General features: G+C 42.0%; 1 protein-coding gene across 2 annotated transcripts; it reads right to left on the bottom strand.

The window, feature by feature from the left end:
* Nucleotides 1–11,641: 11,641 nt before the first annotated feature.
* On the bottom strand, nucleotides 11,642–103,597 carry LOC134465582 (corticotropin-releasing factor receptor 2). 2 transcript variants are annotated; one of them, XM_063219323.1, is made up of 13 exons: nucleotides 102,959–103,597; nucleotides 98,739–98,820; nucleotides 87,942–88,061; nucleotides 52,056–52,141; nucleotides 49,163–49,269; nucleotides 47,571–47,688; nucleotides 46,915–47,068; nucleotides 39,022–39,082; nucleotides 30,223–30,295; nucleotides 28,218–28,303; nucleotides 23,978–24,113; nucleotides 19,786–19,827; nucleotides 11,642–13,517 (listed from the first exon to the last, which is right to left on the bottom strand). In XM_063219323.1, the coding sequence occupies exons 1-13, from the start codon at nucleotides 102,998–103,000 to the stop codon at nucleotides 13,377–13,379; spliced, it is 1,248 nt and encodes a 415-aa protein (XP_063075393.1). In that variant the 5' UTR covers nucleotides 103,001–103,597; the 3' UTR covers nucleotides 11,642–13,376. The 2 variants fall into 2 exon arrangements, with proteins under 2 accessions (XP_063075393.1, XP_063075394.1); XM_063219324.1 differs by lacking the exons at nucleotides 98,739–98,820; nucleotides 102,959–103,597 and adding an exon at nucleotides 88,173–88,358.
* Nucleotides 103,598–144,179: the final 40,582 nt, after the last annotated feature.

Below are 144,179 nucleotides of genomic sequence, written 5' to 3' on the forward strand. Positions count from 1 at the left end.
GCATGTGAGAAAAAAAAGTCCCCATACAATATATAAGATGTATAGATTAGTAAGGCAGCCGGAAGTTTCACATGTCCCCTGTGCCCCCCCCAAGTGCTCTCCAAAATGTCTTATCTGTGCAATCCACTACCGGTGTTACATAATAGCTGGTGTCTGAAACAACTGGTTACCCAGATGTCAGAACCAACAGTGACAGTGATAGGCGATGTCAATGTCATCAACAAAATGTCACTCTTAATAAATATAATTGACCAATCACTGTAATTCTCACATCTTCGGTAATCCTTGTTATGAGGTGTGAGTGAACATCTCTGTCCATTTCAACATGAAGCATTTGCCTCAGATGAGATAATGTCGAGGCATCTCATCTCCTGAATCCATGCTTGCAGGGAAGCCGACAGGGTGGGACAAAGGGGCAGTTGTCTTGGGCTCAGGGACAGAGGGGGCCCAGAATTGGGTTCTCATTACATTGTATGTATTGGGCAGGGGGCTATTTCAGATGACTTTGTCCTGGGCCCAGCCAAAGCTGTCAGCGACCCTGCATGCTTGTATTGTATAATAGCATGGCCTTTGGATGCACTCTCTGTCCCCGGCTGTCGACCTCCACTCCGCTTCATGCCACGTACTAGGCCTTCCGTACAGACAGCAGCTCTACTACTACTACTCCCTCTTTATGTTGACAGCACAATCGGAGAGCAGAGCACACGTCTTGGCTGGACCTGACATCGGCGCTAATTTAACTGGCCACTGCTCTGGGTGCCGTTGACATGCTGGGTTGTTGTAGATGGGTGTGGACTGAAAGTGGCTGGTGAGTGATGGCTACAGTAGGCAGTAGGCGGTTGATGAAGCAGAGTTTTGCATTGAAAATATGTTGCTACCAATTACCTTCTGTTGAGAAAAAAAAGGTCGCACATTCCTTTGGATTTTTTCTTCTTTAAGTTATTTTTTTCTTTTTATTCATGCACTGGCAAGCATGATGACGTTTTGACCTCTCGGTCTTCCTCAGATTCCAAGCTGCCAATTACCTTACCTGACAGAAATATATTGTATTTACATGAAGATATATTTTTAAGCCTGTTCCTTTCCTACCCCACAGAAAGGAGATGGTTGACATACTGCACTGTACTTCACATGGCAATGGTATTTGTATTTGATCATAAATACATTAAGAAACAAGAAATCTATATCACTAATGAGTAAAACAGATTCATCAGCCATAAGAAAACAGTTGAATCCACAGAAGGATGAAGAGAATATGTCAGCTCTGCCATAATTCTGGCATATGGCTACGAGAGATATGGGTAAAAATGATTAGATTGGCCAACAGTCTTAGACAGACAGAGGAAGTCATTAGTAAAAGAAGAGGGCAGGTTTTTGTTATGAGGATGTCTGTGAATGGTTATCTCAGTATATTATCTGTCCCTGGCAATGGACATCTAACCATGTGTGACAATGTGCGATATTGTAATTACTAGAAACGAGATCCCCTTTCACAATACGTTTTAATTACACATGCATCTCTCTCGGTATCTATGCCAGAACCAGACTGTGTGTCCTTTTGTTCCCATGACACCAGACTTAACCCCGGGACACCCAGGCCCCTCTCGCCTCTCTGCCGCCTGCTGTCACAAGTATCGTTTCCACTCTCACCCGATAATTATTGACACCCTGAGGTTACACTACAGCCTCATAGGCTGTGTTTTGTTCAGTGGGTATACCATACCACAGTGGCATTGACACAGCATTTTACAATGACAATATGTCCACAGAGTGCCATCTATATGAAAATATAGGCATTTTCTGAAATGAAGTGCCAAGTTGGTTGTGGGGTGACATGTGTTTGCTATGCAAATCTATGCAAACTGTATACAAACAGCTTATGGACCTAGATGACTAGACTCTATACAGTAGGCCATATTGTGTTTTGTGTGTCTTTAATGTGCGTTTACATGTGGATTGTGGAGAAGTGTCATGCAAGACAAATTTCTGTGCAAACAGACAATAAAAGGTTATCTTAAAATCTTAAATTGCCAAGGTACTCCTTTAGACCAGTAATTGCTAGTCCGGACCCGCCCAGAGTTGTGAAAACCAGGAAAAGGTTTACGACGCAGAGGGTGAAAGGACAAGACACTTTCTATAATTTCTACTCATTCCAAAAACTCCACTATACTGGCAGATATAACTAAAGCTATAACTAAACTATACAGTTTTCCCCAATGGCTTTCACAAATTCCTCACACTTGCTGGACTTTTTTCCCCAAAACACAGCACACAAATTCAACTCAGCTCAAAATGCAAAAGAGATTTTCACTATCGCAAAAGAAGTACTGTTTTCAAAACATTTCAGTTGTCCAGGGCCCAGGGAGAAAGGGGGCTTGTATTGCTCGATTGTACTACGAAGAATTGGGTGGGTGGGGCCGTGGGGGGGCCTTTCAGATGACGTTCCGGGCCTGGCCAAAGCTGTCAGCAGCCCTGTGTGTGTGTGTGTGTGTGTGTGTGTGTGTGTGTGTGTGTGTGTGTGTGTGTGTGTGTGTGTGTGTGTGTGTGTGTGTGTGTGTGTGTGTGTGTGTGTGTGTGTGTGTGTGTGTGTGTGTGTGTGTGTGTGTGTGTGTGTGTGTGTGCAGTATATGGTTAATATCAAGTATGTTTGACAGTGTTCCAAACCGGATTCAGAGTTCAGTAGAATTCCACATGCATGGTTTATAGCAAAGGGTAAACAAACTGTTATATTGAATATACTGTTATACTGAAATATTGAGATCTTTTAAATAAATCAAACTATTCTAGAGGTCCAATTACTGTTGAGCTGACACCTGTTTCGTTGGCAACACGTTTGTTTTCATTGTGAAAAGAGTGACAGTTATTCCTCCAGGGCCGGCCCAAGGCATAAGCGAACTAAGCAGTGGCTTAGGGCACCCAAGACACCAGGGCCCCCCTGTGAGCAGCAAAGATCAAGGAAGGCCACAGTTTTGTTAAACACACTGTGTATCCTATAACAGTGGTTGCCAACTTTTCTTCTGTAGGGCTCCATATTTTTTTCCTATAGTATTATTATTAAGTATCTGATGCTGAGTAGGTGGTGGTATGAAGGGCTCCCGAATGAAATTTTGCTTAGGGCCCCATAAAGGCTTGGTCGGGCCCTGAAACCGTCAAACATTCATGGTAAACACCATAGCCATGTCCCACAGTGCAATCACACAAGCAGTTTGTGCTTTGCTTTGCCCGTTTACCAACCCCCTGGAAACCCGACTCTCCCCCTCTCATCCCTAAATGCATCGCTCTCACAGGTATATCTCCACGCCTGTCTCCAGACCCGTCTGTGGCTTCATCAGAGCGGAGAGATTACACCGCACTCACTCACCCACACACTGTTGCATATTAGCGTGGTGGTTATTAGACCTGACATTTATAGTGAGTGTGGCTAGCCCTATATGCTGCAAACTTGTGCTAATTACTCTTGAGTAGCGACGGCCTTGCAAAACCTCTGCTGCTGAGTCTGGCTCGATGATGAGTCTTTCAGCTGAAGAGAAGACAAGGTTGTCACGGACCTCGCGGACAGAGTTGTCCAGCGCTCTTTTAAAAGAATGACCTTTGCTGTGTCTTTGAACAGTTTAAATAAAGGGGACAGCTAATTGCTGTTTGTTTGAAAGTACTTGAAAAGAACCACTGCTTCCCACAGCTGACATGAGCACAGAATTCGTGTCACAGCAGCATAGGCCTACGGAACAATGTGTGAGCCCATGCATAGATGTAGGCCTATTATTGACAATTGTGCTATTTAGTGAATCTTATGTACAAAGCATAAGGAACAAAACTGTGATTCAAAATTGTTTTCTTCATATTGCAACTGGTTGATTCTGTGCTGATACACTACTCCTGGTCATTTAGAAAGCTCTTGACATGGATCTCCTTTTATTCTTTGTGACATGAATAATATATAGGCCTATATATAAATGCAATGCTTCAAAAGGGAAAAGTTTACCGCACAAAGTCAAACAAGTGTGCGGTAAACTTTTCCCTTTTGAAACATTGCATATTCCTGCGTTTACCAGCAAGCTGTGCATTAATCTGTGAACTTTTGCATATATATAAATGTATTTATAGATTCGAGATATATATGACTAATGAGATGTGAAACGTGGAAACGTGAGCGTGCCTCAATCGACTATTCCATCAGAATGCCTCTTTGTAAAGCTCATACAAGCATGGAAATATATCCTATTGCATATTCACACCAGCCAAACTGCATTCAGTCAATCATATATAACAAGTTGTAGAAATACATATCTCTGTTGCGTGTTGAAAACCTGTGAAAAGCATGACTTTCACATGCTGCTGCAACAACGTTGCATGCCTGGCTGGTCTATAATGCTGGGTACGGTAAGTGTCTAGCTTTGCCCTCTGTTGTTATTGGGGAAAGAGACCCATGCACTGCCCACCTGCTGACGCTTCCTAGGAACCCAATGGACACATTCTATGTGTTTGCCTTCTTTCCAGCTGATGGCCTGGCTAATCTGGCGTGAAGACATCATTTCATGATAGCTAGGCTAAGTTTGGCTCGTGTTTTTTTTTTTTTTGGTCTATTACTTCCACAGATTCTCTCATGTGGAATACATTGCAAACAGAAAAAGTGACAACTCTGACGTCAAGCCAGAGAGGAGCTTGTAAGAAAAAAAAACATTGACAAAATGATTGACTGAATGTAACATGTAATGTTTTAAAATGGGAGGTTGTAAGGGAATGCAATCCATCTTTGCTTGTGGGGGTGAGATGTCAGTATGATGTCTGAGGTATACGTGAAATTATATTTTGCTGTCACTGGGACCTGAAGGTGACGTTTGCCTCTCCTGTGCAAAACACCTGCTGGTATTTCAAGATTGCAAGATTGCAACAGCTTTGGACAGGCCCAGGACAAAGTCATTTGAAAGCCACCCCCCCACATTCAAAACATGCAATGTAATGAGGACCCCTCTCTCCCTGGGCCCGAGGCACCTGACCCCTGTGTCCCTCTTTGTAGCAGTGGGGGCAGTAGCCAGATGGGATGCTAAATGTTTGTAAGGCCCAGGGATTAAAATTAACTTTTTTCACAACCATCCCGAAAATCATTGTGAACCGTCCCGAAACGTCCCGAAAATGTTCTGATTTTTTTAGGGTGACCATTCTGCGACAGTGAAAAGACTGACATTTTTGGACGGGGGGTTTGGGGGTTCTCCCCCAAGAAAATTTGTGTTTCTTAGATGCTATTTCGTGCATTTTAAAGCATTTTAATCAACCAATCAACCAGGTGTCTGGGTTAATGCTGTGCCGGACATCGGACAAGGCACTGAAAAGATGGACGGTCTGTCAATTTCGGCTCAACGACAGTAGGCTTTTAGTCTGGCGGTCAGCCAAACCCCTACAGCAAAAAGCTGTACAGGGGTCTGGTGAAGCTCAATGGCTGTGTGGGCGGGATAAATGGCTGTCTGTTAAATTGCCTCTACACTTAACGCCACGCAATAGAATGCCGCAACAACCAATCACCTTGAATCCCCACACAGCAAACTGTGGGGCGTAGTCGCCAATAGTTCCAGGAGATACCTAGAGGTATCTTCCTTTTCATCCGAATTTCAAACTCTGCGGTCGGTCAGCCTTTAGCGGCATGCAGGCTTCAGACCCCCTCTGACCCTGCAAAATAGCCTACAGCTAACGGATGTTTGCACACATAACCCACTCAATATCACAACACAGTGTTTACATGGGTTAACGTGTGTTTTGACCTTAAATAACTGTTAAGATTACCCAGCCAGCTTAAAACATTGAGGGATTAAATGGTAATGTGTTGTGCTTTAAGCCTCGCGCACCATCCAACGTACTTTCGCCAAAATATGAAATGAAATGGTAGTAGTTTGGGATGGTCAGGATCAGGCTAGAGTGACCTATTTGGGTCAAATAAGTTCATGGTGCATTTTTACATCAATTTGTGGTAGCCACGTTATTTATAATCACTATAAATTAAGAAAAAAATGATGTTGGAAGTTGCACAAGTGGCTGCCATGTTTCTCTGAAAATGTTGTAACTCTAGTCCAAGCAACCCATTTGATTGGTTATCGGACCATCATTTGCATGATATTCTGTCGTCACTAGGTATCCCAGGATCCGATCCCGCTCCTCACGATTTGATTGGCCTGATTAAGTTTCGATTTTTAGCCTCTCAAAACGACCACAACTTACCAGACTGTCCCTGGGAGCAAATTCAATTTGCGGCAGCTACAGTAGGGGCGTCTAGATTTCTAAGCCAGTAGGTTTTAAGTACACTTGGGCTTTATTCCAGGTAAATCCTCTTTCCAAGAATGAAGCCAATGAAAATGGTGGATGTATATTTTTCACACGTCTTTTTATTTTCTTCTTTTTTTCTTTTAATTCATTCATGGGCAAGATGACGTTTCAACCTTGCGGTCTGCGGTGTGCAGATTGACATGTTATCGACAACACCTGTCTGATGGGGTGGATGTGATCATATAGTCTAATGATTGTTGAAGACAGACATTAACTATCATGTGGTGCTAATCCTGATTTAAGGTTTTTCTTTTTTGCTATGACATTTTGATGTTTTGATGATGTTTTATCTTATGTTTCCCTAACAATGTTTCTTTAATGACACAGGTAATCAGTATACATCATATAACAAAGCATATTTCTGTTTTTTTAAGTAGTCATTTGCAGGAACCAGCAGTTCTTAGTGTGCAGATAACTTCAGTCTGTCACGTTTTAGAGGTGAAAAAGATTTGATCTTGCACTCAACCAAACAGTTCGTGGTGTGCAGGTGTTATGGGTGAGACCATCTCCAAATGCTGTGTTAGCAGAAACACCAGCATCCACTGGGAGGACAGCTTAAAAGGAGAAGATAACACACCAGCATTGCATTTCCCAAAGTGTAAACATGCCTACACATGCACACATGCGCACATACAAACACACACACGCACACAAATGTTTGAATGTGTATGCACGCACAAACCCACACACGAGCGCATGAAACATGCACACACACACACATCTCCTCCTTTATTTCTTTCTTGCTCTCTCTTTACATGTGAGGGCACAGAGAGAGAGAGAGAGAGAGAGAGAGAGAGAGAGAGAGAGAGAGAGAGAGAGAGAGAGAGAGAGAGAGAGAGAGAGAGAGAGAGAGAGAGAGAGAGAGTCATTGATTTGCCTCAAGGATCCTCTTAATTGCGGGGATGAGAAGATCATTGGCACGCGGTACACTGGGAGTTTTTTTCTGCTCCACTTCCCCCTGCCCACTAGAAATGGTAAGATACCAAATGTACGCTCGCCCATTATGTAACCTGGGTCTCCTCCTTAGGCCATCTTAAGATGCATGCATGGCAAGCATCTACACTAATGCATGCGTCTCCACAGCGAAACAGAGTTAAATGCTACCGTGAAATGTGATTTTCCTTGACTGGCATTAACACAAGGTCATCTGGATATGGCATCAACATTGTAAATAAATTGAATTAATACATCTGAGGCTGACTCTTCAATTCACTAATGGGAAGACCTTCTTCGTGCTATGTGTTCATGTTAAGTACAAATGCTCAAGAGAGTGTTATATTATGCCTCAATGTTTCTGGAGCCAACCAACAACAGGTCGGTCTTCACTTGGTTCCCATGGCAGTATAGTCTACTTACGGACATTCAGAACAATACAAAAATGACAAGCTCTATTTATATATTCATTTATGTTATATTTATTTAGCTTATATTCTTGTAGAAATGCAACACAATCACAGGAGTACACCATTTACAAACATTCTATTTACAAAGAGTACTTCAAACTTGTTTAAGGCAACAACGGCATTTCTTTTAAATTAGAGCACACTTGAGACAGACGAATACACACTCACTAAAAAACACTGACATCTTACATTATCTCATTTCAGAAAAAAATGCCTAAGACCTTTTCGTCACACATAGTTTAATATCACTGTGTGGTTCCATAAAAAAAGAAGTGTCAAAGTGTACAACACAATATAAATACAAAATGCAGTATATTATGTAACTATGTATATTCATACACGTCTTTGGTCCAATTCCTTCTCAGATGGAATGAAATGGGGACCTAAAGACTACGCAACACAAAAGCATTAGAGTAGGGAAAAGGAGAATAAGCGTTGGGGATTGTGAAGGAATTGGTGGTGGATAATACTGCACAGGGGGTGCATTCCAACATGCAACCTTGCTTCCTCCACTTGTGCTTGTGGCCTCGCCCCACCTCCTGGTCCCTCCTCCGTGGAGAAAACAATAGCTTTCAGCTTAGCCACAACAACTTTTTGGGGATTGTTTTTCATTCACTATCCTAATTGCAAATGGGCTAAAGACTTTACAATTGAGCTTTAGCAAGATATTGAAATATAATGCTGTTGTCAGTGATGTCGTCATGACATATTACCTCCTTGTACGAGTCCACAAGCACAAGTGGAGGAAGCAAGGTCGCATATTGGAACGCACCCAGGGTGACTTTGCCTTGTGCAGGGTTGTCTTCAGTATTGCTGCACTTCTAGCCTTTTCTAGCCTTCACATGAAAACAAAGCATGTAGACTTTTCTACTAGGAAGTGTACTTCGATTTGAACAATGTGTGCTAGACCTGTCACTAAACTATTTAACATAAAACAGACAGTAGGCCTACAACTACTGTACTATGTGCCCCTTGCCTTGGGTAAACGTAGTGAACTTTGTGCGCTTCTCTAATGCTCATGTGTTGACCATCCTTAGGCGGGTGGGAGATGGATGAAACAGGCTTGAAAAGTTCGTCTCACGCTGTCGTCAGAAGCAGTCAGCTCATCTATGTACAGTTAATAGTCATCTCAGCCATGAAACTAAGGTCGTTTGGTCTTGGGGGCATTTCCCATACCGAAATCTCTTTAGGTTTCTAAATCAAAAGTGACTTCACGCTTCACTTCACAGTATTTCGTTCCAATACAAAAGAAGAGGTATCATTACTGTACATATGTACAACCTACAGTGTTTTCTTAATGGTGATATTTGAACATGTATGAGTCTACTGCTGGTTGAACAGAAAGTAAGCTTAGATATGCATACACACAGAGCAGGAGGACATGAAGAACATTCTGTGATGTCTAGGTAGGTTATACAATGAATGCACTTGCAATTACTCAATTAGCATATTCCGAGAAAAACAAACCATGATTGTTAAAGGTGCACTGTGTAGGATGGTGGACAGGTGGAAGGTATTGCAACTATGGTTCTCATTGAAACTGTGATGCCTATGGCCAAATTTGATCTTTTCATGAATATTTATTGAATAATAAACTAATATTTAGGCCTACTAGTATGACCAATGTACAGAACTGTGCAGCTAAAATGTCTATTTCTGTACACTCAAAATGATGGACAATGGAGAAGATCCCCCTTCTCATGTAGGAAAAGTGTAATTTTCCCAGAATAATGACTAATTTTAAAATTTGATGATGGTGGTACGTATTCATGAAAAAGATAACATTTGTGAATGGGCAGCATGAATTCTGGAAATATAATACTAAAATAAATATTACACAGTGCACCTTTAAGAATAATGCAACATGTTGTTTACCGAACAGACACATTCAGAGATGCTGAACCGGGGTTGAACTCCACAGTGGCACCGAAGTGCAAAAACTCAAAAGAGTAATTGAAAACAAAAAAAGTCAGAAGCAAATGAGAAATCACAACTGTAAATAAAACCACAAACGAAAATACAACACAATGAAAAAGACAAAAACTTTGAGAAAGAAAGCAAGCAAACAAAACAACTCAACAGCAAACCAAACAATCTCAGTGGTAACTATAATAAACACAACTACAAAAATAAAGCAAACAAACCAGATTATCACGAATCACATTGGCAAAACAGAAATCATAATGTCAAACTGTTAAAACACATCTCAGTTTAAGCCTCAAATTAGTAATGTTGGCTGCGATTGGAATGAATGCTTAACTGTATGCCCAGGTTTTAGATTGTGCACAGCATCGCTTGTTATTGTCATTCTTTTGTTTTATCCAAGCCTCATTATTGACACAGAGTGGTCTTCTAAATGCCAATGCAGGGCTACTGACTGGAATTTTAAACCAGACTGGATTTTGCACTCATATGTGTACAGTAATTCAAATACATTCTCTATTATTGAAACAGCATGCAACAACTGAAAACAGTGCCAGATACCAGCCAGATACCAGCTAAGCCTATTGTCCATCCATTCAGAGACTTCTTCAAAGAGAACATAAGTCCTTTCCTAATTTTGTCTTGGATTTTAGCATGAAGCTGGAGTTTTATGTGCTAGGTCTTGAGATTCACCTTTGTGTTTTTGCTTTAGTTGTGATTAGTTAATCGAGCCCTTGATTGTTTGATGAGCTCTTCTGCTGTTTAATTTGCTATTGTTCTTTTGCAACATAGGGCCAACATAATAAGTCAACACTTAAAGCGTTCGCAAAAAGTTGCACAATAAAATGCTGGAGAAACAGAGGACAAAAACAAAAGAAAAGGTTGTATCATCAATCAAATTCAACACACATAGTACTATTACTAATAAAATGAACTGAACGAATTGAAAAAAGCACAGAGATATTTCTAGGTGTAGTGGTGCAATTTAGAGCTATAATGAAATGGATATCACTAAACGAAACTATGTGGGCGGGGACTTCATATAACTCAAGTATTGAGTGAAATTGAGTGCTGCTTAATATAAAATTGGATTTCCCTCTCAAATATGGACATGAAACCTTTCAGATGTCAGATGCTGGTGCACACATCAATGATCTGAAAAATAACAACCAAAACTATCGCTACAGTTTAAAGGGTTGTGATACCTGGTTGAATAATCTCTAGGTTGTGTATGTTTTTTGTATATTGTGTATGTATTTTGTATTTTCATACTGTGTCATATTGAATTGTAGATGTAATTTAAATTAAGCTTTCAGAGTGTAATATTGACAATACAATAAACCATCTGGCATTGACTTCTTAATTGACCAAATGTAACTTGATCTAGCCCCATGAGTCACATGTTGATTTGAAAACCAAGATATGGATGCCTAAAAAAGGACGATGGTTGTTTCACATGATATTCAAATTAAACAACTAAAGTGAAAAAAACAACAACCCTGACTTGTGAACAAACGTGATTACCACCACAAGTCAAATGTCCACAACACAAGAAATAACATTGCAATCTGACAGCATGAATGCAGACATCGTGTTCTAAGTCCTCATGGTGTTCCAAAGGAAGCCTATACTGTAGATAAGTATCATTCGAAAAACAATGATTTCCTTGGCATGTTGGATGTGTTATTTGACGGGTAGCAATGCCGCGCAATCAGAAGTTACAAGACAGTGCAATGTGCCAACTGGATTACATGGCCCATGGGCTTGGGCTATATTGAACACCACACTGCTTAGTTTCACAAAATGGGCCATAACCATTTAACCAACTGTTTCGTAAAACTTGGATTAGTTAATGGATGATGTATAGATACAATAATCATACTAGCCAACAATCACATGGCAAGTTTCATCTCTGTGACATACCATATATCATTACTCATAATCTGTTCAAACAGCAAGCAGCACAATGATTAAAAATACCCACTGAAATGAGCGTGCAGTGGACTTCAGAGGAGCATTAGATGACAACAAGCCTCAGGGGATGGCTTCATCTCATCTTGTTTATCTTTCACGTCATATACACTCACTCGTTTATCCATTTTGTCCACTTATTTAAAATATGCTTCATGTCATATTTATTTTTCTTTCAGTCTTGGTTGGAAAATGCACATGACTCACCCACTGAAATCTTTTGAGACCAACACAAGACTGCTATGCTATTAATAATGTCCTAATAGTGCACAAGACTGATCTGGCATGGACGCACCTTAATACCAGAGTTCACTTGCATAAGACCATTTGTCCACAACCTCAGAGATGAACTATGATGCTGATTTAACTCAGAACTGATGGATTCGAGAAAAAAAATGATGAGGGTTTAATCTACTGTGTCCTTCTCCTAAATCGGAACAGGGAAACAGATGACTCGCGTTCAATATATTTAAAAAAAAAAACACAGCAAAAACAGTTTTAAAATCTGAAAAAAAATCTTCTATCGGAGGCAAAATGATTTAGCCAGGGTTTGTCATGTCAGAATCTCAAGAAACATTTGTCCAGAATAATGGAAATAATACAGATCAAAGGGCGCCTGATTCACGCAGGGGGAATCGAGTTATCCACGTCTGTGTCGCCCTGGGGTTCTGACAACAAAAGGGAACATCAGATAAGACAGGCGAGGCGGCACAGACCATCAGGTAACACTTTGGATGAACTCTCCTCCATGGGACTTGCGTACGTCACACAGCCCTACGCTTTTGACAAAGAAGACAAAATAGTGATAGAAAATGACATCTATTAAACGTTTATGAGTCTTAAAGTAGCTGCAGGTGACATTGGCAGTTTCTTGCTATGTTCAACTCTGAAACTTGGCCTGACCCACGTGAGCACCAGCCTCCGAATTGCCTTCATCCACTGCCTGTCCACCACGCACCACATAATTGGCAGGAAGGCATTTCTGTCTCTTTAAAGGATCTCCTGTTTGTCTAACGCAAGCAGACAGTGTTGGCAATTTAGCTGCTGATGCTAAAGCCTGCGAGAAGTCCAGACGGATACAACGTCTGCTCTAAGCTTCAATCCTCACTCAGTAGGCTGAAATAATTGGCTATCATATAAGGACAATTTAAGTAACTTGCAGTGTTGATATTGTGTGATGGGAAAAATGGGACATGACATTAATATCGCAATAGGATAGTTTAAAAGGTAAATCATAAGGCAAATAAGCTATAAAACTATCTCTAAAAGCTCTAAACCTCCCTTTTTGAATCGTTTTGGGCTGGAGAAAAAAATGAAACATATCTGAGATGAAAGCTTTGTCAATGACCAAAATCAATAAATGTGCATGGGCTTGTAGGTATAGCTTTTTTCTCTCTTTAAAATGAGGAGTATATGCCACAGCAGAAGCTACAGTGGGTAGAACAGCAACAGCAGACAAAAGACAGCGATAGAGAACCACTGGATGTTTAAAAAAAGGGCCAGTGCAGAAGTTCATATTGTTCATACAGTTCATCCTCATTCTCAAGTCTCTCAAAGGCAGACACACAGCACAGAGGCATGTTTCCAACCAATTTGTGGTATGGACTGCTGGCATGGACACACAGACACATTCAGCCGACGCCTCCCTTGCTCGCTCCCTCCCTTTCCCCTCGCCCAGCCAGCCGCCCGCTCACCGCTCACGGACGATGTAATCGCTTTCAGCCAATCTGTGTGAGGGGAGGCAGCCAGACAGGCTGGCCAGGGTCACACCGCCGTGGTCTGCTTAATACTGTGGAAGCTGATGCGGGTGGGGGACGTGGGGATGGACATAGCACGTGCCACCCGCACGCGCAGCGCATGGTTGTCCTGCCAGCGGTGCCACCGCTTCCTGGCAGCTGACCGCACCTGGGGATGTGACAGGAAGTGCAGAGAGAGAGAGAGAGAGAGAGAGAGAGAGAGAGAGACAGACAGAAAGAGAGGGGGGGGGGTGAGAAACGGGTGCAAAATAATGTGTGATCCTGTTTCACATCCTCCACAAACACGAGTGTTAAGAAAGAAAAAAAGAAAGAAAAAAAACTGCATTCTGACATCACCTTGTCAGTTTGACTGAGGATTGTCTAAACATCTCCTAAGCATTCTACTGTATTTGCTAGAGTGAAACAGATTTGTATGGAAGACTGTAATTCTCCCTTCACGAAACAGATATCTGAATCTGTGGTGAAAAATGACTTCAGGGTGGGATGTTGATCTGTCTCTGCATATGCCTCCAGCAACTTAACGTTGCATTACAATCATTGGAACCCCTATTGAGGCAGCTAAGATCATTCTTTTTAACAATGAACATCACTCCCATTACAAATGTGGCCTAATCATCTCACTAAATATGTACTACATCTACAGTACTAGGATTCTTCTTGAAGACATTCTTTTATTTGCTCACAGTAAGTCATTTATTCATGCATTTGTTAAAAAAAAAAAGTTCTAAATTATTTATGCATGTATGTCTACAACACAAAATACACAAACATGCTGTTGGGGAATTCATATTTAGTCATGTGACTGTCATGGGATTAGATTATGCACACATAGATCACTTTGTTCCCTCCCTAAACCTAATGAACAGGTTTTCTACAAATACAAATCACGATTCTTCAATTTAGCAGGTCTTGGCGTCATTGGCCCCAGCATAACACTGTGTAGTCAAGGTTGGCCTTGTTGGGTATTACATGAAATACAGATGAATGCCTAGTTCAGTTTTCAGGACTAAGTAAAAATAATCTTATATTCTACACTGAATACTCTGTGTCTAAGGTTTTTTCCAACCTGGCTCTGTGATGAAGCTGGCACAGGCCATAGACTGTAACAGCCCCTCAGGTCTGCTGACCGGCCTTTTGACCTTTGCCTGATTCGTACTCTCTCTCTCTCTCTCTCTCTCTCTCTCTCTCTCTCTCTCTCTCTCTCTCTCTCTCTTTCTCTGTCTCTCTCTCTCTCCACACAGCTCTAATAAAGCACAACAGAGTGGCCTCTTATGGAATGATCGGTGGTGGAATACGGAATGCGGAACGTGGAGTGTGGAACACGGAGTGCGTAGCGCTGAGCTCTCCCGCTGACACTGTGAGACGTCTCCACACACAGAGCAAGAGGGGCCTCGGGCACCAGGGCTTCAAGAGCAATTCAAAAGATGATTCAGTCTCAATTCAAACAGTGTATTGAAAACTACCTCCATGAGTGTTTGCATAGGAGGAGGTCTTTCATCTCCAAATCAAATACACCACACTACATTGTTTTCCTCTTTTTTCTCTACTAGGGCCCCTCACGGCAACAATCTGCAATTTACAGTATGCGGTAATCCAATGCATGCTATGCGGTGATAAAGAATGATCCTGACAGTTATGTGCTTATTAATAATTGTGTATCATGCCCTTGGCTGCAAATTATGGTCAAAGACTGACAAACGTCTATCAGCATGGTACTGTACAGTATGTATGTGTGCATATACAGTATTATGGATGTACCCAGTTGTGGGGTTATTCTCGACCCCAGGCCTTCTCAGGGGAACCATTTTACTGCACTGCCTGCCAATATGTCACAAGAAGAAGCACAAATTATGAATAAGCACATTAATAACCTATTTCCATTAAGTGTCTGCCTTGACCATATACAGTACAAAAGTGGTCTCCAAATGGCTACCCGTGGGCCAGATCCGGCCCAGGCATAACAAACATTTGATGACATGAGGTTGGAACAACATATGAAACCATACAGTATATGTGTGCTGTCTGTGGCCATGTAGTTGGGCGATTTGTTTGGCCCTCAGCCTCATTTGAGCTACATACTGACCCTTGGAAAGTAATTGGAGACCACGACAGTATAGTGTGTAGACATAGCTTACACCTGACGCCAACATCAATCAAGCCTCTTGCATCCAGCTCTTTCAAGCAAGATGCAGTACCTCTGGCATATGTATGTATGCAAAGCAATGGGTGACGATGACCACCTGTCAGCCTCTACTTTGAACTGGGAAAACTGGGAATCAACAGGCTAGCAAGTGTGTGCAAGTACAAACCTCCTGTTTTGTTTGTTTGTTTTAATTCAAAAGCAACCAAATCATAATGTATCCCTGCTCTGAAAAATTAGCCTAGCTTTGCTGGTGCTGTAAACCCATTGTCATGGACATTCACAGTAGTCATATGGTGCATCCATGAATACTTATCCTGACATTATTAACCCCTTAGCACAGAGCCTACTGTATGTTATAACCTTACTGTCACCAAAATTGTAATGGCTATGTCTTAATCTGTTACTTAAGGCTCTTGGTACTGCCATAGCAATGTTGTTGTGGTGTAGTTGAGTATTTTCAGCAAATAGTGAATAGGCCCGCCGGCGACCCCATCTGCAGAAAGAGGGTACTGAAAGGGCACAGAATAGAAATGAACGTGTCACTGTCATAGCTCTTAGTAACTCCCTCTAGTATGCATCACACGATTACTCAGTCATCAGTGCCACGTCACCTGACACGGTGACAAATCAACGGACATGATGAGCCGTGCTGAGTAGTGCCAGATCTGCCAGTAATGTTTCAACACAATTAGCAATATGTCTGTGGCAATTTATGACTAGAGAAATGACTGAAAGACATGCCAGCTCATTGAGGCTTACCCTGCTCATGACTTCATCTGTCTTGGCCTCAGTAATCTAACAATGCATACTCGACCTAGAAACTGCACACTGAGCTCGAGCTCTGTGTGCTCCTCAGCCGAGAATCATTTCAGAAACATCATGGACTTGGACCATCTTTCTCAACCTTCAAGAAGCAAGTAAATACTCTTCTCTTTCGTGCCTCTCTACTGCGCTGATGCCTGAGCTGGCCCAGACCCGGAGTAGACTCTGATGACTCTTTTCCACTGCCGGTTTTCTGGTAGGCCTACAGCTCGAGAATCGGCCGCCGCTTTTTGCTTCACGATTGAGCTGTGTCGTGCCTATTCGAAAAGCAAAAAGTTGCAGCCGAGTCACGCTGGGGAATTCATATTTAGCCATGTGACTGTCATGCAATCAGATTATGCACACATAGATCCCTTTGTTCCTTCCCTGACCTAATGAACAGGTTTTCAACAAATACAAATCATGATTCTTCAATTCAGCAGGTCTTGGCGTCATGGCCCCAGCATAATACTGTGTAGTCAAGGTTGGCCTTGTTGGGTATTACATGAAATGCAGATGGATGTCTAGCTGTGTTTTCAGGACCAAGTGAAAAAAATCTTATATTCTACACTGAATACTCGCTTAGTACAGCTCGAGACTCGGCTGCTGCTTTTTGCTTCACTATTGAGCTTTGGCGTGCCTATTCGAAAAGCAAAAAGTTGCAGCGGAGTCGCGCTGTGTCAAGCTGGAGGCCTGCCAGAAAACCGGCAGTGGAAAAGAGGCATAAGGCATGTTGTGGGGGCGTGTGTACTCCACACTGTAACAAATAGCTGTTAATTTAGGGCAATTCTGCAACAGCATTCTATTGTTTTTTGAAAAAACAGACAACTACTGTCAAAATACTACTTTGAGTCAAGTATTGAGCATAAACAGTAAGTACTGCCAGAGAGTGTTTATGGGTAGTACGAGAGAGGAATCTCGCAACTTTTTCCGGGTGGTACTGTCCACTAAGTGGCGCCCAGACAGCGCAGAGGAGCGCCAAGGAGCGCAGAGGCTGTTGAAATGAATGGGGTCCCATGGAGCTCAACCACGATGCTGCCATTGCTTTGGGAGAGAATTGGTATCATCGTTTCACTTATTTTTCCAAAAGGCAGGATAGATTATCCTTTCGAACAGCACTTAGTTTGAATGTTTAAACTCGCTGGATCTTTGTAAAATACGACTTTATTGTCAATATGACGTCACGAGTGGCTTCACACACTGCGTTTGGATTGGTCGCTGCATTGCTGTGATCACGACGACCGTAAAGCAATTTTTTTAGCACGATGCTAGCGGAGCCTGACTCATAAATGCCAAAGCTGTAAGAAATCAGAAGGACATAACTCCCAGGTTATTGTACATTTCATTGAAATCCACATTGGTTTCTCAGAACTTACAGTAATATTGTCAAGTTTCAGCCGACAGCGAGCACAATGTCAAGTTATTAGCGCCAGCCTTATGAGCTCTGCTGTCTCGACAGCGCTCCCTAGGTGAACTGCAGGCACGGGTTGGAGGGCGAGATTCAACACTGTATGTAAACCCACTGTGGTACTGCACAATAGCAGCATTGGCCGTTGTGGAAGCAACCAAAATATTTTAGGCAGCACCATTGAAACCCTATCATCCTCCACTTGTCCGTGATCGCCATCAAGCTGCAATAGCCTACCACCTGAAGAACTTAAGTCATTCTTACTGGTTAAATATTCTCTGATACTAACAAGCATTAAACAATTTCTAAGGAAACTACAATACTTAAAAAGTGTTTGATGCAGCACATTATGATGATTTTCATCACTATGATTTTGATATGAAAGTGTGAATGACTGAAACATTTTAAGAATTTGAACACTCTTGCAACAAGCAGCCCCATCTAAACCAATCTGCTAATCAGTGCCTGGCCTCACCTGAGTAGGGCTGTTATGCCATTATTCAATTACGGGCGTCACCTGCCAGGGGCCTGATGACTCTGGTCACATGGTACTCTTGCACCTGTATATAAATCTGGACTATCAACACTTCAGTTGCTTGCCTGCCTGCTGGCTGGCCTGCATGGCACAGCATAGCACTTGCTTGCCTACAAGCTTGCCTACAAGCTTGCCTACAAGCTTGCCTACAAGCTTGCCTACAAGCTTGCCTACAAGCTTGCCTACAAGCTTGCCTACAAGCTTGCCTACAAGCTTGCCTACAAGCTTGCCTACAAGCTTGCCTACAAGCTTGCCTACTTTCCTCTTTGTGAAAGCTTGCTGTATGTGGTATCATTTGTGGTATTGTTGCATATAATGTGCCTGCTGCAAATTAGGCATTGCTTTATAGCTTGTAGTGCTGCTTGTTTGCTGTGCTACTTGGTGCAAATTATTTTTTTAAAGACTGACCAATGCTATATTCATCATTGGCTCATCAAGAGATACAGTAAAAAGCCCACCTCGCACACTATCATTGTAACATAGCACTGCGTACTCTGAAATGTTATTCATGCCCACACTGTCAAAGGACCAACGCAAACCATTTTCTCAATACAGCATAGCGCCATAGTATCATGCTCAAGGCACTCCAGTCATGGTGAACGATGGGAGGGTGGGGTGGTAACATGGCCAGGGTACCACAGTTATGGAGAATGATGGGTGGGGTGGGAAGTTGCCATGACCATATTCATGAACACAACTATGACACAGTATTTGCCTGTCATCACACAGTACAATTCAACTTTCTAACTGAAATGTACTGTTATTTTACTACTACTGCATAAATATTGTAGAGCACTTTTAGTTTAATAATACTAATTCTGTGAACTTTCTGTAGAGTAATGTTATTTAACAGTTCAATTGCTGCTGAAAAAATGTTATATACTGTGATACATTAAACAGCAATGAGCTGTATTTGATTTTTGGTGTGAAATAACAGTAGAATTACAGGTAAATATAATTGCCAGTAACTGCCGTTATTTTGCAGGGAAATTTTCTTAGAGTACACTTAACCATGTGCTAATGTGCGTTAAAAAAACACTAAACCTACTTGGCATGTGCACTTACTGGTCTATATATTTCCTTTGTAGCTTTGTGTGTGCAAGTGCTGTATGCTATGATTATGTCCTCGATTGTAAATTGCTTTGGATGAAAGTGTCTGCCAAAGGTAATGTAATGTAGTGAATAAACGGGTATAAGAGGTCAGTTACGTAAGCATGTGACAATGTGGTTCAAAATAAAGCAAGAAAAAAAACTAAAACAAACAAAACAAACTATTTGCTACTGTGCCAGAGAGAAGGAGATCATGAACGGAACAGGATGAGAGTGCACAGCTCTGTTTATCTCCTTGTTTGTGTGACAGTGTAAATGTCTTTGGGGATAATAATGGGTTGTCCTGGCCCAGCAATGGCAGGTGAGAATCTGAGGGCAGGGGAGCTTCATGTGTTTGAAATGTCCGCCTGGCCTGTCTCATCCACAGACCTGCCACCCGGGTGAACTCATGCATGAAATTGCACTTGGTGTTTACCTACCTCTCCATTAAGGAAGCAGTAAAATACTGACACGAAGAAACCCTGCAAAACAATAACACAGGATTAATGCCCATCCAGAAACACTCAGCACAGTCATCATAGCAATGCAGAGCCCATCATCTAACCAATGTGGGGGGAAGAAAAAAAACACTTGAACACTTGCGTGTTTGTATTCAGGCAATGCAAGAGGATGTAATCACTGAAATGCCACATATTCTCTCACCGTGACAACTAAAATGATACATGGTGACACAGTTCTCTACACACGATTAGATGTAGCACTAAACATTAGTGGATTTAAATTACATTTCAGTTTATTTATCAAAATATGAGGCATTGTAATTATGGCAATATTTCCTGCTTTGTATTAAGATCATGATTATTATTATTTAAATATAGATCTTCGGTATATAGCGTATTACTGTAAGTATCTTCATGCAAGGGCTGGACACTGAGACTCTTGACACAGCGCGGCTTAAAATGAGTTTTATTTCCCTGAGCCCAGCACAAGCACACGAGTGAGATGGATGCAAACACATCCGGACACACGACAACGCCAAGCCGTAAATAATTGGCAAATCCTGAAACTGAGGTGTCAGCTGGCTGTGGGCGCTTTCAGCAAACCATCAAAGGCAGTTTCAAAAAAGTGTTTCAAGGGGTGGGAGTGGTGGGGGGAGACAAAACTCTTTTGCAAAGAGCTGTTTTTTGGGGTAAATAACAATACAGGTTGGAGTGAATGCTGTTGAGAGTTGAGATGCTCACTGAGAGGGAAAAGGGTAGCCCCCCCCAGAACACATTCCCAATTCAACCGACATTGTCCTCGCACACTTGCAACAACAAAAACAGTAAGACAAAATTGGCTTCAAATTGGTCTTTTTTGTTCACTGGGACAGTCAGATGACACCAGAAACCCTTTGGGTCTGTGGGGATTTGGGATGAGAGTGAAAAAAAAAAAAAAAAACATATCAATGAGGAAGAAAGCAGGCAGCAGGAACTGAGTTTAATGGGGTCAGGATCTGCTCGGCAAAGCAGTATATTTTAGTGGCAAAAAATTATGCAAATAAGCTACGACTGTAAACAATACTGAACAGAGTGAGCTCCATGTGGGACTGAGGCACCACACTGAGAGTAGAATGTGGACAGCTCATAGTGTTTCCCAGCACTGCATCCCACCACACCACATCACATCACAGCCTACCATATCACACTGCCCCACCCCGTCACCCCACTGTTACAACAACACAGCACAAGCATCAGACGTCCTGGAATTCATTCTTATTCTCATCAGGCTACCCTACTTAGTTTGTGGAGCAACCGACTAAATTTGAAAGAGCGCACCACATTTGGGGTGGGTGGGAAGAAAAAAATTAGCAGCAGCAGAGTGAGACCAATTACAGTATTACAGGCCTGAAATATTAACTGAGCTATAACGGGAAATATTGATGAGAGAGAGCTAATCTCGCAAAGAGGAGAGGAGAGGAGTGCCACGGATGGCTAGATAACATTGGATTTGCCATTGCACTGGTAGGGCCTACTCCTAATGATCAAGATGCAGTCGTTAAAATGTGCAATCTTACTCATCAAATGGGGAAATGAAAGCTCAGTCATGGTGTGTTAAGTTGGAAGACGATTCTCTTCAACGGGGGTTTCCTCATCACTCGCAAGAGAAATGAAAAATGCTCTTTTCACTTTTGGCAAAATAGTAGCGATTGGCTTGCCAACCTAAGTTCTTCTGGGATAGCTTGAACATGTGTTTAAATGTGAAGCAAGATGTGATAAAAAAGTATCAGTTCAGAAAATAAACATGCAAAAGTGATTGTACTGTATATTGACCTCACATTCATACAAAAGTGCAGAGTATGGGCTCTTCTTGTGTCTTTTTCATGGGATTAGATCAGCTTCCACCAAGCAATTAAATAATTAAAATATCTTCAGGGAATATGGGCACTTTCTTCACCTTTAAAGCTCTGCCCTATTAAAAAAACACCAACCCTTTGAGTCCCTCTCAACCCCCCCCCCTCTCTCTCTCTCTCTCTCTCTCTCTCTCTCTCTCTCTCTCTCTCTCTCTCTCTCTCTCTCTCTCTCTCTCTCTCTCTATATATATATATATATAACGACTGCATATATATATATATATATATATATATATATATATATATATATATATAACGACTGCATATATATATATATATATACAGATCCTTCTCAAATAATTAGCATATTGTGTTGAAGTAATTTTTTTCCCCATAATGTAATGATAAAAAATAAACTTTCATATGTTTTACATTCATTGCACACCAACTGAAATATTTCAGGTCTTGTTTTGTTTTAATATTGATGATTTTGGCATACAGCTCATGAAAACCCAAAATTCCTATCTAAAAAATTAGCATATCATGACAAGGTTGTCTAAACAAGCTATTAACCTAATCATCTGAATTAACCAATTAACTCTAAACACTGGTAAAAGCTTCCTGAGACTTTACAAAGTCTCAGCCTTGTTCATTACTCAAAACCGCAGTCATGGGTTAGACAGCTGACCTGACTGTGTTTAACATTGAAGTTAATGGCAGTGGCATTGCATGAGGGTTATGAAAGCCCATATATCATTGATGCTTAGCTGTCAGCTGTTTTTTGTTCTTTGATCTGCTGACCCACACTTCCCTCTTCATTATACTCCATAGATTTTTCCATACCAAGTTTTTCTATTTAAAAAAAAAATCTAATTCTAATTTGCCAGACAGAACATTCCATTGACTTTCAATGGGGTTTCATTTCTGGCAAATTAGAATTAGATTTTTTTTTTAAATAGAAAAACTTGGTATGGAAATATATGGAGTATAATAAAGAGGGAAGTGTGGGTCACCAGATCAAAGAACAAAAAACAGCTGACAGCTAAGCATCTATGATATCTGGGCTTTCATATTTAACACAATATGCTAATTATTTGAGAAGGACCTGTATATATACATATATATACAGTATATATACATACCGGTATATATATTCCTACCACGCACAATGAAATTGAAGGCATATCATTCATCAGTGCAAAATGTAAGCGCATTTTGCACCATAGAATAGAAAACTAAATGCTAGTGCGAAGTGAATAACTAGATGACAGAGGCAACCATGCTAACCATGGTGCTCTACAACTGCTGTAGTCTGTTGCTGTGGTCACTAATAGTGTGTGCACTTGCATGTGCTCAGAGCTGCTGCCTTTGCATCCCAGACAGTGGCCACAGCCCTCGTGGCCATTGCAATTAGGATTCTATGCACACAAACCAAAGGGTGCTAATACTGATGTGGTGGGGCATTTGCATTTTAATTGTGCTAACTGCCCACCTTTTTAAGTGAACAATTCTCAATTAACCAGGGTTGCAGGGTTTTCCATGATGCTGCCACCTCTGTAGCCTACTCACTAGCCTCCTCCGTGCCCTCCAGTGACGTGTGGATGAGTCAACATGGCTTTGTGCATCGCTTACGCTAGCACATAGCAATTTAGATAATGTACTCAATACTCTGCACTGACCCTTATCCTACGCATTCTCCCAGAGTGAGGGTGGTGATCATTTCTCCCTCGCGCGTACACGCTCGTGTGTGTGTGCACTCTCTCTTTCTCTCGTACTTCAGTTCTCTTTTGCCCTCCGTCCCTCCAGCTCACTCTCTCTCTCTATCTTTCTCTCTCTCATCCTCCCTCCATCTCTCGCTCTTTCTCCCCCGCCCTCTCTCTCTCTATAGGCTATATATCTTTCTTTCTCTATACCTCTCTCTCTCTCTCTCTCCCTCTCTTTCCCTCCCTCTCTGCCCCTCACCTCTCCCTCCATCGCACCCTCTCACTCTCTCCCCTGATCTCTCTCTCCCTCTCTTTCACTCCCACAAAAGTATAATCCTTGAAGAAATCATCTCCCACGCATGGGGTGGGGGGGGGGAACTGTAACCCACAGAGGGAGCGCTGATTAATTTTTACCTGTCACAAGAACGCTTAACGCACCCTGTGCAGCGTAGCGCCCTCCTCATGTGTCGTGGCTGTGCTACGCTACATTAACTCTTAAGACCATATGCGCGGCCTACTTACCATCTCAGCCTCACTGTGATGCACAGCCTCTCTTAAATACCATTTTGGGTGTAAAAGTTAGTTGTATAAAGGTTATGCATCATGAAATAAATAAAAAAAAAGGTCAATTCCTACCTGAAAGGACTGTAAAAAGGAGTTGAAATAAATAAAGACAATTTGAGAGATGTCATCCTCCCCGGGATTCACGAAGAACAACATATAGGTAATTCCAAGCAAGGGCAGAAGAACTAACGTTGCTTTCACAGCTTTCCTGAAAACAGAAAAACAGAAGGGAAATACTATAAGTCAACATTTTTTGCAGAGTGAAAGAGATACTTTAGGGGAGAAGGAAGGTGGAGAATGCGCGCACATCAGTGGTACAGGTGCTGGACAAAATAGAGTAACTGAAATAAATGATAGAAGTCCGCAACACTGTTAAAGGGACACTGTGTGAGATTTTTAGTTGTTTATTTCCAGAATTCATGCTACCCATTCACTAATGTTACCTTTTTCATGAATACTTACCACCACCATCACATTCTAAGTATTCATTATGACTGAAACATTTGCAATTTTCATACATGAAAAGGGGGATCTTCTCCATGGTCAGCCATTTTGAATTTCCAGAAATAGCCATTTTTAGCTGCAAAAATGACTGTACTTGGGCCATACTCGAAAATAATAGTTTATTATTTAGTAAACTTTCATGAAATGATCAAACTTGTCAATAGGCAGCCCCGTTTCAATGATCAGCATAGTTGCAGTACCTTTTTTGACCATTTCCTGCACAGTGTCCCTTTAATGCTCCCAGTGATTTATTTGCACGACGTTTCGGACCTTCGCCCTTTCTCAAGTGCAACAACGAACAGGTGATACTTTAGGGGAGACACACATAGTATGGTATACAGTAACAACATATTTACAAGCACTTAGAACTTAGCAGAGATGCCATGAAACAAGTTCAAACATACAGGCTGTGTCTCAAATGCCGCACTTGTGCACTTCGGGCACTGTTTTTCAGTGCCTAGGGCGCTCACGCTGAAAATTTCAGTTGAGCCAGTGCACTGAAAGTGCCAGGATGATCCCCTAACAATGGCGGGAAAATGCAGTGCTTGAATGATGAACACTGCACGCACTAAACGGCGGACATGTTGACAATGACATGGAGGGAATGTGGCATTCAGTTCAGTAGAAGAGTTTGGTCAACAGTCTCCTAATTCTGTAATTAAAGTTGATGGGACACCAACCTTTTCATGCCAACCAAAGTATTGTATGTGTGATTGTTGTCCTTTGGACTGAAGGACATGGAAATGGACGCTGTGCATTGTAAACAGTAGCCAACTCATATGTTGGCGAGCTAATGCCATGCTCAGCTGTCACTTCCAGCAAGGGCACAGTGCATAGTGCTCATTTTTTTCCACGACACTATGCGCTAAAGACCTCAGTGCACTGTGTGCACTGTGCACTGACCGTCAGTGCACTGACAAAAGTGCGTTATTGGAGACATAGCCACAGTCAAACTGGACCAAGAGGCCTGCCATGTATTCACCGTCCACTCACAACCCTGCAGTTAATACAGCCAGTGGCCGATAATGCTCAGAGATTCGGGATTAGAGTGGGATGGATTTGGATGGTCTGAGTTACAAAATCATACAGTAATGATTTTTTTTAATCCAAAAGAGATTTTGTTATTTTGAGGTCTCTGTGAGGTAAAAAAAAAAAAAAACCAACCCTGTCAAACTTCCATTCTTAAGTTGATGATGAGGAGCACATCCAACCATCCATCCAGCCTCCACATAACGCCACTCACTCTCCGTCCAAAATCTGCATTCCTTTCATGACACATCTCTTGGTCTGACATCCACATTTGCCACGTAACACATATTTCGGTCCAACATCCACAGCCACTGCATAACACCCCTCCAACTAAGCCCACTAAAGTACTGTGCACTGGACTGCAATCTCAGGGTGACTAATCACTCAAGCCTCGCCACACCACACTGCCAACAAACACATAGATCTTTTAAGGACAGCTACTTGAAAATGTGATCCCATGATGACACTTTTGATGTAACTGCTGAAACTAAAGTAGGTTTCCTAAAAGTCAGTCAGCAATGACTGACAGTTTTGACCAACCGAACGATCTCTGAGGATCTGACATTTTATAAATGACATCTGACAATCATTTAAAGATGGGCTGTCTTGTTTTCCAGAACACCAGAGGTGAAGGGAATGTGAATATACTCTAAACACTTTTGAAAAGCATTGTGAATTGTGTATTAAACTGCAACTTGGTAGTCTTTAACAGCCTGTGACAATTTTGGGTGCGAGCAACAGCATCATCTCGAGTGGGATGCTGACGGGTACATAAATAAATAAGACATCTAGTCACGTGCGCACAAACCCTAATCTTCCAGCACCCGTGAGCATCCATTCAGCTTATGCAAATAGGGAATGGAAGGGGAGACGAATACTAGGAGAATCGGCACGACAATATTACAGGAATTTTAATATTGCACAAACAACTTAAGAGGAGATTGGTGTTCGTGGAACAGATTGCAACTGAATGGATGAGCCTGCGTCGTAGATTACAGATTTGAAAGAGAAACGTCCTTACTCTGCAACGCAATATGGATCCTGATTAAAACCCCAAAAAGCACTATGAGCAGAGGGGAAGCTGCTGTGATATTGCTGTGTAAATGACACTGCTCAAGTGGTACTGGGTTGTGCGGGGTGAGCCAAAGTCGTTGTTAATCCCAGCTCTAAATGAACACCAGTCAACCAGCCGAATGCTGGTGAAAATTCAGTTTGGCTGGTAGAAAATGAAACTTACTAGCCACTTTGACCGATTGGTGAGTGTGTATTTGGATAGCAAGATTAACATTTACTGTACTAGCCATTTTGGCTGGTGATGAAAAAATTAATTTAGAGCCCGGGCTGTGTGAATGAAACTGCTCAAGTGGTCCTGGGTTGTGGTGTGTGTGTCAGTCATTGTTTGAACCCAGACAGCGAAAGCTGGCAAACTGCAGCACGGGGACGTGGTGGGTGTTGGCACGGGCGCACAGACACTTGACTCCCTGGTGCTTGCCAAAAGGAGCCCAGCGGTTGGTTTGGTGTCACACAGAAACAGCTGCTCCTTCAGGAGCCTCGCTATCCAGGACACGCTGGAAACACTACTGAGTGCAACTCACTTATGTATGACCAGACACACACACACACACACACACACACACACACACACACACACACACACACACACACACAGACACACACACACAGACACACAGACACACAGACACACACACACACACACACACACACACACACACACACACACACACACACACACACACACACACACACACACACACACTGTGTTTGTACTGGAGCAGGGCCACATGCCGCGAGACACACAGAGCGAGTAAGAAGGGGGTGAATCATGCGGCGGAGCGATCTGCTATTAGCCACGATGAACCCGAAGGAGCATCTAATCACGTCTGAAGAGTCTGAAAGAGGGCCAGCCGGCTCTTATTCATAATTCAAGAGCCTCAAGATGTTCAATATTAAAACACAACACATCTCCTTCCTAAAGGACATTTCCAGGCTTGTGTGCTGCTTAGTACATATTATCTGTCTGTGTAAAACCACAATCAAGCATTTCAAATATGGACTTTATCTCATTTTCAAATGGTTCATCTACAGTGACCTTCAAACTGAACATGCAAATTACGATCCTCTTTCAGCATTTTACAGTGGTCTTTTGTGACACTTTTGTCCCTATAACAGCTTCTACTGGTTCTATCTTTATCAAAGATTTCAGGTGAAAAAATACAAGCAGCTACACTTCACCGCGCTCAGTGTGAAAAATGACTCATTGGCATGTCACTGCATTTCACAAAACACTTAAAAGTGATAGAAATATCACATTTCTTACGTACCAATGGTGTTTAGGCAGCTTTCTATTTAGACTGCCTATCTATAACATTTGGCAGGGTGTACAGGTAGGCTATGGCAAGGGGTGCCTCTGTCTGGTTGAAGAGGGCATTCTCTAATATAAAGGCATGAGCCAAACTGAGCCACTTTTTCTCCCCAATCATTGTGTGGCGACCATGATTAAAAACCATTTAATTCCATTTCCCCATCTTCTAAGATTCCATTAACCCCCTAAATACATTATTCATGGTGGTGAAACTGATTGCCTGTCCCTGAAATGCCACAATAAACAGATTTGGTGTGATAGGACCGATGATAATTAATGAAGGGGTCAAATTGTTCATTAACCAGAGCAAAATGTTTCCATCTTCAAAACATAGCCATGGTATCATGAGTGTTGTCTCATCCAAAGGTTTAAGGCTTTAAGGTAATTTTTTCTTACCTGTATTGTATTGTTTCCGACGTGGTGGATGCTCTGAGTTTGGTCATCAGAATTCTTACAATGTTGAACAGGAAAACGAAATTAATCTGAAAATAGAAAAAGGGGGAAAAAAGGCTAATGGTGAGCTACTGTACATGTACAGTAAGTAGGTGGATTGCATGTGTAAGAGTATTTGAGTAAGTGCCTTTTGCTGTACTCTGAATACACTGTGGGGATTATTAACAATGCAGGTAGATTGATTTCTATTGTACAATCGTATGGCATTCCACACAGGACCGCTGACAGGGGGGAGAAAGGGGCATGTTGTCCCGGGCCCAGTGAGATAGGGGGGCCAGTATTGTACATTGTATGTATTGGGTAGGTGGCCCTTTCAGATGACTGTCCCGGGCCCAGAAAAAGCTGTCAGCGGCCCTGATTCCACATCACCATTGGAAAACCTGCACCATTATCAGGTTATCAAATCATGTCAGGCGACAGGATTCCCATACATGTATGAATGTCATGTGTTTTTGGCCCATAACGTACTTCAATCCCTGACCAGCTCATCTACCACTCCATGCAGTTTGCATGACAAAGAAAGGACGTCAAGCTGCTGTGTCTGGGTAGGTTGGAGCAGTCAAATGGGATCATGTAACTCTGCCCACATGGTTTTTGTATGTGGACAATGCAAACACATTTGCAGCCGTATTCTATGTATGTACAGTAGTCCCATTCTATGAAGGTACTGACACACATGATTTTGCAATGATTCGTAATGTATGTCTTCCAATGATCTCAGTGGAGTCCATTCACCCAAAACATTCGATTTTCCCACCATATAACGGTTTGACACACATCATCGGGGGTTAAAAATTGCATTACAAATGCAATCCATCCAATAACACAGTCATACCCTACAATAGTTGGGGTTAATCCATCCAATAACACAGTCATACACTACAATAGTTGGGCATGGAGTTGCAAAAAAGATAACGAATAGACACATATTATTGTTAAACAGGAGAGACAGATATCAAAACAAAGAAAGAAAGAAGCAAACAAACACACACAAAGAAATGCATGCATCTTTATGGTCTCCATTGTACGTCCACACTGTTACTCGTGACCCGCACGTCTGATAGAAATGAAAAGGGTACTGGCAACACAAACACACAAACAGGGATGAAACTATTTTTGGTGTTTCCAATTCTCCGGGCCTTCAGTCTGCATTGCAGTTGTTGCTGTTATCGCCCTGTACACACCAAGGCAATGTGCCGACGGTAGGCGCCTCTCTCTCTCTCTCTCTCTCTCTCTCTCTCTCTCTCTCTCTCTCTCTCTCTCTCTCTCTCTCTCTCTCTCTCTCTCTCTCTCTCTCTTCCCCCCCCCTCTCTCTCTCTCCCCTCCCTCCCTCTCTCTCTCTCCCCTGCCACCCTCTCTCTCTCTCTCTCTCTCTCCCTCTCTCTCCCCTGCCTCTCTCTCTGATGCTCTCCCTCTCTCTCCCCTCCCTCTCTCTCTGATGCTCTCTCTCTCTCTCTCTCTCTCTCTCTCTCTCTCTCTCTCTCTCTCTCCCCTGCCTCTCTCTCTGATGCTCTCCCTCTCCCCCCCCTCTCTCTCCCCTCCCTCTCTCGCTGATGCTCTCTCTCTCTCTCTCTTTCTCTCACTCTCTCTCTACCCCCCCCTCTCTCTCTCTGATGCTCTCTCTGATGCTCTCTCTCTCTCTCTCTCTCTCCCTCTCTCTCTCTCCCCTCCCTCCCTCCCTCTCTGATATGCTCTCTGTCTCTCGCCTGTGCTCCTCCGGTGACTGCACATACAGCACTTCCACACAGACAACACACATTCTGCCTCCTCCATTTATTGCTTGCAAATAAGGAAGGGGTTACTGTACATGATTAGCTTTCCGTATTCTATTCTGGGTTTTTTTTCTGACAGTGGAAGTGGGGATATTATACAAAAACAACTCTCTGGGAAATAAAAACAGATAACAAGCATGATGAAAGGAGGGCTTTTGAAGAAACATCTTACTCACCAAAAGCACAAGGATGACTGGTCCTTGATATATATAGTCTATGTATTTTCCAGGTTCCTTCCCAAACCAGCATCTGCATGTGATACAATTAAAATACATATGAATCACTCCGTATAGTTATCAGAAACACAGCAGGATTCTGTACAAGATTGTTTTGCTATCTGCATCAGTCCCTTCCCTCTGCAAAGGTTTCAGTTATACACATACTCTTATAATTACCCTCAATCAGTATATATACAGTATTACTAGTGGAGCAGCTACAAGGCCAATATGGCAAGAATCGTGCAAATTATGATACAAGCATGAAATTTGGCAGGTATGTGCCAAAGACCCTTACAATCAAATCTACCCGATTTGCCACTTGAAATGGCGGCCATTTTCCAAGATGGCCGCCAAAAAATACCCCAAAAATTGATTTATTGCAAAGAATTGACATATAAAATTATGATACAAGCATGAAATTCAACACGTTTGTGCTCAAGACCAGCATAAATAAATCTACCTGATTTGCCACTTGAAATGGCGGCCATTTTCCAAGATGGCCGCCAAAGAAAACCTGAGAAATTGATTTTTTGCACAGAAATGACCAAACAAATTGTGATACAAGCATGAAATTCGACATGTTTGTACACAAGACCAATGAAATCAAATCCACCTGATTTGCCACTTGAAATGGTGGCCATTTTCCAAGATGGCTGCCAAAAAGACCCCAGAAATTGATTTATTTCACCAAATTGACCAAGCAAATTATGATACACACATGAAATTTGGCATATATGTGATCAAGACCAATACAATCAAATCCACCTGATTTGCCACGTGAAATGGCAGCCATTTTCCAAAATGGCCGTCAAACAGAGCCCAGAAATTGGTTTATTGCACCAAATCGACCAAGCAAATTATGATACACACATGAAATTCGGCATATATGTGATCAAGACCAGTAAAATCAAATCCACCTGATTTGCCACTTGAAATTGCGGCCATTTTCCAAGATGGCCGTCAAATAGACCCCAGAAATTGATTTATTGCTCCAAATTGACCAAGCAAATTATGATACACACATGAAATTCAGCATATATGTGATCAAGACCAATACAATCAAATCCACCTGATGTGCTACTTGAAATTGTGGCCATTTTCCAAGATGGCGTCTTTTGTAGGCCTATAGAATTGCAAATGTGGTCTAAATTGTTCATTATCCTTAATTCGGATGATGAGGTGATACAGATGTGTCTCCAATGTCAAATAAGACCTTATAACATACTAATAATATGTTGATAACATTCCAATAATGCCAGTTATGCACCCCCACCCCCCAACAAAAAATGACTGCTAATGACATGCTAATAATGCAATGACAATGTGGTAATAATATGCTAATTCATGGTTTTATCGATGTTGCTCTTACATAATGTGGCGATGTTGCTCTAACGTGGCAGTAGCATGGTAATAGCTAATAATGCCAGTTCTTGATGCCGAGGGAGGGTGGTGCGTGATGATGCTACTAGAAAAATCCAAAATAAATAAAATGTAAAGAAAGCTGTTGAGGCATCAACATAGCTACATCCTGATGAGAAACAGCAGCCTTTTTTTGCAGTTTTATTCATCAGTGCAGTTATATTCCATTAGGCCCAATGGCCTAATGGCCTAACTTATGAGGACTTAAACTTTATACTGTTTTATGGACATTTATACAGTTATAACCCCTTTGCAAAGACCCTATGTTAGACCCGTATTGTCTTCAAAAGTGCAGTGATCTTTATCTTGAAGTCTTTATCTGTTACTTAAGGCTCTCTTTAATGTCTTAGCAATGCTGTTATGTTGTAGTTGAGTCTTTCCGGCAAAGTGTGAACGGGCCTGCCTTTTTGAGGAGGTTAGGAGTGTATACTCTCTTTGTCGCCTGTCGCACAGAGGTCAACGCAGACCGTTTTGATTTTTGCTCGATCTGGTCTGCGCTGTGAGAGGATTCGAACTAGGGATGGGCATACAGTGAAAATTTCTTTGTCGATCATCGGGAGAATTAATGATTAATAATCGGTTAACCATTAACATTTTTATATTAAAAACAGCACACATTTAGGCCCACTATGCCCTATACTCTTGTATAACAAAAAATACATCAAAAACATCATGTTTTTCTTCGAGGATTTGTTTTTATTAACAACACAAGTGTCAAGTGATTAACAAGAAAAGTTAAACCTGAATTGGTGGGCAATGCGCAAACGAGGGAGGCTTCAAGTTGCGAGCCAACAACGAAGGCACATAATGGTGCAGGCATCGAGGCGAGGCTAGGTTGAGATGAATCACCGCCGTCTCTTACAAGGCTTGGATGCGTGGTGTTCAAGTGATACATCATGGTCGTTGTCGATGAACTGTATTTGTAATTCACATTGCAGTAATTACAGTACACTTTGTCATTTTCTAACCGAAAATGGTCCCATGCCACACTTCGCCGAGACCTCTTCATGGTTAGGCAAAGCCTGCTCTACGGAAGCTCGCATGTAACAAACAAGTCAATCCAGGGTACGGTCCAGGTATATTGCCCCCTGCTGCCCAAATTGTGTAGGTGTAACAGCGAAATGCATTGCATTGAGGACGTGCACTAATGACCTACATTCAAGGGTTTTTTTTCTTTTAACGGTTGGTCGGCGAAAATTAATTTCCTCGACTAAATGTTTAATGATCAATCATCGGTTAATCGGTTAATTATGCCCATCCCTAATTCAAACTGCCTTCAATACAAGGAGTAAACTATAAGTGTCTGTTGCCTTGTAGCTACACAGCTACACAGACTCAACGACAACGGAAATGAAACATGCAATAAACGTCAACCTTTTTTTGATTGCACTATCCACCGCGGTAGTTTGTAACAAGGAAGTGGGTCATTGTCGAGAACAGGTCGCACAAAGCAGAATGAACAATGGAAACACTATTTACTGTCCCGATATAAATTCAGCATCGTAACTTGCAAGTGCACGTGTTGTCTTTGGTTCGTATAAATAAATGAAGCTACAAAGCACGAGGAACTTATTTAATGAACATCTCATAGTCCGTAGCCCAGTGAAGGTTAGAACAAGGAAGTAGCTGTTTGTTCTCAAGCACAGAGCAGCCTGGTCGAGAGGACCAATCACAGCGGCTCTTGCTGCCGTTAACGGCAGAGGTGGTAAAAATAACTGCGTGGCTGTCTGCATCATCGCACAGACAACTTTGATTCTGAGCATAAACCAGGCTTTAGCCCTATGCCTTTCCCCTTACCCTCCGTTTTGCACGTTCATAGGCGTAGGGCTGTCCGAATTCACGTTAAGACAGAGGGGTAGGGGTAAGGGACTTTCTACCGCTTCAAATAGAGATTTTCAAACGGAGGGGTAAGACCTATTTCCCCCAAATGCATTGTGAATGTCTTTAAAAAAGGTTGGCATCCACAAAAGCACGCAAAAATAAATATTTTATGTAATTTATGCTTTTACTGTTGTAATAATTGTTGCATTGTACTAAGTTAAACATTGTCTCAATGGGTCATTTTCTCCTGTAAAAGTGCATGAAAAAATTGCTATTAATGTCTACTTAATGCATGGAAGTCGTGAAGGAATTGCGAGGGTCATGCAACACCGTTGTCCTTTTTTAAAATTGTTGTCCGAATGATTACAAGTAATATTGTTGGTTTAACCATCGAGAGGCTGCTTTTTGACTGCTATGGGTGTCATTCCGGGATTGTTGAAGGGGTGTCTCAATTCGTAGGGGTTGCGTTTCAAGGTTTGAAGGGACGAGGGGCAAGGGGAAGGCATAGGGGTGTTAAAACTTCACAGTGTGCAAAATGAGTGTTGTACAAATGACAGTGCACAGTTTAACTTTAGAAGGAATTCAATGACAGACAGTGCATCTAGGCATTTGTGTCCAAAATTCATTTTCTATTGGTTACTGCTTCTCAATGGGGGCTCTACAGCCCCCCAGGGGGTATTGGGGAGTCCTGGGGGGTGTTGAGAAGGATAATGCTGAGAGGAGGTAGTACGTGCAATGCATTCAGGGAAATCTGTCGAAGCCCTCCGTCCATGGAGTGAGGTGTTGGAAAATCTCCGCACGGAGGGGATGAAAGCCCTTCACCAAACCCCTACGCATCTGTCTAAACGTGAATCGGGATGCCACTACCCTTACACGTGGACACGCAAAACGGAGGCAAAGGGGATCGGTGTAGGGCTAAGAGGTGTAATGGGATTCACCCTTAGTTGTCATTGGGGGGAATTAGTCTATTCTATTATTTGATAATAAGGGGGGGGGGGGGTTGGGAGGCTTGTTATGAAGTCATGGGGGCATTAAAAGGTTGAGAACCACTGCTATAGCTATTCTAGCCCCCTATAGTGTTTTAGTGCTTTTATCAATTTCTTCTCTGTGTAGGACAATGCCCCCTGAAATATACGAACACCTCCTGCCATATTACCGTAAATTTCCAAGTGGTGAGGAAGTCAGGAAGATTTGATTATATTGCTCTATAGCACAAGCTTATATCGTAATTTTCCTGCTGGATTCCATGCTAAATTCAATCTTTTTGGAGCCCATATTGTGAAACGGCTATCTTTTCAAGTAGTAAATCAGGTAAATGTTATTGTATTGTTTGTTAGCACATTTACACAACATGTCATACTTGTATAATAACTTACTTGGTCAACTGTGTGCAAAATTCAATATCTATGGTATGGTAATCTACGGTATTTTTGGCGGCCATCTTGAAAAATGGCCACCATTTCAAGAGGCAATTCAGGTGGATTTGATTACATTGATCTTGTGCACATTTATTTCGAACTTCATGCCTACATCGTAATTTGATTGATCAATTCTGTGCAATAAATCAATTTCTGAGATCTTGGCGGCCATTTTGGAAAATGGCCGCAATTTCAAGTGGCAAATCAGGTAGCTTTAATTACATTGGTCTTGAGCTCATGCATGTCGAATTTCATGCTTGTATCATAATTTGCTAAGCCAATTCTATGCAATTCATCAATTACTGAGGTATTTTTGGCGGCCATCTTGGAAAATGGCCGCCATTTAAAGTGGCAAATCAGGTGGATTTGATTTCATTGGTCTTGAGCACATACATGTTGAATGTCATGCTTGTATTATGATTTGCTTTGTCAATTCTGTGCAATAAATCAATTTCTGAGATCTTCTTTGGCGGCCATCTTGGAAAATGGCCACCATTTTAAGTGGCAAATCAGGTAGATTTAATTGTGTTGGTCCTGAGCACATACATGTTCAATATCATGCATGTATCATAATTTTATATGTCAATTCTATGCAATNAATCAATATCTGGGCTCTTTTTTGGCGGCCATCTTGGAAAATGGCCGCCATTTCACGTGGCAAATCGGGTAGATTTGATTGTATTGATCTTAAGCACATACCTGCCGAATTTCACGCTTGTATCATAATTTGCACGATTTTTCCTGTAGCCGCTCCACTATACAAAAAGGACACATAATTAATGGCAGACTCCGCATGGCATGCTTTCACAGAACTGCTTCTCCACAAAATCACATTGTTGTATGCTGATGATCTAATTATTCAAATGTTTCTTGTTCCTTCGGAAATGCGTCCTGCAAAATGTGGCCTTAACAGCAGAAAGAAGAGGGAAGAAATGTGCATTCCCCACAAACGGTCATACACATGTACATGTTGTGCATGGGCATCGATACCCCCCACCCCTCCATTAAGACATTCAGTATTCAATTCAGGTACATTGAGGCACATTAATATTGGAGAACTGTCCTCCGGCATGTTGGTCCACTAAGCACAGGCTCTTCTCCACTGGCCAGGATGTAACCCATTTTTACGTGGTGGAAGCCCTCACTTGCAGCTCTCATCTCCTGCAGAATGCCCTTGCTGTGCCACTGAATTCAAGGGTGTTCATTCAGAGAAACAGCACAATTTCTCCTTCCCTTCCCTCTCTTTTGCACGTGAGCATGCACACACTCACACAGGCTACAGTATGTGTGCCCCGTGCACACTCTCGCTCACACACACACGCAGTCTCTCTCGCTCTCTCTCTCTCTCTCTCTCTCTCTCTCTCTCTCGCTCGCACACCGTAGGAGTCCCTCGTGGTTCAGCACTTGTTATATTTTAAGAAATTCCCTTTATATGCCCCTCATTCAATTAGCGATGAAATGTGTGTGGGTGAGCGGCAGAGAAGGTTGGGGTGACTGAGCATGCTTTTAGAGGGAGGTGACAGTCTTTGCAAATGCAACTATCAGCTTAGCGTCAAAAGTCTAAACGAACCCACGTCATTTAGATCAATAGCATGAAACAAGGACATTTAGAATTTAATTCAAAACAGTTGGGACACTTTATTACGGCGTAGGGCATTTGGTTGTCAAGGCTGGGTGGGCTACTCATCAGTACTCAACTCGTCAGTCGTGACCTAACTGCACTAATTGGAGCAACGATGTTTCTCGTGATCCCGTAAGTTGGCAAATTGGCAGACTAGACGTGCGCAATTGTCTCCTGTTGAGGTCAGACAGTATTCACAATCAACATCAACAACAATTTCTATCCACTTATCAACAACAGCAAGTCCCGTGGAGCTGCTGAGGGCCTACTCGGCCCGTTGGGATTGCACGGTACATGTGTGGGCTATTGATCGAGTTGCGTTGGGTTGACGCATGCAGGCCTCATAGAAGAGACTGTGTGTCACGCCACATTCAATTGGCCCATGAACCAAGAGGGGAAGATGAACTTTGAGGAGAACTGAACTCTGCTGTGCAGCATATTTGCCTCTACCCAAATGGTATTGTATTAGTGTGTCATCATGATATTGCACGCATACATACTGCAATTCCAATTTTGCACAGAATCTTGACACCAATTCAATTCAATTGGCCCCAGAATCAGAAGAGGACTTAGGAGAGATGAATAAACTGAAATGTGCTACATTCTTCTTTATTTGCCTCCACACACAGTTGCTAATGTGTCTTGCCATAACATGTGCCATGAAAGCGATCAGAGATGGCAACCTGGCCCCATTGCCATACAGTACACATGATGTTGTCTGTTTGCTGCCACCCGCAGGAGACCTAAAACACTGCATGCTGACATAAAGACTGATAGACAAGCAGACTGACTGAGTCATTGCGATATCTGTGGGGGGCAAGTATTTACCTTGGTTGCAAGAATGCTCAAAATATAAAACAACAATTCAAGGCTCTAAAGAAAGTAATTGCCATCGTTAGCTCTCACAAAAACTACCCATCTTCACTGATCTGTTCAGGCCAACAGAACCATGCCGATGCCGGTTCCTCCAGCTCATCTCAAACTGACTGATGCTGAACATCTGAATGTTCAGGCAACGGAAATTTTGGTTCGAGGCACGAAACTAGTGTTCTGGGAACTGTGAGGACAACATATATGTCAGTAGATTCATAAGGGTAACATTAGATTAGATTAGATTAGATTAGATTAGATTAGATTATTTTATTATACCCAAAGGTAGATTTGATTTGCAGATAAGTGGTTTCCACTCATACAAAACATCTTAAACCTTCAGGACACATATAACATACAAGCATTCCACACTGGACATTTAGACAATACCAAAGGTAGTGCATCCCATTGAGGAGACATGGAGTCAAATAGTGACAAGGGAAAAAAATGATGATATAAAGCGCTCACCCGCTGTTAACCCATTTTAGCCTAAGCCCTTTTTGGGAAAAGGTGCCCTCTTCCCATTAACACCTAAATATCTCAGCCTTCGAAGCACATAAAAACAGGAAATAAAGTGCATTTAAAAGCTAGAACCTTCATTTTGCACATTCAGCTCTAACATACCCACAGTTTTAATAAAACAGCTCAAATCACAAGAACCTCAATGCAGCGTATATGTCGCTCCAGGACACAATGGATAAGTCAATGACGCATGTGAGCACTTTGGTTACAAGCATAACTGATGCGGGAACGGGCACTGTTCTGGCTGGACTGAAAAACAGCTTGATTAGTTAGCTAAGATTTTACTTATGAGAACACAGTGACCGAATCCCAAACACAGACGCTGAGTCCAGAGAGATCATGATGTACGAGAGGTTGAAGTGCCTGGCTAAAGCTGAGCTTCACTACACAGCGTACGATGCACATGTGTGTTTGCTCTGTCCTAATAGGATAACACAGTGACCGAACCCCAAAATACAGACGCTATGTCCAGAGAGATCATAATGTACGAGAGGTTAAAGTTACTGGCTAAAGCTGAACTCCGCTATGTGTGTTTGCTGTGCCCTGATCTCAACCAAAGTAGTCCAGAGCAGCTGTTTGCCCTCCGTAATGGATAATGCATTTGTCCATGATACAAAGGGATAAAAGGGAAAATAAAAAGGGATGGGTCCACAGGCTTGTGCACATTTTGTCTGTATGTATTGGGTACCCCTGTCCTTGACATGCTTACTTTGAGTTGTTTTTTCATCAGTATAAAAAAAGGGACACTACCATAATTTCAACAGTAGCATGCAGCCTTCTGGAACCATGGTTACCAAGCAAAACTGACTCAACTACTATTGATTATACCTTGTTGCATGTAGTACTACACCACAATTCAACCACAATCCAACTGCGATTCCATTCAAAAGATGAAAGGGGAATTAAGCTTCATTCATGCTTCGGATAAAGAGTCTGTGTAAATGAGTACTCCACAGAAATGCAGACTACACCTGCCATATCCTCATCTACACTTGCACATGCACATCTTAGAAAAAGAGCTTGGCAGGTGCTGTGAGAGTTTGTATTGTGTGCTTTCTGCTGTGTTTCATAGAATCAGACACTTACTGTTCGTTTTCATTGTACAGCTTGCCGATGGCCCACGCCACAATAATTGGACAGGGGATACCTGGAAGGAAGAAAGGAGAGAAAAACAAGAACATTTGAGCAGAGTCTCACAAGGAAGCTGATTTGATGAGTACTGTGTGTACCGTATGTGTGTACGTAGATTTTCACACATGGTTGTGTCAGTGTGCGTATGTATGTATGTTTGTTTGTGTGTGTGTGTGTGTGTGTGTGTGTGTGTGTGTGTGTGTGTGTGTGTGTGTGTGTGTGTGTGTGTGTGTGTGTGTGTGTGTGTGTGTGTGTGTGTGTGTATGTGTGTGTGTGTGCACGTGTGTGCGTCTGTGTGTGCGTGCGTGTGTGCGTGCGTGTGTGTGTGTGTGTGTGTGTGAGTGTGTGTGTGTGTGTGCATGTGTGCGCGCGTGTTACATGTGTGTGTGCACACGTACGCATGTTGAGTAATACTTTTGCAAAATAAAAAAAACTTCAAGTAAGACCAGGACATCGGACTGCCTGTGGTGTCTTGACACTCTTGAGTGTAACTTTGACAGTGTCCTTGGGCCAACGGAGATTACCAGTCATCAGCCATGCAGCGCAGCGCAGCGTAGTGTACTGTAGTGTAGGAGTGGTGACTGTAAGTGAGAAAATCTACTGGAGCCAGGGGCTGAGGAGGAGAGGCCGTTGAATGTGTAATTAAGCCCCCTTTTGATCACGCTGACTAAGCTCTAATCATTCTCTCCTGTGTGGCCGAGCGTATTAGCAGCGTAGCCCTATTCCACTTGAGGCAGGCCCCGCTCGCCATAAGATTAAGCCACGGTCGACTGCCTTCTGATGTTGGGCAGGGCTACCCGGCTGGAGCAATGATTATTATTTCACTTTTGACAAGTCCGCAGAATGGGCAATGCGTTTTGGGGAAGACCAATGGGGACTTAAGCACTGTAATCATCCCTCAGTTTTTTGGGGAGCGGAGTAGGACCATGTGTGAAAATATAGTGTGAGACACTGTCAACGGAACATAGAGCATTATTATCATTAAATATCTGCTTTTAACCCTAAAGCGACCGACTGGGGTCATTTATGACCCCGGGCACATATTTTCATACACCATTTCTGCAATTTTCATCAGAAAAACTTGTCCTTCTAGGAGTTTGTCAATACATATGTCGTGCATGTTGTGAATGATTTTTGTGAGATTTGGACCATCTATGTGGGATTTATAATCAAAACACCTCTGGGGTCATTTATGACCCCGAGAGGATCCATGAGATACTCAACATTATAATGCCCATTGTTGTTGTAATTTTCAAACTCTGTTTTTTGTATTTTGTGTCTTGGGGCAGGCCATGGTCAGCAGACCTAAAATATTCATAATATAAACATTTATAGTATTAAAATATAATATATTATATAAATAAATAGGGCACCCCTGCAATAGCCAACAAAGCATATTGTGAGGGCACCCAGGGAGAATTTCCTCTGTTATTGCTCCATATTTGTTGATATCATGGCACAGTGGTCCTAGACACATGATTAGAATATGAAATGGAAGTCATCCTGATGAACAAAGAGGGAGGAAACAAGTCGTCAGTGTAGAAATCAATGGCGTTTTTTGAATTTTCCTTATTATATGACTATACAAAGGCTGAAGCATCAGTTGAATCATTTCTTTGCTCTAATACATGTGGAAGACACCTTTTCACAGCTACAATGTCCAGAAAAAGTTTCAGAGAAATTTTGAGTGTGCACACGGTTATATGTTTGAGACATGGTTTTGTCTATGTAAATTACCATATTCTCTGATCTTGTGATTTCATGAACCCAGAAATGTTGAATACCTTAAAGTTTTATTGCAGGAATATCATCTATGGGCCTAATGGATAGAATTTAGCTTGGTTTCCCAAAGTTTCACTTTGAGCAATTTCCATAATTAGCATAAATATACTGTATTATTACGGTAAGACTACTACAAGTGAATAGGCTAAAAAATGTAAATGATAGCTATCACCATGAAACTTTCTCAGATGATTACTGGTGATGAGAGAAGAAAAAAATGTATTGGATGTTTTTTGTATTTTGATGTTTACATATGCAAATGAGGGCATACATCATATTTAGCATATACGTATGTAAGTTTGACTAATTTTTAGCAAAACAATAAAATGTTCAAATTCACATTTTTTTGCTTTAGATGAGGGACAAGTATGTACAAGATGTAAATAAATTTGAATGAGCCCTAAAAAATAATTTATAGGATGGTATTTCTATATAAACTCCTTGGGGTCATAAATGACCCCGCTTGGTCAGATTAGTCGCAAAAACAGGCCGGTCGCTTGAGGGTTAAAAAAACTCCATTCTTTAAATCTTACTGACTGAACAATCTAGTACGATATGTAAAACCACTTCAACCAATGCACTGGCTCAAGTCCAATCCTGGAAACAATAGTCTACCTTGACAGCCAAACCTTACCAGTAGCCAGCATCAATGTTTTTTTGGTCTTGTTTCCCCCCCTAAGGCAATGACTCACATATTCCTGGTACTCAAATGTCACCGCTGCTACCTGCCCAAGCCAAAAATGAATTTTATGTATTGAGGTCTGGCTGCCAAGCGCTTATCCGACCTTACATGACTTAGTTCAGGCACAAATGCACCAGTGCCACGGAGAACAAGAAAGTGATTCTGGTGTACAGTAGGAGAGTGCCTAGCTTATAATATATCTGCTTCTTTCCGCACATGTTGTAAGTATGAATGATACTGATGGTGCATTACCACCAGACTACTGTAACAAACAACATCCCTCCCAGTGCCTGTGGAATAGACAGGAAAGGCAAGCTCAGCGATTAAAAGGCATGGTTGTTTACTATGTTAATCTTGGGTAAAGTGGGCTTATACCACTACATTTGAGCTTATCTGCTCAAAGGGAGTCCAATAGATTACAACCAGACAGGCATCACACACATCAACACCTTTGAACAGTAATCAAAGCAGAGCAACCGATTAGGCTAGAAAAAAAATGAAACGACGAGAAAAGGTTAGAGAGAGACACCTGAACTGAGCGGATTTATCCACACATGTAATTCAAAGCCCAGCGTCCTATGACCTTCATGGCTCGTCTGCGGCTGCGGACGGCCGAGTCTGGGATTACCTCTGAACCGACACAGATGTTACATTTCTGCATCAGGTAATTTGGTGGAAATATTTCGTTATTAAGCAGGATAAGCAAACACAACACAGTCTCTATCCCTCTCCCCCCTCCACCTCCCCCTCTCCTCCCCTGTGTGTGCGTGCGCGCGTGCATGTGTGCGTGCACTACTATTCTTAGAATGCATGCCGTGTGTTTGAGACTGTACACGTGTTTCAGTGAACAACTTTAAAAACACAATTATTTCACTAGCCAGATTAGTGTTAGTGGATCAAGGCTTACAGGGACACACATACCTTCTATCGAGTTAAGAAATGGTATGCATCCTAAGGGTATTATGTGACCTTAGACCCACAACAGTAAAGAAGCTTGATTTACAAAACTAGAAATCACCATGTCTGTACTAGAAACCAAACATTTCGAAGGTTGGTGATATTGATTTTTTTTTTGATTGAATTTTTTTTCTTACTTTGTCTTGCTATTTCATTTACTATTGTGTTTACCTTGATATGGGCCATGCATTTTGTGTCTGATGTATTTAAAGAATTGAATTGAAAATTGAAATGGATATGCATTATACTTTTTATTTAGGAAGCATTGAGAGGTAAGGTACTGGGGGCAATGTATAGACAATGTATGCTGCACTGCAAGTGTGCTGTGGGACATGTTGGTATTCCAGAAATAGACTCTACTGTATCCTGTTGGCCAACCGGACAGACACAATCTCATCCTTATGTAGATAAAAAACAGAGTATTTCTGCCAAAACATGATTCAGAGCAGTGAAGTTATCTAATTCCCACTTCACCCATGGGAAGAAAGCACAGAAAGCACACACGCACGCACGCACGCACGCACACACGCACACGCACACACGCACACGCACACACACGCACACACACACACACACACACACACACACACACACACACACACACACACACACACACACACACACACACACACACACACACTGACCCAACAATTTTGATTCTGAATTGTTTATAGTCTGGTCTTTTCTGAACAGCACAATTTGGGGATAAAAAGTTCTCCTGCCACCCGAACAGATCAAAGTGACTTCTATCCGCTTGGACCATAGTTGTCTGTGACATTCTATTTAACGAGGAAAGAATTCCAATTCTTGTTTTCTTCTTGTGTTGATACGGCTGCCCCCAAAGTTTATGTAAACACACACACACACACACACACACACACACACACACACACACACACACACACACACACACACACACACACACACACACACACACACACACACACACACACACACACACACACACGTGAGTACACACACACTGGCACGCACACACTGGCACGCACACTGGCACGCACACACACACACACACACACACACACACACACACACACACACACACACACACACACACACACACACACACACACACACACACACACACACACACACGTACGCGCACCAAATCGAAATCTGTGCTTCAGCTCTTTAGCTCCATGTGCACACCAGAGCATTCCCGTACCTTCCCATCATGCATCACGGCACGCTAATGCAGGCAGCCATGTCCCACAGGACACACAGGGGACTCACTCCTGAGTGACCTATATGTTATTCTTCAGCCACGCACCGAAACACGCAAGTGGGGAAAAACGACCGTCAATGACAACCAGCTTGTAGTTTAGCTACATGACTGCCTTCACTTCCCCTCGTTCTATTTACAGTACAGCACACTGTCCTCAAAAGGCAAAGTCTCCCGATCTGGAGGCTTGACTTTCCGCCTCAACACAATGTGCCTGAGGTGGGTAATGTTTAATGCATGCGGTAGGTGAGTAGGGTAGTGGAGTGGGCATATCTGTGGCTTTGTTGTTTCTGCTTTTTTCCATCCTCACAAGTGTGTATGTAGAAAGTAAACAGTATTCCTTAAAGCTGCCAGATGAGTTGTCTGGACCAGTGGTTTTCAAAGTGGGGGCCGGGGACCACTGGGGGTCGATGAGGGGATGCAAGTGGGGCCGCGCCAGGTTGGCAGGAAAAATTTAGCAAAATAAACTGAATAATTTAATACATTGAATAACTTGTGTAAGCTAAATTAAGCAAAAAATAAACTAAGCAATCCAAGTGGAGTCATTTTGCTTTTTTAAGTGCAAATGTGTTCATATGTATTATTGTTTCTGTAGTACTTGAATGGGTTTATGAATGCACCAACTTGATCGACTTGTGAAACCGGGTCCACAGAAAAAATAGTGTGGCGCGGCCTTAGTTACGGGGGCCTTGGCTGGAATCTACCGGTATATGGGGGGCCTTGTCATGGTAAAGGTTGGGAACCGCTGGTCTGGACCACAACACCAGCCATCCTCCCCAAAAAACATTGAGATGGGAGCAAAGTGGTTTTTGGTCCCTTTGTGGGGCAGCTGGGGAATGATCCGTTTGTGCTTAAGTGTCTTTATTTAATTCAACAGTGTCATGGAGTTAAGTAAGAGAGACATCATCTTCATAATTCCCTCATGGGTACGCCTGGAGTAATACTGGAATGTGATTTTATCCAAATTTAGAACATGAGCCTAGCCTAGTAAACTAGCCCCACCCGCCAGTGGTCAAAATTATTTTTTCCTGCGAGTGGGTCTAGCCTCGGACAATGCCCCAGGGCCAATCACAACGCCAGAGATTTGTTTTGAATCTTTGGGTGCAAATCGGGTGGGGTTTTGGTTAGAGCGTTAGCCTATAGGCACAGAAAACGGGTTGTTCCCATCAACAATCTTCCGATGTGTCATTGATCTGGCCAGACTAAATATTCACATTTAATCTCACATTTAGTCTGGCTTGCCAGGCTATCAAGAACCATCATCAGATTTATGAAATGGCGTCTGATAAAATGTACACTAGACCTGTTCAAAAAAAACTTTTTTTGTAATTTTGAAGCCAATTGCTGTGATTCCCATTCTCCAAGGTGTGAAATGGCCAGATATAAAATTATTTTGATTTTGGACCATGGGAAGACCTGCCTCAAGAGCCATAAAGTTTCAATGTTTATTTTAATCAAAAACGCCTGACATTTGGCCCCATTTTGCCAAATAACTTCACAGCCATTTGTCATAGAGCATTGTGAGTGGTGTCACCTGAAAGCTGACAATATTTCCTTTCAGATGATACCCAATATGTCAGTATCATGCACAGTTATAGTTGCCTTTAAAGCAGAAATGTGTTAAATTTAGGCGAATTTTGGTGGTTTCAGCTCAAACAATACACAATTGGACCCCAGAAAGGTTTATTAATTCACCAAGATGTTAGAATACACCTACTATTAAAATTATAGGCTGATAATTTATTGGTGGGCAAACCAACAAAATCAGGATCAATTAGGCCAATATTGTGTTCAGACAGTACAGGAAGAGTAAACAAGAGATCACAACTTTATATATTGTGTTCTGACAGTTCAGAATGTGTCACTGGCAATACATGAAATGTTAGAAAATGTATTTTCTTTCAGACTTCAATTTGGCACTATACTTTGGTGAATTAATAAACCTTTCTGGGGTCCAATTGAGTATTGTTTGAGCTGAAACCACCAAAATTTGCCTAAATTTAACACATTTCTGCTTTAAAGTCAGCTATAACTGTGCATGATACTGACATATTGGGTATCATCTGAAAGGAAATATTGTCAGCTTTTAGGTGACACCACCTACAATGCTCTATGACAAATGGCTGTGAAGTTATTAGGCAAAATGGGGCCAAATGTCAGGCGTTTTTGATTAAAATAAACATTGAAACTTTATGGCTCTTGAGGCAGGTCTTCCCATGGTCCAAAATCAAAATAATTTTATGTCTGGCCATTTCACACCTTGGAGAATGGGAATCACAGCAATTGGCTTCAAAATTACAAAAAAAAGTTTTTTTTGAACAGGTCTAATGTACACGCATTGCCATGCTAAAAAAAAAAAAATCAGTGGCAGCATATTGTTATTCTGAGTGCTAATTCAAAGACCTGTTCTGTACCATTCCTTTGAGTTTTTCTACAACTGTGTGCCACTTCACAACAGAGATTTCTCTGTCATGAACACACTACCTCTCTTCTCCTCATTGGGGCCAAAAGACAGCTTGCATCACTACAGCGATGAGCTTTCAGTTTCACTCGGTTGCACAAACTGGAACACACAAGTACCACTTTGAGGGACACCCAAAGCTTTTATGCTATTACAATAATTACAGCGACCCGTGCGTCACAATTAATTTAACACCTTGGGTTTTTTTTTGAAGCCTATAAAATTCCAGGTTCACTGAACTCAATTGCAATTAAACGTACCTATTTGCTGCATTAAAAAACAAACAAACAAACAAACAAAAAAAGCATAACAATTCAAATAATTAATGAATAGGGCTGATATAGCTAATTCCTTACGGCTGTTAATGGAATGGCTCTTCAGTGCAATTATTCCATTTGGCGTGCAGTGGGCAATGCTTTGCGCGTGACCCTCCTGAAACAAACAATGAGCCGTCGACAGCCCCATCAGAGTAATGGAGATCAACAGGCCATGGCATTTTCTTTTGATTGGCTGCGGCCAGTCTGAGTGTACGTGTGTGCGTGTGTGTGTGTGTGTGTGTGTGTGTGTGTGTGTGTGTGTGTGTGTGTGTGTGTGTGTGTGTGTGTGTGTGTGTGTGTGTGTGTGTGTGTGTGTGTGGGTGGATATTTCTGTGATTGTGTGGGCTACAGATGCACAACAATCGCAAAACAAAAAGGGGAAAACACTCAGGCTACACTGCCTACTTACACCAGCCAATGAACAGAAAGACCCATTTCCGGAGCTTGTCTGTGGAGTATGTCATCACTATTGCAGTGTGCAGGTAACAGCCTTCGACAAACATCCAGAAGAAGTTGGTCACCACAAAGTAGTTGTAGATGGTCGTTATAAGGCGGCACCATGGCTGGAGGGGGACAATATTCATAAACAGATTAGTAAGCAAATACGTTTGTTTCAAGTCTGTTTATTTGTTTGTCAGCAGGATAACTCAAAAACGTATAAACGGATTTGGATGAAACTTTGTAGAGTTGTTGGAAATGACCAAAGGAACAGGTGATCAAATTTTGGGGGTGATCCGGATCACGAACCGGAACCAGGACTTTTTAAAAGAAGATTCTTCACCATTGCTAGCCTACAAATCTAGATGCCCCTTGCAAATGAAATTGCGGGACAGGGCGACTTTTGACATTACAGTGTCTAACTCCACAAAAAGAAGGCAGAAAGACTTAAAATAAAAATAGGTTGTAACATAGTCAAATATTATATCAAATAGCTTCCTTGGCAGAGGCCTGCACTCTCTGAGTGCATTTGTAGTTATTTTATTTTTTTGGAGAGTCGCGTGAATTCCAAATGAAAGTATGCCAACAATACCATACATGTGCACTGAAGATGTGAAGAAATATTACCTCATTGCTTTCATGAATATTGTGATCGATCAGCTGTAGCAAAAACCACATGACATTCCTCAGGATGAAGGTGGTGATGAGGTTCCAGTGGATTATGTTGCGAAGGCATCTGATACTCCTGGGGGAGGAAATGGACAAAATAACATCTTAACTCTTAAAGGGACACTGTGCAGGAATTGGTCAAAAAAGGTACTGCAACTATGCTGCTCATTGACACTGTGTTGCCTATTGCCAAATTTGATCTTTTCTTGGAAGTTAACTAAGTAATAAACTAATATTTTGTAGTATTGCCCAAGTACAGTCATTTTTGCAGCTAAAAATGGCTTTTTCTGGAAATTCAAAATGGCTGACCATAGAGAAGATCTGCCATTTCATGTATGAAAAGTGCAATTTTTCCAGTCATAATGAATACTTAGGATTTGATGGTGGTGGTAACTATTCATGAAAAATGTGATATTAGTGAATGGGTAGCATGAATTCTGGAAATAAACAATTAAAAATCTCACACACTGTCCCTTTAAAGATCTAAAACGAACAGCTGAAACGCCATTTCAGATACCATTTTTTATTCCACTCAAAAATAATGTATGGTGTATAATAAAGTGTTAATTTCAGTCTTTGGCCAGTGTAACTTTTTCAAAGTTAATTCTACACCATATTTTGTAAATATCAACGCTGTAATATGAAAAATGATTGAACTCTGGCGGCACCTGGAGCAGAGAGGGTGGGTAATTGTCTTGCTATAGAGTTTAAATTACGCTGGCCATCTGCAAATTTTTACAATGATTTTTTACTCCACTGTTAATGTAAATTGACTCTCCACAGCGATGTAAATATTCAATCTGAAGTGAAATAAGTTTACTCTATGCTAAGAGGACAGATGCTAAAGCTTGAGTAATATGCAATTAGCGGGTGATTTATAGATATGAAAAAAAGAAAAATGTTCATAGCTGGATAAATTTGTGAAAGTATTTTACCAAGTTATTGGATTAGGCTCTCAACCACAAAACATGCATGTGCACTTCTGTGTTTTTACTGTCTAATAAGTCCCTTATAAGTCAACTGCACACCAGGGACCAACCACTTGACCAGCGTAAACAAGACTCTGTTTTTTTTGCATTGCTTTTGCAAGTTCAATTTGAATGCACAAATCTTGCTGTTCTTTTACTACACTATGTTGTTCTCTAACTACATATAACAAGACTCTATACATATAACAAGTTCTATGGTCTGCCCATATAAGTTCCACAGTTACAGACTTTCATAGACTCCATGGGAGGACACAGAGAGACAGGGAGCAATGCACTTGGGTCCCGGAGTGCTAAAATTCTGGCTAACTATACACAAACTTAGGGGTGAATAAAACTGTGGCTACCGCCTGAGATGCTCTCCGTTCAGTTCCCAATTGGAGTTCATTCAGAGTTTACCAAGTGTTTATATGCAAGAAAAAGGCTAGTGAGACATCAATCTAAGAATCCCTGTGGCGCAAAAAGAGACTAAGTGTGAAAACACCCATAAATATTTGTACATACAAAGAAACGTTCATTTTTACTTTAATTTGCTGTAATCATGAACAATAAAGAAAAACTTACCTTAAGCAGAGGAAGAGAATGAAGGCCACTACTAATGCTCCCACAGATATGCAGTGGCCAAGGTAGTTGATTATTAATGCGATTTTGTAGTGCATGGGATACTTCCTCTGTGGGTGGAGCGGGAAAACATTGGTAAGACTGTGATGGCCATTACTTTTTAAACATGCATCATGCAGGGTGAAAACACAATGGTGAATGATATTGAGACACAAATTAAAACGAATAAACAATCGCTCATTGCAGGTCTTTATTTGTGCTAACATACTTATTCACACTGTCCACCAAAAATATATGTCTAAAATATATATTATTCAAACTGAACTACAGTACATTCAATAGAGTAGACTTCGTTTAAAGATTAACATTGTGCCATGGGTTAGCCACAAACACTCCTGTTATTTTGACAGGTAGAATGCAAATATGATCTCACATTCGCTCTTCTGCCTCACTCGTCAATGGCAAAACCAATCCAGGCTAACAGAGGCAACACAATTGACACCATTCCACTTTCCAACCAAAGTCATATAAACTGAAGTGTTCCAGGGCTTATCCCTCCCCTATTATGACTAGCTTGTCTTAACTGTGCCTTGGCTGGGTTTCCACAAGAGTACTGGGCCTGCGTTTCTGGCTCTACCTAGACCCTTGGGCCAAACAGTGCTCAATCAAGCCTGAGGCTGTCTCAGTGTCAAGGTGGATGATGGGATTTATGCGTCGCTGGAGATTTGGGTGTTTGCCCATGCATGAGTACTATACAGGGTCAATGAGAGTTTTTGTCTCTCAATGTGATGTGTGTGTTGAGGTAAATTCATGAAATAGTCATTTTAAATAGATAACCAAACTAAATAATGTGAAGTCTGATCTATGGATGCGATTGGCAGTAAAGGTAATATTGTCGCGTTTCCCATATGTGTAAAAAGTGCTGCTGTGTTGGGGTAACAAATCATGTATTGGTACAAGCACAGTGCTTAATGCTTTAGTCTATGCCATGTATTGTGTAATGAACCGTGACAAGACGCTGCGTCAGTCATTTGCTACTAGTGTGTCTGATGTAAAGTGGCATTACCGGCTGAATTCGCCCTGCGTCCATGTAAGTACATGGTGCACACAGTGCTCCGAACTCTAGTCTCTGCTGCTGTGGGAAAATGCCATTTGAGACAGGCAGTGTATTTATAGCTTTACAGTGTCCACTGGGTAAAATTTCAGTGACCTGTTATTTCACATAATTGTGCGGAGTGGGAAAAAAACAAGACTAGGCCTACACTAAAACTTCCTTCTCTGACCTGGACATATGACTTGGCATTAGAAGGCCCAGATTAACTTCAGCTGATTGCACGGCAGGTCATTACTAAAAAAGATGGCAGTTATAAATAGCCCCCCTGCTATAAATGTGTTCTAATCCCAGGCCGTGGCCTGATAACTGGGCCAAAACTAATTATATTAAACACATTTGCTAGACAGATCATTTGGCCTCAGGTTTGCAGTAATGGTTTGAGCATTACAAGAACATGCTTGTTACAGCCAATGTAATTTGCACGTGCCAGTTGGAGAAGCTTTTATTTTTCACTGTACACACCCCTCTCTTTCCTGACAGATCAAAGCCAGTTATGGGTGACTGAAAAGAAGCAGCGTTGTACACTCATCAGTCAATCAGGGTACCCAGATGGTGAGACAGTGTACAGGGTGCCCTTGTGTTCTGGTACACCATGTGTCCACCGGAGATAAAACAGGCCGGATTATTGAATTAGCTGTATTTTGGATCCATCGTTTGAGTGAAAAGAAAAAAGGTGAATTTGGGACAAATCCCTTATGGGTATTATCATCTTTCGCACACACACACACACACACACACACGCACGCACGCACGCACGCACGCACGCACGCACGCACGCACGCACGCACGCACGCACGCACAGAGGCAGGCAGGCAGGCAGGCAGGCAGGCAGGCAGGCAGGCAGGCAGGCAGGCAGGCAGGCACGCACGCACGCACGCACGCACGCACATACACAGAAAGACAGAGAAAGAGACAGAGAAACACATGCACACACATTTTTTTTCAATGCGCTGGTGCACAAACACACTAAGTGTTCCAACTCAAACCATAAAATCTGAAACCAACCAAAGTAAAAAAAAAAATAAAAAAAAAAAAAAAGAAGCATGCCAGAGTCCCCTGCTCAACATTAAGTTAAGCAAGAGAACAAGAGAACAGACATCCCATTCAACACTGGAGACTTGACGGCAAGATAGTGGCACTAAGGGCTGGTCTGGGGGAGAAATAGGGCCCGGGCACTTTTGGCTTAAAGGGGCCCCCCCTCATAATTAGCGGTGCAGAACTGACTCACCGGTGGGTCCTGCACCCTTGTGGGCCCCTATTTTCAGATTTTTAAAAAAACATTTTTTTACACTTCTGAAAAAAAGGGGCCCCGAGGGTGCAGGGCCCACCGGGAAATGCCCGGTATGCCAGAAGCCCAGTCAAGCCCTGAGTGGCACTAAGCGAGCAGGAACATGGAGTTCGACACAGAACACTTCGCAGAGGCCTTCAACATTATGGCACTCGACTCATAATAACACGCAAAGGCCTTTAGTTGTCCAACTGGCTGCTTTGGCTGTTTTGTCAGAATGGGATGGATGAACATTACACTAGTTAAAGTCACACCGAAGCGCAAGTTGGAAGTAGAATTGACTTTCTTATGTCTCATTAAAACTATAGAAGGCACCCGCTTCTCCAAATCTTGTGACCTCATAACGGTGCAGGTTGCTGCCCACGGAAAGTTTTATACAGAATTTTGAAGTGTTGTTTTTCTTACCCTGTGTACAAGTTGATGTACTACTGAAAAGACTTGACATTTATTTAAGCTTTAAAAAAAGAAATAGAAAAAGAGAAAACCACACTCACTTTCTCTTCCAAAATTGGCTCGCAGTTGGAATAATTGCTCCTGAAAGCCCAGGTTCCATTCTCCATGCATTCTCTGTATGCACTTCCTGTTAGACAAAACAAAAGGGAGAAAGAGAGTCACCTTTTCATCTCGATCTGCCCAAAGACCTCTTGTGTGCTGCCAAGCACAATTATCAAAGGGGAATATTACTGAGAAAGGGAGATTTCATTTTCTACATCATGACATTTGCCTGAATCACTTCAACTGCCACCCCCACTCCCACCCTCACGCCACCACACCCACTCCTCTCTTTTAATGTCTGCTGCGTAGATGAATAATGGATCAGCGTACAGTCAGGATTCGGCATGGTGTCAGGATAGTCACCCTGTCGGGGCGTTGAGCGGCGGAGCGAAGGCCAGTGAGGTGTCCTGCCATGTGAAAGTAATGGGGGCGGAGGGGGTACAAGCTGAGGAGCCTCTGCTCCCCTGACATCACAGCCCATTATTATCATGAAGATGGGGCACTTCAAGCAGCCAACGCTCCTTAGCAGCGGTGGGGAGGAAAAATCAAGTGGTCCTCCTCAGTATAAGATCAGCATAATGCAAATACTACAAAGAGAGAGAGAGAGAGAGAGAGAGAGAGAGAGAGAGAGAGAGAGAGAGAGAGAGAGAGAGAAAGAGAAAGAGAAAGAGAGAAAGAGAAAGACAAAGAGAGAAAGCAGCAGACAGTAGTGATGATGAGTCTGGCCTCCTTTCAGTGATTTCATTGGAGGGAACAATACACAAAATGTGGCTGTATGTCACAACACTGGTCTTGTCTTGTTTGCCAGATTAATACCCCATGACTCATTGGCCTGCTTTAGTCTGTCCTTTGTGGTAGGCCATTATTGTCCTCATAACACCGCTCCTCTAAAAGCGCACTTTTCACAGGTTACAAACGGCACTTGAGGGAACCATTTTATTTCAGAGCCATGCGCTGTGTGCTGCACATCAGTATCACATCAATGAGCTTCCTAATTGCTTTTCGCCATTTGCATTTGGCATATTGCCTCTGCTGTTTGTCTCATGTGTTTTGATGTTACTAATATGCTTTTGTTACTTGTTACTTTGTTACTTGTGGTTTTTCATGTCCCATGGTCCAGAATGTGGAAAAAAACAATCCAAGACATATGGACACACCATACAGACAATTTCCTTTTGGTATTCCACCTTTATGTCTCCCCTTAAGCAATTCATTGCATTTTAAATTCATACTAGGGCTCAATTCTTTCTCCAACTCTGCCTTGATATGTTTCTGTGAAACATAGAGCAATCAGTTATATCTAAGGGTCTTGCCCAACTATTAAAGTGTGCCTGTGCATGTCACCATAATCCATCTTGGTAGATGGTATAATAAATCAACCTGCCTGATGTATGCCTCATACAATGTTCAAGGTCCCTATAGAAGCTTTCCTTTAGAGCGTATGGCAGTCATCAGTGTGTGACCCGAATGTGAATTAAGCCCCATAACTCACTTTTTATCAGTAGAGTCCAGAACATACAGGCGCATGAACCGTTGTTCCACTTGAAAACTTTTTCAAAGCCGAAATATGGTTGATTGCAAGTGGGGGTCGATAGTACCATCCTATGATTCCTAAAAGTAAGGTTGCAAGTGACACTGATATGCCATCTGTCATGGGAGGTTTAAAACAAAAATGCTACACATAACCAATGGAGTTAGGTAATGTTGCAGGAGCCCGTCGTCAGTCTTTGTGGATTAAGAGATACTGCCAGTCCATCTGCAAGTATGCGCAGAATTAGACACAGATGTCTCTGAAAAGGTCCTTCAGTGACAAAACAAAGAAAACACTATTGCCATTTTAGTGAAATTAGATTACTGTTATTTTCGTAGCCTTAAGGTTAATTCTATTGATTCACTGTTGGGATGAATGAATGCTGGTGGTGTGCCGGGGCTGCAGTCAAAAAGAATTTCACAGGAAGGTCACAGCTCCTTTGGTAATCCAAAACTTTGTGTGCAAGAGAATAAATGAAACACAAGCCTAAATGGGTTGACTAAAAGTCTCCAAGTGAAGTATTCGTATGTGAGTGGAAGAAATGGATGATGAAAAAAAAGAGTGAACTGTGGGTAACTGTGGCCTAATAGTTAACACATTAGAGTTTGAATAGTCACAGGTTACCTGTACCATGGGGAGAAATGTGGGTTGGAGAGCGAGTAGCCTACCCTCTCTTCTCCCTGATTCTTAAAAAAAATCATTGTTTTATTGTGACTCCGCCTGTCTGTACCTAATTCAATTCAAGTTCCTCAGAATAAGGGTGTCAACTGAAAGTCAAAGCGTCTTTAAGTGTCCTGACAAGCGCTATGAAACGCATGTATCATTATAACCACAAAAGCAATGTGATAAATACATTAAAAAGGGTATTTAATATCACAAAGTTAAATTGTGAGTTACACAGACCCAGTCGTCAAAACCAACACAAAAATGCACTAGTGCCATTTCAAATACCCCAGTAATGTACCGTAGCTGAATAGAGGTGTTTTACATAACATCAACATCATTCTGACATTTGTTGCCACTGCCAACTGGACAGTTAAGATGACTCAAACTAAATGTCAAAGAGCTAAAACTGTTCCTCAAAGGGGGGTTGCCTGACTGCACCAAGATTGACGAAAGCCTAGAACTACTCAACTCTACCCTCATATGTTGTTGCCAGCGGTGCAGTAGGAAATGCAGTAATCTCATAGAGGTCAAAGCCTGGCTTAATGGCTTCCAAAGTGACCTGATTACGTCCATCAAGACAGAAAGCCCTAAAACTAGTCCCTGTGCCCACGCCAGCGCCTAGCGCGGTACTCTAGGAGTGAAGTTAAATACCAGCTAAGGCTTCAGCGTCACCTTTTCTGATGTGCTAATTTGACTCAGTCTATAGATTTTTACCCGCTTTACAAGCTACTTTAACAACTAATTCCACATATTCAATTCAATTCTGCTCATTCGCTAGACACTTTTAAATTAAAATATACTATACAGACATTTCACATAATGCCACAATCTCTTCAGAGTGAGTGTGTGTGTGTGTGTGTGTGTGTGTGTGTGTGTGTGTGTGTGTGTGTGTGTGTGTGTGTGTGTGTGTGTGTGTGTGTGTGTGTGTGTGTGTGTGTGTGTGTGTGTGCATGTGCATGTGCGTGTCCGTGTGTGTGTGTGCAGTGTAAGTGTGTGTGTGCAGTGTAAGTGTGTGTGTGTGTGTGTATGTGAGTACGCGCATGTGTGTGCATGCGTGTTTGTGACTGTGTGTGTGTGTTAGCCTTCAGGCGAGATGTCAGCCCTCTCAGCAGCACCTGTGCCCAGCGTATACTCTGCAGCAGGGGCAGATTGATGGAGTGGCAGGTACGTAACACAGCCCTGCAGTTGTGGGAAGGGCTGCTGACAGCTTTGGCAGGGCCCAGGGCAAAGCCATGTGAACCCCCCCCCCCCCCACACACACACACGCACACACACACATATACCCCCCCACACACACACACACACTCACAATGTAATGGGAACCCCATTCTCAGACACAGGGTAACCCATTCTTTTCCCTGGGCCTGAGACAATTGGGACACCTTTGTCCCCCCTGTCATCTTCCCTGCGGGCAACATACAGACACACTGCACTGTGTCGTATCTATCATGGCACAGTACAAGTACAGGAGCCAGGCATTCCGGAATATATAGCATATTATATATATATATATAGTCATGGCCACTGCACAACGCTGGTGAGAAGTTCACAAAGCTCATTCACTTCAAGCATAACCCTGGGCCAGGAACTGTATTTCTATATCAAGCTCAGCAGGTTCAAAGTTGACCAATTCAATCACTTCTTATCAAAAAGCAAAAAAATAATAATGAAAGAGGATTTGTCAAGCCTCTTATTCCTGGAGTTATTTGCATTTCTTTAATACCTCTGTCTGTCATCAGCTTCTAACTGAAGTGGGCTCTTTTCCCATTTCCCCATTTTTATACATTTCACGGTCTATTTTATCAGCCTCGCAGAGAGTTTTTGCAGAATGTAACAAATTAGATTTTCTAAAAAAAAAAAAATCCTCTTAATTTCAGCATTTCATTATGATGTCCATATCATCCAACAGGCTTTAAGAGGCAGAAATTAAACAAATACTTTTTCAGTAGACAGACTGACATAGTGTAGTTATTCTTCTCCTGTTCCCCAGAGACACACAGTCCCCCAGTCACACAAAAATGTTTCTATAAAACATCTTTAGTGTTGCATATTTGGAAAATACACTGCATTTAGTATGTTGTGGATTATAGCCACATTGAATGTCTCACATTCACTTTCAAAATACAGTCGTAAAAGAGGGGAACAACTTTTTTTTCTGCAATTTTACAGAGTATTAAAACCATATTTTATCACTATGCCCCAACATCCATTAACTGTAAGAGGCGTCCATATTTTCTTTTTGACATGTGTCATTATTTGTTTTGGTGTAATGGATCCCATTCCTAAGGAGCACTTCCATTGAGAGTACAGTCTTTTGAAAGTGAAGAGATGACTGATAAAACATCATGTGATACTGGACACTTTTATCTGCTAAAAGTAGAAAAAAAGAGCAGCAGACCAGAGGCTCTGACCACAATCAATATCTAATTCAGAAATATCCATCTTGGATGCTGTTTGGATCACATAAGATATTGGACAACATTAATTCACATTTTGTTCCTCTTGGTCTTTCAAAAATGTGTAGAAAAAAAGGACATTGACCAAAATGAAACAAACAAACAAAAAAAACATCACTGTGTGAGTTGTCAGAGGCGTTCTTTACTTGAGTTCTCGACTGTGAGCTTTGTGACATTAGCAATGTTTTTCTCTTCTTTAAAAGGAACAAACCTTGCCTCCATGGGAATGGTGAGTCATCGGACCATATAGCATGGGCAGCTTCAGACCCAAGGATAAACCATTATGACAGCTGTACAACTCACTGACGACAGACTGTTGCAAAATGTGTGTGTGTGTGTTTTTTTTTTTTTTCCTAAAAAGCAAAGTCTGCGTTAGCCAGGACGCCTTTTATTGGAGACGATTTTTTTAAAGCTTGCTTTCTAAAGGCACTCTATTTTTGGTGAAATACAATTTTAACACTGGTACATAAGGGATGGAGGACGTTGATGGCTAGGTGGAGGCTATAGAACTCTCAGAATCCAGGATTTAAAAAAAAAAAAAAAGATTCTAGCCTACTGCAGGACAGGGCGAATTTTGACATTACAGTTTCTAACTCCACAAAAACAGGGCAGACAGAAAAAAATAGGGTGTAACATGGTCAAATGTTCTATCAAACATCTTCCTTGGTGGAGGTCTGCACTCTCTGAGTGCATTTCTAGTCCATATGATTTAAGATGTTACATTTCAATTTTACCTAAGCAATGTGCCATGTGGCTGAAAGGTTGTTCAACATTGTTACACTTTTAGTTTGTTATAAACTAAAGGAAGAGATGTTTTACAGAATATTGACAGTTTAGTACCAATAAGAGGGGACCGGCTAATATTAGGTTGCAGCTCCGTAGCATACTATTTTGGTTAAACTGAATAAACAATTCACTGTTTGGCATAACCACGTAGGCTGGTTCTGCACAAATAACGGTATCAGGGCAATAACATCATATATAAACAAGCGTACATGGCACGAGCAAACCAGTGAACTTCACAGCATTCAGACAGCAAACAATATTTCACTTTGCATTGTAAGGAATACTTCACTTGTGTTCATTGATCTTCACTGCTGTGCATTGATCTGCATGATGTGTTGTTTGCTATATGCTTTAGGCCTACTGTATGTACAAGCTCTTGATTTAAGAAGCTGTCTTTTCGCTCCAATACACAGTAGAAAAAAAATCTGGAGTCCTGGTTTTCAGCTTCTCCACAGCTTTATTGACTATTGTATTTACTACACGCTTCAGAAGACCTTTTACGGCACTTGAACTATCTGTGAGAAATCTATAGCTATGATTCAATGGTGACAAAAGAATTCTGCTGGATTCTCTTTTACACGCAGCCAGTCCAGCAAGTCAGAAAAGGCAAATGGAAAGCGGAGACATAATCCATCCTGAGAGCTTTGTGCACTGACCACCTCAGGGAGTCAGAGAGGCTAGTTTTCATTCACTGTTTCTTTCTTTTTTTCTCTTAACTTAAAAAAGGAAAACTGTGTCTTTTGACATTGCAGTCTCAGGGATGGACATTTACCTTGACATGGTAATTCATTGTCAACGTGGTATATTTGTGGCACCAGATAAACGTTATATGAAACATTTCAGGGTTTTTGTAGTCTCATCGTGTACCTTGAGTTGAATTTGCCATCATGGCATTTCAGACACTTGAAATTAAAGTCATGACCTGGAAGACGTATGGGGAAAGTGGGGCATGTCACAGGAATGTGCTGGAAATATGGTGCTGCTTAAGGGACCTTGGCATGGCTTTTCAAGACGGCAGTGAATTAGGGCGAGGCTTTCCTCACGACAACAATTCAAAGATACATATGGCCAGAAAATAAGTCATACAAAGTCTACGTTTCCCCTATATCAAACTCCTGCCAGACCAAGAGGTTAAACAGAACTGATATTGATAAACATCTATGTTGAAGCAGATGGCACAAAATAGACAAGCCGACTCTCTGTCTGTTTTGTCTGTCTATGTTACCAGGAAGTCAGAGTCTCACAGTGTTACAACATTTAACATGCCAAGTTTGGGCTCTCTTTTTAATAAGATGTGGGTGCAAAACATCAAGGGAGCGCCTTTGTTACTCAACTATCAGGGGGCTCACTTTAAAGCTCTCTGTTCAAAAAGCCTTTCAAAACCTTCTGTTTTCGCATCAAAATAAAATGCTACATAAAACGGTACGCCATTTTCTCACCCTGCTACAAGCCTTGAGGCAAATGTTTAACTGTAACCAGGCATCTTGGAGATGAGAATGTATGTCAAACAATACAGAACGTTCGGCAGAACACCTCTTCAAAACAACATCTACGGTATGACACTGAAGATCTACTGTATTTTTCATTCGAATTACAGTTGTCTAACTAGTAACGTATTTTTACATTTTATTTTACTGTAGACCAAGGAAGTGGTAAGCAGGTTAGGGAGGTTGTTCTACGACCAGATGGTTGCAGGTTCGAATCCCATCCTTATCTCTCCCTACACCTCCAGTCGTGGCTGACGTGCCCTTGAGCAAGGTACCAAACACTACATTACTTCACAGTCTGTGGCCAAATAGCTGCAAGTCCACCGCTATCTCTCTATATGGGCTACTGTAAGAAAATGTGTACTTTTCTCAAGACAATTTGAAAGGGCACTTGTTAAGAGTAACATAATCTAAGGGGGATGGTGGCAAGACTATGTATTGCAACTATACTGCTCATTAGAACTGTGCTGTCTCTACTGCCAAATTTGATCTTTTATCAATCACTATATAATGAACTAATATTTATTACTTTTAGTATAAGTGAGTTTAGCAGCCAAAAAGGTCTACTTCTGGAAATTCAAAATGGCAGACAGTGATCCTCCGTTTCATGTATGAAAAGTGCAATTTTCCCAGTCATAATGAATACTTAGAATTTAATTCTGGTGGCTGGAAATAAACTATGAAAAATATTACACAGCGCACCTTTAAGAGCGCATAAGTGTGTACGGTAGCTATCACTGGCAAACATTCAATTGTCCCTACTACAGTGCTTGTGCTTACCCTTGAAATCTCACACTGCATCATGCACAACAGGCATGGAAAATAATTTTGCAAAGTAAATTGAAGGTGCTATTACACAAATGTCTCCTGTTTTTTTTCTGTGCCGATCAATTCCATTTATATGGTTAGTTGAATCAAAACAAGACACTGTGACCTGACAAGGATATGTCATTCCACTACAATTCAACAGAGCACCATATCAATACAGCCAAGGTGTGTGTGTGTGTGTGTGTGTGTGTGTGTGTGTGTGTGTGTGTGTGTGTGTGTGTGTGTGTGTGTGTGTGTGTGTGTGTGTGTGTGTGTGTGTGTGTGTGTGTGTGTGTGTGTGTGTGTGTGTGCGTGTGTGTGTGTGTGCCTAAAGTCCCCACGGGCTTTGCAAGCACATCAAATCACAATTTAATTAAATAATCATGGTTAATTTCTCTCTACAAGCATCTGCCTATTACAGTAGCCAATTGCATACTGTTGCCCTGTTGTATTCAAGGAATGAATGTTGATTGTACACCGTAAAAGTTAATCCGAGAACAAATGGGAATACTTTGCATGTTGTTGAAATTGCTTTTTTAGTTTTCAGTGTGGCTGGTCAATTGAGGGCTATTCTTAAAGTCAATAATTAGGACGAAAATAATTAGCTACTGATGAACAGTATCTGCAAGGCACCCGCCAGAGTTCCAGTGATTAGTACATTGCTTGCAGTGTCACTTGATTGTCCTTCAAGAAAGTGTTAACGCGATAATAAACATGTAATAACATGTGCCGTAACCAGGGGGTCATTAGCACTCCTCTCAAATCCCATGTTTATTCATTAAAACAACAACAACCAGCTGCTCGTGTACAGTAGCCTGCATTATCCATTGCTTTTGTAGAGCTTGCACTGCACAAAACACAAACAAGTCAAAACAAGAACAAGTAAATGGTTCTTCTCATGGTCTGTGCAAGAATGAGGCTTAGTAGTTAGATAAGATGCCATTCTTTTACTAGGCCAGCTGTTCCCCTCTCAGCACACACTTAGGATGGCACTATCACGGTGGTTTTATGTTTTTTTTTTCCGGAGTTTATCATGAATGAGCTCTCCAGTCTTTATATCACCGCCATGCAAAACAGCTTCATTATCCTCTCAGACAACAAACCGTCTAATTAAAGAACATACTTCATTCCCAATCCCATACTTCAATGCCATCACATACATAGATCACACACAATCACTGCCAGCCGACTAATCCCCGTGCCCGACTTTTGTGCTGTAGCCCATGTGCCGCCGCGGCATGTTCTGCTGTGTCTTCTGCTGTGATGTGACTGACAAACTCATTTCCACAGCACAATGGCATGGTAAAGGTGCGTACATGCTATTACAATGTGTGTGTGTGTGTCCACCATACAATTATGTGTAATGTGTTGTGGTGCATGCCTTCTTCTTAAAAGCCTGTTAAAGCCTGAGAGAAAAGGGTGAATTGTCTGAGCCGAGTGGATGAACTGTGCTCATGCATTAGCTACTTCTAGACCTTTGCTAGATCCAAGGTCCTTGCAGCTGTCATTTCTCTCTCTCTCTCTCTCTCTCTGTATGTGTGTGTGTGTGTGTGTGTGTGTGTGTGTGTGTGTGTGTGTGTGTGTGTGTGTGTGTGTGTGTGTGTGTGTGTGTGTGTGTGTGTGTGTGTGTGTGAGAGAGAGAGAGAGAGAGCGAGAGAGAGAAAGGAGAGAGAAAGGAGAGAGAAAGGAGAGAGAGAGAGAGAGAGAGAGAGAGAGAGAGAGAGAGAGAAAGAGAGACAGGAGAGAGAGAGAGAGAGAGAGAGAGAGAGAGAGAGAGAGAGAGAGAGAGAGAGAAAGGAGAGAGAGAGAGAAAGAGAGAGAGAGAGAGAGGGCACACATGCGTCTGTGTCTCCTCCTGTAGGACCAACAAAGGTGTTTTTCTTTCCTATAGCCGCACGAACCCCGCAGTGTGATTTCTAGGCTTAAGCCTGTCTTTGGCGGCTCACAAGACAGAATACAAGAGCGGCCTGCTAGCAGATATCCCCCCAGAGCAGCTTGGTTTTAAGCGCAGGGAGTACGAAAGTCAGGCAACGCTAAATCCAGCGTGACACTGTCTCATGCTTAAGAGGTGCTTCTGGGAGGTGAGCTGGGTGTCAGTTAGCATCTGTGCACATTAACACTTTATTTTGGCAGCCACTGACGGCCATTTTGAGGGCTGTGGTCAATTACTCAACAATGTGACTGTGGCCAGCACTCTAATTTCTGGATGTTTAGCAGTGGCTGTGAGATAACCAACAATTACCTCCCAGCTTTGGTCGGGCGGATGCCAGGCATAAACATCAAACATCAGAGCACGCTGACAGTGCCCAAGGTTTTCTCCCACAATTGCTCTGCTGCACAATCCAGATAACACATGGACGTGCATGGATGCAAGCGCGCGCGCACACACACACACACACACACACACGCGCACACACGCACACGCACACGCACACACACACACACGCGCACACACGCACACGCACACGCACACACACACACACATGTACGCACACACAGACACACCTGGTATTACACACACATGCTCACGCACACGCACACGCGCACACACAAACACACACACACACAAAGCTGCGCTCTAAATCAACACGCGTTGCCCAATATACCCACACTACATAGAAATGACACCTACAACCCTTATACAACCACACACAAATACATGCATATTCACACACACAGAATTACACATACACACGCTCTATAAAACCTGCACAACCACACAACACACACACAAACGCACAAGTGTGCGCACCACACACGCACACACACACACACACACAAATTGTTGTGCTGTGAATTTGTCTCAATGACTATGTGCCATGATAAACAACCCCAGTCAACATGGTGGATGTAATTTGGTAAACCTGACGGGGGTCATGCACAGGTGTTGCCTGTGTGCCGCCGGGGGAAACAGCCTCTAAATGAGCCAAACTCACTTTACCTGGCACCCACTACCATCTCAATCCAACAAACACACACACACACACACACACACACACACACACACACACACACACACACACACACACACACACACACACACAGACACACACACACACACACACACACACACACACACACACACCTCCCACAGGGACTCCGGCTTTCAATGAGCGTAAACATCTTATTGAGTTCACCTCAATGCCAGTAATCTGCTGCGGTTCTCTCAGATTCATTCGAATTCAGTCATTCATATCATCTTCCATGTCTGGTTATGTGACAACATTACTGTACTGTTCTAGGGCTGTGCAATATATCGAATTTATATCGCGATATCAATATTCATCATATATCGTGATATCAATATCAAAATTCATATATCGTGATATTTTGTCATTTGTCATTTGCAACGCTACGGTGCAGTATGGCAGCCAAGGGATTAAGCAAAACGCAGGGGTGGTACATAAGAACTAGCTCTATGTCGAGAAAAATAGACGCCTATTGAGTCCCACGCTCTCTTCAAGTCTACATTCACGCAGACTTGCTAGACATTATGCTCCTAGAAAGCACTAGAAACTAGAAAGCCATTATGCGTGCTACTCCACTACGATAATAGTGGCGGTGGTAGGGAATTTCGTATATATCGCTTAAAATATCGTGATATCAATATTTGCAGAAAATATTGTGATATTGATTTTTTCCAATATCGAGCAGCCCTGTACTGTTCACAGTTTCACTTGATCTGCAGTAGAAACGGTTGGCAATGTGTATGATTCTGAATGCCCATTGGGGAAGTGGTGGGCACAGTTTGGCATTACGATCTTCAGGGGACTTTAAAAACAAACAAACTGCGAGTCAGTGTTTTAAAGAGGGCGGGCGCCCTGCTGAGATGTGAAGACAGAGCACACACACCTCGCAAATGACCTACTTTGCAACAGCCTGCACATAGGGCCTAGTAGATGGCAATGTGTGTCATGGAAATGCAATGTGTTCACAAGGTAAAAGTCAAAAGCCGTGAGGGAGGGAGCGCATAAGTAAAAGTCTGGGAGACACCCTGTGACAGAGTTCTCAACGGGTCGGGTCAGCCCGACAAACCCGACGGGCCCCTTGGGTTCGGGCCGGGTTCGGGTCGAAAATATAAGCATATGGCTCGGGTCGGTTCGGTCCGCGGGCTCAATCTTTTCCGCCCAGTGGAAAAAAAAAATCAGTTCTGCTGTTTACCGTGAATCATGGGGAATTTCCCCTTGATGGGTCAGTAAAGCTAGGCCTATCTATCTAAATATATGTAGGCCTGCGTAACGAAGGTCTGGCAGGCTGCTGCATGCAACGTTGCGCGCAGTGCTTCATTTGTAAATCACAAGGTACCGGAATGCAAAACAAACATGACATCACAGCGATGATCAGTTGGACAGAGGTCCCTGAACGCACAGAAAAACTACACTGGCTACAATTACGCAAACGAAGAAAAACGGGGGAAAAAATCTTAGATGCAATTTTAACGATATTGAGTCCCATGTCAGCTCATGGAACCATACTTTTGTTTCTTAATACAAGGGACGGTTGGCAATCCAATGGCTATTTTAAACAACAGCCATAGTAGCCTATTAAATAGACCTACTGTAATGACAACAACCAATATCTTTAGTTTGATCGCTAACTTTATGCTTAGTAGTCTCAGCAAATGCAGTGCATGGAAATTATGCTTATGAGGTGAAACGAAGCCGAAGCGGTCTTCTACTACATATGGAAAGGACAGTGGCTTTCCAATTAGGCTATCCTTTCCCCGTATTCACACAACGTTGGCATATGCGTATTAAACGTTAAATCCACGCTTTGTTGGCGACTTTGTTGCATATAATTTGGCTAATCCGCATGTGCTGTTGCGATATGCCACTTCACTATTTAAATGGCTCGTGCACCGATGGTAAGCGAGCGACAGCGAAGACGGCGATTTTTCCGGTAGACTTGACTTTTCACACTGACTGTCTGCTCGCGCTACGGTCTGGTTGAAAATCCCCCCCAGCCAATGTTTTATTTGGAGCGTGTAGACCCTGTTTGAATGAAATATCACATTGTCTTTGCTGTTTTCGTGCTGTTTTCGACTTGTAAGCAACTGTCGGGAAGGAAAGGCGCGCACACACATGGGAGCGCTCGCCAGCCGAGGAAGATCTCATCCTCTCACCTAGGCTATCTGTCTTTTTTGCTACATGGCTTATCCATGCATCAACCGTAGCCAAGGTGCCACTAGAAATTAGTAGGCTATGTCCAAAACCTTGTGTGCCGACCAAAATTTGATGAAACTTTTAAACAATGTTTGGCACAGCCAGGCTTTCCATCTCATCCGCGCATATGAACAAACAAGAAGGGAGGGGCAACTTCACGTAGCCTACATTTAATCAGACACTCGGGATGGAAATGTAGTAAGCCTACATTTAGAAGTCAAAACAAAAGGTGGATAGATTTTGTTGCCGTGAAGCAGGCGGTTATTGAAATCGCGCTGTGGATGATTCTGCTTAAATAGCAAGAACGTAAGTTTCCCCATTTTATATTATGTTTCTATTGTGGAAAATATCTTTTCACTAGGTTTTTAAGTGGGTTATGCAATTTACTGCACATAAGTGCCCTTAAAGACCCACCACAACCCGTCATTCTCCATAGGATAACGTGGGGAAACTCGACCCCCGACTTCGGGCCTCGGGCCGGGTTCGGTTAGATAATTCCAGTGATGTGTCGGGTAACATCGGGCTCGGGCTTTAAAAGCCACGGGCCGGGTAGGGTCGGGTTGATATTTTCAGGCCCGTTGAGAACTCTACCCTGTGACAGAACAAGTGTGTTCACTGCTGTGTGTGTGTGTGTGTGTGTGTGTGTGTGTGTGTGTGTGTGTGTGTGTGTGTGTGTGTGTGTGTGTGTGTGTGTGTGTGTGTGCGCGCGCGTGTGTGTGCGTGTGCGTGCTTGTGCACGTGCGTGTGTGTGTGTGTGTGTGTGTGTGTGTGTGTGTGTGTGTGTGTGTGTGTGTGTGTGTGTGTGTGTGCGTGTGTGTGCGGTAGTCTGGAGGAGTGGAGCTGTGACGTTTGTCCTGTAATTGGACGAATACCATAGATCACATCCAGTGTTACCATGATGCACTCTCTCTCTCTCTCTCTCTCTCTCTCTCTCTCTCTCTCTCTCTCTCTCTCTCTCTCTCTCTCTCTCTCTCTCTCTCTCTCTCACTTACACACACACAGACACAGACACACACACACACACACACCAATTAAGATTCCTTTGTGCATGGACTGGACTGTAGACATTGTTTGGCTACACATATGAGAGGAAAAGATAGAAAAACGTAAACAATGAAATATTCAAACTCCCCAAATGCTCTCCCTGTGAACCCCTGTCAGAAGGAAGGCCTAACAACACATCCTGACATCACTTTCAAGCTGCCAAAGACTGCTTTAAGATTGGCTTTGTCAAAGCAAAGACATTCTACAAGAATTTCAGTAAACCATGCCTGGTTGGCCATGTACTTTATTTCATCAAAAATATGTATTTTTCTCTTGGAATATTGAATATAATAAAATTACTATGCCACTTATTCTGTGAATTAAATAGCTGATGACTGACTGCTGTGTCGGTTAGTTTTAAATGGTTCTCTCTTCTGATCCGAACTTACGTAAAGGACCTCACCAACTTTTAACAGACCACAGCACTAACGGTTGATCTGAAAAAAAAAAAAACATATAAAATGGGCTGTTTATATCAGTGGGCAAAGCATACTGTATATTATGATCTGAAAACTCAACATGTGACAGAAGAAGACCAAGAATGCCTGCCATGTCTCACTGTGGTAGGTCACTAGAAAATGTAATTAGTGGTCCACACAGTCCTGGACATTAGTCTTTTATTGCTGCCATACCTGGTATATCCCGGTGTCTTGTTAATAATGCATCTTGCCTTTCCCTGGCCTTACCCAAGGTTCATAAGCTGTTTAAGGGAAAATAGATGAATAATACCTAATGTTGGTATCACTTTATTTTAGCGATACATCTATTTGCACTAATACATACAATGTTAATGCCTGCATAAGTAACTTGTAAGGCATGTACTAAGCAAACGCTAAGATCTACTAGGTCCTTACTAAGGTTGAAATTGGTAATAAATCCCTTATTGTGCATGAATAAGACATTTGCGAATACATGCCTAACAAATGTTTGATTTTGCTTTGTACATGCCTTACAAGTTACTTATACAGGCACATAGTATGTATTAGTGCTAATAGATGTATCCCTAAAATAAAGTGTTAACATAATGTTACACTGTTTTCTATTTGAATTAGCACACAATGCTCTGAAACAAGTCCAGCGACAGTCTGTGAACTATGGACGAAGGTAGGATTTCGGTATAAACATATAATTCATTGAGAAATACTCCACTGATCTTCACTCAGCAAGCTTTAATGCACACAAAATCCATAATCATAACATGATTCTCTGTGCTCATCAATGCCAATCCCTTTTATAAGTCAACTTGCAACATGGCTGAGACTGGGATAAATTGCTTTTTCTTTTTCCCCCAAAAAAACATGTCTTACATACTTCAGTAAGATATAGAAAACAACATTGTCTCCATCTTGATTATTAACCCTTTAGTGCAGAACCTTTGTTATAATAATATTTTCACCAAATTGGCAATGATCAAGTCTTAATCGTTTACTTAAAGGGACAGTTTGGTCAATTTCAACATGCAGTTGTAATACTCACACTACCCTGGACTTGTCAGTGCCTGAGATTTTTTTTTCTTCTTCTTCAGCCGTTTCCGAGATCCTGGTCATTGTAATGGGGGCAGCTCTTTGTTTACATTTCAAAAAAACATTTTTATTTATTCCCAAAAACATCCAAAAGGTTATAAAACATCAGCAGACAACTAGCAAACAGCAGTACCTTTTGGGAAAATATTTGGAGTTGGCCTATGTTTCATTTTTTAAAAATGTAAACAAACGCTGCCCCCATTAGAATTGCTCATATCTCGGAAAGGGCTGAGCCGAAAAATGTGGCATCACCAGATACTGACAAGTCAAGGGTAGCGTGAGCAATACAACTGCATGTTGAAATTGACCAAACTGTCCCTTTAAGACTCTCTACATAGCAATGTTGTTATGATGTTGTTGAGTGTTTTCAGCGAAGAGTGAATAGGCCCGTCGGCAGTCCCATCTACAGTAAGAGGCTATGCTTATTATATATATATATATCTTGCTCAAGTCATCATCTTTGTAGTGAAGGGGAGTAGGGTTGCCCCGCTGGGACTCAAACCCAGATCTTCTGGGGTAGTAAACTGGGGCTCTGACCGCTACACCAAAGAGCCAGGCTCGTTGGCATGTTAGTCAGAACACACCCACAACCCCAGTGATGGTCACTCCATCACAATCTTCCTCACTAGCTTACATGATGTCTACCCTGGCCTTAACAGGGGAAAAAAAAGAAGAGAGGTCTTCCTGGAAGTTTTTGTTGCGTTGTTGATACACTGCTGTGTGAGTCCCGGGGCCTCAGCATGTGCCCATGCAGTGTTCATGCAGCTGTACGCCTGCAGACCTCTCTGTGTCTGTCAGCCCTCCACCTCATGGGGAACCCTGCTCAAAATTGGCAGTTTTCTTTGTGGGACAACACTGAATGTCATTTGGTACTCCTGCTGTGATGCATGAATGTTGTATTGACTCAAAAGCACTAGAAAGTGGGGAAATATATGACAAAACCTCATTCACAGTCACACAAACTGTAGTAGAAAATAGAGTAAAAATAGAAAAAAATAAAGCCAAAAAGACTTGGCCTGGTTATCAACAACACATGTTGCTGTAAAGAACGAAATATGTATTGACCTACTGGTTATATGGTGTAGTACAGAGCTTAGTATGTCCGACATACCAAATGTCAGCTTAATAACCCATCACTGAAATGCTTGATTATTACATTAAATTTTCCATTTCTAATTATTTCAATGTGGGCTCACTACAAAGACAAAAACTCTAAAAAAACCAAAACTGATTAGTTTGTCTTTTATTTTTAAATCATTCCATTAAGTGGATCTTTTCTGCTTTCTCTGAACAAAACCACAACCCTTTCTAATTTGTTTCTGCGCCTGCTGTTCCATCCACTCACTGGAGCATTAACAGAAGAAAACACAGCTTGCTTCCTTCCCTTTAAAACGATGAATAATTTAAGCATTATTTTTTTTGTAATCTTCACCTCTGCTATTTCCGATCCTTCCCACTGAGGATAATTCAATTTAGTGGAAGAACAATGCTTTTACAAACTGGCTAATATTGACCTGAATAAATCACATCCCCTACTACACCACTAAGCCTGGGTGAAGACACGCACGCACGCACGCACACACACAGACACACACACACACACACAAACACAAGACACCTGCTGAACACATCTTCAGTTAGCTCTTTGATGACAAGCTCACTGATTCAAAAAAAAACCCCAAAAAAAACCAGTGACATTCTGTTATCTTTGTCAGGACCATCCCTGTTAATCACCACAGGTTTCAATTACTGCACAAGAATTAAAAATCTGTGTAAGCATACCGAACCGAACTGACCTGTACCGAACCCAACAGTGCTGTAGCCTTCTAAGAGTAACAGGCTACTCTGTTCATGTGTTCACATTATGCTGCCACTACATGCAGTGGCTCATGTACAAGACTGAGAGAGAATGCGAGAAAAAACAGGTAACACTGTGCGGTCCGGTTCTCGATTCTGATTGGCTCATAGCCGTGGTCAATTGAGCGTAAACCTAGACCCTCCAACTGAAGATTCTATGCGCGTCTCAGACCAAGCACATCTATGTCGGTAATGACTCGAGAATATGTTGCAGTTGGGGTAGGGAGTCTGCAAGAAGAGCGATGTTTATCGCCCCTTGCTGAGTTTTTGTAGCGAAGTGTGTGTCTGGCAGCGCGACGAACCATCATTTTTGTATACCGTTACACACTGACTGACTTTCACACTGACATCAGGCGAACACCCTGTAGATTTTTGGGATACAGAGTGGCGGCCAAGACCACAATAATAAGCCTGTCGGTCAATTAACCTGTTTGTGCATAGCCACTGTTATAACCTAATTGTCACCTAAATTGTAATGGCCATGTCGTAGCCTCTTACTGCAGCAAGGGTCGCCGGCGACTCTATTCACTTGCTGAAAATGCTTAACTACATCATAACAAACTTGCTATGACATTACAGAGTGCCATAGTGCTGTGCTAAGGGGTTAATCTGTATCTTAAGACTGTGTTAAGTCATAGCAATGTTTTTTTTTCAGCAAATAGTGAATGGGATTGCCAGCGACCCTATCTGCATGATATAGCTACTGTGCAGTAAACCCCGGCTGAGACCTGTAGCAGACTCTCTGCAAGTCAATGCAGACCTTCACCTCTGCCTGCTGACATGCTACAAACATCACCAATGGAAAACACCTCCCCCATCACAAGAAGCAATCAATGAGAAACATGCTTTGGGAAAGATACTGTAGCAGTTGTCAAGTGTTTTTCACTTCTTTTTTTTCTTCGTCTTCTTCAATCACACAGTGGAATAAATTCAGTCACAGATGAAATTGAAAGTTGTATCCATAATATGGACAAATATGTTTCAATCTGTTAACCAAAGCAATGCTGAATGACAATGATCTAATAATTCTATATAAGGCAGGAGAGAGAGAGACTGGGGCACTATGCTTCAAGTGACTGGAAGTGTTAACTGGATTAAAAACGGCAAAAAAATGGCCTACTTGTGCAGCCGTGTTTGTCATGCTGTGTAAAATGAACCCACATTTCTCTGAGTGCTATGATATGATTATTCCTTCAATGTGAAAAATACATGTGGCATTTCAGATGCATTTTGCATAAATGAATTACAATTCAAAGAATTAATTAATGCTTTTCCCTGTCATGGCCTTTTCAACATAAGCGCAAACTGTGAGGGACTTGAGTTAATCAGCAAATCCTTAATTTAACACTGGCTCCAGTTCCTCTAGTCAGCACTGATGCAGTATGAGGGCTCAAAAGGGTTTTAATTTGAATTTTTAAAATACTTTTTATCTTCCTTTTTCATTTTCAAGAGGCAAGCCTATTGATGTGACTGACAAATAACACTTTTTCATTCTCTTCATCATGTTTCCCATACAAACCACATACTGTATGTGAGAGAGGTTCATTTATAATGACAGACATCTACAATTAATGGGAATTTGATGGATTAAGTGAAGAATATTGATTGAAATGCTAGCCTGATTCACCAGTCAGTTTCACTGTACTTTGCAAAGGCTGTCTAAAAATCACAGCATCAGGATTCATTCCCTCCATGGGTTCCATGGTCCAGTGTTTATTTTATTGAACTGATCTCCACTATTTGGTCATGACGCATGCAATGTGGTGTCAAGTGGTTTGGTCTACATCCATCTCGACAGCTTTGTTTAACGTTTACTTACACACTCAGATGGACACTTCAGTTTGACTTCATGGCTTCACTTCTGTTTGTTGACTTGGTGGTCTGGGGAAGCCTGTACAAACTTGCTGATAATCAGCAAAGTCTTTGTTTCCCCTGATTTGACCATGCACAGTAGCTGGTGTTAGGGGTTGGCGATATGACGATATTAAATTGTGAAATCGAGTACAAGATCGTCTCGAATCTGCCAAAGTGGAGAAATCCCATAGATCGTCTTGCTGTGAGGATGTTTGCAGTATCAGATCAGAGTGATGTCTACTTACTTATCAGTGTGTGTCGTCAGTGTGTTTACATTAAATTAATTGCCAATTACAAATTGCAACTATATAAAATGCCTGTTTCTGTTTTTTTGTTGTTGTTGTTTTCTTTTCGATGGAAGATCATGATACAAAAATCGGAATCGAGATTTTATGTTACAAAATCGCGATATGACATTTTTGTCACATCGCCCACACCTAGTTGGAGTGATATTAAACTGAATGTAGGCACTAAAGATGGAGACAGCCTGGCTTACAAAATCCATGGTAAAAAATAAGTACCAGCAGACTTTACACATGCCCACAGAATTCCTTTTCTTGGTGTTGCAAACCTTTACAATTAATCACAGATTTGGATATTGCACACAAAAAACATTGTAAACTGGACACATTGACGTCAATGGAAAATTGTTTTAGTTGGATGCTGGGGACAAGTTTTTTTGAGATTTGAGAACAAGCTTTTGTGTCATGCCATTCCAGCACAGTCACAATCCACATGAGACCAACAATCTGCCAAGTGTGATGACACATTTTCCTTGTACCACTGCTGTACTTCGGTAGGTGTGTGTGTGTGTGTGTGTGTTTGTGTGCGTGTGTGTGTGTGTGTAAGTTACAGTACAGTACCGATATTGTTTTCTGCAGAGCATCCTATGACAAGGGCGTTGGCATACAGGAGGCAAAGCCGACCGGCAATAATAGGGGGTCCCTCTCAGTTGAAAGGATGTCCTCTAGGACAGTTGAATATTACATTAGTTCACTGCAACAATTATGGGAGAATCCCTTTCAAATCGATGGATATGGGGCTCACTGCCAGGCTTCCGCTTTAAGGGTCTTAGAGTACCAAGAAAAAAATCTTTGTGTGGTCTTCTTTGATGTCGCTGATTGGCTCTGCCCATGACATTTATCTCTGCTGAAAGCAGGAGGGTTAAGAAACAAGTACAGCATCTATGCAGAAAAAAAAATCCTGTTCCACTTTCTATAACAACATGACAATGTAGAAAAATACACATAACTAAAAGTGATAAAGCAGTTTAAGTTTGAAGGGCATCCCTGTGTTACCCAAACAGGCAATGTCAGACAACTGTTCTCTGCTACTTTATGGGAAGTTATTAGGGTTCTAAATTTTGTTTATAACCTGACTGCGCGAATCTAGCTGCGCACAACTCAATCTCTGATTGTTGGAAACCGCTGTCGGTCAAAAAATTAGCTCACATGGTTGGCTGCCAGTGTCTTGCCCCTCCTCATAATATTGTGTTAATAAACCCTGAGAACCCATGTATACTGTACCTTAATGCAAAAGTGAATGTGGAGCCAGGGAAAACATTACAAGAACTAGAAATGCACCCAGAGACCCCTGCCAAGGAAAGTGTTTAATGGAACATTTGACTATGTTACACACCCTATTTTTATTTTAAGTCTTTCTGCCTTCTTTTAGTGGAGTTAGAAACTGGAATGTCAAAATTCGCCCTGTCCTGCAATTCAATTTGTGGGCACTAGGGGCATCTAGATTTCTAGCTAACAATGGTGAAGAATCTTAATAAAAACATCCTGGTTCCAGTTTGTGATTCGGATCACCACCAACATTTAATCACTTGGTCATTTCCAACAACTCCACAAAGTTTCATTCAAATCCGTTCATAGGTTTTTCAGTTATCCTGCTGGCAAACAGACAAAAAGACAAACCAACAGACAAACCAACGCGACTGAAAACATAACCTCCTTGGTGGAGGTATTACCTAGAAATGCCCGAAAGAGTGCAGAGCTCGGCAAAGGAGGCTGCTTGATAGAACATTTGACTAGTTTACATCCTTTTATTCAAGTCTTTCTGCCTTGTTTTTGTGGAGGTATAAAGTGGACGATCCCGAATCGATCTGGCAATTTTTTTTAAGTTTCAATTACTTCCATGGATATTTCGGGAGCAAATGAATGTTAAATTAAATAAAAACACTTCAAAACATTGCAAGACTGATACAGACTGATACAGAAAACAGCCAATAAATTGTTGCTCAGTATCTGACTACTTGTATTGCCTCATCATGACTGATTAAACATTTGCTTTGCTTTCAGTAGAAATGTAATACATTGCAATGCATTGTAGAATTGAATCGGATCGGATCGGATCAAATCGCATAATCGAATCAAATCGAATCGCTACCTCCTGAATCGCTACCTCCCGAATCGTGATCGAATCGGATCGTGAGGACAGTGCCGATCCACACCACTAATATCGAGTACATGTAGCTCTACCTCCTTCTCAATAGCACCATTGCACACCGCTTTTTCTCTTGCCCTTATGTGGTAAAATGACTGCATGTGCGAGTATTCTGAAAGAAGGGAGTGCAGAGAGAAAAATATACAGTGTCAAGATATCACTTGGAGAGTAGTCTGGGACCAAATACAATCAAGAAGATGTCAAATCAACTCTGTAAGTGTTGAATTATAACTGCAAAATGTACTGTGGACTCCTTGCAGACTGTACCAATTATCAGGAAGAAAGAAAAGAAAAACTGGACATAATTCCCCTGTAAAGCCGAGACACAGTCCTCCCCTTCCACAGAAGGCATGTAGATGTCTACTGGGAGATAAAAGTTCTCTGCCCATGTGATAATGATATGGGTGTCCTATATACTCTTGACAATATACCAAAGTATCATACACGTACTTGGCTATACTGTAGACACACCAAACATGGTCAGATGTGTCAGACCCATTAGTCCTACAGTCATAACAGCTGGGACACATTGTATGACCCATGCATTCAACATTTTTTTTCTCACCGCAAGCACTGAAGGCTACTTCTTCAAGGCAATAACAGAAGAATTGGTAGTGAAGCTCATGCATTCAATTGTAAGTTAGCTAGCCCACTTACTGGGCATGTCGGAATAAACTTCAAATAGGCTACCAGCTGGTCTCCCCAGTTCAACTCAATTCAGGGTTAACATCATTGCAGCTCATTGTTGTTCTGAGAGGAATCGTGTGTGAATTTCAATTGACATGTCACTGCGGTTTGTGTTCTTTGCAGACGTGTTGCATGCATACAGCATGACTGAGATTCAACAACAGTTATAACCAAAGACTCCCTAGGTTGAAATTCTGCCTTTAACCACCTCTGTTACAACATATAATATAATGGAAAAATAGAGTACTCCTAAGTTACTTCCAAGTTTTTGCAGTTCCACAATAGCAGGGAAAAAAATGGATTTATGCAAATTAAAACTGTAAAACATTTCATACTGAACGGCATGTCATTCATTCAACTACATACGCTGAATCTAATCAACCAAATTAAGATGATTCAGGGTTAGGAGGATGTAGGATAACTTAAGTTGTGATAGGCCACCGCTCATCTGTTTAGAAGGTGCAGGATTCAGTAAAAAATTCTGTATAAAAAGAAGACAATCTGCACACTTCAGGTCTATTTTTGTGCAAAGAAGCTTTACTTGACTTGCAAGCTTTCGGTCCTTAGACCTTCATCAGGCAGAGTGCATACTGCTACTCGTATGCACTCTGCCTGATGAAGGTCTAAGGACCGAAAGCTTGCAAGTCAAGTAAAGCTTCTTTGCACAAAAATAGACCTGAAGTGTGCAGATTGTCTTCTTTTTATAGGAGGATGTAGGATGAAATCAACTGAAATCAGCTTTGCCCACTGTTTCCATATGGCTGTTCACAAATCAGTAGTAGTATCCCTGCAACTTCCATACTCTCTGGACCACAGTACATGACAACTACTTACTTGACTGCAGTGTTCAAATAGCATGTAGTCCAACAAGGGAGGATAACACAAAAAACAAAACCACGCTGTTTTCAAAGGAATACATTTCCTTTGATGTAAGGATCGTGGTGTCAGTAGGCGGCGAACTCTAGGCTGCAGGTATGCTCTGCTCTATTTGTTGTATGTCATGAAGAGAACAAAATGTGCCCTGTGCTCTGAACTTGGTGAAATCCTGTGCAAACCAGGCATTAACTTACAAAACATAAATAGAAAAGTCACTGCATTTGGGATGATTTGAAATGCGGTGAGGTTTCGTCTATCAAGCCTGCAAAAATTAAACAATGCAACTAAAGGAAACTGAGAGTGGCATGAAAATGCATTCTTCATGTAATTAGCGGTACATTTTGATTATTTTTGGATTGACATGGACCAAATTGCCATTCCAGTGTTCCCCTTTTTGGCCAGTCCTGCCTGAATAGATGTCATTCAAAATAATAGATCAATCAATTTTAAGTGGGTATACTGAAATCCCTGAAATTTAGAAGTGGCTATACTCCGTATACCCGCATTCTACGTAGACTACACCACTGGTTATGACTCTGAGAGGCAGAGGTGATAACATGCCATGCGGAACACACCATGCCAATACGTGTTGCCATGCCATTGCAAAGAGATCGAACCTCATTTACATTCTGCACTGTACTTTAAGTCGATCTTCTGCCTGTCCATACTGTCCAAGGAGAAAACTATTAACTTGTGCCAGCGCCTCATGTATCCATATCACCATCTGTTCATAATTGCCTCAAATCATTCACTCAATCATTCTTACTTTTTTAGCCACACAACTTTTCCTGGGCAAAAAAAACGATGCATCATTTTACTGATGCTTAGACCATTGTATTGCTCTTTATTTTGGGATTTCAGTTAATGTGGACCTAAGTGAACTTGTATGGATTCCTCTGTGGTTGATCCCCATCAGTTTTATATGCTGACAGCAAGGGTGATTAGGCAGTGCCCTCACGACTCTGAGCCTTAAAGCAAATGAAGCATCCACATCTCCCTCAAGCCCAAATGTACTCACCAAGGATTACAATTGCTCAATATGGACAACGAATGGTGCAGTCAATATTAAATATCATGAGGGAATGGATGGGGGTCATAAATTCAATTACGTTGTTGGAAGGGTTACATGACGGCTTAATGAAAGATTTATTCTATTTTCAGGTTGGATTTTACTGACAGCAGTGCGCACAATTGTTTTCCGGAAGAGGGTGAGTGCAATTGACCCATGGCAATGAAATTCCCAAACAGAGCCTCTGTTAGAGTAGTGAGCCAGACCATAACAATTCATTAATAGTCAATGCAATTTTTACAGGATCATATACAGATAGTTTCTCACTAATTGAATACAGGTGAAGGTCTGCATATGTCTATTATCGTTCAATGGAGCGAAATAACAAGCCTCTCATTTTCCTGTTGAAATAAACAATTTCTCATGCAATGCAACAGTGGTGTGATAACCGCAGTGCAAGGTAACGCTGCCACCCAGCTGATTGGGATCAGTATGGGGTTCACGACCTTACTCAAGAACACTTCAACATGGTCAGGAGGAGGAGTTGGAATCTAACCAGGGAATGCTCCAGTTGTTGGTCGACTGATTTGCCACCTGAGCCCAAGCCATTGTTGCCACGGTAGTGTGTTCTATCCTCCTTCATAACATTCCATCAAAGCTCCCCTTCACCCCTCTTCACTCTCCTTCACCACATTTCCTGAAGAACTGGGAGCCTGATCAAATATTCCCATGTGCATCCATTCCAAAGGAAATGCACTAGCAATTTGCATAGTAATTACAAACATTACTGAGGATCTCTATCAAGGTTGCTGACTTGGATATCTGGCCATTTTCATGAAATCTTGCAATGTTTTTAGAGAGTGATCTTTTCCGTCCATCTTGCTAAAGGAAATCCCATCTGAGTTGCCTGGGTGATAAATGACACAGCTATAACTTGCTCAGTACCAGTTAACTTTCCAGCTAAATACATTGGTGTATTTTGGTGGTGAGAAAATCCACATTGTGTTAAAAAGCTCTAGTTACTTCCACACTAATAACTTTGATACACCTCACTGTTGTGTTTTAACATTGCATTGTCAAAAAAAAAACATTTGTTAGGCTGTTCAAAACACTTTCAGCTGTGCTTTTCACACCACACAAGACCACCAACATTACATGACAAGTGTCAAATTCAGACATTGGGGAGAGTAATGCTCCTTGACCTCTGTCGCTGTGATGTCATAGCATTAAGCATTTATCAGTTTGACACATTTACCACACATGGTTATTTGTGAAAAATGGTTATCCTTCCTAATGCCATACAATCATCTGGAGTTTGAATATGTCATTTTTCGTGGTCCTTAAGGGGTTAGTACTGTGTCATGACAGCAGCAATTTTCAATATAATTTTCTAAAGCAGACCAGCTCACGGCCCAACTAATTGCATATTACACTTATGTGAAAAATCAAACCCCTCAGCCTGCATTTACTGTCTCTCCTCCTTAACAGCAGCTACAGATGTAGCCTAACTGGCATTAACACCTGTCCATACAAGCAAAACAGAAAGAGATGGTATTAATATAATAATAAATCCACACACTAGGATTAGGATTTAACACTAGGATTTATTTTTAGAAAAGATATTTGGGTGGCCAGCATTATTCTCGGTTCTTGTCAGTCTTTCTTGTGATCTTCCTATTTGTTTCATTAGATTAGTATAATGTATTCTGGTAAAAAAAAGTCTCTATGGAAGTTGGTTGCTGATATTATTTGCATATACCCGTATATTATTTGGCATATACCCGTATATGCTTTGACAACCACAGTAAATAGAGTTCTTATGTACTGTAACTCGTGAGCTCAAGGCAAGAGAAGACTAGCTACTTTCAACTTTGATGAGGTGTGACGGGAATGTGTTAATGGAATGACTTGAGTCTCGAGTTAAAGTTTATGGGTGTTCGCTTTAACCACTTATTCACCACTATCTTTAGCAACTATGAACAAAGACCTCATAAGATGCTACAGTAAATCAGGAAGGATTAATGTTGAAAAAGAAATCACCAACAAGCACTATGTGTTAATATAGAATGACTTAATTATCAAGCTAAAGTTGATGCATATTAGGTTTAACCCCTTATTCACCTCCATCTTCAGCAGCTATGAACAAAGACCTCACAAGATGCTATATCAGAAAGTATTGAGGTTGGAAAAAAAACAAGCACTTCAGAATACATATAGGCCTACTAGTTTCCATTCTTCAAATCACTGAGATAGGGATTTCTGGTAACACTTTATTTTAGGGATACATCTATTAGCACTAATACATACAATGTTAATGCCTCCATAAGTAACTTGTAAGTTATGTACTAGGCAAACGCTGAGGCCTACTAGGTTCTTACTAAGGTTAAATTGGTAATAAATCCGTTATTGTGCATGAACAAGACATTTGCGAATACATGCCTAACAAATGTTTGATTTTGCTTTGCACATGCCTTACAAGTTACTTAAACAGGCACATTGTATGTATTAGTGCTAATAGATGTATCCCTAAAATAAAGTGTTACCGGATTTTTTGTGACATGCTCTTCAGCAGTGGTCTCCAATTATTTTTCTCCAAGGGCCAAATTATGTCGAGTAATTGAGGCTGTGGGCCAAACCAATACCCCAACCCAATGAGAAACAAGTTACATGTCTGGAAGGAAAACAGATTTTAGCTTTTTCGTTTTCCCTTCTTGTCAATGTCTGAGACTGTTAGCATAAGATCTAACTCTCTGTGAATGCTTTGGAGATATATGACCCAATGAAGTTTAAGTGATGAAAATCACACACATTTACAATTTCATTTGTTTTGACCACATGGTGGGCCAAATGTTCGCCATGCCCGGGCCGGATTTGGCCCGCAGGCCTTTGTGTGGAGACCAAGGCTCTACAGTGTGGAGACTTTAAATAACCAGTGCACTGCCTACCCACTGTGTACCCACCATTACAAAAGGATGTGGTGGGCTCAATTTCAAGAGCTACACTTCAATAGGCAATACAGCCAGGGAAGTGTGGGCACTCAATCACGCACCAGAGCTATACATGTTCACTGAATCACAGGATGGTAGAATATTCATGGGAGATTGGCCTTTTCCATCATTTTGCTATTACTGTAAAGATTTCTTTTTTGTTTTCAACTCAAGGTTCATCTGTTTTGGATGATGGCAGTCACCACGGAAACGGGAGTCTAATCTGTACAGGGGAACATTACAGAACTCGAAAAACTCTCTTCAAGAGACGATATTGTTATAACCCCAGGAAATTGTGTGATATTTCAAGCTGTTCAAACACACTATCCTACAAGATCTGATGCAAACTGTTTAACTGTTGTGATAGCCTCACAAGAAGGGTTTGTATTTATGGTGGAGAACATGTGACAATGTGGAAACATCACTGCCTGTCCAACATCGTCTGAACATTCATTAGAGGCAATTAGATCCATTACTATGGCCAACAGCCAAAGAAAACGTCAACGTGTCAAACAAGTGTTGTCTCATTCTCAACCTTCCTGGAGCATGCTGTCAAGTTTTTTTTTTTTTTTAAATCTTCAAAAATACGGAAAAAAGGGTCTTCATAATGAACACTATATGGAGCTGAGACAGGATGGGGACACAGTCATATACAAAGAGATGAGTCAGATGTTGATGCAGTGCACAAACAAAAAATATATAGGGTACATTTTGACAGAAGTGGCAGATACAGTAATATACAGAGAAGACTATTCCGAGGGTCTGGATGGGTAAACTTTCTCTTGGCTATGAATAGCCTGCAAGGCTGCCAGCGCTGCCTTACGTTTTCAGAACCAGTCAGTGCTCTCAAAAGCACTGACACAAGTCAGTGTGCGGTTTGTCTTTCCCTTCTCCCTTTTGCCCTCCAATGTAACGAGAAACACAACTGACAGGCCTAATCCACCTCCTCCTGAGCGGTGGACAGCAGGGCTGACAATTTACGATGATCAATCACACCGTGTCGGTGGCCCCTCTCGGCGATGCTGCCACCAGCTCCTCTGCATTACAGCAGAGGACATGAGGAGGCTTAGGGAGATACAGAACCATTACCACATGGTATTTGCAAAGCCAAATGCCAGTGCAGAGGGAGAGAGAGAGAGAGAGAGAGAGAGAGAGAGAGAGAGAGAGAGAGAGAGAGAGAGAGAGAGTGAGTGAGTGAGTGAGTGTGTGTGTGAGAGAGAGAGAGAGAGACTGAGAAAGAGAGAGAGAGAGAGAGAGAGAGAGAGAGAGAGAGAGAGAGAGAGAGAGAGAGAGAGAGAGAGAATATGTGGCTGCGTGCAAAGAAGGATAAGTGTTAATATTAAGTGTTAGGATCAGTGTTAATATTTTGTCAAGAGCGGGAATGGGCATGCCCACCTCCCCAAACACTACACAACAAGCCCGCATGAGGGCTACTCAGCTATGAGCCATATAATTGGCAGACTATACCTTGTTGGACCACACCCAGGAGCTCATCTATACTGAGCGAAAACAGCCTCTAAATAAAGTATATGGGAGGGATAAACACAGGCCGAAAAAAGAGGACGGACACGGTCTTGAAAAATGCATGGAGCTTTTAAGAAGCCTCTTTGAGGCCTTTGTAATATTGATGCTTCAGAAGGACCGGTGGTGGCAAGCGCTGGCTTGTGGTGGTTTACCCAGGAGGTTGTGTACTTGAGGGAAAACGTTCAATTGTCTCAACAGCCTAATGGTTCAGGTACAAAATGGGGAAAAATTCAATCAGCTAGCTAAAGGTCAGGGCCTAAACCTTACCAGGCCTACCAGGGCAGCCTACCAGGGAGCATACCTATGTTGCCCGGGTCCTATATACCCCGGGTCCTATATTCCCCGGGTCCTATGTTCCCCAGTCTTTGTATGGGACCGGGGAACTTAGGGCCTTTTTTCTAAAAAAGGGTTCTATGTTCCCCGCATTGTATCTAACCATTCCCAAAACCATCCCTAAACGTCAGTGATGCAATGTTTCAGAGTTTTCAAATTGTGCCCTTCCCAAAACCATCCCTAAACCTAACCTGTCAGTAATGCAATGTTTCTGAGTTGTAAATTTGTGCCCTGACCAAAAACCTATCCCTAAACCTAACCTGTTACCGGTGCAACAACAACCTGTGCTTTGCTATGCGGCAGCAGTCTACTTGGAAGCAGCAGGGAACATAGAACCCTTTTTTGAAAAAAGGGTCCTAAGTTCCCTGGTTGAGGGGAACATAGGACCCGGGGAACATACTGTAGGGATGACCCCACCTACCTTGGAATGTCCATCTTTGAAGAAGATGACCACTCATCATTCCTATAGTCCAATCCAACTGGTATCTTTCAAGTCGATTATTTGTTGCACAACTCTGCTATTTCAAAGAAAGCCGAACTGATATGCCAAAGAAAACTATCACCACTTCGGACAAGCTACAGCAGATAATCTCGAAAAAAAATCCATCTGGAAATCACACAAGTGTCAAAGGTCATCTCGCGTCATCTCCTTTAAATGAATGCAGCTCCTCCAGTTCGCTGTCAATGTGATCATGTCATTGACCAGGCAAATGCTATGTATTAGTTTTTTTTTAAATATCCCTTTCATGACTTAATTTGAGCAATATTTAAAGGGATGTTACCAGTTGATGTATTAATATACATATTTCCTGTATTGGTGGAAATGATTTCAGAGTAGTCTCAGCAGCAGATGGGGTGTTGCAGGGTGCTAATTTTGTAAAAACCTCCCGAGTTTTGCACCATAAGTGAAGACATTCCAAATTTACACCATGTTGCCATTTCAGGAACTGGAACAAGAGAGAGAGAGAGAGAGAGAGAGAGAGAGAGAGAGAGAGAGAGAGAGAGAGAGAAAGAGAGAGAGAGAGAGATGTGGCTGTGCGCAAAAAAAGCCCCAGGAAACTCGCAAGGGGCAGCCCACGCAAAACAAAACCAAACCAATGTGAAACACACCATCAGTGAGCATGGTGCAGCTTTACTACTGTGTGTGTAGACAGAGGAGTGAAGCCCATGCAGCTCTGTGTCCTCCCATGCCAGCGCTGGCTGGGGATGACAGCTAGGGGTCGAGAGGGGTCATGTAGCAGCAGAGCGGCCCCCCTGCCCACCGCAGAGCCTGCCTGATTGACCCGCACCACATCCCACTCTGCTGGGGTCAACCGGGCTGGGATTACGGCACATTCTGTATGTATGCACAATTATTACTCTAGCATGACAATGCGGTGTTCCTCTATAGACTACAGTATACTTTATCAGATGCACACGCAGATGATAATTACATGCCTGATCTTCAGCTGCAGAGAAGTCAAACTATCTAGCTGATGTCTGTAATAATGGTGTGGTCTCAAAATGAAAAATAAATTGGAACAGGCGATTATTATTGGAAACACGACAGATTATTCAGGATTGATCGTGATGATCAATCACACATATACGCGCACATATGTGCACTGACACACATACTGTATATGTACAGGTGCAGAAATGCACACAGGAAACACACCGAATGACTGCTGGAAAAAATGAGCTTGTGCATTTCTGCAGAGCACCAGTGGGTTATTAAGGATAGACACAATTTTTTTGAAAATCACCAGTCCGGGTCAAAACCCAGAGTCATTACATGCTACATTAAGCAATGAAATACGAGCAAAAAAAAAAAAAAGAAACGTGCCAATATGGCAAAACACAAGTGGGTTTTTTTTTAAAAAAAAACAGACTTTCCAAAATGCCAATATGCTGTACGTTGAGGTGAGCTGTCAGTCTCTTTTCACATGGAAAACAGATGGCACGCTGTCCAGTCAGTGCTCCTTGGAGCCCCCTGCTCAGGCACTGAAGGCGGCAGATTAGGACTGAGTAATTGAGGGTGGCTGAATGATTAATGTCTTGTAGGAAGAGGTGGGGCCCGGCCTTCGCCAATTGACAAGGGCATTGACAAGAGCAAAGCCAACACTGGGCATTCGCTAATACTGAGCATTTACAAAGCCCAGAGGAAGGGGAAAACCCAAAATCCAAACCAAAGCAAAAATAATTTGCAATTTCACCAAAAAGTAGAAATGCAATGCAGTGGCTGATTGGGTTTGAGAAACTTATTTAAATTCTTGAAAATAGTTTTTGCGCGACACTGTACTGCATGAGCCGTACGGGTACTAAAAGCCAAAAATACTAAAAATTACTAAGAAAAAGTACTGAAAATATAGGCCTATATTAATCAACTGGAGTGAAAGGAGTGGATAGTGGGGAAGAAAAGGACGTACTTGACACTGTCATCACAACTACTGCATGTTTGTCTCAGTGTAAGACTAATGCGCTGCCTGGCGTAAACACGGTTGAACCATTACGCTGAAAATGAAATCGAAGTCACAATGAATAAATAAATAAAACATTCTGTTTACAGTAACAAACATTTCCCTCCCTGAATATCGCCAACATTCACAGAAAATCTTCCTGGGAAGAGTGCCGTGCAGTTCTCAGTCTCAATGGATGAGTAATTTTGCAAACAGATGCTCTATATACGCTATGGATGATGAATCAAGTAACAGCGAATGAATTATCCACGTCACGTGCACTCAGTTATAAATATCTCCAGCGCTCCCACATGCCGCGACTTCAATGCCAAATATCATTATGGGAATAATGCAACCAGTCAAACAGAAATGGATAATCTCTCAAAGCCTGTCTGAAAAGAGCATTGCCCTAAGCAAGACTAAAGATGCTTGGCTTGGCTATTACATGAATGCAGCCTACTAATCGCATCCCACCATTAGTTAGAGGAGGTGGAGCCATCCAGTAGGCATCAACTGTATGGTAGACTATAAGTGGAGTAGCACACCTGCTTTACACTTCTCGAAACTCAGGTATGTGGTGTGCTGTTGCTTTTTTTGTTTGTTTGTAAACATCATCACATCAATTTCCAAGCGAATAAACCTAGATCAGTGTGTGTGTGTGTGTGTGTGTGCGTGCGTGTGTGTGTGTGTGTGTGTGTGTGTGTGTGTGTGTGTGTGTGTGTGTGTGTGTGTGTGTGTGTGTGTGTGTGTGTGTGTGTGTGTGTGTGTGTGTGTGTGTGCGTGCGGGTGCGGGTGCCCATCACTATTGGTGTTTGTGTTAATGAAATTGAAGCCAACAAGAGTAGAAATGTCCAGAAGGAAACGTTATGCATTCAGCTCTAGCACGGCGTCATAACACCTCAACATGACAGTGTAAGAGTACAAGAAAGACATACAAGTGAAGGCGCAAGACAAGGTAGGCCTATGTTGAAGGTGATACGACCAGATGACAGCTTGAAAGACGACACTGGTGTATAATTGTTTCTATTGATATATGCACAATTGACAAAAAGTGTATCATTTACCATCTGTACATAGTTTGTTGCCTAATGTGATTATAAATGACAGGGTCACTCACTGTCCCTTTAACTTGCGTACCATTTAGTAGAGCAGTAGACTATAATTTATTAAGCCCGTGGGAAATTAAGGTGCCCAGTAGCATTCATCCATAAATACAAAAAAACACAATGACATAACACACATCACTGGACATAGCCTACAGTATATTCACCATACAGCACACACTTACATATATCTAGCCAAAATCTCTCTCTCTCTCTCTCTCTCTCTCTCTCTCTGTCTCTCTCTCTGTCTCTCTCTCTCTCTCTCTCTCTCTCTCTCTCTCTCTCTCTCTCTCTCTCTCTCTCTCTCTCTCTCTCTCTCTCTCACACACACAGACACACACACACATTCACACATACCACACACACACACACACACACACACACACAGATACACTACATCTGCTATTACCACCAGAAGCTGCATCATCAATTAGCCAGCCCACTAACTGTGATTATTGCTGAAATCGCAAGGGTTTCCAAGTCCATTTTTCATATATCCACCCGCCAGGAAAACTTTTGTCAGTTTTGACTCTGACTTTGGTATGAAACACATAGTAGTCCCCTATGTCTATTCCAAGCATGGCAGGAGGCATTGCAGATGAGGCCGTTTCAGGACAATGGCTCGCATATCGCCGTAAATCAGTGCAGTCGAATATGCAGCGGAACCTCTGCTCTGGTACGGTGGTGATCATACAAAGGGTTAAATGTGGTTTCCACAAAAGTAAACAGTGCAACATCTCTGGAGCGGCCTATCGACACAGTGAGACGTCTACGCTCAAGCAGTGACAAGGTGGCAAGTTGCCAGCAGCAAGCTGAAGTTCGAGTTTCAGTGCAGTTGGAAATGTGATGTAATACACTCTTTGGCTCTATTTGCAGATTTATACTTCTCAATAAGCGGTCCCATCTTTCTCCGAAAAATGACTCTAGCGTACTTATACAACCGTTCATATTTTTGATGTCATGGTGTTTATGTAAGAAAATTAGGAGCAACAGTATAATCTGACATATAAAATGGGGAGTTAAAAGATGCTTCACTCATAGATTTTAATATTCCCTTGCTTTCACTTAGTTACTTTTATCCTCACTATAAATAAAATGAATAAAAATTAAGACTTGAAGAATGATCTGGTCATTGAAGCATTGCCAGCTGAAAAATTGGTATGTCTCCAAGAGTTGCACTCACATTATGTGCATGTCATCTACATTCTTACGATCAGGGATATTTAAGTTCAGTCATAGTATATATTGCATATGACAGTCATATTCGTATTATTTATTTCTTAAAAGGTATGGTGCACAAACAAAAATGGCATGCATACACCGTGAAAGACACTACAGTATAAATGTGTCTACAACTGTACTATCCTTACAGTACAATCAGCTATTAAAAAGGTCCACACTATATTTAGTAAACTATCAAAGCAGACAGTACTGTACCACTGCCTTCCAAGTCCTGCCCATTATTTTGCAGCCGTTCTGCACATGGCTGCGGATTAAAGTGGATTCCAGTAATGGGCACTTCTTATGAAGGGCTCATAAAAAAGCTTCTGTCATTGCATTTCTAATAAACTAACGTAATTAGACTTATTATGAAAGTAATTTTGTGTGCCTTCTAGGAGAGGTGTATAGGGTTGAGTCTGCCATATTGTACAAAATGCCATCCTTATTTGACAACCACTTGCTATTAGTGTTGCTCTTGGTGTTTTCCAATAATGTGTCTGTCCACCATTAACAGTTCAATCACATAATGGTTTCCATTTTCCAAACTGCCTGGCCTCTTATCGGCAAACACAGTTTCATTAGGTCCAGTGCACAGGTGCACACTGAGCGAGCCATGAGGCATAAACTGCCTTCTCTGCACAGAGCTGACCACTGACTGAGCCAATGCACTCTCCATCATCTTCAGGGGGTGACATAATGAATCAACACAACACAATAAATAAATAAATAAATCTTTTTTTTTTAATTAAGAATTGGCAGACAGGGAAGCTTGGCTAGATTTTCAGACATTCATGGCACGTTCCTCAACTGTAGCGAAACATTGGAATGCCCGGCACATGCTTAAGTAGCCTCCTCTTTGATTGAGGGAAATCTGCCTCTCCAGCACCACTTATGCTTTTGACATCACCGCCTCCCCTTTTCATACCAGACATCTTCCTCTCCTTACATCATGGTTAAACTAAACTCGTTTCAGTTTGAATTGGCTGGAGAACTCTATTCTGTGCTCTTGGAAAAAAAAAAAACTCAGATATTTCACGACACAGAGTTTCCTTTCAAGGTTATCTTATCTGTGTATGCTCAAACTTTAAGAGGCGGTCAGCTGTACGCACTGCTGGCTCATACCAATGTGGTCACGTAGTAGCATCCCCCTCATATATTAACTTTGGTACTCCTATAGAAATGCAATCCAAAAGATAAATACATCAAAGCACAGTTGTTAAAAAATAATTAAATGGATAGTTGCATAATTGATGGCAAGTATATTTGCTAACAATTGCTTATTTTTTGATATAAGATACATAACCTTAAGTGACTGGACATTGCAGTCTGTAAGGTGTTTGGGGTTGAGCACATCTATGTGTCACACCATGCAGTAGGTGTGAAAGAGAGGGATTTGACAGTCCAAAGGTGTTTCTATTTGCCTACCTGATACAGTTTAACAAGAAAATGTTCCTTGTAAGGCTAATGGTGAGAGGGGTTACACTATCCATATTTATTTAAGATTAATATTTAATAGGCACACAGGACAACTTATTTAGGAGGGAAAAGCAAATCTGTAACAGTAGCTTATACTTTCACAGCATACCAGTGTACACTGATGCCTCCAAATGCATTGTGGCGACTGTAGCGACTTGGAGGTTGGATTCAAAAGTTTTAGTTAAATATGTCAGCAAAACTATCTTATTTGGGCAATCTTCCGGGATTACCTTAAACCCCTGGGGGTAGTCGTCTCTAGGCCAAGCAATGTAGGTTATTCCCAGAAACTTCAACAGACGTTACAGATACAGATACACCAGGTCATGATACAATCAGTTCATATTACATAGAGACCACTAACTCCAGATATCTTGCAAAATCCATGGGTATGCCCGTCACCCAAATATAACCCTCCGTCCCCATTACTGATGTGATCTATGAACAGCTGCTGATTTAGTGAAGGCAAAATAAAAGCCGCTATTCTCCCCGCGTAATATAGACGGTATGCTGCACACTCATGTTATCATGCGACCTCATAAACACACCATTGCATAGCCAAAGGAAGACAGTAATAAAGTACTTGGAGACACAGAAAACATTCACTTACTTGTGGTGTTGTATTTCACTCCATTTATGTACTCCGGACATGGTCGCTCCACAATTCGACCCGAGTTGCTCCTTGGCCAGCAAGTTCCTATCTCATCGGTTGTGGCATTACAGTACAGACCTTTAATGAACAATAAAAAAAAATCTGAATTAAACACAGGAAGAAGTAATATCCCGACGAGCTGCATGCATTTTGGGCGTAATTATACCGATAAAGTACCCAGTACCGTACCATCAACATTTATTAAAGAGAAAGATGCATTCTCATACAGAGAGTCCTGAAAAGCATCCATTAGACTACAGTTGGGATCACCAAACTCCATGAAGATCTGAAAAATTGTGGCATCCATAGTTAGGGTAATTGGAAAGAATTAAGAGTGAACCGAAGTACTGCTCTGCCGTCTTCTCTCTCAATGAAGCATTTGAATCGGTTTGATCCGCGCACTGTTGGCAGCGCCGCGCTTAGTGTGCGCGCGGGTTATCCATTCGTCCAATTGAAATGCTGACAGCGGCTCCAGTGTGACGTTTTCTTTCACTCATTGGATTTATAAATTAGAGTAATGTTAATTTCAGGGCATGACTAACAGTCAGTCGCGTACGCATGTTGCTAGAACACTTTCAACTGTCAACCATCGTTAGGTTTTTATTTATTTGATTCTTTTTAAGCTTACAGCATATAGTTTCGCATTCCCGAGCGCAAAACACCACAACAGCTAATCTATATCAATAGACATCTCCAGTCAGGCATGCCCTCTGTCTTCAGCAACCTACCAAAGTAGTGACAACTGGAATGAACCACTGTCATTGGCATTGCTATAAGTTACGAATACGAAATAAGCAGTCTAACTGATGATTAACGACAGGAAGGCACGTCTGTTACAGTAGGGTGAGACATTTCTCCCACTTTCATTCAGACGGCTATGGCAAATATGGTACGGTAAATAAAAATTCTAAACGATGGTGATGTTTTGATATCCATCGCCAGATCCGACTGAGCAAAATTGGATTTCACCCGGGGAGAAATGTACACCATCCTCCACTGAGGATGTTGAATGTAGGCCTACTTAATAATGTGGGTTGGTTTAATTGCCTGCCTAAAACTATTCATAGCATGGCTAAATGTTAATGCATTCAGCATGGATGCGCTGTGGCAGAGCCCTGAAAAGCGAATCAGAGTGTATGGACGGGAGAACGGGCTGAAATCAGTGCTAGTCTAGTCATTAATTGCCTAATTATTGTCTTTATGCAACGAGCAAGGTAATTAGCAATCATATCTTTTCACGTTGTGGAATGGTTCCATTTTATTGCGTCTAATGTTATATTTTCAGAGGTAGGCTTTGTGGGTCAAGTGTGTTATGACGGTATAGTACTACTACTATTAGTAGGCTAAGGGAATGGCAAGACGCCTGACTGCTTGATATTGGGTAACAATGGGTAGAGTAACTTGTAAGGGGATTTGGTTAATCAATTTGTCATATCTAGGTCAATAGTCATTCATGAGTAATAACATAAAATATGCATGTTTTTTTTATTGTAGGCTACAGTATTATGAGCTGAGCTTTCACATTTCACAGTAATAATTGGTTGCAGTAAGTGTCCTTCACATATTATTGTCAGTGCTGTTGCCTGCATGCCCTCTATCCTTTTGAGTCGTTTGTAGAATAAGCAAATGTATCGAGAGAGTAACCCGTAGTCATCATTCTACCATCCCATAAATGCTGCAAATGTTCTTTCAACCCCACCCCCCCAGCCCCCACCTCAATAGACCAAGTGTTACAGAGACCACAACTGCAGCATCCACCCTGGGCCGCTGGGGTCTTGACTTACAGGAAAAAAAGAAGGTTTCATCAGAGTTGCGCGGTTTAGAAGATCAAAAGCTTGCAAATATATGACAGATCACAGAGCCGTCCTGAGACCCTACGGTTGTGAACTAGAAGTCTGCCAAGCCTTCACTAGCCTGCACCAATGGCAGGTTTGTCCTTAGAGGTGTAACTCAAGGCAAAGTGAAGGAGTGTGTCTCCAGGAATCATCAGCGGCACCTCAGCAGAGGCACAGGAAGAGAGATAAGTGTCAGTCAGTTTGCCTGATGCGACTCTTCTCCTAAATCTCTATTGAATGCAAGGCACAGAGTGTAAATAAGGGCTAAAGACAAAAAAGCTACATGTGTGATTTGGGAGCCAGTGAGCCAGTGGATTAGACTGGGCCACTGATAATGGGATAATGAACACTGTCCTCATTGTTCACCTGAAAGCCTGCTCCTCCTATTGATTGATGAAAAGTCAATCAATGCCCAATCAAGCTAGGATAGATGACCACGACTTCAATTTAATATTGGATTCTTGTGTGTGTGTGTGTGTGTGTGTGTGTGTGTGTGTGTGTGTGTGTGTGTGTGTGTGTGTGTGTGTGTGTGTGTGTGTGTGTGTGTGTGTGTGTGTGTGTGTGTGTGTGTGTGTGTGTGTGTGTGTGTGTGTGTGTGTGTGTGTGTGTGTGTGTGTGTGTGTGTGTGTGTGTTTGTGTGTCGGTGGGTGGGCGGTGGGGGGTATCAGTATTTCATTCAATTTATAAGCAAAAAGTTTTCTTGTTCCATCACACCCACACATCACAATAACACGCATTGAATGACAAGTATAAGAATAACTAGTGTCTAATTCTGAGTTCGGAGAAATTATTTCAATTGTTCTGTAAACAAAGTAAAATGATTGATTAATCTCAGCAACATAATCACATACAGGTTGATTTAAAAAGACGGATCACATCACAATATATAACTCTATAAACTTCACCAACAACGAGGCAACGAAATAAATAACTTATTAACATTTACCAAAGCTCTTAGAGAGGTCCTCACATCTTAGTATTGAGCATCCCAAATGGCTCTCCACGACCCTGACCTCTCGACCTCTAAGCCATCCACTGCATCCTCATTTGTGACAGCAAAAAAAAGCCTGCAGGCACATCGCATCATCTTAAGCTCTGTTCTGTTTTGTCATCTTCTCTTTATATGGAGCGGCAGTCACCACAGAAGAGCAAGAGGCAGAGAGAAGCAATACACCAAGACGGGTTCCCTTCAGGTGAATATGAATATGTAACACAGATCTATTTGTGTAACGTATTACTCAGACATGTGCTGTGTGATCCCCATGGCCCCTGATGGTTCTTAGATATGAAATATTGTGAATTATTCTGTTCATACGGTACAGTATGTTGGTCACTGTTTAATCCTTGCCATAGGAAGAATGAACCAATGATGGTAAATTGGCACCAGTTGGCAGAAATATCACATGCGCAAAGCCCCCCGCAATTGGGCTTGCATGCCCATGGGGACCCGGGTCCGAATCCGGCCTGGGTCGTGTCCCAACCCTGCCCCATCTCTCTCTCCCCACTAACTTCCTGTTATAATCTCCACTGCCTTATGAATAAAGACACAAAAATCATCTACAAATCTGTGAAAAAAATATATATCACACATCACAACAGGTGTATAATAATACTCTTGGCCTAATTTCACAGCAGGATGTACTTTTTATAGTAGGTTCTATGCATGAGACACAGAACAATTCTTTAAAGGGGCACAATGTAGGATGACGTCGTTTGCGTGGTGCCCGTGGCATGCCTGTCTCAAAATGTACACTGTCATGAATAAATGCTGTTTAAAGGAAGTCGCTGTGGGAATGTTTTTCATCACGGAATGCCAACAGTTGATACAAATCTGAATATGGTATGTAAAGCGATGTTTCACATGAGAAGCGTCTCCCACAACACTTGTAGCGGACCACTCTGTCAAAAGTTGCATTTGGGGTTCTCTGACAGCGGACCGTGGAAGTGGTCGCGAGAGTCATCGTTCACTTACTAATGACTCAAATAAACGTCGGCTGACTCGGGACAGTGATTAATTAAACTTTTAATCCTACCTAGAGCCCCTTTAGAATCTTTGTAATATTAAGCAACAATACCATCCCATGATCCCATGATGAAAGACATAGACCTATGCAGAGACTAGTCCCGCTTCAGACTAGTGAGATGCGCCCTCCTAGTGACGCAACGCCTTTGGCATTGCTTCTAGTCAGGCCAAGAGCAATGTAAATATCATTTTTGATCTCCAGAAAAATCGGGAACTCCACCCACTTTGTCAGACAACAGTCAACCAGTAGCAAACCTAGGGAGGCAGGTCAACCATGCCGTTTGGGAAACGTTAATTGTTATGCTCTTGGTCAGACCACAAAGGAGATTTCAAAGTCGATGATAAACAGGCTACCTGCAGACTGCCTCAGTCCTCATAGTGGTCAGATGGTGCTCTGAGTCCTGAAGAGAATCATAATTGGGAGGATGATTAGGGGGAGATTTGGGGGCTACAGTACATCTGGTATCACTGTGGTTATGAAGTACGCAAGATACACCAGGCCGTCACAACAGGACAGGCAAACTAGGCAATTGGCCACAGAGTTCAGCTGAAAGGGTTGGGGGCACCTGGTCATGCCTGCTGCTTATGAATTCAAATAACAGCAACAAAAACAACAACAACAACAACAACAACATTGTGAGCTCCTGTCTCATTTCTATGACCGACCCCTCATTGCAAGGAACTGTAACAACACTCACTGATATAAGAATCCCTCTTGAGGGGGACTCTCCTCACTAGTTTTGACAGCAACTGAATGTTTTCATAGTGACCAAAAAATGCAAATGTTGGCGCAGAGTTTCCCTTGGAGAGCCAAAGGATTAACTTAAGACAGGGACAGGAGTAGAGAACAAAAACAAAACACTGGAGAAGTTACATAACATACACATTGGAGATTTGTATGGCCATCAAGGGTATAATTCCCAAGGTAATAGCAGGTAGACTACAAGAAAATACATTATAAAGATATAAATATATATAAGGACATCTAGCATCATGTTAGTGTTACAGACAGTGCTAGTAATGAGAAGAGTTGGTGCAAACTTTTTCATCCGCAAATAGAGTGACAAATAGGGCAACACATTCTTACATGTTACGTAAATAGGCTTGCACTTGAAGAAGGACTAAGGTCGGAAACGTTGTTGCCAATGAACAACTGGGAGCATTAACAGTGTTGCGGACATCTATCATTTACTTCAGTTATTTTATTTTGTCCAGCACCTGTGCCACTGATGTGTGCGCATTCTCTGCCTTCATGTTATGTAAATAGAACACACTAGTCAACAGTTTTCTTTGGACTCATAATACCTTGAACACCCCTGACCCAGTCCAACTTTCTTTAGCTTTTGTGCACCTCTGATACACCTGCACACACAGACTCCCAGTGCTACTCATGAGCACAGCCAACACAGCCCGCCCGCATGCACACATGCATGCACACACGCACTTTAATACTTTGGCTACTATATTGGCTTCAACACACTTCTTCAAATTAGGTCAGCAGCAAAAGTTAAAAGGACAGTAAGGGGCCCTACCATTTATGACCAAATTATGAACTATTAAGGTGTCCATTCCTTTGATTTAAAATCGCCCTCCTCCGATTTGGAGCATTTCCATTGGCTCAAGGGAGGGGGGGGGATGAAGACACGCTAGGTCTGTCATCAGGAGCCAGCTATACGGCAACGTTTTTCACTAAATCCAATACTTATGTTTATCGTTTGGCCATTGCAGGCATATGGAGCAGCCAGCATTCTGGGTACCCCGAAACGATTTGGAGAATGGGTTCCAGAGTGGGAATATCTAATGCCACCGTGACCAGAAGGAATAGGCTACCAGCTTTGCGCACAACATTCATTCGATACCTGCATAACGGCATATCAGATCAGACAACTGTTTGTGTATAGGAAGAGTAATCACTCACTGACTTTTACTTCGACCACGGCTACAATGTTCTACTCATTTCACACTGACTGTTCAAAATCCCTTCAGTCTATATTTTAATATTTAACGCACACATTCACACAAGCGTCGGTCCAGAAATTTTCCCAATGGTCCTGCCAATTAGCCTACTTATTCTACCAGCTAAAAAAGTAGAGAGGGTCTGGATTATCAGGCTACTTGCCAGTAGATTGTAGGCTATGCCAGATACCACCAAGAATAAAAAAAATGTGAGCTCTGACCCTCGAGCTCTGCGGGCTTGTGTGTGTGTCTTTGCCTCGCAGAAACTGTCAGTTCATAAACAAAGCTGTTCATATGGTGAACATAAGCCTCTGAAGCCAATCGTGTACATTTCGGCTACCTCATAACCAGCACCAGCACAAAGTTTTGTAGTTTTGTATCAACCCCAGACAGTTTGAGCAACAAAACAACAAAGCTAATATTTCATTTAGCTTACATACTCTTTTGAAAACATGGGCTGTGGGGGATTTTGGAGAGGACTGGCCTCTCACGCGAACTGTCCATGTGAAAAGCAGAGTAGAACGCACCATCCAACTTGTCACTATCAGCCCATTGACTGTCAGGATTTGGCCTATTATCCCCGCTCAAAGTGAACTGTAACCAACCGTTGGCTTCGGTGAGGCTGCAGAGAGAGAGAGATAGAGAGATAGAGAGAGAGAGATAGAGAGATAGAGAGAGAGAGATTGTAAGGGCCTTTGGACAGGACTGGCCTTGTACGCGGACTGTCAGGGGAAAAAAAAGAAAAAGAAAAATAGAATAAGCTACAACGCACCATCTGACCTGTCACTGTTGCCCCGTTGACTGTCACGATTTGGCCTATTGAAAATATCCTAGTTTTTTTGGCGTAAAATCTGGGAATTAACCCGATCTTACTATCCACGCATATGAACAAGCGACAAGAGAGGGGCAACTTCGGCATGTAGGGTCTAGCCTACATTAAATCAGATAGCCTGGGAATTAGTAGGTCCTTTGTGGACGCAATAATTTTCGTACTCGTTTTTTTGTTTTAAAAATCATCTTTTCATTCTTGTGTAGCCGTAGTCGCACAGTCACGTTCGTATCTGAGAAGGTCGTAGCTCTGACCAATAGCATATACAGTATGGGTTCAATTTTCTGAACCTCCTCCTGGCTGCGCGAAACTAGCTGCGCACAGCTCAACCTCTGATTGTTGGAAACCGCTGTCGGTCAAAGAATTAGCTCACGTGGTTGGCTGCCAATGTCTTTCCCCTCCTCACAACACTGTGTTGATAAACAACAACAAAAACATGTATAAAGCCATTTGATAGATAAGGTTACGCCCAGCCTCAGAACTCTGAAATTGCAGGGACTTGTAAAGAACAAAAGAACGTCATATTCACGGTAGCCAGGCAGTAGAGAAATGGGAAGATGGAATCAAAAGCACTGATACGTTTATACGATCTCCGCTTGTTAACTCACTACACTGCACAGACTACAGTGCAATTAGCAATATGGTGAAGCCACTAATGGCATGGATAATTTTCCGCATTTCTATATTGTTTCAAATGCTAATTGAAATGCATTGATTATTTTTTTCTCAATTACTTTCCCACAGATGCCAGGCAGGCTGGTGTCATTAGGCCATGCGTCTACCCAGGCATTTTAATGAGCAGATAAAGCCATCCCTGCCTGACCTTGCCCTGTCCTGTTGTGCTGACGCTCCCCCTCATTAATTACTAGTGAATAATGTGATGAGGCAGATGTTTTGTGTGTTCACACACATAAAAGTCAGGAGGAAACCTGGAGACAACTGGCGGATTAAGAACAAGAAGAGTGCAAGTTGGACACAACGTGTCGTAAAACAAATTGTGAGGGAGCGAGTGAGTGAGTCAGACAGTTACCGGTAATATATGAATAGGCCTTCTACAATTTAATGTATAGAATGAGCAGGTGAATGAATGTATAGAATGAGCAGATGAATGAATGGATGAATGAATGAATGAATGAATGAATGAGAGCCTGAAATATACTGAGTGGATAAGGAGTTAAAGAGTATGTGACAAACTAAATACTGAATGAAGCATTGGTGTCAATCTAACTAAGCATTCCAGAGCAGCTCTGTAATTAATCAAAACTAATCATGCATATTAATTTTGGCATTTGAGAACTTCTACTCGATTTGCCACTTGTGTCAACTGACAAAATTAACTTGCTCTGACAGCATGATGCAGAGACTGTGTGGATTTGCAATTCTGGGTGAATTTCATCTTATAACAGGGGGTCCCAACCTTTTACAACTTTTGTCTCACTTTATTTGTTCACAAATGTGTTCGGTGCCCATGTTTAGCCCAATGAACAATACAACTGACATAAATAGTCAACAGCAAAACACACACACACACACACACACACACACACACACACACACACACACACACACACACACACACACACACACACACACACACACACACACACACACATTTTTTTTATGATTTTCAGAAAATGATTTCAAGGTCACATTTGGAATACCTTCAGGACCCACCAGTGGGCCCTAGCCCACAGTTTGAGAATCACTGCCTTATAAGTCTCACTTCGCCTTTATTCTGGATCCTCCAGTCTTACAGCTCCTTTTTTTCACTTCCAAGTTCACCAATTTAGATACCGTCAGATGACACTATATACACCAACTACAGTAAGCACACTCATTAAAATCCCGCTGAAAATATACGCCTCAGAACTCTTTTCCGCCACTTTGAAGCTGCGGAAGCACAAAAGCGATTACTTCACCCAAAACAGTATGATGCTGTCTTCTGAAGGGGGCCAATTTACAGCTATGTCTCCTCAAAGTCCTGACACTTAGTGCAATATAGCAGGGATTCTGGGGTGAGGAGAAGCGTTTCTCCACTTGCTAAATCCACTTGAAAAAAAAAGAAATTGCATTACTCTGTCCACTGAGTGTATCATTATAGGCCAACAACCACACTCATGAGGGGATGTGAAGAAGGGGACATTTGGGTGACTCCTCATTCACATCAAATAAATGTAGACTTTCCATACCCTTCATTTGTATTTTTTTAATCTGGCTATTTGCCCCTCCATCAAATACCATGCAGACCTCTCCATCACCCCATCTAAAAATTAATCAGTAACCCATCACTCAAACTAATAGGCATGGACCAAGGAGTGAAATTGAGTAACACACAGCAAACAAACAAAAGCTTAATTGTTGGAGGAAGCTTCGGTGTTGCAAGAAAATATTTTGTTTTCATGTAATCCGCGGAACATCAGTAGACGGGTAGAAAGATTCCAAGCATCTGCCCCATAAACACATGAAGAGTCTAGATGCAAAACCCTCTAAGTGCATTTGTGATGAGGTTTCAGAAACTACTATTTCAATAGCCTACATTTAGTGAAAATCAGTCAATCTAATTTTGTTTGGGCTTGACAGGCTGTACTTGATAATAACATTTAATTGTTTTTTGTTTATTGTGATCACTAGGTGAAAATCCTATTTAAAACTGAACCTTAACATAATTCTGTAATGGCTTTTAGAGGGTTGTGCATATGAACTCCTTATACCTTATGTTTATGTGGTCCGTCTTTTTGGCAGCTACCTCTGGCTTCCCACTCAGCTCAGTAGGAAAGATTATATTCACACCCCGCCCCCCCAATCCCCATCTCCTCCCTCCCCCCATCTTAATGCTGCTACCGCTTTTTGATCATTGCCTCTCCTCAGACACCCTCAAACTACCCACACACAAATATTTATGTTAGTTCCACCGAGAAACGTTGATGTGGACGAAGCTCAAACTGCCACCAAAAATGCATACTGCACTGTTTATGTCATAGTACAACATGGTCACTGGGGAGTTGTTTGCATGTCATCCGTCGACATTAATCTACACAGTAAATCTCTGCTCTGTGTTTTTAATGTTACGCATGTCTGGGACAATAAATTGAAATTAATGGGTGTATTTTCTGATATCAAAATACGGTATGTAAATATGTTTTTGGGGACATGGTCATACCTCTCTGTCAAACCAGCTCTTATGGGATTCACATAGCATGTGTCCACGTCAGACATCTGCAGCCATGTTAACATCTGCAGCAGCTTACTGGCAATGTACAAACTCACAATAAATTGGATCAAGTTGGATCAAGCATGCCCTGTCAAAACCGGAACACAAAACAGCATTCTAGAAAGCACAGTAAAACATGGAACTCGCTAACTAATAAATAAACCACAGAGAAGTATAAATCGCACTTAAAAAAAATTGTTGATTGGATTTTTCACATTGGATTAACCTTATTTTCACAGATTTAGCAGAATTGTTTGGCCATTCATTGGGCCAAATTTCACGTTTCTGCCTTTCAGGTTTTCTATATTATTTAAATGATATTTCAATTTCTATTTAATTGTTCTTATTTTCTTATTTCTGTTTTTCCACTACACTGTTGCAGATTTTAGTGTATATCTCTGAACACTGCTGTTTTATGATGGACACAAATGTTTGTAATGTCCTGAGTGTCCTCCTGGTCTAACCTTGCCAAACCCTTGGGTGTGAGCCATTATTCTCCTGAATGTGTTTGGCCCAATTAGTTGACTGGGGTGTTTATGATAATGTCTTCCCATCATCCAGTCTAAATCTGGCACTCTTCAGGGTCTCTACTCTCTACTGTAGGTTTGGCCCTTTTTATTTTCGGAGTGTTATTGACAATGAGCTTATTCAACAGTCTTTAAAACATCATCATTGGGTTTGGTAATATGTTTTGAGCATTACTGTCCATAATACATCTCCTTAGTTAACTTTTTGGCAAATGTATTAGGTTACTTAGTCACTTCCATAGCTACTTGACATATGTTGTTTTTGACCAAATACAATTCCTACAATGACTGAACAATTTAAGTTTACAGTAAAGTATACATTATTCCCAATGCGACATGCTATCCTGAGCAATGCAAGGAGAGTTGAGGTTTACCTGTGACATTGTAGAGGGCTGACAGTGCTTCACAGTACCGCTGAAGTAATACCGACAGAGTGAGCTCACAAAGACTGTCTCGCTGTGGGTGGGGAGAGATAGAGATATACAGTATAAACTGACAGTATATACAGTATATTTATATATATTATATTATATATATTTTTAAAGCATCCACAATCAAGCAATCAACTGAAATAGGCCTATATAATATGCATATATATTTTTAACATAATATACACTCCCACACATAGTTTAGCGCACCACAGATCCTGTGCATGATTTCATCACAAGGGCGGGATGTATGGCAAGCAATAAAACAAACTAGGGGTGGGGAACCTTTTTCTTTCGAGGGGCCACTTCAAAACCCTCCAAGGGCCGTAAAAGTCTTCTGAGGGCCATACTGTGAACACAAACCTGGATTTCCCCCTGCACTTTAGGCCTGTATTGAAGGCGGCCACCTTTAAAATAGAACCCACCTTCTCTAGGTCCCCTGAAAATAAATTAATTGTAATGCAAATGTAATTTCTAAGATTCCTTTACAACATATGTCATATTTCATGTGAAGCTGCACAACATTACAATTAGTTCGGGGGCTGGATAAAATGGCCTAAAGGGCTGTAAATGACCCTCGAGACATAGGTTCCCCACCCCTGCAATAAACTATGAAGAAAACGATATGAAGTGCAAGTGCCATGCAGTTCACTGCTGCTGGGACACTAATTATTACCCGCCTTGTACATAGCCTACAGTAAGTGGAAGCCATCATAAAATGAAGCCAATGGAAAGGAAACAGGCAGACAAACATGACAGAGGGACAAGAAAGTCTTGGTGAGCCATTGTGTTGGTAACAATGAGGCATTACTGAAGGTGGTTATCCAAATAAGGAGTTTCAAACTGTTTAGAAGGATAGGGCACCCAAGTGTAACAGACTTCATTTTGAAGACAAAATCATTTCACTCTCTAATGACTTCCATTGCCTTTGCTTAGCACAAAATACCTAAGCGTGTACATATACTGTAGACCCTACTGCACTGGAAGACTGAATTGCCAATTGTATTTTTTTCTTCCCCTTAATAAAAGGCTGTGTGCTGTGCACCACTGACTTCACTGTTATTAACAAAGTTTTTCTATCCTTTTCACAGACCACTGCATTCTTGCATGTAAATTGGGAGAAGACTCATTTATGGAACAGTCAAAATCATTCCATCCAGGTAAGGAAAGCCTTAAGTCTTAAGTGCTGCTGTGTCATTTTAACTATAGTGAATGGTGCTGTTCATATATGAATTATAACAGCAATAAGCTGTACGGTATTGTTGGGATTACTATCAGAGCAAATTTTTTTTACTATGATGAACTATGAAAGCATGTCAGCCAATCAGAGTTCATTAGAATGTATAGAAGACACACCCTTTGATGTTCATGACAAGTGCCTTGGCCAGTGTGACTGGAAATATCCATTTTTAAATAGCTATCTTTAAAGTTATCATGGTAGATGTGAACCAGCCTTTAACCAATGGAAATGGTAATGAATGTACACATTCATTGCCATTTGGATGTAGGCCTTTATATTATTACAATTACTATGTACACCTGTTGTCTACTCTTGACACCACATACAGAGATAAACATGGTGGAATAGCACATTTTACAGTGTTTGCTTACAGTCTAATTTATAAGCGGCTGTTAATTTGACCTTCACGCTTTTTTATCAGGGGCTTCAACTATCATATGTATTGTACACTGGTTTGTATCAAGGATCACATGTTCACAAAGCATTGGTTGAAAAACGATACACCCAAACAGACTATTTTTGGTTGCTTCAACAGTGTGGGACATATCATCACATGCCATTTAAGCTTTAAAATGGCACAATGTGTCTCTTGTCTGTGAGCTTTGCTTTAAAAAAAAAAAAAAAGTCTGTGAACTCACTCCCAACCCCCAGTCAACGTCCCTGCTTGCGCTACGTACAGCACAACCCCCTCCCTCGCTGGGCTAATTGGGCTACAGCAGACCAGCTCTCTCCAGACCATTGGCATTACTGCTTGGGTCGCTGGACACCCCATGGCTTTAGCCTCTTACACGGGGTGATGCCGGACGCCAGCAACGCTCGGCACAGAGGAGAGTCCAGAGTACAGGCTGGCTATAAGAGGAAATTAGGTGTCTATCACTATGTGGCTGTCCGCACAGCAAGGGCAGTCCAGGAGAGAGAGAGAGAGAGAGAGAGAGAGAGAGAGAGAGAGAGAGAGAGAGAAAGAGAGAGAGAGAGAGAGAGAGAGAGAGAGAGAGAGAGAGAGAGAGAGACAGACAGACAGACAGACAGACAGACAGACAGAGAGAGACAGGCAGACAGACAGAGAGAGAGAGACAGACAAACAGAGAGAGAGAGAGAGACAGACAGAGACATGGAGACAGAGCGAGAATGAGAGGGAGAGGGAGAGGGAGAGAGAGAGCCAGATAGACAGACAGATAGACAGCCAGAGGGAAAGAGACAACAGAATAAAGAGAGAGATAGAAGGAGAGAGCAGCAGCAGCAGTATGGCACCAGGGAAGTTCTTGTGAGGACGAGCAGGACATGGTCCGCGGACCACGTAAGAGGGTTAGTGCACAGCACGGGACAGCTGGGCAAAGCCAGTCTCAGTGGACAGCTTGTGGGGGAAGATGTGGTGTGAAGGACTTTTCTGGGTCAGGGAGTGTATTGGGTCTCTGCTCTTCTCCCCTTGGCCAGAGAGAGTAGAGAGAGAGAGGTTCCATTGGCCCATTGTTTCCGCGTTCTATTATTGCAAGGAGGAGGGGGGAAATCCCCCCTTTAGGCAGACCTAGGCAGACCTAAGGACTGTTCTATTCAATAGTAGGGGCATTATGACACGCCACTTTAGGTAGACCGGAACCTGGTCATGTTAGGTGCCCATAGCAACCTATTACATTGGCATATCTCTATATACTTAAAGAATCTCTGCCTTGGCCGCAGGAGGATCCTGAAAGAGGGTAGTGTGCTGCTGACTAAGGGCCAGAGCGGCATCCCTTTCACATGACAGCCCGACAGCAAACACACTGCATGGGTATCGGCTTATAAATAACAAAGCATGTGATTATTGAAAACACATCTTCTCTGTTTGAACCACAACATTCAGTTTGGAACAGCAGAGGGTTGGCGCGTGGAGGAATGTGCTTCAAGCCGCATTAATTAACATATGAAGCATGGTTAATAGTTTTTTCTTTCTTCCGTCAACTTGGTCAGGGACTAACCACATCAAATTTCGCATCAAAATCCATGTTTGTGTCCTTATGCATCCTCACAACAGCTTTCAGAGTAGATCATTCCCACACACATGTCCTCAGGGATCTTACTAGTTTGCTTTTCCATGACGTGCACATGTGTTACATTGCAGTGTATGCGTGCAGTTGTACTGTAGACATGACCGTGAGGTGTTGAACGCACATTGTAAATACGCCCACGTGATTCCAAGAGACATTTAGCGATATGAAACCTTAAATGTCCTTAGTGTTTGTGTAATGTGCATATGTAATATAATTACACTGTATAAACCAGAGCAGGGGAAATACCAAGAATATTCATTCAGCTTTGAAGTTTTGCTCTTATTAGCATATGCATATAAGGGCACCAGAAAAGTCTATGGCCTCATAAATTCCCTGTCTGTTTCCTAAGCAGTAAAAAATCCAGATAGGTAGAAAGAGAGATAGAAAGATGCATACGTACAGTATGTGTACATACATGGGTAAATACATGCATACATAGTATACATACATGCAGACATACATACATACACAGGGTGCGATTTGCAGGGGGGGAGTGGGGGGATTGTCCCCGCTTCTGGTTTTGATATTGCCACTTTTTCTACATGATTTCAATAGTGGCTGTATGTAACTCCATTGATAATGCTTCAAACCTGAAACATATCCCCCCTTCTGGTTCTTCAACAAATCGCACCCTGTACATACATACATACATACATACATACATACATACATACATACATACATACATACATACATACATACATACATACATACATACATACATACATACATACATATATAGGCTACTACATACATACATACATACATACATACATACATACATACATACATACATACATACATACATACATACATACATACATACATACATACATACATACATACACACATGCATACATACAGTACATACATAGAGTACAATATAGGCATGTACTTACGGAGAAAAGAAGAAGGCAGATAAGAATTGGTAATAAATTCATTGCGCTGCAGTGTCAGGCCGGACTGCAATTAAGCTTTGCTCACGAGAGACTCACATTTTCTCTAATAAGGCAACCAGCATCCAGGGTCTTCTTGGTGTGTCATAAATTACTTGTGAAATGTGTCAAGTTGGTTTGAAGAATATCCTTGTTTATTAAAAAAGATGGCAGAAATGGAACTAAAAATCCCTGTCCACAGCCAGTCGTGAAAACGAACCGCAAAAAGCAACAGCAGCTGTGCTCATCTAGTTCAGTAAAAACTCTGCCCAATACATCACCATCTCAGCACGACCAAAGTCCATGTTTCCCCTGGAAATAAGGCTGCATGCATTTCCCATATGGCGCTGGAATGAGGAAAAAAATGTTTACATACATACAGTGATGGCAGATACAAAGTGAGCCCCCAGCTGAAGACCATTTACGACACGGTGTCCACTTCCACTTTCGGGGGTTAGTCAGACGGCCGATCAGCTGGCCCAAAGTCTGTCTTTAAAAAGATTGCAATGCAAGTCCAGCGAGGAGCGGTTTCCTTTTTTTCTCCAGTCTTCTGGCTGGCTGTGTTTGTGCGCGGCGCCTTGCTTTCAGCAGCAGGCCTCAGACTGCTTCGAGCTCCCCTTCTTGTTGCGCACATGCCACTGAAGTATGAAAGCTTTGCAGCAGCATGTATTGTAGAAGTTGCCGGGATCTAAACTGACATGATCAGAGCAGAAAGTCTGCTGGCTTCGGCCAATGCAGGAATTTTCCTATTAATCCCATTAAAACTTCAGACATTTCTGTGCTGGCCCCTTTTCATATACTCTGAATCAATCAGCTCAACAGTAAAAGCTTTTTTTGTGTGTTTTAAAATCTTTTATTATTGTTATTGGTTCTTTTTAAAGCCATTCAACTTCCTTGTCACCCCCTCAATATGCGGTCCTCAGATCCATGTGCCCATGTTGGTTCCAGAGCTTTTGACATGATTTGTGTGTTAGGGCACATGGAGGACAGGGGAGGGGAAAACTAAGCATTCCTTTAGGCTTGTTTACTCCACCCATGTTGGGCTATTACCAGGATGGTTCACCTTACCATTTTTATCTGGGTTTTTTTGTCAGATATTTTGTCAGATGCTTACAGATACTTCAAGAATCATGTATTGTGTAAAAATCAACTCAAATTAAGTGCAGCCTAACTAATAGTTTGATGGACATGACTGGTGATGGGAAAAAAATTTATTCACACATTTTATTAATTCCTTGATTACACCATTAGCAAATGACAAAAAGTGGCAGCAATGAAATGTCTGGAAGAAAAAACACTAAAAATGCTTTTTATAGATTCATTGAATGTACTACGTAAGTGAAAGACTTAATCTCACAACTGAAAATAACTGCATGTCATTGTCTATTATGCATGCAGTTATTTTATTTAACACATTTTGGCCCTGAGACACTTTGTGGGTGGTGTGTCTGAGAAGCCAAAAGTGATGTTAAAGCTCAGGGCCGTATACAGAATTTTTCAAATACAGAGGTCAAAGTGCGCTGTACTGCATTCTATATATTTAGAATGCTTCAAACTCTTCGGTCAAACTCCTTTTCATTAATCACGGCCTTGATGATGTGTTCCAGAATGTTTGACACTTGCCTTGCAATGTGTATCCATGACTCGCGCACTGGGCCTCGTTTCCGAAAGGGCCTTAAGTACTACTTAACGCTACGTGCTACTTAAGTTCACACGTAACACCATCGTAGAGCTCACGGAGCGTTTCCCAAAGCCAACTTAGCAAAGAACCATCGCAGGTTGACACGTAACTCTAAGAGAAATCCACGAGTGGTTTGGAGTAGTCTTAAAGCGCTAAGATTGATCGTAACGGCATGGCACAGTGGAGACACCCACAGGATATGAAAGGAAAAGAAGAAACTTGCGCATAAGATTGCTGTTTTAACACGCGAGTGACATTGCACAGTAGAGACACCCACAGGAAAAGAGGAAACTTGCGCTTCAAGTTGATGTTTTAAGACGGGAGTGTAAATATCATGGCACCACAGTTGACACTGTAACGAGAATAAGAAGGTAACATTAATTGTGTAAGTGTATAAAATAAAAGCAATGTGTTAAGAAAATATTTTACAGGCAGTAAAATAGTTCAGCTGTGTTTGATAAATCAGGGCATTATTAAACTGTGATCAATCATAATTTGTGTGGGTGCTTCGTGAACAAGAACAAGGCATCCACACGCAAAATAAATAGGGGGCTTCGGCGACCAGAGACAAGAGTGGTGATGTCGGAAGGCCACTACCGAAACATTAAAAAAAGAAAATCGGTCAGCGAGTCGTTGCGCCCTCTTTCATTTTCAAATACCCTAAGAAAGGGAAGGCGACGCAGAAAAGACACCATAGCCTAGTTGTAGGCTAAGGGTAAACTATGACATAAAAAAGGAAGCGATGGGGATTCGTGTAGATTTTTTGTTTTAATAACAGCAGACTACCGTGTAAAATGTTCCTCACAGTTGTTAAAGCCTTGAGTGCACGGTACTTTGCGCGCCGCTCCCCAAATGCGCATCCCCAATTTGGAAGTCCTAGGCCTACTTGTCTTCTTAAATATTAAGCACGGTAGCCAACTGCACGCGCTTTGTCTGGTTTAACGGCGTATCTCATGGTTTTGCATGATTTCCTTGTGTGTGTGCATTTTATTTCATTTGCCAACAATAACTCCTGGCGATAGTTGCACACTGCTACAAATGTAGTCCCACCCTTATAGAAAACAACTTTTGATACTGACACACGCCTTACATTTTGTAAATGGTTTAGCAACATGACGGCGCAGTTCACTCCGAGGACACTTCAGCACCACATATGTGGACAGCGATCCTTAAGAGCGACGCTACGAATGATCTTAGAGGCTGTGCACGCGCGTTCATGTACGAGTGTCTTTGGGAAACAGTCGTAGGAAATCTAAGAACATTCGTAGGATCACTGGTTAACGACACACGTAAGGCTAAGAACCATCGTTATCGGGAAACGAGGCCCTGACTGTTATGAGGCTTCCTAATGATATTCGGATAATAGTCTCTAATCGCGATATTTCGTGATTTCAAAAATATGGGCTCTGTTTGAAGCATATCCATGGGAATAGGGGGTGGAATATTTTACTGACTGAATTTACCATTGTTGATCATAGATCGATTTTCATCACAGATAAATGTTACATTTCTGGGGAAAAAAAATACAGAGTGAATGAATGAAGCGAAGGACAGCACTCTTCAGATTTTTTCTTTGTTTATTCGCCCACGAACGTTTCGGGCAGTGCCCTTCTTCAGCGTGTAATGGCGTTTGCCTTCACTTCAGTCAGTCATTCATGTTTTATGTGGGATTCAGCACCCAGTTAAGAACTGTTACAATAGCCTATTAAGCCGATAGTGTGAGCGCGTCTTCTCCACTTTTGAAAAAAAATACGGAGGACATGACCTCTGTGTCCTCAATGGTGGTTACAGCCATGTTACTGTAAAGCCATAGTCACATGAGCAATACAAGTGTCTGTGTTTTTTTTCTAGGTCCTGGGTATCGGAGTTTGTACCAAACTAAATACAGACTTGACTCCAAAGGCCAGTGGCAATGATGGGACAGAATAGAGTTATTCACCGGGCGTTTCAAATCACACATCCTCTTATAGCCACATCTGTTTCAGTGGCTCCCATTCAGATCACGGGCCACGGCATACAACAAATGTTCGATAAAACTACCTTAGTTCCATAGCTGTATTAAATTCCCTGAATGTATTCTAAATACTTGATGTTCTTCTGTGGTCACTGGATCTGACATCAGCAGAACACCTCGGGGATGTGGTGGAGCACATGCATGAATGTGCAGCTGATACAATCTCCTGATTTTTCCTTTATCGAATCTCAACAAAAATGGACCACCCCATCACATCCCTTACAAAATATTGTTAAATCCATTCCACAAATGATTGAGGCTGTTTTGAGAAGAAAGGGAGCCCCTTCCCAGTATTAGTTTAGTATCTCTAATATAGAGCTTGGTCAGAGTGTATCAACAGTGTTTCCTTACTTATTCAATAGTCACTTGACTTTTTCCAAGTTGAAAATTGTGAAATGTGCAAAATCAATCAGTGAAATCCGTTTTACAAAATGGTAGCATTAGTCCCTATTAGATGCATTCCCTCTGCTGGTACACTCCGTAAAATATCAATCCAAGATGAGCTAATTGTAAAATTGCCTCAACAGTGGAAAATAATCCAAACGCAATCTAATTCAGGATGGGCAGCCCATGTGAGCGCATAACGTATTGACACCTCTCTGCCTCCAGCTGTGACTGAGAATAACATATGGATAGACCAAAGCAGCCAAAGCCATCTACTAGTGTCCCACCTTTGTAACCTCACATAGCATTCCATGCACCGGTCAGAACGACCTGCTAAGTTTAGTCTCGCCTAAGGCTTACAGAGCTTTGGTCTCCTGAACAGGACACAGGAGAATGTATGACCAACACCAACTGGTATTCGTTTTACAGTCAAAAAGAATTCCGCTCTTGCTCCCACTAGCTGTCCCTAACACATACCAGTGTAAGGTATAGGGCTATGAGGAGGATTTGGGTTTGTGTGACATTTGTACGGTGTGATATATACAGTATATGCTGCAACAGGGACTTAAAAGCAGAAAACCCTCAAACTTGCAGAACGGTGTATGCCACAGTAAGCTGACAGGGGAGGGGAACAAATGGGTCACATGTCCCAGCCCCCGGGAGAAGGGAGGCTCGGGAATAAGGACTCATTACATTGAACGTATTGAAAAGAGGGTCCTTTCAGATGACTTTGTCGATGGGCCTGGCGAAAGCTGTCAGTGGCCATGACCGCACTGTATACAGAGTTCAGTTCAGTGCATGGCCCTCTATACCTCTCCATGCTCCTGTTTCTTGCCCCATGAATTCTCTTACACCCTGTAAGGAACCCCCACCACTCTGGGACTATAAATGACAATATGTTCCACTATCATGGCCCTCAGTGAGCTTAGCAGGGAACATGCTTTTGTAGACGAGGGGCCTATACTGTTCACTTCACTTCTTTGGTGGTCTATCCTTTTGTAAAGAGACTGCTGCACTGCGTTGTGCCTTCCCTGCAGCATACCAATTTAAAACTTTCGGAAAAGTTTTAATGCAAACAATAACATCCATACCATCTAATTGTAAATCTGAATTCAACTGAGAGAGCGATTATAAAAAAAAATAGTGTCTACAATAAGCACACAAATATAACATATGCCAATAATGGCATGTCATTCAAGCTACTTGGTCTTAGTGACTAGTTTAGCACTGACTAAATACCTAAATGTTGAGGGTAAGCACATTCTTTAGAGGGCAAATTCTCAGTGGTGCATCATCACCATAGCATCTACAAGGATGGACCATACAAGGATTGTTGTCTGGCTCAGAGGCCCATAAAATCATAATCCGTTCCTGATCATATAATGCATTTTCCATGGCTGTTACAGCTTTGTTATTGCTAAGTTATTCCAATTTTCTAGTCAGACCAAGCTGTGTCCATGTCAGAGTTCTTCGAGGGAATGCTTAACTCACCGACAGTAGTTCAAATGCCTCTGTACGCTACTGGTATAGAAGTAATCAGACCACTCTTTCCTCTGACCTGACAGTACAACTAGTGCACCTTGGCCTGGAACCTCCCATGTTTTATTTATTTTATTTTGACTGGGTCCCATTCAAGGGAAAATTGGAAATTGGACAGCCATGTTGGCCAGACTGATTTGGGTCACAAATTTTTATGCAGCATCACAGGAAGTGAAATGGGCCCTGTGTAGGGGCGTCAGTCCGTCTGGTGTGAAGGCAGGGAGGGATTATGGCTCCAAGGGCCTCTGGGCCAGGCAACAAGAAAGGAAAGAAGGAAAGTGAAGAGCGAAAAGTGTGTCAGTGTTTAGCATAGATGCTAGAGAGCCTTTGCTGATAGGGGTTTGTCGGGGGTTTCTACCCTAAGAAATTTGAAAATACGGTAGTTAAAAGACCAATTTTAACACAATATGAGAAAATTCTGAAGCGTTTTTTTTTTGTAGCGCGGAGGCTTGGGCTTCAAGCCCCCCTTGACTCTTGTGCCCCTGGCCTGGGCCTTGTAGGCCAGTTCAGCAAAGTGTTGCACCGATACCATTTTTTGGCCCCGATACCGATACCCGATACCTGGCTGTGCAGTATCGGCCGATACCGATACCGATACCGATGCCACCCTATTTGAAATGTACGTATATGAAGGGCTTTTGTGCATAGGCCTACTACTTGGATGTAAAATCATTACATGATTTTGTCAGGCTGCTGCCTACCTTTGTGAAACAGGAAAAAGACTAAAACAAAGTGAATCCAGCAAAACTTTTTAAATACATCTATGAAATAAATAATTTCAAGGCTGTTTACCTGTAAATGGTATCGGGGGCCCTATTTGTTGGTACTCACCGATACCGATACCACCATTTTAGTGCCGATCCACCGATCCACCGATACTGGTATCGGTATTGGTGCAACACTAATCCATCCTTGTGTGAATGTGAAGTTTGGATGTGAAGTTTGGATGCTACATGTCTACGCTGCACTGTAGTGTCTAACACACATGTTCTATCATTTGGTATTGAGAGTATAGCCTACTACAGTACTAACACAGCCACGTCCCTTATGTCTACAAACTCAAGAGGCCACTTTCTAATATCAGTGGAGATTATTTTACTGTTCAAATACTCCCAGAGCTCTTTTTGCTATTTCATCAAACATGCTGCAGTGTATATGAAGACAGTGGCACACTAAGGCTGCTAGTGATCTTTTATGTAATTGGAAGTGGGGTCTTTGATGTTGGCAGAAGTGTATTTGGATAATAAAAGGACAGCTTTGCGCAGCTTTGCTGAGCGTTTCCGTGATCCTTATGCACTTACACCAAAATCAAGAGCTGACTACAGTAGTCAGTAAATTTTAGAGATTAAAAATGTTCTACATTCACAAGGCATCAGGCTTTTCATGATGATGGCATCTTCATAGAGATGGTATTTTTTTGTTTGATGACACACATAGCATAGAATCTAGATTATTAGACATAGCCAGGTCTATAGCCTACAATCACAATTTACAAAATCTTGATTATTGAAATGACACATGAATCAATCAATTAATTCAAAATAGTGATAGGTACTATTTATCGTGACATCAACATTACAAACGCACCTCTGTGGGCAGTATTTGCTGCACATATCCTAATGGCTACAGATATGTGTCTACGGAATGTGTGAAATAGCAGAAGGGCCACCTTTTCCTGGAGAGTACAAAATGTGTCAGCGTGGGTTTAGGAGAGGTATGTTCTGCACTGCTGCTCTGAACTAAGGACCCAGGTGCTTAGTTGGTCCACAGATTCAGGTGTCGACGTTGCTGTCTAGGCAGTATCAGCTGAGACCATCCCTGTGCACAAATTATGGGAATGGAAAAACACAGTACAAATTACGTAGGTGTCTCTATTAATCCTCTGAATTGTGCACTGAAAATGTTTTGAAAGGATGGTGTCAACCTGATTTAATCAATCCTGCTGCATAGAGTCAAATGCACGTTAATGTGTTTGCATTTTAGGTTGAGGAGCTCTGCTCTGAAACTTTTCCATAGATGGAATAACATTTTCAGCGTGCTGTCATAAGACATCAGCGGGTCATGAATCATAAACCAGGCTGGCTGCGGGCGATTTCACTAATCTACACTCATCTACCAAGGATCAGCTGGATGAGTGAATTGGCTGGAATAAATATGTGGCAGGACCTTTTACTTCTCAAAGCGCTTGATGTACAGTACACCTCGCTGAGACAAAAAAGATAGATGGCTGGTAATTTGTATGCAGCCTGGAATGCAGAGACCGACTGACAAAGGGGACTGAAGGAGAAGATTGAAGAAGTCCTTCCTTGCCACGCCAATCCATTCTGCCTATACATGCTCTCAGGTGATTTCGCTAATCATGGCTGTGTACTTAAGTACTTAACTTAAGCCTAAATAGTACTTAAAGGGACACTTTGTGAGATTTTTATTTCCAGAATTCATGCTGCCCATTCACTAATGTTACCTTTTTCATGAATACTTACCACCACCATCAAATTCTAAGTATTCATTATGACTGGAAAAAATGCACTTTTCATACATGAAAAGGGGGATCTTCTCCATGGTCCACCATTTTGAATTTCCAAAATTAGCTGCAAAAATTACCCTACTCCGACCATACTAGAAAATATTTGTTTATTACTTAATAAACTTTCATGTAAAGATCAAATTTGGCAATTGGCAGCCTAGTTTCAATGAGCAGCATAGTTGCAGTACCTTTTTTGACCATTTCCTGCACAGTGTCCCTTTAAGTATGAGGTGCCCCTTTGCCAATATATTAAAAAAATACAGTAGGTCTCATATCATCACTAAAAGTTATACACACTATTTTACCTCACACATGCACTTTGAACAAGCATTTTATTTGCAGGTGCGAGACAAAATATTTTATTTGCATAAGCGAGACAAAATATTGCATGTAGACCAATGAAATTATTGTATGATAAACGTTTAGTGATGTGATTTATTGCCGAGGGATCACCTCATACATAAAGGTCAATTTCTATTAAAAAACGTTTTTACTTGCTCCTTTTGAAAAATCTAAGGTCACCCCTAGTTGCATACACATGCTACGCTACACATACACATGCTATGCTACACATGCTAAGTGGTGCATGAACTCCATAGGCTGTGTTTCCCAATTTACATAAACAATGCAGAGGCAGGAGCAAATCAGGAAGATCCTATACACTTTACGTCACTTCGAAAAAAGGCGTTGCCCACTTGGGTTTATGGCCGCCCATAGATGTGCTGTTTTTCTAAAGACATGTTGAGTCATTTTTTTCCCACAAGTTTTCAAAACAAGCGACAGCTGGTCACGGATATCAATGAGAAAGACCACAAGCCACTTTGCTTGCCTACAAACAAGGCTTGAAACAAAGCAACCAGAACATCTTTTTAAACAAAACCAATGCATAATGCATTAAATAATAATGGTGAACGCTATACCAAGCCTAACCCCTACAGCAACATGCTGAAGTCTATATAGTGGAGTTCGGAAGTGGATAAACTATTGTCTGTCAAATTGCCTCTGCACTCAATGCCACACAATAGGATGGCGCAAACAACCAATCGCACCGAATACCCCACACAGCAAACTGTTGGGCATGGCCGGCAATAGGTCCAGGAGATATCTAGCGGGGCAGCTGTTACTTTCCATTCCGAATTCATATGCCGCAGGCAGGCGTCAGACTCCCAGTCCTAAAGCCTAGACCCAGCGAGATCGCATACATCTGACGGCTGTTTGCACACATAACCCACTCAATATCACAACACAATGTCTACATGAGTTAACGACTTGTGTGCTTTGATACTAAATATCATTTAACAGCCATGATGTCATTCTACACATGCAAGAAGTGGTTTAATAATAGCGTGTGACTGTCTGGTTCTGTAAAATGCTAACATTAGCTTACCAGGCTAGCTTAAAACATCTAGTGATCAAATGGTAATGTGGAGTGACCTATTTGTGTCAAATAAGTTCATGGTGCATTTTTACTAGGCCATTTATAATCATTCAGGCTTTTTAAATTAAGCAAGAACTTTGATGTTGGAAGTCGCAAGAATGGCAGCTATGTTTTTTCAGAAAATGTTTTAACTTCTGCCCAGGCAACCCATACGACCATTTGATTGGTCAGACTATCTCATTTGTATTTCTGTTGTCACTAAGTAGCCCAGCCTCCGATTCCTCTCCTAGCGATTTGATTGGCTATGTCGACTATGGACTTTCTGCTTTGCAAAACGACCAGAAGTTACTAGACTGTCCCAGGAAGCAAATTCAATTTGGGGCAGCTAGGGGCATCTAGATTTCTAGGCTAGGTGAACACAGCATTATTGATGAAATGACGAAAGTCGATCTTTAAGTACTACTTACTGTAGGCTTAACAGTCCCTCCAGGATTTTGTGATTTTTGCGGTCAAAATGTCTGATTTTGTGGCGGCATTTTCTCATTTTTTGCAAAGATTTTGCGCCCCTTTCTGGTAGCGCAATTTGGGGGAATCAATGATTAAAATGACATATTGTAATCATAAAATATTGTCAAAAACTGCCAGAGCGTCTTATAAGCCAGTGCGTCCAATGTGTAAAAAAAATCATGGTCACGGCACTCATAAATCTCTGTCGATATTTTAGAACGACTTCGGGGGAAAACGGGACTGCGCGTTATGAAAAAATACTTGTGGGTATAGCCTACCAGTAGGCTAATGAAGAGCGTCGCTGGGTACAGTAGCCAGGTTACTGTATGCAAGCGTTACAATGTCACCTGTTGGAAGACGCGTCTCTCTCTCTCTCTGTCTCTCTCTCTCTCTCGTGCTCGTATTGCAAGCTGTTGCATATTATTTGCTTGATGCAAAGTTGTGATGGCATACACGCTCTCGTTGACATGGTTGTGTGCATGGTTGCATGGATTCGCAAGACTTTATTGCAATAACACAGTGAAAGCGTGGAAGGGCCGTTCACTTCCTATCTCGGTGTCCTTGACTCAGGCGCGGAGTGGCCGTCGGGAGATCGGGGACTTGTCCCGGTGGGCCGCGGCCGTGAAATGTAATAATGCGGCCGCACTGCGTTCTTAACCGACCCTTACATTTTGACATTGTGCTTATTAGCACTGACTTCCCTCTTTCCACTTCCCTGTATTTCAATATGGCTGACTAGCCAGTATTTATACCGCATACCAGACGGCAATACCTCACTGACGGTGTCAAACAGTAAATTGGCCACACCCCTTCTCTACTGATAATTTTCATACACCGTAGATCGCGGAAGTTTACAAGATCTTAGTAACACAGTTTTGTTTTCAGTATTTGAAGAACCTGTGATATGTATATTGGTTAACAAAGGATGGAAATATTAATAAATTATGATTTATTTTCCGATTTCCACACGACTGTTACAGTTTACAGTCTTTCCAGTCCATTCACTTGCTCTGTGGTTATTGACTTGGGTTACGAACAGACTCCACCAAGTGGTAAGGAAGAGAACTGCGCCTAACAGAAGCAATGGGTTTTGTTTTGATTTTTTAGACCGTCAGTATATCTCCTTATAGTCGAAATAATATTATTATCATACATATATTTATATGTGGTACATTTAGGATGTAGCCTATGTCTGAAGAAATGGAACAAAATAATTACCACACAATATTCTGATGTGACCAGTGCTGGGTGTGTAGCCTAAGCTGTGGATTAAAGTAGAGTGATTGCAAGAAACAAAGACATTTGCTGCGACGAAGACAGCGTTTTAAGGTAGGCCTACACCGTTTGGTTATACATTTTGTTGACTTATGGTTGTGGTTTGAAGTAGCTATTAGGTTTGGCTTATTTGCTGCATGGTGGGTTTATTGCACAATGTAGACAGACTTTTTGTAAGCTATAGGCTACTATACTATATTTTGTAAGCCTACTCTTCTAAAAATCCCCACACTCAAAACTTTGTACCCATGCTCATCCTGTCTTCCTTAAACGATATTTCAATTTCAAACTGTCAAAATGACAGTGGAGTGCACATTTGCATGGAACAGTAGCGTGATGTAGCCTAACCTAGTAGGCCTATGAATGCTTTGGACTGTGATGATGGCTCCAGTGGTGTAGTCTACTTTTTGAAGTGGGTATACTGTATATTTGAGCATTTTTTGATGTGTGTATAGTCTACTGTATATATTTGTGCTATTGTAAATAATGGATCAATCAATTTTAAGTGGGTATACTGTAATCCCTGAAATTTTGAAATGGGTGCGTATACATGCGTTTTACGTAGACTACACCACTGGCTGTGCATTTCATCAAGGTGTAGGCTACAATTCTCCACTTCAGGTTGATATTTTGACAACACTAATGTCCACATGTAGTACGACTGCAGATTTCGTGGCTTTTGTCTTTTTGGTTAGGAAACCATGTTGTTCGCTTTGTTTTTTTTTTTTTTTAAAGAGGGCCGCCAAGGGGAAAATTCTCCCGGTGGGAAAAGGTGGGCCACTCCGCCCCTGCCTTGACTGAAACAAGTTGCAAAACTCCACACTTCCGAATCCTTTGCGATCGGCACTACAGTGATTGTTATCAGAAGGCTTGTGCCTACGCATAGACATAGACCCTTAAATTACAAACATTAGCGAACATTGAAAAAAGATCAGACAACGACCGTCGGGTAGCATGCTCATGAAAGCGACAGGGAAGAGTGGAGAAGTTGCGCAAAAATGTAACGTAAGATGTTTGCTACTGTGCGACAGCACCGCCACTATTTCATGACTGCATACACTTCTTCGTCATGGATAAATGGGCAACAATACTTTTTCCAGCCAGGATTGCACTGAAAAGTAGGCTACTGCTGTTAAAAAAAGGTCACGGGTGTGCAGCAGGAAAAAAAAGCCCTGGCCAAGCGAAAATTCAATGTGGTTGTCATTATTCAAGATGGCTGTCAATGCAACTAAATGGTAAGTGTAAAAACCATTTACTTTGACATAAAAACATGAAATTTGGCTCAAATGCTGTCTGAGGGGCATTGTTTTGAAAAAGACCCTGGCCACCCAAACATTCAATATGGCAGTCGTTTTTCAAGATGACTGCCATTGCTACTAAATGGTTAGTGTAAAAACCATTTACTTTGACATAAAAACATGAAATTTGGCTGAAATGCTGTCTGAGGGGTACTGTTTTGAAAAAGACCCTGGCCACCCAAACATTCAATATGTCGTTTTTCAAGATGGCGGCTATTGCTATTGGTCTCTGAGGGCCACTGTTTTGGAAAAGGGCACAGTGGCCACACAGAAATTCAATATGACAGCAATTTTTCAAGATTGGAACCAATGTCCTTGACCATCTCTACCAAGACGGCATTCAAAAACATAGTTTGAAATCCCTTTTCCGAGCCCACTCTGATGGCAGCTATTGCCCAAGGCTATGAGACCACAAAGCGCCCACACACTGTCAGGCTATGGGGTCGCAAAGCTCTCACCATACCGGCTCATCAAAAGCTATACACTACTGGCCTTGTTGGATTAGAAAAGACTGGGCCACATGAACATTGTCGATTGCCAGGTGGTGTACTGTTGCTACAAACTGCAAATTTCCCATCGTCAGGGCTGGATTAACCCACAGTCTAGATATGACTGCAGTCTAGGGGCCCCCTCTTGCCAGGGGGATCCAGTTGTTTATAGGGGGATGGGGAGTGTGGAGGACAGAATTGTGACATGAGGCAGTATTGAGATTTGTCTCCATATGTGTTATTTTTCATTTCTAGTTTGGAATTATGATGCTGGCCACATAGTTTTGCTGCAGTCCATCTTAATCCGGCCCAGCCCATCTTAATCCGGCCCTGCCCATCGTGCTTTGACTGACCACAGTGTCCTTGCAAAGATATCAGCAACCCAATGTTTCACCCCATTTGATCCAAGCCAACATGCTCCTTGTGCGCCTAAGTCATCCTCGGGGCTACTCAGATTCAAACTTGAGGATTCACCTATCCCTGAGAATTGGAAGAGACGTGGTACCGAGAGAGTCAACAGTGTCCCACAGGTATTTGCCATATATGAGCTCACATATGGCCACACCACTGTAATAAAGCACCACATTCGACTGCAGGACAAATCCTCATCCCCAATCCACTGAATGTTTTTTGGTCTCATGTGGGTACTGCTACTGAGAACTTTATTAAGTTTTCATTGATGACAAATATGTTTCGTGTGTCACAACTGTCTGGTTCCAGAGACAAACAGGTAGTCCATGCAGATAAGCTCCAGTGGAGCCCTATCTCACGCCTTTCGTGAAGTCTTCACGAAAAAAAATAGAGTAATTTTCGTGGTGCATTCACGTTATTGCCCGCCTTTCGTAAAGTCTTCACGAAAATAATAGATTAATTTTCACGCTGCCTATTCACTTGAATTGCCCCACTGCTGCTATGGCTATCCAAACGTCTGCAGGGGCGGGGAGGGGGTGCTGACAGAACACTGCTGATACACTCGGGACTCACTAATTCAACGCCCTTTCGGTACTTACGCCTTATGTCCCCTAAACCTAAACCTAAACCTAAACCTAACCCTAACCTTAACCCTACTTAACCCTAAACCTAACCCTAACCCTAACCTTAACCCTAACCTTGACCCTAAACCTAACCCTAAATTGCTTGTTTGAAATGTTTGATTACCATGTAGGCTACTTACGCCTTATGTCCCCTAAACCTAAACCTAAACCTAAACCTAACCCTAACCTTAACCCTACTTAACCCTAAACCTAACCCTAACCCTAACCTTAACCCTAACCCTAACCCTAACCTTGACCCTAAACCTAACCCTAAATTGCTTGTTTGAAATGTTTGATTACCATGTGGCAGTAGGCTACCGAATGGGCATCAAACTAGTGGGTCGCTAGGCAACAGTCGGGCAATTCAAGTGAATAGGCAGCGTGAAAATTAATCTATTATTTTCGTGAAGACTTTACGAAAGGCGGACAATAACGTGAATGCACCACGAAAATTACTCTATTTTTTTCTATTTTTTTCGTGAAGACTTTACGAAAGGCTTGAGATACGGTTGTCCAGTGGGTATGTGGTGGTAATGCTCTCTATTGGTGCAGCTCTCTGAAGAACAAATTTCCATCTGAAACAGCACTCACACCTCAAGCACTTCTCTTCGATGTCATTGGCCATGCCAGGCCATAAAAACCGGGCACGGGCAAAGTATAGGGCACCTTCTGCACCTACGTAGATGCCCAACCTCATCATGCACACCCTCTAGTGCCGTCTTACAGAACTGTTTGAGTAGCACCAGCTGATACATATGCCTGCCATGATCGACCTTCTTGCGGTACAGCACACCATCTCTCTGCTCCATCTTATGTCACTGTCATAAAAGGAGCTTGACCTCAGGAGGTTTTGAATGAACTGCGGTGTGACTGGACTCAGTCACTCTCCCTACAAGGCCAACAACTTGACGGAAGTGTGGGTCATCTGCTAGAGCTTCCGCCAATCTGACAATATCATCCATGGCAGAACATCTTGACCAAAAGAATAGGGGACTGATGATGCATCAATTTCAAGTAACTCAGCTACTGTATGATTGTGCCTGAGCAAAGGTCATTCAAGGAGACAACACAGTGACATCGGCATTTAGCAGAGAGCACTTCACAAGAGATGGACGGTCCAGCCACATTGATGAGGCTATATTTGATATGTTTGCCCAAAAGCAACCAAAGGTCAGCCGGAAGCAAAGAGTCCTGCTGACTGAGGACGGAAAAAGCTTGGTGAACAGTGGGAGGTCTTTTGGACTGCAAATCTAACAATTGCAGAAAGTTGTGAATAACTACCAAGTGTGGCTGCAAAACAGAGCACCGGGGAAGATGCATATGTTTTAAATTGGGTTTCAGTTGCACAGAACTTTTGAAGCTGTAAATGTGAATAGAGGATATGTGATTCTAGACCATGATTTACTGTATATGTACCAATTTTAAAAACAGCATTAGCAATGGCAGCCATCTTGAAAAATGGATACCATATTGTTTTTTTGTGTAGTCAGGGCCTTCTACCAAAACAGTGGCCCACAGAGAGTATTTCTACCAAAACAAATGTTTTTATACCGAAGTAAACTATTTTTATACCAACTATTTAGTAGCAATGGAGGCCATCTTGAAAAATGGCCACCATATTGAATTTTTGGGTGGCCAATGCCTTTTTCCAAAACAGTGGCCCTCAAACAGTATTTCAGCCAAATTTCATGTTTTTATACCAAAGTAAATGGTTTTTACACAAACCGTTTCGTAGCAATGGCGGCCATCTTGAGAAACGGCCGCCATGTTGAAATTTGGCGTGGTCAGTGCTTCTTTTCTAAAAAGTGACCCTTTGAGAGTATTTCAGCCAAATTTCATGTTTCTATACCAAAGTAAGTGGCTTTTATACTAACCAATAGCAGAAAAGGCGGCCATCTTGAAAAATGGCCACCATATAGATTTTTCTGTGTGGCTAGTGCTTTTCACTAAAAAGGGTCCCTTAAAGAGTATTTCAGCCAAATGTCATGTTTTTAAACCAAAGTTAATGGGTTTTACACTAACCATTCAGTAGCAGTGGCTGCCATCTTGAAAAATGAATTTTTTTTTTCTCCGAAAAGTGACCCTTACAGAGTATCTGTGCCAATTTTCATTATTTTATACCAAAGTGAATGATTCTCTTGAAAAAGGCCTTTAATCTGCTCTACTATACTTAAATGTTTTTGGGAAACACAGCCCATCTCAGATACCCAGGATCAGCCGGTACACTGAATTGGCCAGCATCTTTTTCATCTATTTTTTGAACCCGGGATGTACACCTCTACTGGAATCATAATAACTGTAAAAGTAATTAGATTTACTGTAACTTTTACAGTGCATGAAATCAGATCACTAGCTTTGATTCTTTTGCATTAAAATCACAGTACTGTACATAATAGTTGCTCTGTAGCGTTTGTAGTAGTTCCTCTGTTCAAAAGCATATGGGACTGTTCAGTGTCGTTGTTTCAAGCTAAAGCTTTGAGCTGCGTAAGGCCCTGCAGCATCATAGGTCAAATCACTGAGCCATGACAAATCCACACAGTGTTCACCCTTTAGTTTACTGTCCGCTTCCACGTCCTCGCTGACCAAAGGCAAGGCAGTGCTCTGTGTCACTAATGACAAACTAGCCTGCAGTCCTCTCGCACTCTTTCAGCAAACACAGAGTGGAGGCACATAGCTGTGTCACCCACTTCTGGGACATTACAGAGCACTTTACAGACCTCTGTGCTGCAGCAATCACCCAGAACGATTCACTGTCCACAATGCTGGTGAAAATGAGAATATTTGCCACTTGTAAGTCCAACAAAAGATGCAGCACGGAGAGAAAGAGAATACTAATTATCACATATTCTTCAAAAACTATATTTTTTGTAGTGCAGTGTGAAGCAGGAGAAAATCTTGAGAACCCTTTTCCGAGAGAGTTTTTTGTGTGTGTGTGTACACAAAGGCTTTGGAAGGCGTGCTTAGAGAAAGTGGATGCTGGAATCTAATGATTATGCTAAAGTCTTGTGGCAGGTCCCTCTGTTTACGTCTCGTCGCCGACGTGCAGCGTCTGCACTCGTGGTTGTCATGGCGTTTTGCTTGGCACCCCGCTTCGTGCGATGAAGGATGGGCTGATGATCTCACAGTAGATTTTTATCCTTGGGACACAGCCATGCGGTTTTCATCACATTACAGTGCACAGAGAATGGCCCCGGGAGACGCAAAGCACTACCTTCGGTTGCCCACTCACCCATCTGTGACATGCAGCAGGCTTTGGTCTATATGGGCTCTATATAGGCCTACCGTACTGGGGCATGTGACACATTACTTACCACATATTAGGGTTGGTTGGTAACTGAGAAACGTCAGCCAGGATTTACGATCAAATCGGGGGGAAAGAAAAATTTCCATCCCACTACGTTTTCCACAAATTGGCAAGATTTATGAATTTAACGTGATCTGATCTGATGTTGACTGGATTTTTTTTTTTTAGGTGTATTAAGGTGGGCCATGAATATGATACATAAATCATGTTGGAACATGTGATGGCAAGATAGCTCTGTGGGTTATGTTTTGAAAAAAAATGAAACAATTGCAAAATAATAACAACAACAACAATAACACAATGCAGTAAAATGATAATAATAATACTAATAAATCTCACTGAAGGCTACCTTTAAAATGACACTTTCTTTAGCACCCACCATGGCACATCACGCTTTTAAAAGAGTCAGAGACTCAACTTGTTTTCTGTTTCACTAGAAAATGGCAAGACTAATGAGGATCATCAGAGCTGAGATGACGAGGGTGTCTGCACCGCAGAGCTGCCATGATCAAAGAGAAAGAGAGAGAGAGAGAGAGAGAGAGAGAGAGAGAGAGAGAGAGAGAGAGAGAGAGAGAGAGGGCGAGAGAGAGAGATTGGTTAGAATAAAGAAACAACAAGGAGGATAATTCAACCAGTGCAGGCCCTGTTTGCTGTGGGTGGAGAGCATCTGCTCTGTGACTATCATCTGTTCCTCCACTGTGCTCATTGATGAATGCTCTTGCCTGATTTCCACCCCCCTAGCCACCCAGCACACACACACGCTCACATGCACACACACGCTCATATGCGCACACACACACACACACACACACACACACACACACACACACACATACACGCACGCATGCGCACAAACACAAAGATGGACATGCGCACAAACACAAAGATGGACATGCACACTCCCATGCATGCAGACGCGCGCACACACACACACACACACACACACACACACACACACACACACACACACACACACACACACAGACAGACATTCACACACCCACACCCATTCTCTCTCTCTCACTCTCTTTCAGACACACACACACTCACTCACTCACTCACACACACACACACACACACACACACACACACACACACACACACACACACACACACACACACACACACACACACACACACACACACACACACACACACACACACACACACACGCCTCTTGCCTACCCTCACCACATACTACCAAGCAGCTTGTCACCTGCAGTCAGATCTTGTCAGAGAGAAGTCGGGAGTCTTGGCATTCTCTTTGATAGCACATCCAGGACAGCAAATCAGCACTGGCTCTGAAGGTGCCAGCTCTGACTGAAGCCCATGAGTCTTTGGCAAGAGAGCTCAGTGGGGAGGGAGAGACTGGCAAGTGAGGTGCTCTTTTTGTCCTCTTTTATGATGGGGGTAGTGGGGTGGGTGAGTGGTGGTGTGGTGGGGTGGTGTGGGCTAGAGCAGAGGAAGAGTAGAGGGTTTTGAGTCAGTTCAGTTCGTATTTTGACCTTGTGAGACGTTCACACACACACACACATAATAAAGTTTGTTGCATGTGAGCAAAGTCATTTGTACATCACGGCAAGGTGTCAAATATTTGTATACTGTAAGAATTATTTTGTGCTTGTCGAAAATAGGGATTGGCTATGAATGGATGTGATATGGAAATCAGTTTGAAGTGAAAATGTCACAGTCAGAAACCGTATGCTGCAAGAGACACAATAAGCCGGATTCGCTGGCACGGAATAATGCAAGTAAAGCAATATTCCCCTTGAGGAAGGATGTATTTAATTGGGTTAATAGCGTGACAGTCTTGGCAGTTCAGTAAGTCACTGCAAGCGAAAAACAAGTGTAGTTTTGTAAGATACTCACGCAGTGGCTGCATGTGCAAGATGTACACGCCGTGACAAATGCACTGAGCCTCTTTCCTGTTATAAATAATCTTATGCAACGACACTTTCAGAGTTCTCAAGCTCTGCATATCCACTTCAGTCAATCTTCTTTACTGAATGCTTAGTGAAATATGACTTGGGAGTTTGTTTTTTTTGTAAACCTCCTATCTTTTCATCGACAAGACAGGATGCATTCATATTATTTTGAACAGTTGTTATATACGGTTACTAGAGTACGTATAATTCTTGGAAGGGGGGGAAGACAAATCTGGGTCAGTAACCAAGTGCAGATGTTCCGAACGAGGCCAGACACAGACACTTAATACACACAGTAGCCACATTGACATGGTGGAGGACCAGTGGTTTATTGACAGGATCTTTGGCTGTGAAACTCTGTGAAATATCATTGTGCCAAATGCCGGTATGATCTCAAAGTGGATTAATTGAGTCAGTTAGCCCTCCAATGAGCCCTCTTCGTTGTGCTCAGTTATTAAGTCTTGTGTTCTTTCCTGCTTGCAAGTCTTTGTTCTTGCATGTTTCATGCATATTTTTTTTTATGTTGGCTAACTGTAATTTTACCAGTGTTAGGTAACACTTGCTTCTAATTGTTAAGTACTAATAATGTAAATTGCTTATCTTCATTCATGGTTTGTTAATTATTTCACTTCTTTCGCAACACAACAATATGGACCACAGAACACATCTCAACAGTCTATTTGCAAGCATTCCACATCAGCACATCAGGACAACAAATTGATTGAGACTCGCTGGAGTCCACATTTGTGCTGTGTTTCAACAGCTCTGTGATTTGTATGAGCACATCTGCACATATTCCGTCATAAGCATCTGCATAATCTTCCGTCCATCTCCTGACGTGACTTCTATTGATTCAGATTTGATGTATGAAAGGGATGAAAACTGAAAAGAAAAGAAAAAAAAAACATGATTTGAAATTGATTTGAATTGAAGGTCCACATTTGTGTTGTGTTTCAGCAGCTCTGTGATTTTTACGAGCACATCTGCACATCTTCTGTCTCCTGCGCTTCTCTTGTTTCGGAAGATTTTTTTGAGTAAAGGGGATAAAACTGAAAAGAAAAGAAAACAACAGCATGCTTTGTGTTAAAATAAAACTAAATTGAGACTTGCTTGCCATGTTTTTGTTGTCCAGTAACACTGTGACCAGATCTGCACATCTTCCAGTCCTTGGTGTGCTTCTCTTGATTCACAGGATTTGTTCTATTTGTTATTTGTTATTTGTTACAATAAAAAAAAACGGAAAGAAAAGGGAGAAAATGTCCATACTGTAATCATTAAAAAACAACTGGTTCAGGCTCACTGAGGTCCACAATGTGTGTTGTGTTTCCGCAGGCAGCTCTGTGATTTGTATGAGCATCTGCACATCTTCTACCTGGCTGTCTCCTGGCGGCGTGGCGGCTTCTCTAGGGCAATGGATGCCGCATTAAACCCGGATTGATTTTCCCTTCATCTGACCTTTAGCTAGCCCTCAGTGGAATCTCAAGACATTTTGGACAGAATAGTAACTAAATTTGGAGAACGCTTGATGTCCTTACAAATACTGCCTGTCCCTCTGTGCGACTATTGCTGTGTTCAAACGCTTCCAAGAGATATAGCTCTGGATTTTCTTCAAAGGAGGTTGTTTGTATAGGAACCTTCCACAGAACCAGCCTGATGGACACTTTTAATTATTTTCTTTAGTTTGTTTATTGTGTGTGTGTGTGTGTGTGTGTGTGTGTGTGTGTGTGTGTGTGTGTGTGTGTGTGTGTGTGTGTGTGTGTGTGTGTGTGTGTGTGTGTGTGTGTGTGTGTGTGTGTGTGTGTGCGGGCGGGCGGACGTGTGTGTAAAGGATAATAAAAACATTTGAATTTAAGTGCATTTTCTGACTTAAAAGACCAGAATTTAATAAGCCTAGACCCTACACCATAGCCTACACCATAATCTTATTTCTGCATTGAAGGTATCCAACGGGCATGGCTGCCCTCCAGAATACCCAAATAAATGTCTGATGGGTAATTTCAAAGCTAGCCAAAAGAGATACGTTGTAAACACAGTTGGGAAAGTTACTCAAAAACTGTAATGCACTACTTATTACATGTTCCTGTCATTTGAAAGTAATGCCTTACATTACAACATTACTTTTTTTTTTTAAGTAAGGCATTACACTACTTTTGCATTACTTTCAGTTACTTTAGCCAAAATTACTGGAAATAAGGATTTGGCAATCTACAGTGCAAATCTATGAGGTGACATGACTTTCACCTGCCATCTACAAGTCGTTTTGGAAGCCTGCAGACTGAAAACCAACATTTTCAGGAATTGCGTCTTACCCACATACAATACAATGATTAATCCTTTCTCTTCTTACCACGCCTTACCATGCACACCACCAGCGCCTGTTTATTATCTATTACGCACGCATGCAGCACAGGCTCTGCTTGCACGTGGCTGAAACATAAAGCCACCTCACTGAAGCTCACTGCACTAAGAGTTTGAAAATTATTAAAGTGCCCATGGCGTAAAAGTTTGACCTTATGATGTTTTGGGGCCTTAATGATAAAAGAGCAGATGAATTGCTACAGTAGGCCAATGTATGTTGAATATTAATTATATACAGCACACCGGGAAAAATGTCTTTAACGAAATTATAGGCGAGAAAAAATAATGATTGCGAGGATACCAGGCCAGCCAGTCAGTTTGCAAGCTCGAGGCTCGCCGGAATCCTGTGAGTTGGTGCGGAGATCAGTTTGTCACTCACTATGAACTTGTAAGAAACTGGACTTCTTTGGAAGCCTTGGACACTTCCTGGAGCTGCAAAAGAATTCCAACTGGTTGCATTGTATCTCCTTTGGATAACATGACCTGGATGAATAAAATCTTCACATACTGTAAGTGGTATATCACACATATCACACAGCGTGAAGGCCAATAAGGATGTAACCATCCAGCTAAGCCAGATGCATTGCAACATGAGATAGACTTACCGCGCGAATAGACCAGGCGCGATGCGATTCAAGCGACAGAGTGCAGCAGCAAGCGATACGAGCGATTGAGGAGACTAGAGTATGTCCGTACAGGCAGAAGGCAAAGCATTCAAGCATTCCCATTGGCTGTGGTCACTGACTTCTATACAGTCATTGGCTGTCGCGGCTTGTCGCCGAACCTCGTCATAGAAAGTTGAAAAGATTTCAACTTCAAACTGTCGCGCTCGGCGCGCAAATCGCTCTAGTCTCCAGAATCGTTTTTGTCGCGCGACTCAATACAAAGTCAATTACTTCCGTCGCTCGCCTCGCTCAGATCGCTGCTGGTGTATTTCTGCGGTTATAATCCAGTGCTCATAGAGGATCACAGAAGCCACATGCCATTAGTAGGCCAGGCCTATAACCAGGCCACTAATCTCTATCATCGCATGGCCTAGAAAAGAATTAAATTTATATTGGAGACAAAAGAGAAGATGGATGAGGTCCTTAACCCTTGTAAGGTGTTCGTATTTTGGTTACATAGAAGGTGTTCGTGTCAATTTGACCCAGGCATATAGGAAAATAATGAAAAATGGAAAAATTCATAGCTCATATTCACCCTCATGTTCCCCTCACCCTGCCTGTGAATTTCTGTTTATTTATGTTTTTGAGAGTGGGAGCTACAGAGAGAAAAAGATAAGGAGACGGTGAAGAAAGTGAGTAAACTCAATCCAAGATCTCGGATTGCACCACTAGTGCTCTTACCACATAAAGTTGAAACATTGATGCATAACTGAAGGACCAAACAATATCTGCACTCCTTCACCCTCTGCCTTGTCTGTTCAACATGTGATCATTGTTGTATCACAGAGTTTAGAAAATATTGATGTATAAGCCCCTCAAAGTGATATGGGTCAAAATGACCCGAACACCTCCTGTGTAATAGAAATGTGCAAGGGGGTTCACAATTTTTTTTTCAGATTCATGTTCCTCACTGAAAATGAGCCAAAGCCAGTGAATCTCAGTGTGAAAGAATAATAACTGATACTATTTTTCTCAAGCTAAAAACTGAAACCGGGTCAAAATGACCCAAACACCTTACAAGGGTTAAGAAAGCAATGCTGATATTATCATGGCACAAACAAGGCATGACATTGGCACCTGCCAAGCACTCAAATGTGGGTAATACTTTTACTGTGACTATTGACTAGGTAGGTTATTGGGTAGATGACGTGACGTGAACATTTTGCTGTCACAGGCTGTTAAAATTAGGTAAATTCATGCTTTCGAAATTGTCAATGTTTTAAATGATCAAACTAGTGTCCATGTTGTGAAAAAGTAATGTGTAATAAAACCAGAGTTTAAACAAGTATACTTAATTTTGAGTCAAATGCCACATTTGTCCTATGGTGTGACTGTCACAAGCCTGGTTCTCCATGTTATAACATTTTTAAATAAATAATCAAAGCTCAGTCATTTCTCTAAACAATCCTGGCATGTTTTTCAAGGTGTCTATTTTGGAAAGTGGCCATGTTTAATTTTTTTCCCGTTTTTCTGAGACCATATGGACTTATGAAACTTTGTCACAGAAAACAATATCCTGTGGTGTGACATCACATTTTTGGGTAATTCTGTGGATAATTATCTATTGTTGAAGCTCCAGCTGTTCTTAAATTGTGACTTCAGACCCTTAAGAAGCCAATAGCAAGGGTGGATTTTAGTTTTTTCTCTCAGAGTTCTTCAATCAATCAATTACGTTTTGCTACCACACGATGTATTAGTTTTGTAGTCCTTTGGTGTGACAGCCATAAAATACATTTTGACAATACTGTATATTTTTATATTTTTTTCTTATGTTTGTGTATGCAAATGCATCTTACTAAAGGTGAAATTGTACTTCATTTGGCAACGACATGGCTTTAAATTAACTCAAAAGCTCAAAAGTCCTATGGTGTGATGGTAAAAGTCCTATGGTGTGACGCTTTGGAGTATCCCACCAAAGGACAAACAGGTCACACCAAAGGACTAGATATCTGTGAAATAGCTTTTAAAACAACTGGTAGTACATTTTTTGTTTGTTTTGTTGTTTGACTAGATAGCCTACATATTGTGTATTCAAATTACTTATTCCTTTATTGGCCATTAGAATTTATACTTTGATGCATTGTTGATGAATATTTGCTGTTGATTTTAGATACTGTCAAAGGATATAAAATGTCATTAAAGGTGCTTTGAAACCATAGAATATAAGGTAACGGTAAGCTTAACAGTGAAGGAAAGATGAGTGAGAGAGTATAGAGAAGTATAGATGAATAAAGTATGCTGCGGAGAGCTCAATATATAGCATAAATGTGCTTCCCAGCTTCAGATACCAAACAGGCACTGGCCACTACACACTACACACTACAGGTTCAATGGTGTGACAGTCATAGCATACCTACAAAGAGGGTGAGGTGTGATGGTCATGCCAAGGTCACACTTCAGTATGAGTCTTATGAGCTCTGCAGGTTACATTTAATGACCTCATGGTTGTCATTAAGTGTTAGGATAGGCTGATAATCTATGACTCAAAGACTTATAAGTGCAATATTGACTACAACATTACATTATGATCAAAAGACAAAATAATCATGTTGATACATTTGTTTCTGGCTCAGTTTTGCATTTCTGTCCTTTAGCGTGACATGAATGTCCTACGGTTAATTACAATTATTAATTAATTACAATTAATAGACCTATATTGTGACCACTTGGATTTTTTGAAAGATCAATTGCTGCACTACGAAGACATATACTTTTTTCCCTCATAAACAATGTTTTGTGAAAAAAATGTTTTTTGCAGCCTATCTGTCATCTACCCTATTGTTGTAGGCTATATCAATGTATATGTACATGACATATCACATGTCATGTATATGTATATGACATATCACAGTAGATTATATTCTGTTGTTTGTAATGTTGCCCATTGCTTGTATCCACAAGTGGCAAATAACATTTGTATTATATATCAACAACAGATACCATAACAGGCAGACTTAGTGTCAAATAGTTAATATGTGCAAGAGGAAATTAAGATGCTGTCATCCTACTGCAAACAATTTGTTTGTCACAGTTTTGAGGAAAAGTTAAATTGCATCAACAGTTGTCTGGGGATGTGTCACGGTTTAAGTTATACTGGGCAGTTCAAGTAGCCTAGCGTAGATGGCTTATTTGTACCAGTTGTCTTGGTAGCCGTCGACCATTCATCACACCTGATCATCCGTGGATGTGTTTTTCTTCTCGAAAGCTATTAAGTTTCCACACTGACTATGTTGAAAATGACATTGAGGATTTTCCTCCAAGCTCCATGAAAAGTATATGAATCATGTGGTGGATCTTACTAGCAATCTGCCAAGTTCAAGTGGTATTCAGGATGTGCGCTGGCGTCTTTCTTTTCTAAATTAATGACAGGGCTTTACATAGATTTAATGAAATAAAGAGATTTGAGACAGTTTTTATACATGTACTGTATGTGATCACACAGCTTTCAATGCTTTGATGAAACTGGTGCAATGCAAAAGAGCTGTATACTGTGGTTACAGATGGAATATGATCACATGTTCCTCACAAGAGATGGGAGAAATTAGAACGGCATAACTTATTAATTTTCCCCACCAGTTTAGGTCTCTGGGTGGGACTGGAGTTTCACACTGTCTTCCAGCTCTTGCTGTGTATAAATCGTTAACCACATCCCAGTATGGGTGCCTCTCTGAGCTGAAAAATGAACAGAGCGAAAAAAACAACAAATGCTGCATGCTGTTTCTCCCATTTCAGCCGTGACAGCATTTCTGAAATTTCCATACAAGATTTTATGTGCCCCATTATGTCCGTGGACAGACAATGAATCTACACTTCCACAACTTGGGTGGAGGAGGTCATGTTTTGGAAACCCATTTGTTGAAAATGAATGTGTCAGACAGAAGATGCATGTATATCGTGTTTAGTGAGAAAGCCAGGGTGCTGCTGGAGGGGCTGTGCATTGGAAACCGTGCTGCGTCCACAGTAATCATGTGTGAATGACCCAACAGGAGTCCACAATCATAAACATCACTCCACATTGTTAACAGCAGTCTGAAGGAGGACTGAGGACCTGCATTCCACTCTTTGCTGGACCACCGTTCTGGAGAGGTGAAGGCAGAGGTCAGGAATGATCACGTCACTGTCTTTTCCACCACTGTTGCTTTCCTGGAAAGGAATAGTTCATGATATGGGCCTTTGAAGGTATTGCATTCACTTACTAAACAGAAGGGGGTGGGAGGGGGTTGTTGAAACAGCACGGTAAACTCTGAGCATTTATTTTATGCCAGTTGAAAGTGGAATCTTGTAAAGGCCTCAGGAGACAACAATCTGCCATTTATACATGGCTTTGTTGCGTGTCACATGTCAGGGCTGCAACCTTGTTTGCAGTACAGTACACATGTTCAGAGAAAGAGCACTATTTAGCATTTATATTTAAGAAATGTAAAAGAATAAAAGATCCATTCCACTTTTTTTCTTTAGAGCAGGGGTTGAAAACAATGTCTCATAATACATATCTTGACAGAACATTGATTCAATTTTCATTTCTTTTGAATGGGACTGACGCCCATGTATTCATCTTTCTATTTGGACAACCTAATCACAAGTCAAACAAACAAAAGGATTGTTGGTGAAGACCAAAGGAGGCTGGAAGTGTTGTTTCCACAAGAATAGCCTCCAATAAGTGTCCATTAACAGGACCAGTAAACATTGTGTGTTGTCGGCTAGCATTTGAAATAGCTCTGCAGAGACACACCATTTTAATTCGGCGCATTTGATGCGTTTAAAGAATACTTCTGTTTAATAGCACCTTATAGCACTTTAATAGCACTTTAACATTTTCTTTGTTTGTTTCGTTTTTTGTGTTTGTTCATTCATATTTTTACTTATCCAAACAAACAACTGATGGATCTTACAAATTGAATGTCCTTATACCTGTTCTAGCTGTTTCCACACAAGAGTCTGGCTACAGCAGCTAAGACAAAATGGAGACACTGTCAACATGTGACTGAAGGACAAAAACACATTCAAATGCATCATGCTTCACTATAAAATCCATTCTTTGGCGTCTGACTAATCTTGAGCCATGAATCAACAAACATTCTTTTGAAGGTGGGTAGGAGGCAGAATCACAGCCTGGTTCAGTGGGGGGGAAATGCAATGTACAATGTACTTTTAGTGGGAGGGAGTAATTCTTATCCATAAGCAGGGAGGCTTATTCCATAAGACACAGCAGGAATCCCTAAGTTATTGCATTATTTCTCTTTGATTGCACATATTAAAAACAAGTTTAATGTGCAATGCTGTCTGTGTGCATATTTGCAGCAGGCAAAATTGTCAGCCTGGATTTTTCCTGGGAGACCATTCAATGATGATTGCAGAAGAAAAGATGATTATGCTGCAATGAGAGAGGTTTATGCTGTATTTTCCAAATGCTTCACTGACATCCCTTGAGATACTGTACATGACATTATGACAAGGTCATAAATCTGCACACAAACATTGTGCTTGCAATATGACTCAGTACATTGATTGGCCACTTTAAAGACCAATTGAGGTGAACGTTGTATTTAGGAGATGTTCTTGTGATTCAATCTTTGCTGCGTTTAGTCGGTTTAGTAAAAGATATTGTTTGGTTCCTCCCTTGTAACACAGATTAAAAAGAGGTGATCTAAGATCCCCTCTCGAGAAGCACAGCTGTTGTGGCTGTTACATAATACACATGTGTCTTTAAAATGCCTTTATTTCTATTAAGGGTTTTATAGACAGACATTAGACAGATAATGCAGGCTTTCCAGGCTTCTGTCATTCAGAAAAACAACTGCAACTGAGTCTGCAGCTACTGCACGTGGGATGCAGTTGATATTCACATGTTGCATGGAGAAAAAACTAAATCTTGTATGACAGTAAAAACAAGTCTTAGCAAATGACAGCACCATTCATCATCCCCTCTAATATCCATTGTAAAAAAACAAATTCCACAAGCTGTCAAACAATTCATGTTTCACTATTTCACCAAATCCCATTTGCCGAGACAGATAGCCAGTGCATTTAAAAGTTGTGATATTCAGCCAGGACTTGCCCTGCCGTCTGAGCGTATCAATAAAACATGTCAATAAGGGCATGGGAAAGGAAACGATTCTCAGTGAGGCAGTTAAAACTGCTACTCAGCTGTCAAGCATCTGGTCTTTTCTGAATCACATGTCAAAGGTCAGGGGTCAGGTATGAGCAGCTCGGGGAGATGTCTGCTGACCGTCCCTGAATGTCGGCATGCAGCGCGCGGAGGAGCGAGCAAGAGGACCTCACTGCACCGGAGGAGAGGCCTCGGGGTCAGGGTGGCTCTGAGCGACCCATGTATTATTCAGAACGCCAGAGAGATGTGTCTGTTGTAGAATGGAGAGAATATGAATTAATATAGATGAAGGCTAATAATAGAGGATCAAAAATGAGGGGGGTCGGGCAACAGTCGTGGTTATGGACGGATTTATTGGGGGGTCATGTAGGGGACATGACAGCCTAAAGTGACTTCTCTGGTATGGCAAATCAAAAGGCGCTCCACAGATGAGCAAAAAAAAAGAATGTTGCTAAATATAGGAAAACTGCTGGAGCGGTGACTATAGGACAGGCTCGCGGTTGTTTTGATTATGCCAGCATGTATCAGCTTTGATAAAATCAAACATATGGTGCATGTTGGTCTAGCCTACCGCTGCTAACTGAGGCTAACCGCCCCGGCGTTGACAGAGAGAGACGACACTAAAGAGGCCTGACGTGGAAGCCGGTTGTGGCGGATGAGGCAGTGCAGCTGACTGACATTGAGGCGTGGGGTTAGTGATCATTATGGCTACTGGGGAGATATGCCATTAGATGAGCAGACACACAGTCTGAAAGATTTATGAAAGAAACGAGGGGAGAAGAAACTACTGATGGCTGTTATTTTACAGACTGAAGAGAATTAAATTGTTTTTATGGTAACACTTTATTTTAGTGTTACATCTATTAGCACTAATACATACAATGTTAATGCCAGCATAACTAACTTGTAAGGCATGTACTAAGCAAAAGCTAAGGCCTGCAAGGTTCTAACTGAGGTTAAATTGGTAATAAATCCCTTATTATGCATGAACAAGACATTTGCGAATACATGCCTAACAAATGTTTGACTTTGCTAGTACATGCCTACAAGTTAATTATACAGGCACATTGTATGTAGAAGTGGTATTATAGATAGATGTAAAGTAAAATAAAGTGTTACCGTTTTTATTATAAGGAAGTTTCATGTTCATATGGGGGGCAGGGTGTGTGTGTGTGTGTGGTGGTGGTGGTGGTGGTGGTGGGGGGGGGGGGTTGCTGTGGCGCAGTGTGCTAACCCTTCCACATATGGACTTGCATGTCCATGGGGACCCAGGTTCAAGTCTGCCCCCGGGTCTTAGTTTTCCCACCTCTAGTCTAAAGGGTGGGGATCGTAAGGGGAGAACAATGCTTCCTTATCTGCCTTGGTTTAGAGACCCTGGATGGTTTTTGTTTGTGAGTCTTTGCCCACACAAAGGTACCTCAAGTCTATCTGATTCAAATTAACTTACTGTTTCTAACGTGAAAATAGGGGCTTTGTGAAATACAAGGGCTAAAACGTCATTTCAGCATGTAAACCAAGATTACAACGCTATCAATCTTTGGGTTTAGGGTAAGGGTATTGATAACCGTTATAATGCATTAAGTGTAAATAAACTAAACATGTGATATTTGCTATTATTCACACCAAATTCAATTTGCGGTCGCTAGGGGCGTCTAGATTTCTAGGCTAATACCTTTTGTCACATTCTGGGTTTCTGCAGCAATAAGTCAACCTGCTGCAGTTCTCGGCCATGTTGTTATTGGACACGCACACATTTTGACAAGACATGTGGCAGTTTATTTTTTACTTTTACTCCTTTTTTTTTGGGGGGGGGGGGAAGGTAAACCTTGATTTGTGCTGAGCAACATGGTGCCCCTCAATAAAACAGCTCCTGGCTTGACTCCTGGCCCGAAATAACACCCTCCTTAGCTCTACTCTGCACAGCCCAGCAGTCACAGCCACCTTACACAGTCACAAATATCGCAGGCAGCCCCTCTGGGCAAACAGGTATTTGCTTCAGTGAGCTTTAAAACATAGGGAAGTGAACTAGCAGCAGGGGTTAGTGGAGGGGATAAAAAAAGCAAACAAAAAAACAACATCGTAACATTCTGGCCATGACTGCTATGGCTTGGACAGAAGTATCTGAAGGTGTTAGACCAGGTCATGGCAGTCTCAGGTGCTCCAGCGGTGGCAACTTAGGTCCTTGGAGTTGAGGGGTGTGTTCCAATATGCAGACTCCCTCCTCGGCGTGTGCTTGTGGCCTCGCGTTTCGCTGACACCCCGCCTCCATGGAGAAAACAATTCAGTTTTCCTGCTGTCATCCTTGCCACAACCATTTTTGGGGGACTTCATTATTGATCCCGTTTGCAAATGAGAAAATAACATTGGGAAGAATTGTGCTTTTGCCAGATATTGAAATACAATGCTGTTGTCTGTGACGTCATCACGAGGCCACGGGGAGGCAAGTGAGCAAGGGAGGACTTGAGTCCGCATATTGGAATCCACCCGAGGTCTAGCAGTCATCTCCATCAGTCAGTGGCGGGCGCGAACCATAAGGTGTCAATATGAGTAATACGTCTACCAGCACCTGACTTAGTGGCTGCAGTTCAAAGAGATGACTTCTGTTTCATCAACTTTCTAAAGGGCCGTTGTTTCCCTACCCCTGCAATTATGTTTTCACAGCTTTCATCTTTCAGACATTTTGCACCTGTCATGACCCTGTTTTGTCTCTTCAGTCCTGTAGCTCAGTTGTTTTGAGGCAAAACCTTTAAAAAAAAACGCAACACATCATTTCATATTTACTTTATTGTATTCTCTTTGTGGAAAAGAAAACTTGATGCAGCATCACAATTGGTTTAGAGGGATTGATCAAATTAAACCAGAAGAAGAGGAAGTAAAAGGGGAACACTTGCCCACAGAGGACCTTGTCCTCAAACAAAAACAAAAAAATTTAAGGTCACAATCCAGATTGATTTATGTTGCATCTGGGGAGAATTTGCACCAGGCTTCAGTGACATCATGATGAGTGTGAGTTGCAGTTATTGAGTCTATGAGGTCATGCCCAGAAGTGCATCTTGCCAACAGGCAAGGCAGGCAGCCGCTTGGGGCCCCCAAGCCTCTAGATAGTGGATAACAGCCCACACTTTACCATAGTAGTGGCGATTTTGGTTCAAATGTTCATTCTTTTGCACTTTCGCTTGGGGCCCCACCTGACCCTAGAATCGCCTCTGGTCATGCCCTGGAGTACGGAGTTAAAATGGGCAGTTTACCTGATATGAATAGCTAGCGCAACACAGTTTATTAGGTGTCTTGTTTGTTTGGCGGGTTTGACGAGAAGAGCGTGTGTGACTGTGATCACACGTGTCCAGATTTAGAACAAGGTTTATAGCTCAGGCGGTCATAACGTGTGGAGTTTACATTGGAACTCAGTACCAAAAGGAGAGATCTTCAATTTCTTCCCATATATGAGTATCTTGGTTTCTGAACATGTCATGAAAACTATTACCAAGAGCACTTCTATTTTTCGCAAGACTATTTTCCCCACTGCTGGAGTACTGCTAGTGATGTTTCTACCTGTTCTACTAAACTCAAATCAGAGGAACACACATTCTTTCCTGTAGGCCTAAGTCTCAAAACAACATTGTGAACTTAATGAGAACTATTCAGTATCACCTAGGTATTCTTTAAAGAGAGCCCATTGGGAAACTCCAACTCCCATTGTCATTGTGACACAGCACTCCACAGCACACAAGTGAACACTGCACACTGCACACAACGAAATTGCATTTATGCCTCACCCGTGCAAGGGGGCAGCCCTCAGTGGCGCCCCATGGGGAGCAGTGCGGTGGGACGGTACCATGCTCAGGGTACCTCAGTCATGGAGGAGGATGGGGGAGAGCACTAGTTGATTACTCCCCCCACCAACCTGGCGGGTCGGGAGTCGAACCGGCAACCTCTGGGATGCAAGTCTGACACCCTAACCGCTCACCCATGACTGCCCTTATTCCGGCTGTGAGTTGTAATTTGTCTTCCAGAAATATTTTGCCCCCAACCCTTTTTCTTTGAGATAACGTAACAGCACGAGTAGTCAAAATGCATCTAAGATCGAAGATAAGCAATTGTGTGGGCTCAGGTAAAGCGCACACACACCTGCTTCTGATGCATTTCCATTACGATTCGTGTGCATTGTCCAGTGCACAGGCACACAGCTGTGCAGCAGATTGAGTGGAGGACAGGGCATGAGAGAGAGAGAGAGAGAGAGAGAGAGAGAGAGAGAGAGAGAGAGAGAGAGAGAGAGAGAGAGAGAGAGAGAGAGAGAGAGAGAGAGAGAGAGAGAGAGATTATTTGATGACATTCCTTTCAGAACAGTACTTCAATTTTATACTCAGCCTATCAGCATCAAAGGTCAACATGAAGAAATTGTAATGACAGTTCTCAATGACCTCATGGATATATTACACAAATGGATTCGACTGGCTGGCTGCACCAGAAGGCATCAATAAACCACAGTTAATCCCTTCACAATGAATGACCTTGAAATCAGTACAACCAATCGTGTATGCACAGCAATGTTCAAGGCTGGCAATTGAATTAAAATCTTATCTTAAAATATGCTAAATCCATAATTGGAGCGTTTAATAGAAGTTTGTAATGCACCTGACTGCCTCTTCCCTTAAGGCTACATCATGCCAATCAGACTCTCAGAGACCATGACAAGGTTAATGATTAAAATAAAGCAAGCACACACCAAAGGTGCATAAGCATATAAGACAGCATTTTTTTTTAAAGCAAAATTAGGCTACTCTTCCCACTCTATGTCCTCAATGAATATAGCCTATTACTGCTGTTGGACAGCCAACAGTCAAAAATATTTTAAAGGGACATTCTGAGGTATTTATGTAATTGTGGCAAACAAACAACTTTTGACCTGCAGAATTTGGGCAAAACAAAATCCATGCTTGGAATATTGTGCTACATAAATGGCTTCCACATTTTACATCAGCTTGGGTCTTACAACTACATACTACCCAGATGTGTTACCACCACAGGTGTGTTGTTGTTACAGTAAGATGCAACCTGCACATGGCAGAGATGTTCTAGATGAACTAATCAGAACAGACTATTGGACCATATAGAAGTTGCCCCAAGCTCTGTAGTGTTTGGAATGGAAACTGCGATAAAGTCATGATAACATTTTCAATCAATTAATCTGCTGTGCTGCATTTCAATGCTGCTGTGATTTGCAGCACTGTGCTGTGCTGTGCTGTCCTGTTCTGAGCAGTGCTGTGGTCTGTTGCATAATGCTGTGCTGTGCTGTGCTGTGCTGTGCTGTGCTGTGCTGTGCTGTGCTGTGCTGTGCTGTGCTCCATTGCGTTGTGCTGTGTTGTGCTGTGCTGTGCTGTGCTGTGCTGTGCTCCATTGCGCTGTGCTGTGTTGTGTTATGCTGTGCTGTGCTGTGCTGTGCTGTGCTGTGCTGTGCCGTGCTGTGTTCCGTTGCGCTGCGCTGTGCTGTGCTGTGCTGTGCTGTGCTGTGCTGTGCTGTGCTGTGCTGTGTTCCGTTGCACTGTGTTGCGCTGTGCTGCGCTGTGCTGCGCCGTGCTGTGCTATGGTGTACTGTGGTGTGGTCTGTTGCAGTATGCTGTGTTATAGTGTTGTGCTGTGCTGTGCTGTGCTGTGGTCTGTTGCATTATGCTGTGTTATGTAGTGTAGTGTTGTGCTGTGCTGTGCTGTGCTGTGTTCCATTGTGCTGTGTTGTGTTATGTAGTGCTGTGCTGTGCTGTGCTGTGCTGTGCTGTGCTGTGCTGTACTGTGCTGTGCTGTGCTCCGTTGCGCTGTGTTGTGTTATGTAGGTTTGTGCTGTGCTGTGCTGTGTTCTGTTGCGCTGTGTTGTGTTGTGTTGTGTTGTGTTGTGTTGTGTTGTGTTGTGTTGTGTTGTGTTGTGTTGTGTTGTGTTGTGTTGTGTTGTGTTGTGTTGTGTTGTGTTGCGCTGTGCTGTGCTGTCCTGTCCTGTGCTGTGTTGTGTTTTGTGTGCTGTGCTCTGCTGTTTTGCGGAGTGTTGCGCAGTGTTGGGCTGGTCTGTGTTGTGCTGTGCAGTGCTGTGTAAAACCGAACTGCCAAAGAGATGGAATATGTGTATGATCATGACATTCAGACAGCAAATAGAATCTGCCATATCAAGTTTATGATTTGATTAAAGCAGCTGCGGGCATATTTGCAAGTCAAATGCCACTGTGAGTTTGAAGTCATTGGGAGTAGAGGATTCCCTTGCCTTTGATTTTATTTGGCCTAGCTGCATATGCACATCACCACGTCATTCTGCTAGACTTAATGACTAGCTGGTATGATCTGATATGTGGTAATGCACTGATCATGATTTATGTGTAGGCCTATCTTTCTTATCATGATTTACTGTATATGTATCTTTCACTGTGCATCTGATGTAATACAACCATAAATGCCTTAAATCTGTAATTAATTAGTTTACTCAGTTCTGTTCTGCTATTGATTCTGCCCAGTATTTAATAAATCTAATTATGTGCCATAATTTCTATAAACTCAATTGTCGCGATAAAAACTCAATGAAATGTATTTTTTAAAGTGTTTTGGGCAGATGACTGCTGTGAAACATCTGTTCTGTCATCAGTCAATCATATAGCTCCTAGTGGAACCCGTGGATTGTTGTTCATTCTATAGCTTTCCTGTTGCATTATTTTGTTTCATCATGTTATTGATTGATTAATTGCTAGTTTCATAAACATAAATGAGCATTTGACAGCTAACATATTATCAGAGAGACTGGATAAGTAATATATAGGCCTATACTCATATAATCTCTGATATTACGATCATGTTTGTTTCCCTGAGTGATTTGCACATCTAATCTAATATTACTGTGATATAAACTTACTCACGTGGCATATTACCCATCTTTGCATTTCGTGTTTTCTCTGTCTTGATAAGCTTGGCTGTGTGCTGTGCTGTGTGCTGTGCTGTGCTGTGCTGTGCTGTGCTGTGCTGTGCTGTGCTGTGCTGTGCTGTGCTGTGCTGTGCTGTGCTGTGCTGTGCTGTGCTGTGCTGTGCTGTGCTGTGCTGTGCTGTGCTGTGCTGTGCTGTGCTGTGCTGTGCTGTGCTGTGCTGTGCTGTGCTGTGCTGATGTATTTCACCTGCTGTATTTAGGTGGAAAATATGTTATGTGAGTTTAAATCCTCAGTTCACCTCATCACCCAGTTAGATCATGAGCAGCGCACCTTTGAAATGGCATTTCCTTTCCCACCACCTTTCAGTTTGTGATAAGACTTGTCACAATATCCACCCCCCATGTCTCGCTGATTGAAAAATAGTCCAAAGTATTAGACAAATTCCCTTTAAATATGTAACAATTAACTGGTCAAATTTAAATGAAAAATACTTGGCCTGAACATGGTTAGTATGATAATAAATTATATGGTTTTGACTGGTTCACTGCAGGAATGCCTTTCTTTTTTTCCATTTTGATCTCTTTTTAAAAAACTTGTTTTATGCAGTTCTCTGCTGCCGGTGTGTTCCCCGCCGTCTCCCCGTTCTGCTGGAATCCTACCCCTGTCAGATAATGATTTGCTCGGCAGCGGATAGTCCTTTGATCGGGCGGATCTCTAGCATGGCTGAGGGGTGGCTGAAAAACACTGGCACTATCAATCAAACGCAGCTCAAGGGAAACGCCGGCAAGAAGACACATAATTAGCTATGTGTTTTACTGGATTTTGTTTTCTTTTTTCCCCCCTTTTCATTCTGTGTCTTCAGTAAGATACGTAAGGTTTGTAAAGCAAGATCCAAAATACGCCCCCACCCTAAATTTGCAGTCATTTACTGTTTCTGAAACAGCAATCAGAGGCACCATAATGTGAGACACACGCGATGATCTGATCAAAAGACCCCAGGACTTCAGAGGTAGGCTACTGCTAACAACTGCTCGCAGCTTCTCGGAAGCTTGGAAGGCTATTGTCTGATGTTTATATTAGTGCTTCTCCTCATTCTTATTCTAAAGGAAAATGGATGGTAAAAGCTTTCCAATATAAACACACACTCATTTCTGCTTTAATAGAGGCAGTTTAGGGGTAATTATGCGCTGTGTTTGTCAGTGTGAAAACACTCATTTCGCATCCCACCCTTTATTTCAGGCATTGTGAAGTCAGGAGGCACCTTATTCCACCCCCTCAATATAGGATGTTGTTATCACACTAGATTAGTTGCACATTCAGTCCCTCTGAAGTCTGTCCTGGTATTGTGAGGTCTCTTTCTCTCTGTCTCTGTCTGTCTGTCTGTCTGTCTGTCTGTCTGTCTGTCTGTCTGTCTGTCTGTCTGTCTGTCTGTCTGTCTGTCTGTCTGTCTGTCTGTCCATCTCTTTCGCTCTCTCTCACTCTCTCTCTCCAGTTAGTCAGTTGGACCATCAGATCCTATCATCATGCCTTTATTCAGAGAGCTCGGGCAGTAAGGCGGCATAGGCCAGCATGTGGGTCCAGACAGCACTAATATTAATAGGCTATATAGCCCACAGGCTGTCAGTGTTTGCTGATAAAGTTGGACTGGAAGCACGGCTCTTTCTTAGGGGGTAAATGGTATGCACTCTTGGTTTATTGCATTAAAATGAATTGGCCCCTGGGCATACAAATTATCTTCAAAAAATAAACATAAAGTTCCGAGGGTGTTGAATCTATCAGCTTCGTCTGTCGTCTCCACTTCATAACACGATGCTGTGCCATCGCAGAAATACTCCCATCTTCTGCTGAGCACTCAACACATGGCAGATGTTTCACAACCACAATCTCTTGATGACAGACTGGCTGACCAAATGTCAGTTTGTGAAAAGATCAGATTCGCAAGTAAAAAAAAATGTATAATCACACCTTTTTTAATCATGAATCTGAAGATGCTGGAGGCACACTGTTATTTGTTATTCACTTCGTACACCTGTTCACGTCACAGATTTTTGAACGGTTTGATGGATTTAGGCCACATTTGGTGTATGATCTAGTATAGGTATAGAAACCCAGTTATGTATGCATTTGTGGGAGAACTTCACAAAAGGTATATGAACTAATTAACTTTAGGCCAATGACACTTACATGAGACATTAATCAACACTTTGGCATAAATGTCCACTTGTTTTCATTGTTTTCTAGCTGATACAACTCCAGTGTTGTTTTCTCCGTTTTCAGTTTAAAAAGCCATACAACAATGTGTGCATTCTTGTTTCTAACCACATTAGACATGACTGCCCAATGACTGCATGGCCTATTGAAAAATGCAGATCATTGTGGATGCCTGCATGCATCTAGACCAGTGTTTCTCAACCAGGTTGCCCCCCTCAGGGGTGCCACGGAAACGTGGCTGATTAATCAATTATGTAATATAATACATATTTATCTAAATTAATAAATCAATGCTTAGTCAGTGGAATCTTCAAGCTTCAACTTTGAATGTAGGTTGTGTGATGTCTCCAAATGTGTTACTTTTCTAAGCTTGTGTGGTATCGGATGCGATGCTATGTTACGGCTTGTTGGTTTGGGCTGCCTTGATATTTTTAATGAAATTGAAAGGGTGCCTCGCCTAAGAAAAGGTTGAGAAACACTGATCTAGACCACAAGTATAGCACCATGCTCTGGGACCCAAACGTGCCACCCAGCAAGACCTTCTGCATGGCTGCTTCATATGGATCAGCTGCCCTGTTCGCCCCCCCTATAGCTCCGCCCCTGTGCCTAATCATCAAGAATTTCCCGAGCAGTGCAGGAGCATGAGGAGGGTTGGAGAGGAGGACAGGTGGGAGGGATGAGGGAAGGGACAACAGGGGGTGGGGTGGAGGAACCATCTGACTTCAAATAATAGAACTCTTGCTCAAATCATCAGCTCATGTCTGGGAAATTATCGAACGCACCTGCGATAAATTCACAAGAACATGGAATATGCAGCAGGGTTTTTTTTTTAACCCTTTGAGGAGTACACATTTTTTCTCAGTTATTCTAGAATTTTACTTAAACAATCTAAAGCTGAGCTCCCATGGAACTCTGTCTTAAAAATCCCGCAGAGTGGCTGTGACATCATAGTGAGAACCTACTCTTGGAAAGAGAATGGAGAGATTACGGTTATGTCCATCTCTGAGCAGGAAGTAGAGTATGGGTCATGCTTTTGGAGCAGATGGGCGGAGCTCAAAGCAACCTCCAGATGAACTGAGGGAAAGTGCCTGCTTTAGCAAGTGACAGCCTCTGTTTGAGCAATGAACACAGACATTCGGCAGCTGTTAAGTAGGCCAAGTGAACTGTGTGTGTGTGTGTGCGTGTGCGTGTGCGTGTGTGTGTGTGTGTGTAATTCTATATTTAGAGTACACAACATGACCCTTGCTTTACCTCTATTGCCTTTTCATGACTCAGTATTTCCCAAGATGATGAAAGCATTGTACAAAAAGATGATCTCAAGTTAGGCTAATTCCCAATGCATTGTAATGCAATCCAAATCACTTATGGTACAGTATGCCTTTTCTCTCTCTCTCTCTCTCTCTCTCTCTCTCTCTCTCTCTCTCTCTCTCTCTCTCTCTCTCTCTCTCTCTCTCTCTCACGCACATGCACACGCACACGCGCACAGACACACACACACACACACACACACACACACACACACACACACACACACACACACACACACACACACACACACACACACACACACACACGCAAACACCTTCCAATACTTTCAAAAGATATGCTACTGACTAAGCCAGCAGCCAAGCTTTTAGCTCATGTCTGTCTGTCTCTATGTAGTGCTGTTGAAATGAGTTCCCATGCAGGTTCAAGACGGGGTCTGAACGGCACAAACCATGAACCCAGATGGGAGTGAGGATTAGGAGATTACTACAGTGGCCCCAGGAAGACCCCAGACAGGAAGACTATTACTGTGATGCAGGTATCCCCATTTTTGTGAATTCAGGTAAATTGGGCCACTTTTTTGCATATAAGTTAATGGAAAAAAGTGGCCCAATTTACCTGAATTCACCCTTTTTGTAAATAGCCCACTCTGTTGAACAGCATATCCCTTTGATGTCTGCACGGAAGGAAGAGAGTGCTTTCAATCTCATTGTGAATCTGGAGGATGTGAATTGTATATGTGAATATAGTGACAATAAAAGGCATAATACAAGCACGTGACAGAGTGCGCACCCGCACACACACACACACACACCATATTTTGTATCCATTTTGTGTAATTCAGCGTAATTTAAGTTCATATCAAGTATTTCATTTTCCACCCATTAAAACATTCAGTCTGGGTAGGTACACATTGCTCATGAGTGCATACCGGTATTCATCATTCACTGCACACATTCTGTGTTGTTTACTTTATAGCACTTAAGTCTGCCACAATGGATGGATAACTTGATGTTTTTGTGACAATGTGGTGTTACGATGGAAGATGTCAGGGAAAGGTCAAGTGCACATAGATATACACTACACGATCATAATGACACACCTGACTCAGCCCAAGGGGAGGATTGCCTTGGTTTCGGGTTGGACTGCCCATATAAGGGGTGGAGGTGCACAGGTGGGGGAGGATGGTCACACCGGAGGCAGAGGCAGGGTGAAAGGCTGCCGACTGCAACAGGACTACCGTTGGACCTGAACTTATTTGTATGGCGGATGGACGAACGGGGAGTTAAGAAAAGGGAAGAATAAAAGTGGACCTATTCCTTCTTTTGGGAACGGATTAGACAACGCATCGCTTGGGCTAGCCGGCAACCAGAGCCAATGCGGGGGCTAGCCGGATCCACAGACTCGTCGCCTCGGTAAGCCAATGCTAACGTTCCTTCCTTGGGCACACAGCACATGCAACACAACATTAGTATATCTCACACATCCTGTACCACGTTACTGCACTACACGTAGTTTGAGGAATAACCAGGCAGGTAGGGTGACACCAGGTCGAGCCTTAACAAGTGGGTGGCACGTCCGGGATGAACCTTAGGGTTAGCTTTGGGCTAAAGGTGGGGCAGTGTAGAATTCGCTTAGTTTGGGTACAATGCTAACTATGTGTTTGTGTATGTTAGCAGCTGAGGTAAGGAGGTAAAGTATGCTTGGCAGTTGGCTGGAGAAGTTGTCGATCAGCGCAGTTACAAAAACAGGGGTAGAAGTAATGTCTTAGTTCGGTGTTTGTTTATTCAGTGGGCTGTGAACTGTGGTCTTCAACACCGATGACGTTGGCGTGGCTAACCTGTTGTCAGTAAAGTGAGGCTGGTTGAATTGGAGCAGCGTTTGAATGAAGCAGGTCGGTGTCGCATTGGTGCATTTTCTTCAGCTCTACTGTTAGGACTGAATCCGTGAATAATTAGGTTTACGCTCGGCTTTTGGGTTGGACTTGAAGGCTACTTTTTGTGCTCTGGTGGTAGGAAAATAGGTGGAATGGTGAAGAAGAGAAGTAAACCGTCTGTAGGCGGAATGGCAACGTTTAATCCCGCGGTGTTCTTTTCTAAACACATCACACGAAACGACTGGCTACCTTTGACCAAAAGCCAGTTGTTGGAAATAGCGACATTCCAAGATATTGATGTACCGGGAAGTTGGAGAAAACCGGAGATTGTGGACTTTCTGATTAAGACGTTGAAAATTACTGACGTAGACGCACACTGTCTAGAAATGGCAAAGCTGGAAGTTGAGAGTAAGAAAGAAGAGACTAAACTGCAACTGGCGAGACTAGAAA

This window comes from Engraulis encrasicolus, chromosome 16 (genome assembly GCF_034702125.1).
Source record: "Engraulis encrasicolus isolate BLACKSEA-1 chromosome 16, IST_EnEncr_1.0, whole genome shotgun sequence".
In the NCBI taxonomy this organism is placed as follows: Eukaryota; Metazoa; Chordata; class Actinopteri; order Clupeiformes; family Engraulidae; genus Engraulis; species Engraulis encrasicolus.

What these genes read in the sequence shown, in the direction of transcription:
- LOC134465582 (XM_063219323.1), bottom strand. Translation starts at nt 103,000, where the DNA reads ATGAATTTATTACCAATTCTTATCTGCCTTCTTCTTTTCTCC. An exon ending in ATTCTCTTCCTCTGCTTAAG is followed by an intron (nt 47,689 to 49,162) that starts GTAAGTTTTTCT and finishes TTCCTCCCCCAG; the next exon opens with GAGTATCAGATGCCTTCGCA. An exon ending in CTGTACAATGAAAACGAACA is followed by an intron (nt 30,296 to 39,021) that starts GTAAGTGTCTGA and finishes TATCACATGCAG; the next exon opens with ATGCTGGTTTGGGAAGGAAC.